Source organism: Thamnophis sirtalis, unplaced genomic scaffold, assembly GCF_051295495.1.
Source record: "Thamnophis sirtalis isolate CommonGarterSnake01/CBP01778 unplaced genomic scaffold, rThaSir2_p1.2 scaffold_12, whole genome shotgun sequence".
Classification (NCBI taxonomy): domain Eukaryota; kingdom Metazoa; phylum Chordata; class Lepidosauria; order Squamata; family Natricidae; genus Thamnophis; species Thamnophis sirtalis.
This window is the reverse complement of record NW_028261392.1, coordinates 53,480,283-53,624,461: the sequence shown is the minus strand read 5'-3', so window position 1 is coordinate 53,624,461 and position 144,179 is coordinate 53,480,283. Positions and strand designations below refer to the sequence as shown.

The 144,179-nt window shown below is 40.3% G+C and overlaps 3 protein-coding genes across 8 annotated transcripts in view; 2 read left to right on the top strand and 1 right to left on the bottom strand.

Moving 5' to 3' along the window:
* Positions 1 to 29,174: 29,174 nt before the first annotated feature.
* On the bottom strand, positions 29,175 to 31,892 carry PIGC (phosphatidylinositol glycan anchor biosynthesis class C). The gene is made up of 2 exons (XM_014071148.2): positions 31,810 to 31,892; positions 29,175 to 30,300 (listed from the first exon to the last, which is right to left on the bottom strand). Exon 2 carries the CDS (start codon positions 30,250 to 30,252, stop codon positions 29,347 to 29,349), a length of 906 nt encoding a protein of 301 aa, XP_013926623.1. The 5' UTR covers positions 30,253 to 30,300; positions 31,810 to 31,892; the 3' UTR covers positions 29,175 to 29,346.
* A 4,703-nt stretch (positions 31,893 to 36,595) lies between these two features.
* SUCO (SUN domain containing ossification factor) lies at positions 36,596 to 133,406 on the top strand. Of its 6 annotated transcripts, XM_087726575.1 has the most exons (25): positions 36,596 to 36,906; positions 42,933 to 43,041; positions 44,316 to 44,420; positions 46,970 to 47,109; positions 49,676 to 49,816; positions 49,977 to 50,121; positions 53,458 to 53,569; positions 55,400 to 55,439; positions 59,242 to 59,365; positions 61,414 to 61,481; positions 67,578 to 67,685; positions 70,355 to 70,460; positions 78,968 to 78,988; positions 79,182 to 79,237; positions 83,460 to 83,551; positions 99,525 to 99,590; positions 107,012 to 107,086; positions 113,454 to 113,538; positions 114,978 to 116,114; positions 117,277 to 117,364; positions 119,930 to 120,034; positions 124,008 to 124,162; positions 126,522 to 126,613; positions 132,062 to 132,117; positions 132,210 to 133,406. In XM_087726575.1, exons 1-25 carry the CDS (start codon positions 36,734 to 36,736, stop codon positions 132,651 to 132,653), a joined length of 3,843 nt encoding a protein of 1,280 aa, XP_087582701.1. In that variant the 5' UTR covers positions 36,596 to 36,733; the 3' UTR covers positions 132,654 to 133,406. The 6 variants fall into 6 exon arrangements, with proteins under 6 accessions (XP_087582701.1, XP_087582702.1, XP_087582705.1 ...); XM_087726576.1 differs by lacking the exon at positions 78,968 to 78,988; XM_087726579.1 differs by lacking the exon at positions 107,012 to 107,086.
* A 9,117-nt stretch (positions 133,407 to 142,523) lies between these two features.
* FASLG (Fas ligand) overlaps positions 142,524 to 144,179 on the top strand; it is an 8,958-nt gene continuing 7,302 nt past the window's right edge. The window contains exons 1-2 of the mRNA XM_087726319.1: positions 142,524 to 142,891; positions 143,040 to 143,085. Coding sequence (XP_087582445.1) covers positions 142,598 to 142,891; positions 143,040 to 143,085 — 340 coding nt within the window. The 5' untranslated portion in view covers positions 142,524 to 142,597. The remainder of the gene's footprint in view (positions 142,892 to 143,039; positions 143,086 to 144,179) is intronic.

The window sequence follows — 144,179 nt, the reverse complement described above, 5'->3', positions numbered from 1 at the left end:
TTGTCACTGCTTTGTTTAGTTGCATGGAAGGTGATTGGATGGGGGAGAGAGAGGGGCGGGAGGGAGAAGCTGATCCTGCGAGAGACTGCATAATTTTTCTTCTTAGTTTTCTATTAATATTAAAGTGCATACTTTTACATATTTTTACACTAACTACAAGCTGATATTACATTTTTATTTTCAACTAACATACCATTTTTCTTTTCAACTGAGATTTTTATTTTTTATTTTCAGTTGAAATTTTTATTTTTTCTTTCCGATTTTATTTTTTCTTTCCGATTTTATTTTTTCTTTCCGATTTTATTTTTTCTTTCCGATTTTATTTTTTCTTTCCGATTTTATTTTTTCTTTCCGATTTTATTTTTTCTTTCCGATTTTATTTTTTCTTTCCGATTTTATTTTTTCTTTCCGATTTTTATTTATCTGTTATTTTATATATTCATCTATCAGTTTTATATATCTGTGGATTATAAACTATATCTAGAGGGCAGCTTCACTTGCATTTAAGTCCTATTTTAAGAGCTGTGGTGGCGCAGTGGTTAGAATGCAGTATTGCAGGCTGATTCTGTCCACTGTCAGCAGTTCGATTGACGGCCTCAGGGTTGACTCAGCCTTCTATCCTTCCGAGGTTGATAAAAATGAGGACCCAGATTGTTGGGGGTAATGCTGACTCTAAACCATTTAGAGAGGGCTATAAAGCACTATGAAATGGTATAAGGTAGTCCTTGACTTACGATATTATTGGAGCCTGCCCTTCATGTCAGAAATCAAAGTCTACATTAAATGAACCACCTAACGATCTCCCTGTACCTGCTTCCCCCAATGCATTTGTTAAACGAATGCATGGGTCATTAGGTAGAGAATGAGGTGACTCAGATATGGGAGAAATCGAGGGAGGCCTAGTGCCAAGAAGCTTCCCCCATCCTGTAAGATATCCAATGCTCTGCCTCCTGCCCCTTGGTTTCCCCAAAACCCTATGGGCCTCCTCCATACCCTCACTTTCCCATCACCATTTGCTTACTTTTTGATGAGCTCAGGAAGTCAGCGTAGAGAAGGCCATTCTCTCTCTGGGCCACATGGCACAGTCAAGAAGAAGAAATCCAGTCACTTTTGTTTCTATGGTAATCTTTTCCTTCAGCCAGCATAAACCAATACAATATCTTCTTAGCTCTGCCAGCACTAACTTTATGCTGTGACATTAAGAAAAAAAATCACACCTACAGTGTTTTGATTCTCCGCAAGCCTTTCTTCTGCAGCCAGCATTAATCAGTGCGATTTCTTCTTAGTGCCACCAGCTCTAGCCTTATGCTAATCTTATGCTGGCAGCACTAAGAAAATATCATAGTGGTTTATGCTGGCTGGGTGGGGGGAAGGTTTGGCATGGAAACAAAAGAGATCAGATTTCTTCTTTGCTCTACCGGTGTAAGACTAGTGTAAAGCTAGTGCTGGTGGCACTAAAAATATATTGTAGTGGTTTATGCTGGCTGGGGGAAAGGATTGCCATGGAAACCAAAGTGATTGGATTTTTTTTCTTCTTGATTATGCTATGTGGCCCAGCAAGGGAGCGACCTTCTGTACGCTGAGTTCTTGAGTTCATCAAAAAATAAGTAAGTGAATGGTGAGGCCAACAAAATGGGTTCTGAGGTTTCTGAGGACCTGGTGAGGCAAGGTGGGAGGGAAATAGGTGGGTGGGTGTGCTGCAACATCTCTGAAGTCAGTCATAAGGGTGAATGACCACGGGGCACTGCAGAATTTGTAACTTTGAACCAGATTTGTATTTAGCATTTTGAGTGTGCATTGTAACTTCTAGCATTCGTTGAATGGCCTGTTGTACCTTAAGGATTACCGTACCTGTATAAGTCTAAGTACTATTGATATTGATATTACTCAGTGTTGTGTCCTCTGATTGGTCAACGCGCCGGCTTGAGGAAACAGACTAGTATTCCTATGGTTGTCCGTTTGATAGTTCTGCTATAAAGAGGTGTCAGACGAGAGAGTTCGTTAATTCTGTTACTTGTATCAGTAGTGCTAATAAACCATTACAGTAACCTCGTCTCCTCAGTTAGTGTACTCTTCTAGTAGAACATAAAACTGGCGATGAAAGTGTTTTTAACTGACCCACCTACAGTAGCAATACCTGCAATAACAACAATGGCTACCGCAAACGTTTTTGCAGAATTCAGACCAGACAAGGAATCGTGGGAAGCGTTCCTTGAACGATTTGAATGCTTCATTCAGGCCAACGACTTAACTGGGCTTTCCTTCAAAAGGAACAGAGGGGTATTTCTATGCTACTGTGGCCCAGACATGTTCGCAACGGCCTAGGCGTTGGCAGCTCCAACTCCTGTGCATGCCATTCCCTGGGATACATTGCTGTCCAAGCTGAAAGCACACTACACCCCTCCGCCATCGCATTTTGCTCGTAGGCACTTTTTTCGTAAATGTATGCAAGCTGAAGGTGAGTCTATCAGCCACTACATTGCTCTCTGAGGGCTGCAGCCATTCACTGCGAGTTTGGCGACCTGGATGAGGCATTGCTGGAGCAATTTATCTACGGTATTAATGATATGCGTTTGCAACTCTGACTCCTTGCAAGGGCTGAATTGACCCTGAAAATTGCTGTGGATGAAGCAAGGGCGACTGAAATGGCAGAGTTTCAGCGATACCAGTTGGCTGCCAGCATCGCTTCTCAAGCATCATCAGTCCACCACCAGAGTGACAGTTTAGAGAATGACTCTGAGGCTGACATTGATATCAGTTGCCTTAAAATAGTCAACAACTGGGGAGATGCTCCTAGAGGAAATTGGAAAGGGTGTTTAAGCTGTGGTGGCAAACACCTCAGATCTCAGTGTAAATTCAAATCAGCCATGTGCCGGCGTTGTGGAAAAAAAAGGTCACCTGGCTAGTGTCTACCGGGCTTGGCTACCAGATAATAGGGCTGTTGGCTCACAATCTGTCAGTCGGTCAAACTCTGCCAAATCCAGTATTCACCAAACTAACTGCTGCTGCACTAGCATAGTTAATGATAATAACGTAACAGAATGGACCATTGACTCTGCATCCACTGAAGGAAACAGAACAGGAAAAATCCATATTACCATCAAACTGGAAGGCAAGCCCTGCCCCATGGAGCTAGATACCGGGTCAGCTAAGTCGATAATGTCATGGGATATGCTGCGCTCCCTGCTGCCATCACTGCACTGAAACCAGTTGCTGCCTCCTCGCTGCCGTTTGAGAGACTACCAAGGAAACGTCATTCCTATCATCGGCTGTGGAAACTTCACACTATGGGCATTTCAGGGGTCAACTTCCCCTAATAGTGGTGTCCAAACCACTAGCATCTCTGTTAGGCCTTGATTGGTTTAGGGCACTGGGTCTTTCAATTTCTGGAGTGAATTACACTGGCCAAGGGGACAAAATTGAGGGGTTGGCACGCAAATTCGCCGATGTCTTTTCTCCATCTCTAGGTAAATATAAGGGCACACCAATCTCATTGAATCTTGATCCACAGGTGGCACACATTCGACTTAAAGCTCGCTGCGTTCCATTAGCTTTAAAGCACAAAGTGGACATGGAGCTGGACAAATTACTGGAGCAAGGGGTTATTGAACCGGTGGATCACGCAAAATGGAAAACCCCTATCGTAATTCTTTTAAAGGCAGATGGCTCGATAAGAATTTGCGAGGACTATAAGTTGACATTAAACAAGGCATTACAGGTGCACCCTTACCCTGTTCCAGTAGTGCAACATGTGTTGCACTCACTGGGTCAGGGTAAGATATTCGCAAAGCTAGATTTGGCACAAGCCTACCAGCAATTACCAGTAGATGCAGAAACTGCAGCAGCACAAACAATTGTAACACACCGCGGTGCATTCAAATGTAACTGTCTCCAGTTTGGGGTATGCATAACTTCTGGGTTATTCCAAAGCCTCATGGAGCGCTTACTCCACGGAATATCCAGAGTCATCCGATATTTCGATCGCTGCTGACAGTCAATCACAGCTTGTTGAAACACTGAGACAAGTATTTAACTGTTTCAGGGAGGCGGGGCTCAGATTGAAGCAATCAAAATGGAAGCTAGGGGTGCCCACTGTGGAATTCTTAGGGTATTTAATTGATAGCCAAGGCATTCATCCCACATCAGCGAAGGTGGAGGCTATTAATGCAGCCCCAACACCATCTAATAGGACAGAATTACAAGCGTTTTTAGGACTCTTGAATTTTTACTCAAATTTCATTCCACATAAGGCTTCGGTGGCAGAACCACTGCACCGTTTGTTAGACACGGCTGCCAATTGGAGTTGGAACACCCGTGAAGATCATGCTTTTGTGGTTAAGAAGTTGCTAACAACAGCACCGGTATTAGTGCAATACAATGAGCACTTGCCATGAATACTGGCATGAGATGCTTCTCCCTTCAGGGGTCAATGCTGTATTAAGTCATGTATTTCTGAATGGTCTGGAGGCTCCTATAGCATTTTACTCCCAGCCTTTATCAAAGGCTGAACGTAATTATAGTCAGCTGGATAAAGAGGTTTTAGCAGCCATTGCAGGAGTAAAAAGGTTCCATCACTATCTGTATGGATGTCCATTTCAGTTAGTAACTGATCATAAACCATTGTTAGGAATCTTAGCAGGGGATTGTCCTACGCCGCAAATCATATCACCCCGAATGTCACATTGGGTGGAGTTCTTAGTGGCTTACAATTACATGTTACAGCATAGGCCAGTAAGCAAATGGGTCACATGGACGCTCTGAGCCATTGGCCATTGCCCACTTTAGTGACTGACCCAGCTCCCATACACAGTATGTGCGTACTGGAAGAATTTAAATTACCCCTGTCAGCAACTGATATTGCCCACCATTTCCATTAATAATAGAAGAATCTATTATTCTTCAAGTGATGGATTGGGTATGCCGTGGTTGGCCACCAGACCCAGTGGGGGTAGAATTTCTTCCATTTTATCATTGCAGGGAGGAATTATCAGTGCTGCAAGGATATTTGTTGTGGGGCTCTCAGGTAATAATTCCAAAAACACTGAGATAGGTTGTGCTGGCCTGGCTCCATGAGACGCACCCAGGAATAGTTAGAATGAAGGGGCTGAGTCAAAGCTGCCTTTGGTGGCCTTCCATTAACACTGATATCACGGATTGGGTACAGCACTGCCAACCATGTCAGCAGGTCTGCCCGGCACCAGCTGCCGCACCGGTAAGAGAGAGGGACAAGCCCTCCGCTCCATGGAGTAGAATCCACATTGATTTCCTGGGTCCATGGTTAGGGCAAACTATTTTTATAATGGTTGATGCACTGTCAAAGTGTGGAGAGTTATTCCCAATGCGTAGCACGACTACAGAAGCAATAATAGCAGTCCTAGATAAGTTGTTCTCTACACATGGATTGCTGGATACATTAGTGTCCGACAATGGACAACAATTCACGGCAACTAGTTTTCAAGCTTACCTAGCGAGGTTGGGGATAAGACACGCTCAGATAACCCCATATCACCCTGCAGGAAATGGATTGGCAGAAAGCACCGTACGTTCAGCAAAAGTCAGGATTACAATCAATCTACTAATTTACTCATTGGATTATAAAATCTGATTATAACTCAAACATAACAATGTAAAAATCAAATACCAAAATGAAGAAAATAACATCATATGCACCTGCAACAGCTACACCACCCGGTTCAGTGACACAGAAAGTAACAGGCATACCAACACAACAAGATAAAGCTACCTTGGAGTTAAAAAGTATGTTGCAAGCTATACACGCAGATCTTAAGGATCTTAAGGAGCAAGTAAACAAAACAGAAGAGAAAGTGAGCAAGGTGGAAGATGAATTGAAAGAAGTCAAGGAAATGATGGGGGAAAATGAGCAGAGAATGCAGAAGGTGGAAGAAAGAGCAGAAATAACAGAGAAAAAAGTGGAGGAGATGGATTATAGATTGATAACAATTGATAAAAAGCAAGATGAATCCACCATATACTGGGAAATGAAATGATCTGAATTATACCTAAGATTTCAGAACATTGAAGAGGAGAAAGGAGAGAATTTAGCAGAGAAGATTACAGAAATTCTCTAAGGTGTCACAGAAATTAGTAAGGAATATATTTTAGACGGAATGGACAAGATATTTAGAGTATATACAAGATATGCAATGAGAAACAACCTGTCCAGAGAGGTACGTGTAAGATTTATTTTAAAACATTCTAAAAATGAAATATTGCAAGCAACAAGAAGTACCACAATTAAATACAAGTCTAGAGAGATAGTGGTATTGAAGCAAATTCCAAGGAAGGTCAGAGAAATAAGAAAAGAATACAACTTCCTGACTAAGAGTCTGATTAAGAAAGGGGAGAGTTTTAGATGGCTGGTTTCAGAAGGGATTTTGGTAAACTGGCAAAAACAAAGGCACAGATTAGATAAACTAGAGAAAGCAGAATTATTTTATGAACAACATATAGTAGCACAGGAGGGAATGCTAGTAAGAGAAGAGGGAGAAGACAAATGCCAGGAAGCTAAGGGGAAAGATCAAGGGAAGATGGAGAAAGAACAGGAAGAGAAAGTGCTAAGAGAAGGAGCAAGGGCCAAAGAGACAAAGGAGCAGAGGGAGTTAAGAATGACAAGATCAATTAAACCTATAAACCAATGACATGGAGGAAAAAAATAAAAGTGATCTCAATAAATATAAATGGACTAAAATCAGCAATAAAAAGAAGAATATTCAACAAATTAGAGAAATTGAAATTGAACATTTATATTTACAGGAAGTACATATTAGAAAGAAGCACAGGAAATTTTTGGAACATGTAAAACTAGGTAATTTATACACAGCTCTGGCTGACCAAAGTAAAAAGGGAATAGCACTATACATTAGAAAGACAATTCAATCAAATATAATTTTTGAAGATGGGGAGGGGAGAATACTGATGGTGGAGATAATGATGAATTTGAGAAAGATATTAGTGGCAATATATGCTCCAAATTATAAATAAGAAGATTTTTTTTAGAAACTACACAAAAAGATAATACAATATGAATATGAAGATATATGTATACTCGGAGACTTTAATGCGATTGTAAATAATAGGCCATAAATCCACAAAGATGAACAAAGATGAGGAAAAACCCTACCCAAAACATTTTTCATTCAAAATTAAATTTGCAAGATGTTTGGAGAATAAGACACCCAAAAGAATATATACCCAAAAGAATATACCCAAAAGAAAGACAATATACTTTTTGAGTAAACAGACACTTGTCTTGGTCAAGAATAGATATGATGTGGATGTCAACAGAGTTAATACTCAAAACATTCAAGATAAGCATAGACATAAGTACATGGGCTGATCCTAATCCAATAACAATGACTTGGAAGGGACAGAGGAAAAAGGGGAGATGGACTTTACACTCAATAATATTAAATGAAAAAAGTGTCCAGCAATATATGGAAAATAGAAAAATAGAAAAGAAGACACATTAATTACAGAATGTATGGGACACCTGTAAAGCATATATTAGAGGCCTCACAATGACATACTTAGGGAAAAAGAATAGGCGGAACAGACAAACTCAAAAGAAGTTGGAATTAGAATACAAAAGTTTGGAGATGGAGCTGCAGAAAAACCCACAAAACAAAAAAGTTAAAAATATGTTGGAACTGCAAAAACATAAATTGAACCTGAAAGAAAATGAAGATCTGGCAAACAAAATAATATCAGCAAAATAAAACTTTTTTGAAAATGCAAATAAACCAGGACGTTGGCTGGCTTACAAGTTGAAAAAGGAAAGAGAAAAAAATCTGATAAGCCAATTGGTGGATGAAGAAGGAAATATACAACATTCAAATGGAGAAAAGAAAAAATAATAATTGAGAACTATTATAACAAGCTGTATCAACATGAGAGGGTACCAGAATCGAAAATAAAACAATTCTTAGAGAAAACTAAAATAATTACAGTCCCAGAAAAATTTAAGAAGGCACTAGAAGAAAGAATTACAATGATGGAGGTAATAGAAGGCATCAAAGGGCAAAAGAAGGGGAAAACATAAGGACTAGATGGATTACCAGCAGAATTGTACCAAACACTACAAGAAGTATTAAGCAATGTAATGTTGGAACTATTTAATGACTTACTAAGGGAGGCAAAGATATCAAAAACATGGATGGAGGCATATATAATGCTTATACCAAAACAAGAGTCAGATCTAGAACAAGTAAAAAACTATAGACCTATTTCACTACTAAATGTAAATTATAAAATTTTTGCATCAATAATGTTAGAAAGAATGAAGAGACTTTTAAATGAACTTATACACATAGACCAAAATGGATTTCTCCCTAAAAGACAGATCAGACACAATATGCAAATTGTATTGAATATGCTATTTCTGGATGCACAAAAGGCCTTTGATAATGTGAACTGGCAATTTATGATAATGCAATTTCAAATGATGGGATTTGGTGAGGGATTCATAAATATGATCAAAACGATATACAATAGCCAATCAGCAAAGATAATGGTAAATGATGAGATGACAGGAAAGATAGAGATCACAAAGGGAACTAGATGAGGATGACAACTATCGCCATTATTATTTATACTGACACTAGAGATTTTGAATAGAGAAATATGACAAAATAAAGAGGTAAAAGGGATGAGGGTCAAGAAAGAAGAATATAAATTACAAGTATTCGCAGATGATTTGGTGTTTATTATGGAAGATCCAATAGAAACAAGGCCAAAACTAGTTGAAATAATAGAAGAATATGGAGAAGTAGTGGGCTTGAAGATTAATAAAGATAAAACAAAAATTCTGGTGAAAAATATAACAGAAAAACAGAAAAGAGAGTTGACGGGGAAACTGGGCATACAGGTGGTGAAAAAAGTAAAATATTTGGGTATTCAATTGACATCAAGGTGTGTAACACTAAAGGAGGATAACTATTATAAGATGAGAAAACAAATAGAAATAGATCTGGAAAGATGGAAAAACCTACAATTATCATTGATGGGAAGAATAGCAGTAGTAAAGTGGAATATACTACCAAGATGGCTATACTTATTCCAAACAATACCGATAAAATTAGAGAAAAATACTTTGAAAGTATAAATAGAATAGTGTGGAAATATATATATATATATATGGCGGGGGGGGAGCAAGAATTAATATAAAAATGTTGCAAGATGCAAGAGTTCGAAGTGGATTTAGATTACCAACTGGGAATTGTATTATCAAACATCAGGATTAGCTTGGATGAAAGAATGGATCTTACTGAGTAATACAAGAATATTAACATTGGAAGGTCATGATTTGCAACTAGGTTGGCATGCTTATTTGTATGGTAAAAGTAAGGCACATGGCTAAACAAGAATTAGAAAAACAAGGGATTGATATAGGATGGTTTTCACAATTGCAAATACAATCAAGATACGAAAAAGATAAAAAGGAATATGGTTTTAACTTAGGAAGTTCGGAGTTGGATAAGATACTTATGGGAACAGAAGAAAGAATAACTAAGAAACCATATAGCTACCTATTAAGAACTAGGTTAGAAGAAGTGGTTAAAGATACAATGGTAACTTGGGCAAAGAATTTGGTCACACGATTGAGTTAGAAAAGTGGCAACAACTATGGGAAAGGAACTATAAATTAACCATGTCAACAGTTTACAAAGAAAACTTATACAAAATGTTTTATAGATGGTACATGTCACCGGGAAAATTAGAAAAGATGTTTAAAGACAAATCAGCAAAATGTTGGAAATGTCAACAAACAATAGGTTCCTATTATCATATGTGGTGGACATGTGCAGAAACAAGGAAATACTGGGTTAAGATTAAAGAAAATGTTACAACAAGAAATAGAATTTAGACCAGAGATATTTTTACTAGGTATTTTCCCAGAGAAATTCAAGAAAGAGGATACTTATTTGATTATACATGTAACTACAGCAGCAAGAATTGTATTTGCCCAAAATTGAAAATTAAATAAGCTACCAACAGATGAAGAGATAATAAAAAAAGATATTATATTGTGCTGAGATGACTAGGTTGATAATCAAAATAAAGAATAAAAGAGGAATCGGAGTACTTCAAGACATGGGGAAGATTTTATGATTGATTAGAGAAAGGAAACTGGAAAAGAAAATAGGGAGAAGATACAGAACCCAGACTATGCATTGTTAAATGGAAAATGGGGAGGGAGAAGGGGAAAACAGAAAAGAAAATATTAAATATATAAGTATAAGAAATACAGTTAGGATAGATTAGCAAAGGTAAGGGAATAAGAAATGATATCAAATTATATCTGGGTTGGCGGAAATACCATCCCAAGGGAATTTTGAAATATACACCAACAACGATAGAAAAAGAAAGGGAGAGAGGAGGAGAGAATGAAAGTAAGATGGGGGAAAGAACAAAGAGGTAAGGAGAGGAGGATGGAAGGGAGAGGAAGAGAAGGAGAGAGGGGAAGAAGGGGAAGAGGAAGAGTAGGAGAAAGGGAAGGGAAGAAGGAAGGGGAAGGAGAGGAGGAAGGAAATAGAGAAGGGAGGGAGGGAGAAAAGAAAGGGAAAACAAGGTGGTGTTACAAAAGAAGGAAGGGATGGTAAATAAAGCAACCCAAACTGTATATTATAACCTATTAAATGAAATAATAAATGTATAAGAATGATAAATGTAAAGAAGAATAACAATTATGTGAATGTATACTTAAAATGGTATTTAAGAGAATAAAAAAAAATCTTTTAAAGGGGGGGTCTTAGAGTTCTAATGGGCAGTTATTTAAATATGAACCAGCAGTGTGCTGCTGCTATGAAAATAGCCATTGCAATTCTAGATTGCATTAACAGAGGGATAGGTTTAAGGTTTAAGGTTTAAGGTTTATTGTATTTATATGCCGCCCTATTCCCGGAGGGACTCAGGACGGCTAACAAACCCAAGGGGGGGGGGTAAACAAGAAGGGAGTACAACAAACAGGTACAAAGAGAATTTAAAAGACAGTCAACTGTCACACAATTCGAGGGGGGAAGAGAACTCGTCAACCCCAGGCCTGCCGGCACAGCCAGGTTTTAACTGCTTTGCGGAAAGCCTGGAGAGAGGTGAGGGTCCGAATCTCTGTGGGGAGTTTGTTCCAAAGGGCCGGAACAGCCACAGAGAAGGCCCTCCCCCGGGTCGTAGCCAGATGGCATTGGCCAGTAGATGGAACCCGGAGGAGGCCTAATCTGGGCCTTTGGGAGGTAATTGGCAGCAGGCGGTCTCTCAAGTACCCATAGAAGCAAGATCATGTGAAGTGTTAGTGTCACTTTATAATGCTTTGGTAACACCACAGTTGGAATACTGCATCTGGTTTTGGTGACCATTATATTAAAAAGATGAGACTCTGGAAAGAACGCAAAGAGCATCTAAGATGATTAGGGGGTGGAGGCTAAAACATATGAAGAACCATTGCAGGAATTGGGTATGTCTGATCTAGTAAAAAGAAAGATTAGAGGTGACATGATAATAGTTTTTCAATATTTGAGGAGTTGTCACAAAGAAGAGGCAATCAATCTATTTTCCAAAGCACAGAAGGCAAGACAAGAAGCAATGGATGGAAACTAATCAAGTTTTTGGAGGTGTTTGTGCACAATTGTAAGTCACCGTTAGCGTTTTTTTTTGAAGGAGGACTGCAGTGAAGTGCAGTCAGGGGAGGCAGGGCCTCACCACCGTCATCATGAAAAGAAAGAAAAATGTAAAAGGAAAAAGGCAAGAGCTGTGAGCAGGCTGAGCTAGTTGCTGCCAGAGTCACAGTGGATGACTCTGCTTAGTGCTTAACTGTTTAAAAAAGCCTCTAAAAAGTGCACTCTACAGGAGGTGGCGGTTGTAATTGTAAGTAATTTGTGTGTGTGTGTGTGCATGTGCGTGTGTGTGTTTGTTTCTTCACTCAGAGGGAAGGGGGTAGGAGAGGCAGGGAGGGTAGCCCACCAGCTTTCTTTCTCTGTGTCAGGGCGGCTCTTTTACCTGCCTCTGCTGGCGAGCTGGCCCTTTCCTTTCCTGCAAAAGAAAGAAAACAGCTTTTGGCCGCCCTGCTGCTATGTCCGACATAGAGGCGTCCCATGGATGCACCTGTCCCAAGCCCGGCCCTTCTCTCCGGCTCCTCTGCAGAGCGGTGGCTGGTTGGCAGTTCTGCCGGTGGAGCATCCCGCCGCACCTGGCTTTTGCTTCCCACCTGGAGGGAGGATGGCCAGCCTGATAGGCAGCCTCTTGGGCTCTCAACTCGTGGCTCGGTTCCAGCGCCACTGCGGGCTCTTCCCGCGAGGCGAGAAGGACCACCGAGCTCAGGCGGTGGGGAACGGCAGCCGGCCCCTGACTCCGCGGGACTTCTGCAACGGGCAGCACCCGGGCTTTGGTCTGCCAGCCGACTGCGCCACCTGCAACGGCAGCCCCGGGGATGGCTGGAAGGTACCGTGTTCAAAGGGGGCAGGATGCAAGAGGAGCCGGAGCTCAATTTGCAGCCCCGAACCGAGACCGCCTCCTTCTCCTGTCCTAGATGTATACTGTGTAACCTTCTCACCCGGTGGGACTTGGGGGGGAAACCAGGTCAGTGATCAGAAGGCGACCGAGCAGGAAGCGTTGGCAGCCCATAAAAAGCGAGCCACCTGAAACACCTCTACATCGGACATAGCAACGGGGCGGCCAATAGCCACTTTCATTGTCAGCTGAGCTGTCTCTTTTTTCTCCTGTGTCTCTTTACGATATGGGTGGATCTCAATATCCATGGGCACTGCCATGGATGTGGTCGGAGACTAACTGAAAGACACAAGTGTTGCACAGCTCTTGGTCCAGACCCTCCTTGGGACCAGAAGGCATTCAGGCCAGTACCACACTTTTCCAGTGAGTCTCCGAAACTCTCTGACATACTCTTGGCGGGCAACCCCTTTGCTTCATTGCCTTGAGTCGAGTCTTAAAACCTCTTCCTTAACTCCTGCAGAAAGTCATTGATGTTCTCGAGCTCTGGGGCACCCTCATCATGGAGTTGTGTCACTGACTCTGCTACTTCACCCTATAGGTTGCCTGTGATGGCTGAGATCACTTCTTGGTCAGTGAGATAATCATCTCCATAGTGGTTGATGTGGGTATCAACCACATTGTTGTTGTTCCTAATAAATAATGGGGTTCCTTTTGAAACTTGGCTCGAGGCTCATGAATTAATTAGGGAATCTTTTGGAAACCTGACAGTGGGTCCAAACCCAGTTGAGACAGAAGGCCAACTTGTCCTGACTCCCATCAAAGGCTGCTCTGAAGTGAGGCGGGGCTGTGGGGTGCGTGGGTGATGAAGGCGGCTGGGACACAGGAACAGAAGCAAGCACCCACTGGAGTTGGACCCAGTCTTGACCCAGATAATATGCCCATCCAGTAGCACCTGCCGTGATGCAGGCATCTGGGGCTGCCCCATTGGGCTGAGCTAGTGGGAGCAGCACTGGGGTTGCTCCCTTAATAGATCAATCCCTCTGGACAGGAAACATGAAAGTTGGCTGGCTGAGGAGCCCCATTTCTTGGCCAGACATTTGATACTGCCCAACAGTGCTGAGGCTTATTGGCTGAGCTTCTCTGGCAGGATCTGGCTGCAGGTTGTAGTGCCAGCCCTGGAGGCCATCTTTGAATTTGGATCTTCAGGACTGCCACAAGTGGTGGATGGGCAAGCTGTGGGAATGGAAGGCGGTGGATAGAGACAGTATGAGATATATGATGCAGGGGAAGGAACTTTGACTTTACCTTGGGTGGGGAAAACCTGGGGGCTTTCAGATTCAGGTTTTCGCAGATGTGCCAATATGACATCTCTAATAAATTCAAGCTTTGAGGAAAATGCCTGCCTTGGAGTTTTGATTCTGTTGGGGGTATTACTTGAAACCCTGACACACAGTCTGGTACTTCCACTCCCTGGACTTGCTGAGGTCCAGGGTCCCATTTACCTCCACTTGTCAATCACAGCTCCCTTTTCTGTCATCGAACTAACCATGCGCTTTCTCACCAGCTCCTGGAATGCAGACCAATAGCCAGTTTCTTCCTCTACCTGGTAAAGTTCCTGGGTGGCCGACCACTTGGTGTGAGTTTTGGCACCACCCAACTGGTGCTCGGCCTTCGGAGAGAGGGGAATAATTGTAGGCTTTCAGCAAATCCTCCACAAATCTCATTGGTGGCCACTGTCTCCTCTGTCTTCTTCTGTATCTTCCCTGAGTCTTCCCACTGCCCAGTAGACTGGGTAAGTGACTGAGGTTGAGGACCCCGGAGAGTGGCTCTGGAGGGAGTGGAAAGTTTCCTTACGGTTTAGTAGAGAGTTGGTTTAATGTCAGGGTTCCAAGCAATAGATCCATTGCAAACAAAAACTCTGAGGCAGGTGAATTCCTCAAAGAATAGCTTTATTGGAAATACCATATTGGCACATATCTGGTGAAAACCAACTCTGAGGGGCCTCTTAGGTGGTTTTCATCTAATTAAAAGTAAGAGTTTTTTCCCCCTCAATCCCAAACAATCAGTCACATTTTAAATATGAACATTCCATCTTTCCTTAAACAGTGTGTCATCTGGGTACAAATATCTCTGTGCAATAACCATCAAAATTTACAACATCATTCACATTGATATTAATTTTATAATCTTAGAATTATAGTATATTAAACAGTTGAACATAGTAAACCTGTCCAATTTTCCCTCTTAACTTATCTTCTAATAAAAGTGTAATAATAGCATTAAGCATAATAATCCTCATTGTCATAATACTAATAATTATCATATTGTTTACATCTCTTAACATATTTTCTACTCTTCTTTAATCTCCTTTTATTTCCAGCTTCCATTTTTATTCTCTAACCATTGATAAAATAATTCCCATATCATATAATATTCAGTTTCTTGTTTCTCCTTAATTGCCAGCTTTAATCTATTCATTTCTGCACATTCTAATATTGTAAGGATTGCCTCTCCTAGCTTAAGAAAGTGAAGACTCTTGAAATGGAGTATTTCAAAAGGAAGATTTTATTAACTAGAAGGGAAACCATTAAGTTCAAAGCAACGTCTGTATCCCCTTAGGCAATGCGAGTAGAACTAGAGCAGTAGAGACTCCTCCTATTAGTTAGAATGCAGATTTTAGCCAATACACAAGTGTGAAGATGGTTTCTTTACTAACTGCCCTGAGAACCGAATAAACATACATTCCCATGGTTATCTTCCATTAGATCAGGGGTAGTCAACCTTTTTATACCTACTGCTTATACCACTTTTGTATCTCTGTTAGTAGTAAGATTTTCTAACCGCCCACCCGTTCCATAGTAATGGTGATTTATAAAGTAGGGAAGTAACTTTACTTTATAAAATTTATAAAGCAGAGTTACAGCAAACCCCTACCGCCCACCATGAAAGCTGGAATGCCCACTAGTGGGTGGTAGGGATCAGGTTGATTACCACTGCGTTAGACATTAAAGTGAACCATCCCACATGGCCATCATAAACATTCCCCAAAAGGTGAGGGGATCTCAAGGCACTTCAGCACCAGGAAACCAGTTGTAAAATATCAGTTTTCACAGATACTTCTAATAAATTGACTCCAAGGCCCCCTCCTCCCAATTGAATGGCAGTATCACTTTTAGGGATCTGACATGCTGCCTTCCTTAGAAAAAGGAGAGATCCACCTGTGAAAAGTTAGAAACAAAAATTCCTTCATAGTATTTTAACAAGGTTTTTCAGGGTATTGGGAATGAAACCTTTTCAGTAAGGTAAGGGCCTTAATGTGGTGTTTAGCTACCCATTCATTTTGGGATGATGGTAGATGCTTCCAAGCAACTAAGTATTGGGGTTTCCCCCTGTAGATCCTAGAGTCAAGGATTTCCTTGATTTCAAAGTGTTGTTCACCTTCTATCATGATGGGAACAGGTGATGTAAGTGCAGGTGGTCTGAGTGATGAAATTACCTCTCGTTTGAGTAAACTAATATGAAATACTGGGTGGACTTGCCTGAGCGCCTTTGGAAGGAGTAGTTCTATTGTTACTGGGTTGATGCCTGTAATGACTTCAGGAATTTTAGGTTCAGGTTATTCTAAACAAGGCGCCCGCACCCTCCTGAAAGGGAGGGAGGCGGGCGACCCTTTACAAGGTAGAGCTGAGGAATTTGTTCAGTTTCTAACGGATAAAGTTGCTCGGATTCGGACAGAATTGGACTCCAATTGCACGGTACCAGCCGAGGTACCGGGGGAAGGTCTTGAGCGGATTTTATGGAGCGAGTTTCAACTTGTCGCTCCTGAGGAAGTGGACAAGGCCATGGGAGCGGTGAGTGCCTCCACCTTTATACTGGACCCGTGCCCCTCCTGGCTGGTCTCGACCAGCAGGGAGGTGACACGTGGCTGGATCCAGAGGATAGTTAACACCTCTCTCCGGGAGGGATCCTTCCCGCTCCTCCTAAAGGATGCAGTGGTGAGACCCCTCCTGAAGAAGCCCTCTCTGGACCCAGCCATTTTAAGTAACTATCATCCAGTCTCCAACCTCCCCTTTGTAGGGAAGGTTGTTGAGAAAGTGGTGGCCTTTCAACTCCGGCGGTCCTTGGATGAAACCGATTATCTGGATTCCTTTCAGTCCGGTTTCAGGCCTGGTTACAGCACGGAAACTGCTTTGGTTGCACTGATCGATGATCTCTGGCGAGCCAGGGATAGGGGTCACTCCTCTATCCTAGTGCTCCTTGACCTCTCAGCAGCCTTCGATACCATCGACCATGGTATCCTTCTGCGACGGTTATGGGAGGTGGGAGTGGGAGGCATCGTCCTATGGTGGTTCTCCTCCTACCTCTCAGACAGGTCGCAGTCGGTGTTGGTCAGAGGGCAGAGGTCGACCCCTAGGCCCCTCAACTATGGGGTGCCGCAGGGTTTGGTCCTGCCCCCCCTCCTATTTAACATCTACATGAAGCCCCTGGGTGAGATCATATGATGGCACAGGATTAAATACCACCAATACGCGGATGACACACAACTGTATCTGTCCGCCCCGTGCCAACTCAGTGAAGCAGTAGAAGTGATGTGCCAGTGCCTGGAGGCTGTTAGGGTCTGGATGGGAATGAACAAGCTTGCACTCAATCCTGACCCTATCCACTTGAGAGACCGCCTCCTGCCAATTACCTCCCTGCGACCTATTCGATCGCACAGATTAGGCCTCCTCCGAGTTCCATCTGCCAGTCAGTGCCGACTGGCAACTACGCGGAGGAGAGCCTTTTCAGTAGTAGCTCCGACCCTCTGGAACGAGCTCCCCGTGGAGATTCGTACCCTCACCACCCTCCAGACCTTCCGCACAGCCCTCAAGACCTGGCTATCCCGTCAGGCCTGGGGATAAAGATCGTAACCTGCCCCCACCCGAATGATGAATGTTGTGTTTTACTTTTACTTGCACTGTTTTCATGTTTATCGTTTTATTGTCTTGTACCCCCCCTTCCCTACAAATTGTAAGCCGCCCTGAGTCCCCTCAGGGAAAAGGGCGGCCTATAAATAATAAACTCATAAACTCATAAACTCATAAACTGACAAGACCGAGTGGCTATTGATGCTCCCTCCCAAAAATGGTCCAGCTATTCCATCCCTTAGCCTGGGGTGTGTGAAATCATACACCCCTCAGAGAGGGTTCACAATTTGGGACTCCTTCTGGATCCACAGCTGACATTAGAACATCATTTGTTGGCTGTGACCAGGGGCACCTTTGCCCAGGTTCGCCTGGTGCACCAATTGCGACCCTACCTGGACCGGGAGGCCCTTCGGATAGTCACTCATGCCCTCGTCACCTCAAGACTGGATTACTGTAACGCGCTCTACATGGGGCTGCCCTTGAAGAGTGTTCGAAGACTTCAGTTAGTCCAGAATGCAGCTGCGCGAGCGATTGTGAGTGCACTTAGATACACCCACGTTACACCTATCCTCCGCGAGCTGCACTGGCTGCCCATTGGTCTCCGGACACGCTTCAAGGTGCTAATCGTTACTTTTAAAGCCCTGCATGGCATCGGACCTAGTTACCTGAGAGACCGCCTCCTGCCAATTACCTCCCAAAGACCGATTCGATCGCACAGACTTGGCCTTCTCCGGATTCCATCCACCAGCCAATGTCAGCTGGTGACCCCTCCAGGGGAGGGCCTTCTCTGTTGCAGCTCCGGCCCTCTGGAACGACCTCCCCGTTGAGATCCGGACCCTTACTACCCTCCCGGCCTTCCGTAAAGCTACTAAGTCGTGGCTACTCCAGCAGGCCTGGGGCTGTTGAAGTATCCAGCCCCACTTTAATTGTGTATGTTGTTGTATTTTAAATTGTTGTTTTGTCTTATTTATCCCCCTCCCCTTTTTATTGTAAGCTGCCCGGAGTCCTCCGGGAGTGGGTGGCGTACAAACCCAATAAACTAATTTTGTAGATAAATATACTTTATCTCCAACATGGAAAGGTCCATTGGGTTCCATTCTTTCGTGTCAGCTTGAATTTTAAAAGCCTCTCTAACTTCCTCTAAAGCTAATCTAATTACTGGCTATGTGTTTGTAGTGAATTGGACCCCTCTGTTGGAGGTGATTCTCTGCGGGGCTCCATGAAGACAATAAATGTCTATCAGAAATAACGTGGCTAGACTTTTGGCTGCTGGGATCATTTGGCAAGGTATAAAATGTGCCTGTTTTGAAAACAGGTCTGTTACAATCCAAATGACAATATTTCTGGCATTTTCTGGCAGTTTTACAATACAATTCATAGCAATCTCTCTCCCGGATGCTGAAAATTCAGCTACCTTCTGTAAGAGTCCTGGGATTTTCCCTTGATATCTTTTAGTTGCCACACAAATAGGGCAGCTAACTACATAGCTCTCTATGTCCTTTTTTAGTGATAGTCACCAAAATTATCTTTTGTTATTACCAGTGTTTAACCCTAAAGGCTTCTTTAAATATACAGTATGTTGCAACAGTGCATGGATATATGCTGTCTCAACATCTAAATGATTCACTACATATCCATGCCTAGCTGCCCAAACTAATGATGCACGTAATGTTGTAGCCTTTAGACTATGAGCAAATACCTCATCATAGTCATTGGCTGACAGATCAAACCCTTGTGCTACCAATCTGGCTTTATGGGTAACAGTCCCAACTACACTTGTTTTAATCTTGTAGATCCATTTACATCCTATGGCATGTTACCTTACATTTTCATACACCTCTAACTTTTGTAAGGATTTCAGTTCCATTTCCATTGCTGTTTTCCAAACTATCTGCTCCTCCTTAGGATATAGGGTTAATTCATGAACTTTATCTACTTGACATGCTATTGTAGCTTGATATCTGTCAGGTAGTCGTGTTACACTGGTTGAACGTCTAGGCAACTCAGGGCTCACCAGTGGACTCTCCTGTTTCACCTGCTCTCGTTCTTCTAGTTCCTCCTGTACCTGCACTTCCTCTTTAATTGCTGGTTTTACCATTTCATCACTAGGATTACCTGGGTGTCAATAATTACATTGTCAGTTGGTTCTAATTTATTCCACCCCATGTGCTCTATAAACTTAGCACTAGCGCTACAGTGAAACTTAGTTGTTCCTTTCTCCCAAAATCTAAATGATCTATGGTTGGCAATGTAACCTATGAAAAATAACTGTTGAGCTCTTTTCTGCCCTTTCAGTCTTACTTGTGAGGAAATATGCACCCATGCTGGGCTCCAGATGTGTGTAGATAACTCAAATCTGGTTTTCTGCCATGCCCCCTAGTGAATGGCAATTCACCTGTTGTTGTATTCACCACATTATTTAAAACATGGTTACTACACATCATAGCTTCACCCCACAAGTGTTTCCAGCAAATCTGAATCAGCTATCATAGTTCGAGCCATGGCCTGTAATGTTTGCCCCCTTTGTTCTACAAACGAGTTATGTTGTGGCCTATAAGGAGCAGAACGTTTGTGCTCGATTCCAGCTGTTCTCAACATTGTTTGAAATTTCTGGTTTGTAAACTCAGTCCCATTATCGGTAACTACAGTGATAACCTTGGCTTTTATCTTTTTCTCCGCAAACCTCAGCCAATTAAAGAAATGCTGAAATGTTTCTGTTTTATTTTCCATTAAATAACAGAAACCGTATCTTGAATAATGATCCATGATACTCAAAACATAACAGGCACCTCCCAAATTGGGTTTCTTAGGTCCTGTTATTTGATTTGATTTTGATTTGAAAGTTTATTTATAGGCCGCCCTTTTCCCTGGGGGGACTCAGGGCGGCTTACAACTCATGGGGAAGGGGATACAAACAATGACACATAAGAACAATACATAATTAAAGAGAACACAACATTCATACCATTCGGGTGGGGGTGGGTTAAATCTTTAGCCCCAGGCCTGACGGGATAGCCAGATTTTAAGGGCTGCGCGGAAGGTCTGGAGGGTGGTGAGGGTACGAATCTCCACGGGGAGATCGTTCCAAAGGGTCGGAGCTACTACCGAGAAGGGTCTCCTCCACGTAGTTGCCAGTCGACACTGACTGGCAGATGGGATTCGGAGGAGGCCTAATCTGTGTGATCTAATTGGTCGCGAGGAGGTAATTGGCAGCAGGCGGTCTCTCAAGTATCCAGATCCACTACCATTATATCAGCAAAAACAACTTCCAGAGGTTCCTTTGTTTTAAAACCATTCAGTCTGTTTGCTGGAGTAACTTTGCTCTTCTCCTGATTGCAAACATTGCAGTTTAAATATTTACTGCATGGTTTTAGTTTTACTCCTTCTGACAATTTAACAGTTTGTTGCAGCATCTTGAAATTAATGTGCCCCATACGTCTATATAGTAAATGTATACATTCATCATGTGGTTTCACATTATCATAAACTGAGTTAGCTATCTGGGCATCAGATATAACGTATAAACCATTTGTTAATTTGGCAGTAACCCTATTTCCTTCTTTTTCAATTATACAGTTATCACCCCTAAAGGTTACTACATAGCCAATATTAACTAGAGCCCTTACTGATAATAAATTAAATTTCAGTTTAAGTACATATAGCATTGGTAACTTCTCCTTTAGGAATGAACGACATGCATTACCTTCACCTTCCATCCATTTGCCAAACATACATGTTCCTTGCTTGTGGTCATTTTTACAAAACTTTTTCTATCAATGCACTGTGATGCTCCACTATCAACAATCCACGAATCATGGTTTACTGGTGCATTGCTAGACATAGCCAAAGTAGACATAGCTAAGTTGAGATTAGCATTGTTTCTAGCTCTTCCGGCATTCTTTCGCTTTGTCTTTTTACAGAACCTAGCTATATGTCCCATAGCCCCACAAGAAAAATACTTTCGAACAGTATAGGCAGTAGAAGGTGACTCCTCATGTTGTGGTGGTTTCTCTCTCAGTTGTTCCCTTTCCATCCTTCTCCTTGACTCTTCCAACAGTCGTGCAGTAATGTCAGTCAATGTTAGTTCATTTCGGGTTAGGACTTCAAGAGACGACACAAAAACATCATAACTCTCATCCAGTGAGGAGAGTATGATATAAATGTGATGTAGCTCAGAAAAAAATAGTTATTTTTCATGTAGTTCCTGAAAAAACCCTTTCATGAAGGTTAAATGAGCTAAATGAGACATGCCCTAAACAGTTTGCATGTAAGATGTATATGTGCACCTACAGTGTCACGTATATAAATTCTTTTCAAATTCTCCCAACATCTTGCAGCAGAATTTTCTCCATGAATATGTACTAATTGTTGGTCATTCAGTGTTAGACCAATAATACACAACGCCTGTTCGTTGCTTCGCTGAAAATCTGCTATCTTCTGGGCATCATCGTTATCTGGATTCCAAGCAGTTACATCCGGTGGATTCTGTACAGCATCCCATAAACCTTCCCTATGCTGGAGTAGACTGCATTTCATAGACCAGGAAACATAGTTTGTTCCATCCAACCAGGTTATCATTGATAGGCTTGATGATGGGTCGCTCGCCATCTTCTCCAGGATAATGCAATCATTAAATAAACAGCTGTCTGTATGCGGTATTGCGTATCAACACCAACTCCCCTTTAGCTACGTCTGGTATAACCTGGGCCCATAACCAGTGTTAGGTAAGCTCCCCGTTGGGAGAGCGAGTACGTTCAGAGAAGCGTTGTTAGAGTTGTGTTGGAGAACACACAAACCAGCAAACAGAGACACTGCAGTTGAGTTGAGTTGAGTTGAGTTTATTGGTCTTGTATGTCGCCCACTCCCGAAGGACTCTGGGCGGCTTACAATAAACAAGGGAAGGGGATAAATAAACAAAACAACACATTAAAATACACAACATTCACAGTTACCGTGGGGCTGGATATTTCACAAGCCCCCCGGCCTGCTGGAGCAGCCAGGACTTGGTGGCTTTGCGGAAGGCCGGGAGGGTAGTAAGGGTCCGGATCTCCACGGGGAGGTCGTTCCAAAGGGCTGGAGCTGCAACAAAGAAGATTCTCCCCCGGGGAGTCGCTGACATTGGCTGGCAGATGGAATCCGGAGGAGACCTAACCTATGAGATCTAATCGGTCTATGGGAGGTAATCGGCAGGAGGCGGTCTCTCAGGTACCCGGGTCCGATGCCATGTAGGGCTTTATAGGTAACGACCAGCACCTTGAAGCGGGTCCGGAGACTAATGGGTAGCCAGTGCAGCTCGCGGAGGATAGGTGTGACGTGGGTGTACCTGGGTGCACCCACAATCGCTCGTGCGGCTTTAAATAGGCTTTTACTTTCGTGGAAATAGAGGTATCAGAGTCCATCAAACAGTCCAAGTCATACACAGAACTGTATAATGAGACACACAAAAAAAATTGATACATATGAATAGGTCAGAAGGGTGGACACATAGATTGTCATGTCCTCTAGAGGGTAAATTACTAACAAAAAAGCCTCTGATGCAGATAAACAGAATAGGGGTCAAGAGGGCACAATGGTAATTACATTCCAGGGAAATTCAGAGGAAACACATAGGGAACTAGTAGAACAGAATCTTGTTAAGGACTCACCCGGTTAAAAACACTCAGAATGACTTCTGGTTGTACTTCCAGCACAGGGGTGGGTTTCTCGCCCCGTTCCAACCGGTTCGGTTGGAACGGGGCCGGCGGCGTCCTCGTGCATGCGTGCAGTGCACGCATGCGTACTAGCATCTGCACGACGCTCCAGCTGCTCCTGGACGATCGCGCAGGCGCTGTATGTGTCCTGCGCATGCGTGGAAGCGCAGAACTCGTCAAAACCAGGTAAGGACCACGGGCGGGCGCGCCCTTCGCCGTTCCCGGAAGTTACTTACTTCTGGGTTCGGTGACCAACCGGTTCACAGGGACCGCCGCGAACCGGTTGAAACCCACCCCTGTTCCAGCACCTTTAGAAGCCTGATTGGTGAGCTCCGTGGTCTGCTCTGACTTCTCCTCGTCAGAAATTTGGACCACAGCCACCCTGGAGGGGCGGTGAAGTAAAGGAGGAACTGAGTGGTGTGTGAACTGGGTGAGAAAATACTTTCCACTGAAAAATGACCCCAATAAATTTAAGGGGGAAGCATATTTAGAACTATTTGCTAGCAGCGCTTAAGCACATTAAAAAAAATAAGTATATTTAAGAAGAGAATTTTTTAAAAAACAAGAAAAAGAAAATTGAACTCTCAAAGTAAAAGACGTGGCATCAAAAAGGCATTCTGAATGCTGGAATTAGATCTGGAGCTTGCTTTTTTATTATTATCAATTTTACCCATTTATTGGATTTATAACTCAAAATAATTAAAATCAGACTGTTAGCATTAACATGGAGAGGTTGCAATAAGTTGAAGTTTAAGCGCCACCTGCTGCTAAAAAGAGATCTGTGCAACCTTGGGACTTTTTATATTTGCTGGATTATAAGTATCTACTTTAAAATCATTGGAGATTTATACATTAAACAAGAACTTTAGCCACGAGACCTCTGAACATTGTTGAGCAAATAAAAGTAACTAGAAGAGGTGTGGATAATCCCTTGGTTTCCTTTCTTTTAAAATGGACTGGCTGCAAAATGGAAGTAAGTGCAGATAATGGAATGGAGTTGATGTACCAAAGTATTAAGGATTTTATAAAAGACCAACATAAGGGGATGATGGAAATATTTGATCGTATAGACCAAAATCTGGAAAATATAATACAAGAAACAACAAGTAAAGACCAGGACAATGAGGAAACAAGAGAGCGACCAAAAGAAGCGGAGGAGACAGCAGAACTGAGAAATGAACAAAAAGATTTCAATAAGAAAATATCATTAAAATTAATAGTGAATAAGTGATTAAAACAGAAGAATTTTTTTTAAAAAGATGTGAAAAGGGAATGGGAGAAACAGAAAGACAGCTGGGGAAAGAAAAGGGAATTAGAACAGATAGCTTTAGAACCAGATGGTGAGAAAAGGTGGAGAGGGAAGAAAAAGCAGTGGGGGATTCAAAATTTTTTACTACTGGTTCTGTGGGCATGGCTTGGTGGGCATTGCAGGGGAAGGATACTGTAAAATCTCCATTCCCACCCCACTTCATGGGAAGGATACTGTAAAATCTCCACTTCTTCCCAATCAGCTAGGAGAATAGATGGGGTGGGGCCAGTCAGAGGTGGTATTTACTGGTTCTCTGAACTACCATATTTTTCGGAGTATAAGACGCACTGGAGTATAAGACGCACCCAGGTTTTGAAGAGGCTTTTTTTAAAAAAAAAAGTAGGTAGATAGATAGAGGGATAGAGAGGGAAAGAAAGAGGGAAAGATACAGTAGATAGGAAGGGAGAGAGAGAGAGTGTAGATAGGTAGGTAGGTAGAGGGATAGAGAGGGAGAAATAGAGAGAGAGAGAAATACAGTAGATAGGTAGGGGGAGAGAGAGTAGGTAGGTATATAGGTAGATATAGGAGGAGAGGGAGAGAAAGAGAGAAATACAGTAGGTAGCAGTGGTGGGTTTCAAAAATTTTTGGAACCTCTTCTGTAGGTGTGGCCTGCTTTCCGGGTCCACTGGTGGAACCTCTTCTAACCGGTTCAGTAGATTTGACGAACTGGTTCTACCGAATAGGTGTGAACTGGTAGGAACCCACCTCTGGTAGGTAGGTAGGGAAAGAGAGTAGGTAGTAGGTGTTTCCAGGTGTATTTATCCATGTTCTGGAGAAGGAAATTGCTGACAACCTGTAGCACCTGCTGGCACAGCACTTGACCAATGTAATTCTCATCAACCACACTAAATAAACAGCTTTCCGAAAGGGGGAAAAAGTTTTTGCACTCTGCAAACCTCCCCAAAACGGCCTGTTTTTCACGAAAACAGGCCCTTTTTTTTCAAATAAAAGGCATGAATAGTCTTGGGGGGGGGGCTTGCAGAGTGCTCCTGGGAGGATGGGGGGGGTCAGAAAAGAGCAAAATATGGCCCGTTTTTTTTGCAAAAACGGGTCATTTTTGACAAAAAAATTGCATGCATAGCCTTATGGAGGCTGGGGGCTGAGGGGGCAAAAAACGGGCCATTTTTCATTCATTTCTGCCCTCCCCAGCCCCCAGGAGATCTCTGAAAGCCTCCATAAGGCTATGCACGGCCATTTGGTGAAGGGGCGGGGCTTCAGGAGGCAAAAAATGCTGTATTCGATGTATAAGACACACTCAGATTTTCAGCCTCTTTTTAGAGGAAAAAAGGTACTCCGAAAAATACGGTACTCAAAATTTCCGCTACCTGTTCTTCAGAACTGGTCAGAATCTGCTGAATATCACTTCTGAGAGAAAGCTAGACTGTATAGTCAATATACAAATCTAAAGGTAGATGAAATAAAAGACTTAAAAGATTTAAAAGAAATGTATGGGAGGCAACCCCCCCCAAAAAGATTAAATGTCTTTAATGTCTTAATTGAAAAGGAATTCCTGAGAGAATACAAGAAAAAAAAAATAGAGAGAGAGAGTAATTGAAGTACAGGCTAATCTCCTTCCCCCTTCTGGAGGCCCCTGTGGCTTATCTGGGTTCTTGTCATGGAACTGTTTGACTAACTTATCTGCCTTCACATCCCAGCTTTTGACCCATGTAGCTTCAGAGAGTGGGTATCCCTTCCACTGTACTAGATATTGTAATTGACCCCTCTGCAATCTAGAATCTAAGATCTTTTAAATCTCATAATAAGTTTCCTGCTCCACCACAATTGGTTTTGGGGCTGTTCAATCTACCGGCCTGATCTGGGAACCTACTGGTGGCTTTAACAAGCTACTGTGAAAGACTCCTTCAGGTACCGTCGACCGGGCAATGCCGGTTGGCGACCACTCGGGGAAGGGCTTTCTCTGTAGCTGCCCCGGCCCTGTGGAATGACCTACCCGTAGAGATCCGGACCCTTCCCACTCTCTCGGCCTTCTGGAAAGCCACTAAAACCTGGCTGTTCCGGCAGGCCTGGGGCTGTTGACCCAAAATACGGTCCAGCCCCATCTAGAATGGAGTGCCTGGTGTGTTGTTTTTTAAATCTATCTTTTCTTTCCCTGTATTTTATTTTTTTGATTTTATTTCTGTATTGTAAGCCGCCCGGAGTCCTACGGGATTGGGCGGCATATAAATTTTATTAAACTCGAAACTGGATGCACTTTCCCTAACAAGCAGAGTGTCATGCCTGCAGCCAGTTCCTTTTGGGATCTCTGGCCTGCCACATTTCTATTCTACTATGCTGCTTCATTAGTGGGGAATTGGGAGGGGGGATAGTAAGGAATAGAATGTGATGTTGCCAAAATAACATTCCTTTCTAGAATCCAAGGTCATCCTTTGTCTCTGCACCTCTGCACCTGACCGGAACTTGATGGGTGGAACTGCCAGCATGGCAGTGGAAGATTGGAGCATGTGATGGACTTGTGGGTGTGAGGGCAAGATTTTGAACTTTCAACTGGGTGGGGAAAACCGGGAAGCTTTCAGATTCGGGTTTTCCCAGATGTGCCAACATGACTCTCTTAATAAATTGGAACTTTAAGCAATACTTTGCCTTGGACTCTGATTTAATTTTAGATGTTATTTGGAACATTGACATTAACCCGAATCTCCCTTAAAATACTTCACCAGATACCTCTGCAGTGGGTGCTCCGAGGGGTGCTGACTCCCAACACTGACCTGACCCAGGACAGCGTAAAATATCAGCGAAGATAGAGATAGAGCCCATGAGAATGGTAGCAGATAAAGGATTGCTTCTCTGTGCGGAGACAATCTGCAAACATTCCAAAGCTGGAAGGGGGGGCTGCAGAGACAGATGCCTGGAGATTTATGGCATCTGGGGAAATGCTGTTGGAGCCAAAGGGGATTGAAAGGGTTGTTTTGACACATGGCTGGAGAAGACCAAAGCAACCACCCTGGTGCTGACCAGATGATTGGGGCCTCCCAGACCAACTTGTGCAGCTGAACGTGAGTGAAATCAACCCTCACTTTAGCTCAGGACCACCTAATTGGGCACTGGCTCAGCCCACCTTCTCTTTCCCCAGCAGAGGCTCTGCAACGCACTGGAGTGGAGATTTTTACTCCTTCAACACAGCAACAAGTGAAATGATGCATTACCCTGCAGCTGAGCCGCTGCAGGAAAGGGGCTTGAGTCACATCTCCCCCTAGCCAGCCACCGATGTTTGGACTGCAGCCTGTGAATCAAGCACTACCAGGGTGGGCTTCCTTCCAAGGTCATGGATGGGAGAGATACCAGTGGCCGCCTGCTTGGCCACTAACATGGGGAAATCAATCTAGCGAGCAGGAAAGGGCTTGGGCCACATTTCCTTCTAGCCAGCCACCGATGTTTGGGCTGCAGCCGGGTGGTGTACCCATCCTGCACCACTGGGGTGCGCTTTCTTCCTAGGCCATGGTTGGGAGAGATGCCAGTGGGTGCCTGCCTTCCCTCAGCAGATGGCACCATGTCAGATAACTGGGCAGGGATCAACCCAGGGATTGACCCCCCCACACTGATTCCAATCCCACCTGCAATGCCCCAACAGGTTCTTACCTCACCTTCTGACAGAAAAATAATCTTGACAATGGAAGAAGGGATGAATGAAGCTGCAGGATGGATAGCGGAGCATCATGACGAGGTGTCTCCTAAGTTTAGAGATGCAACCAGATTCCTTCCGGGGGGGGGGGGGGAATAAAATGCTACCGTTGCTGTCAACCTGGCCACATCTCCCTCCCTCCTGCATTTTAGCCTTTGGTGGTAGGATATCTGTGAGGCACCAAGCCGAACCTGGCATTTACTTAAATATATAATTGTACTCATTAAAGCCCTTCATGGCATGGGATCATGTTACCTGAGGAATTGCCTCATCCCTATTTCATAAACTCATTCCACCCCTTTCCACAAGGAAGGTATGTTACAGACTCCATCAGATAGTTTCATGGAGGTGGGAGTGTCTAGGACAGTGTTTCCCAACCTTGGCAACTTGAAGATGCATTCGCTGGCTGGGGAATTCTGGGAGTTGAAGTCCAGACATCTTCAAGTTGCCAAGGTTGGGAAACACTGGTCTAGGAAGACAGCCTTCTCCGTTTCTGTTTCCAGTCTATAGAATATCTTGCTCCCAGAGTTGGGGCTGCCCCCATTCTACACACAATCTCGAAAGGCTCTGGCTCTGACAACTGGCATGGAGGATCAAAGAATGTCACACAACCTTGGGGCTGGCTGATGGCTTGAGGGCACTTCCTGTGCTTTGTAATTTTTAATGTTTTAACCTTGTTTTAATGCTGTTTTTAACACCACTTATTTACTAAACACATTTATATGGCCACCCAACTCACACACAAGTGACTCTAGGTGACTTGTAACATTAAAAACCCACAGCATAAAAACTCATAAAACCTCACCCCCTCCTCCAAAAATGCTTACTATTTTTTTTTAATGATTTTAATTTGTAAACCAGCTTCAGGTAAAATAGCTGTTGTAGAAATTTGATAAATTAATGTCAGTTTCACAGGTAGTCCTTGTTTAGTGGCAATTGGGAACTGTAACTTGGTCATTAATTGAAGCAGCCGTTAAGTGAAACCACAACTGTGCCTATGCTTTTACTTCAGCTATTTTTTTGCTTTATAGGCCTGCAAACATTATATATGTGAGTATTGGTTGCAAATTTAGTTTGTCATCACTATCATAATTGTGAATAGTTACTAAATGAGGACTGCAGGCATTACTTTTACATCTATTAGCTGAATTTAACTAATACACAATGTAGTCCTTGATAAAAAAAACTTTTATTGGAAATATTACGTTATAAATAAGTTGTTCTCAAGCATTTTCAAAGGTATTTTATTCTTGCTTGCTTTAATTGCTTCAGTTAATAAACATTTATTCGCTGGGACTAGGGTAATTGGAAGAATTGAACCCCAAAGTGTAGATTCCTGGTTTACATAAGAAACTTGGACAGATCTTCCTTGATTTCAGCTTCATCCCAAGGCCCATGGATATTGTCTTTGAAGAGTTGCAGCCTAATGAGGCAGTAAGGGCACAGACATGAGATGGCAATCAAAAGGAGGGCAAAAAGAACAGTGCCAACGCTGGAAATGGTTAATAGTCCCATTAAGGCAGATAAAGCAAAGAGTAAGGTAGCTATCATGTAACAAAGGGGGGTTTGAGCTTTGATCTTCTTCTGTAGCATAGGCCATAAGGCAAATATCTGGATAGCAAATGTCACCATGACAAAGGCATGTAAGGACCGTGGTAACCGTGAGGCTAAGCAGACTGAAGCAAAGATGGCCATGTTGAGAGACAGTGTACTGGACACAATCGCTGCATTTGCCCCATAATCATAAAAGATCAGATGTCCTAGGAGCATAAGGGCAGACATAGCATAAATTGTATCAGTGCTGACAGACTCAGTTAAGGTCTTCAGGACAGGAGAGAAGCCATAGGTGAATGCCACAAATATCACAGAATTCTTCAGATCTCCCCATCGTGTCTGGCCACTTTGATTTCTTTCTATTCCTGAATCAATGACATCAAAGAGTACATAACCAATCAGGGAAGCAATCAAGCCAGCTCCAAATAGCCACTGAGGAGCTAACAGGTCCATATCCATGTACCACCAGATGACAACGAAGACACAGACGCTACATAGTTGTTGTATCACCACTCCAGATTCAAACACCACTGCCCAGTACTGATACTTGCGTGCATGGATATTCTTGCGCAACTTCTCTAAGAAACTTTGATCCACATAGTTATCAGGAAATGGCTGTCTTTTGTACAACACTTTCTGCCAACGTTGCCTTCCGGTATGTTCCAGTTGGACACAGAGTATATTTCTCGCCATTGCCTCATAGTTCTTCACAATATCATGTTATGATGGAGTTCATATTATCTAGAAACAAAATAATTTACCAGTGGCTTGATAGATAATTGGTCACCACATATATAAACAATTTTCAACAATTTAATCAATAAAAATGTTCTCATGAGGGTTGATGGTTTGATTATACCACTTGGTACTCATAAGGCACATCAGAAAGAAAGAAAAAATGCAAGGCTCTTTGGAATTAGAAACCATCTTTTTTTATGAAACTGATTATCTGTTACATTTAGAAGAAGAGGGAAGAGACAAGTTTTACTGTTACACAACAATCTTATTTGAAATTGTGATATTTTCTGGCTATGAAAAATTTCTTTGACCACCACTATCAATGTTTGTAACACCGGTAATTAGTGCACAGAGACTGCACTTCTTACTTATGTGTTTTCGTTTTATGAATAGTTATTCCCAACCTATTCCTTGTATCTAAGGGATTTGTTGTCCCAATTCACCTTACGAATATTAGATTAAGAAAGCAATAGCAATAGCAGTTAGACTTATATACCGCTTCATAGGGCTTTCAGCCCTCTCTAAGCGGTTTACAGAGTCAGCATATCGTCCCCACAGTCTGGGTCCTCATTTCACCCACCTCGGAAGGATGGAAGGCTGAGTCAACCTTGAGCCGGTGAGATTTGAACCGCTGAACTGCAGATAGCAGTCAGCTGAAGTGGCCTGCAGTACTGCACCCTAACCACTGTGCCACCTCTTTCTCCATAAGAAAGGTTATTTTAGAAGTACCGTGCCCTTTGTGCAACTAATAAAGGTGGGATAAAAGTAAGAAATTTAGCTAGTTGCTCTTCTTGTTAGTCTGATTCTACAGTTTCTCTGGCATCATTTCCCCCAAGCCTGCAACTGTGATAAGAGTTCTACTTCTGAAACATTTGAGTGGAGGGTTACGAGCCAAGGTGGCGCAGTGGTTAAATGCAGCACTGCAGGCTGACTGCTAGATCAGCAGGTCAGCGGTTCAAATCTCACCGGCTCAGGGTTGACTCAGCCTTCCATCCTTCCGAGGTGGGTAAAATGAGGACCCAGATTGTTGTTGGGGGCAATATGCTGACTCTCTGTAAACCGCTTAGAGAGGCCTGAAAAGCCTATGAAGCGGTATATAAGTCTACTGCTATTGCTATTGCTATACTATGCGCCATTCGGTAAACACTGCAAAATTAATTTCTGTTGGTACACAATGAATACTCTAGTACCAATGTAACGCATAATTCGCCTTTTGAGAAAGGCAGTACTAAGACTGCACTCAAGACAGATGGGAAACCATGGAATAAAGAGGGGTCGTTGTGGTGCAAGGTTTCATTCCGAGTTTCCGGGCTGGAGTCGCGCCCTGCTGCCCCCTGCAGTGATTTTACTTCTTGAACAAATGCACTTTCGTCCTCTCCATGTTAAAATAACTATGCTGTCGTTTTTTCTGTAGTTAGTACTGCAGATCCCAGCTATCGCAACGAACCAGAACAGAAAAAAGGGAGCTTCTTAAATAAATAAATAATAGTACAAAAACCGACCCTCCCTTACCTTGGCTAAATTGCGTATATCGGAAACGGAAGTTCTGTTTTGACGACACATCCGGCTGGGGAATAGACGTTGGATTCGTGTTGCCCTCTGCTGGCCAATTTATGATTTAAAACGTTTGCAAGCCGTTTTATTACTGGATTTGCTGCTCGCAAGTCCTTTCGAATACGGGAATTGCATCTGCTGGAGAGGGTTGCAAACATATTTGAATATAAAAGGGATTGCGTGTTGTGACAGACCTGGATACACACTTGCTTGGGTGTACATTTTATTGAATATTATGGTCCTCCTCCCCCCAAAAAAGCAAACCCAAAACTTGCCCAACTGAACTGTAGGCAAGATGGGCTTTCAGCGATTATTCCAAATTGGAACCGACTCTCTCCTAAAGCCTGGTCTTTAAAACATTCTTCGGCATAAAAATATATCATACCTCAAAAGGTACTATAGTATTCTCTGACTGAGGATTGCAGATATATACAAAACATGGCCTATAGCTACTATTTGGGTGAGGAGGGTAGCTGCAGTGAGGGAGACTGAGGATCTAGTAAAGGAAATTTGAGGAAGCTTGTGTCAAAATATTTAAACCAGGTTTCAGACTGTATCAGCATTCAGCACTCTAACAGTCCTCAAGAAAGAAGGTTCCAGTTGGACATTTTGGAATGGAATACACTTGTAACTGGGCAAACTGGTTTGTGTTAAATCATATCCTGCAAACTGGTTTGTGTTAAATCATATCCTGCAGCAATCAGAATATTTATTGAGTGAGTTCCTTTTGGCATACTGTAATCAAGACAGACTTTGCATAAATATGTGTACTACAGAGGCTACAATTTTAAACATACTTTATAGAAAGTATAACATTTATTTCTGAGTTTACATAACTATGAATTTACATCAGAAATTTCAACAGAATATATGCTATGGGAAATGTCAGATCTGTTATTAACAGGACTCCTTTTATTGTGAGTAGATTAGGCTCTTTAAAGTGAGTTGTGAAAGATCTGGGGAAAAATAAGGCTGATGTTTTTCAATTTATTGCTGAACAGAGGCAACAAGGTCCCTGTTCTCCCATCTCAAACAAATGGCTTAAACTATCTCATTCAACAGCAACTACTACTGAAGCTTTTCCAGTGCTCTGGAGAACTGGGGATAAAACTTGGTTTGAATTTAACTTAAATTGGAAATATAAGCTGCCAGATATCTTATCAGAAACTGTATTTGTAAAGTTCCAACTGTGGTACTTTTAAAGAAGAAAACTGACCTGCTGGATGACAACTCATAGGGACATAGACTAACTGATGACAGGGATTTCAAAGTCCATTTGTTCCAGCAGATAAAATCACAATTCATTCAAGTTACTACATCATACTAGGTCTGTACTATGACCCCATAAAATTAAAAAAATGTGGGATGAATAATAGTTTTGTATATGTATAATTTAATGAACAGCCCTGGCAGCAGTATACATATAAAGAATCCAGAATTCTAGTAGTGATGCAAACATAGTAAACCAAATAGCCCAAATTCTTCATCTAGCACAAGGACAGCAACCTAAAGTCTCTATATAATGTATGAATGATATCTCTGGCTACTGAACAACCATTTCCCACTACTTTAAAGCTGAAAGAGGTAGATTGCAGCTATATTATAAAAGAGGATTAATAAAATGAATATTTTTTACAGTAATACCCCAATATCACTCTTCAAAATTAAGGAAAAATACAAAATACAAAGCTTCACTTACCTATGAAGGTTAAAATACATAGCTTCACTATGATCTGACCTTCTCTTACCTATGAAGGTTGGGTGACCTAATCATTAAAAGGTTACCCATCTTTGACTCAACTATTTTAATTAAGACAGTTTAGTTTTTAAACTTTTACTACTCCAATTTTTAGAGAAACACTGTACTAGTTTATTCATTATGATAGCAATCATTCTCAGAGTTGGCTAAATAGTATCTTTTGCTGTCTTAATTGATTTTATCTTTTAATTGCCTTAATTTATTTTAGGGATATGAGTGACATGATAGATGTATTCCAGTATTTAGAACTAGGGGTGATATGATAGATGTATTCCAGAATTTGAGTGTTGCCAGAAAGAAGAGGGGGTCAACTTATTTTTCAAAGCACCAGAGGGCAAGACAAGAAACAATGGATGGAAACCAATTAAGGAGAGAAGCAACCTGGGATTAAGGAGAAACTTCTTAACAGTAAGACAATTAAACAGTGCAACAGCTTGCCTTCAGAAGTTATGGGTACTTCATCACTGGAGGTTTTTAAGAAGAGACTTGTCTGAAATGGTATAGGACCATGATGGCAAACCTATGACACATGTGCCAGAGGTGGCACACAGAGCCCTCTCTGTGGGCACATGCACTGTTGCCAGCTGCTCTCCTGGTTCTGGTGCATGCGCCCTGGCCACCTGGTCTTCTGGTTTCCAGTGCTCCGACACACATGCGTTCCGGTTTGGACACTTGGTGCCGAAAGGTTTCGCCATCACTGGATAGGATCTCCTGCCTGAGCAGGGGTTTGAACCAGAAGCCCTCCAAGGTCCCTTCCAGTTCTATTATGAATTTGAATTTAGTCATGGTTGTGATGGCTAACCTTTTCATCGCTGTGTGCTGAAAGTGTGTGCGCTATTGCACACACACATATGGCAATGTGCACATGATGTCCCCTGAGCAACCCGTTCCATGTGTGCCTCGCCCCTGCATGCATGCATGCCCCCCCCACATGCATGGTAGAGACCCAAAAATCAGCTTGTTGGCGGGAGGCGCGCGCACATGCACCCTTAAGCTGAGCTGGGGCGACGGCTGGCGTGCCTGCAGAGGCCTCTGCGTGCCACCTGTGGCATGCGTGCCATAGGTTTGCCATCATGGCTCTGTCATATCAGTCATATCTTATGTGTGGATATTCTGTGAAGCTTGGATCCTCCTTGGTTCCGCTTGGATTGTACTGTCCTTGTGAACATCTCCTTTCATACACACCAGACTTTGTTTTCCACTTGATCTTTTACTTTAAAAAAATCCCAGAAGTTAGTTTACTGAAAAACAGTGTCAGCCTTAGGCATAGAATAATCATTTCCACAGATTTTTTGCTCAATACACATCCCAGAAGTATTATTTAGAAAGTAAAAACTGATGGGGGTCTGCAGTCCATTATTCTCTTTTGCATGCATGCTCCCTGCCTGGGGGGGGGGGAAGGAGGGGGAGGAAAAAAATAAACAACTAGGAAATAATTTGAGAAGCTAGAATAGAATGTTCTACTCTGTTAAATGGGTGTTTTGTGACTAGCTATGCCCTCTAGAAAAGAGACTGTGCCAATAAGCCTTTTGGTTATTATTTGTGAGAATTCACTTAATACGCTAATTTCTCAATGTTCCTACTTGCCAAAAATATTTGAACATTCTTGCAGTGGAATACTGTTGTTTAAACTGCCTAACGATACTTATTTTTCATCAAAATATGTGAATGTAATATGGCATGTGTGGAATTTTTAGTTATATTAACAAAGGTAGGCACTATGCAACCAGTTTCATCTTAGAACTCATCAGACATAAGTATACAGATGTTATTTATAGGGTTCACTTCAAATCCTTTACTAAGAATTGAACTCATAGACTTTTGCACTTTAACAGTACAGTTAAGTGTCCATATTTGCAGGATCTATATTCATGGATTCATTTTTTCATTCACAAAATTTATACTAAAAATCAATGCAACTGAAATTGACTAGGACACCTTATGATTTTTGTGTGTTGTCGTGTCAATAAAGTTCCACAGATATACAAGGAAACAAGAAACAGATCAGAGGCAATGCAAAGTGGTATGATTTTTGTGTGTTGTCGTGTCAATAAAGTTCCACAGATATACAAGGAAACAAGAAACAGATCAGAGGCAATGCAAAGTGGTGGAATTCCTACTGCTAAATTTGTGACTTGGATACATCATAGCGTTCCAACAAATGGAGAATGAACTGTTTATTTGCATTTAAGACCAGCACAAAGAAAAGGTACAGTGAACATAGGTAAGATTTTGCTTAAGGCGATTGTTCTTTACAACAGATTTAAGCACTTCTCATACCAACAGCGCTGTAGAAAACGCTACCATTGCCAGTAAAGGCTGGTTCCAAAAACTGAAGCGGTGTTATTCACTCCGTAAGTTTACAGGGAAATCTGCTAAAGGCCTATCCTGTGCAACTCAGGGTGAAATTTGTCAGCTTCTCATGTTTTAAATCCTCTGTAAACTAACCCAAGGTCCCTGGGAGTGGAGCAGCATAATAAACTTAATAAATAAGTAAATTGTGAATATGGTAAACAGACTTGGCCTGTTGCTGGATCTGAAGAATGCAACAGGATTCAAAAAGCCCACAAAAAAAGAAATCTATCTCGTCCTCCCTGGTAGCAATTCTAATTTCCACTTAGACAAAATGTTTAAAACAAGCCAAGAAATTGAATTGGTCCCCGATGTATCAAAAGATCCATTTGCCTCGTACTTTGCCACAATATCTTTTAAAAAAAAAACCACGAACCTATCAGCTACCTTTCAACCCCTAACGTCAAATGAATTGCGTCCCCGGCGTTGCTTGTAACCACGCCCCTGACGTTATCAGAAAGAGAGCGGATTCCTAGAGCAGAAGCCAATTAGTTATCGTCTTTTAGAGAAACGTCACTGCTACAGCCGGGCGGTTGGGCCACGCTCTTCGGAGGAAGTTAGGTGGGGCTTGGGTAATTTTTCAGTACGCAGGCGCGGAACGCTCGTCGCGTTCTCTTCCCCTTCCTTAAGGTTTCTGTGGTCGACGCGTCACATTCTACCTCAAGGCGACGGCAGACGAAGAAGACGGGCTACTGGTTTAGTTTGGGAAAAGCAGCGGGAGAGTGAGGGGGCTGTGGACGGCTGCCGGCGCGCCTGCTACCATCCCGTCCCATGAGAAGTCCCTCCTCGGCTTGCCCCTGTCTCGTAATCAACAGCAGCAGCCACCGAAAGGATGCGTCGCTACCCCCTGGCCCGAAAAAGTGCACGGAGGAGACGATGAAGGAGGTGCTGCCCCGTCGCCTTCTGATACTGGCGGCCTCCTTCCTCCTCAGTTGCTTGCTTGGGTGAGTGATTTGACCGCCCGGGAGCCTAGAAATGGTCGGAAAGAGCGTGATAAGTCTTTGGTCTCGGAAACTTCTTTCACATCTGCGCCCCTTGTTTTTTCCGTACATAATCGAACAGCGATTATTTTAAAACTTCTCCTTGTCCAGTTCTACATCTTCTAGTTCCTGGAGCGAAATTTTAATTTAACCAAACTTTATAGTGTCTATTTTCGGTATGTGCCTCAGAAGTAAAGAAAATGCCTGCCATCCTTTAACTTCTGCTTGACCAGGTGTTACGTTGAAACCAGACTTTTCCTTTCCAAATCTCTCCATGCTTATCAGAGACCAATCCATATGGTTTAAAAGGCGTGCCTGATTTTATAAGAAATTAAATGCTTGGAAATAATTTCTCGTTTGGAATACACTTTTTAAAGCAAACGAGTGCTGTATGTAGCAGCCTTTTCCAGTCAGGTGCAGTCCTGCAGTCTGCCTAAAATTGATTGCAGTCATAGATATCACATGTCTGGAAGATACTCTCTATTCTTGACATACTCTTATTCTAAGTGGAGTGCTTATCCTAAGTGTAGTTTTTTAGAAGTGTGGTGACCATTCTGTGCAAAAAATATCTTGAGAACAAACATATAAGTTTTACATTTACTTTTTAAAAAGTCTTATAACTTAGATTTTCTAATTTTTCCAAACTGTTGTAAAAAAAACCAAAGTCCAAGTCATTAAAATAAATATTTTAAAAACCACGTAAAATTGGATTTACCATTAAAATATTATGACAATATATAAACAAGACACCATATTGATTGGATTTTTAGTATTGGTGAACGCCATTTGAACTTACTGTTAAATTTGAGAGAATGGGAAGGGGTATTAAAAGCAAGCTTAGTACTTTAAATTGGGTCTGGAAATAAACTGGCAAGCTATATGATGACACGAAGTGATAAAGTAGACATCATCGTTGTCTTTATATATAACAATTTTTATGGGAGCACATAGTTCAAATTTCCAGATTAATTTTAAAAAGTAGTCCTATATAGAGGACATGAAAATAATTGTCATAAGGCCATGAAGCAAGATTGTTCATCCAGATAGGGTCAGAGTGGATACCAGTCTTAACTGGTAAAAGCTCTTTAGACCAACTCAATGATTAGCCTTTTCATTGTAGAATTCAGAAAAAACCTCAAGTTGTACTTGATTGTTCAAACAGAGTGCAATTTCCCTTTGATTTAGAAGGGGAACTGCACTCTTTGAACATCAGATATAATTAAAAATATAACAACAACAACAACAACAATAAATGGTACTAGTAGTAATAGGAGCCCTTGGAGCAATACCCAAAGGACTGCCTAGATTCATGGAGATTTTGAACTTATTAAACCTGAATATTCTGACTTTGCAAAAAATCACCTTACTCAGAACTCAGATGTTACCTAAGAGGTAACAAGTCTTAGGTCCTTGGCTAGGATTTGAACTGTTAAGTTTTTACCAGTCTTGAACTCTGAATTGAATTGAAGATTACGTCTTAATAAAATTGATATTGCAATACCAGGTGATGCACGAATTGAAGAGAAGCAGCTAGAAAAAAATAACAAAATATCATGATTTGCAAATTGAAGTTGAGCAATTATGGAGGATGAAATCAATGATTGTACCAATAGTAGTAGGAGCTCTTGGAGCAATACTCAAAGGGCTGCCTAGATACATGGAAATCCTAAAGTTATTAAATCTGAATATCTTGATTTTACAAAAAATTACCCTACTCGGAACTGTTTATATACTCTAGTGCTACCTTAACAGCTCTTAGTTCCTAGGTTAGGTTAAGTTTTTACCAGTCCCAGACTGTGAATCAAATTGAAGATTAAGCATAGTAATTATTTTTATTGTTATTATGTCCAGAATAATCAAGTGCTACAGCCACACTATGAACTTGTTTTGACTCTAGCAATCTAGTTAATTTAGTAATTTAGACAGAATAAAACGTGACAAATAAATTTTAAAAAGACCTTTCCTATGCACTGGTTCATCTGCCTTCCTGAGATGAATATGGGTGATAATGAGGAGAGATAACCATTAAGCTGCCTTGAGTTTATTAATTTGATTTTTGTCCTACCTTTATTACTTTATTAATCAAGGCTGTGAACATATATAATCCTCCTCCCTTCTCCTCTTTTCCCCCCAAACAGCAAACCTATGATGTGGATTGGGATGAGAGTTATTGGCCCAAAGTCACCCAACTGGCTTTCATTCCTAAGGCAGAACTAGAACTCATAGTTTCAGGTTTTTAGGCCAGTAACTTCACTACACCAAGCTGGCTCTTGGAGTTCTTGGAGAAAATGCAGGATAGAAATGTGTCAGATAAATTGACACATTTATCACACATAAATTGGATACCATCTCTCTATTGAGATGGGAATCACCATTAATTTCTTGAATAAAATATGTTAGATTTTATAATTGTTCCAAATCATTGGGTTATGGATCAGTCTCTTTCTTAAATAAGAGATCTCACCATAGTCTCCTTGAAGTCAATGGAACCAAAGCATCCAGTGGACTTTTGCAGTATAATGAAAATCCACCAGGATTGCTAAAAGACAAACAAACATACAAGTTTTCAAATGATATATTAAACTCAATCATGATAATTGAAACACTGTAATTCTGTGATAGGAATGTTAAAATAAAGTTTTGAAGAGAAAGCAGATCTTGTGTTGGTCAAAAAGACTATTATTAACAAATGAAGTGTTTTCTTTATATGGGTATTCAAAACAGGGAATGTACTTTGCTTCCAGCACCACTTGAAATGTTTTGCCAGAATAGTCAAGCTGGTTGTATTCCACCAGAATAGTTGTTTGTTGAAAGTATATGTCTTTTGTTTCAAGTTCAAAAATCCTTTTAAAAGATTTTAGTATGGTTTGGAACTGGGCCGTGGAAGTGGTGGGTGAGTGTGTGCGCGCACGCTCTAATTGCACAAGAGGCAGGCTTGTTTGCCCACTGCTGGAGCGGAACCATCCAACCCTCCTCCTGCTGGTCCACAAAGCTTGAAAGGTTGGGGAACTCTGCAGTATGGTTTTCCATGATGAAGTTCTGTTTTAAAATCAGAACAAAATTATATGTTTTATTTTGATCTTGAAACAGCTCTAGGATACACTACAGATACTTTGCACATTGTATCTTGTGCCTTATTTTTTTTTTAAAAGTTTTTATTTTTAAACAAACATAAACAAATAAGACATGTAACATAAAAACATCTGCCATTACGTACAGTGTGTCGATTGGTTACAAGGTTTTTGTGTATCCTTTCCATAGTCATCCCTTAAACTTTATATAAAGTCACATATTGTCAATCAAGTATATTTGTATACATTATTATTATAGTACTTCATTTGTTTCACTATCACTATTATTTCTTCATTTCAGCATATTTCATTGTTCATATCATCAATCTAATATATATGTATACAATTATGATTATTAAGCATTCATTGAGTATAGCTATTATTACATCCTTTTTATGTAAAGCATACTAAATTTAAAGTAAATTTATATTATGGCATTTCATTACATCATCCTGAACTCATCCAATGGTGTTACATCTTTGCATTCTATTCTATATAGAATTGTTTATCTTTTGTAAAAAGGCTTTTCCACATCATCTCCATAGTCCTCACTTACAATTTATATAAAATTTCCTATTATCAATCTATTATATATATAAATGCATTATTATCATTGTTAATCCTTTATTTGACTATAATTATTATTACTTTGTCTTATATATAATACTCAAAGTTTAACTAAATTTAACTTAATTTTATTGTGACATTTTATTTCATCATCCTGTATCCTTCCAGTAGTAGTGCCGTCCAATATCTCTTGCCATTTGTAGGATCTGTATTCTAAGTGTTTTCTTGATAAATCTTATGTGGACTTCTCTTGGCAACTTGTTATTCATTGCATATCTTGTAAAGAGTCGAAACCCTCCATCTGTTCCTTCCATTAGTTTGCCTTTGGTTATCACTGGTGTTTCTGCCAAAATTACTCTCATAGTTTCTGCCAAAGTTTCTCCCCTTTCTTCATCTATGTTTTGAAGTCTGAGATAGAGTTCCAGCTCGCCGGCCTCTCCTTTCAGTGTTCCACACATATCATTTCCCTCCACTCTCAATTTGCTGTCAGTGTCAACAATTTTCTTATCACTTTGTTCATATTTTTCTGCAATTTTTTGAGCTCTATCCTCAAACTTCATCATTGTTTTGTCAATATTCTCAACCCTTCCCTCCATTCTGCAGCCGGAGCAGAAGGAGGGATGGTGGGCAGCCTTCTTGGCTCCACTTCGGCTTTGATTTGGGCATTCTGCGCTTCTTGTACTGCTTTAGCTCGAGGTCCAGTGCTATGGTCATCTGGTATGAATCATGCATCCGCTCAGGGACTCCCACAAGATTCAGGCTTGTAGTAGTTCTTGGTCCAGGCCTTCCTTGAAATGGCAGACCAGCAGTTGGTCTGGCAACTGCCTCAGCTTACTAGCCACTCTGCAGAGCCCCCGAACATACTTCTTCGCTGGTCAGCCCCTCTGCTTTAGGTCTTGGATTTCCACTTTGATGTTCCACAGCTCTGGCGCATCTTTGTCATGGAGCCTCGTCACCTACTCATGGCTTCCCCCTCTAGGTTGGTGGCCACAGCAATCACCATCACAATGTCTGATGGGTAGACTGGGGCATAGCGGTCTAGTTTAGACCATACCTGGTTAAGGAATAATGCCAACTTCTCTGGGTCTCCATCAAACATGGCCTTTATTGGTGGCATGTCTACCAAGGGAGGACTTTCCCTTCGGCTCAGGCTCACTGCCTTGACTGGCTGGGGAGACAGGCTGGCTGCTCAGGCTGCCATGGTTAGGCTTGGACTCTAGTGGGTTAGAAGCGGCTGAGCCACCCAAGCCGCTGTAACCACAGGCACCCCAGGTTGGTGCATTGATTCCACTCCTCAGGTTTCTATGTGGTGAAATTTTTCCCTGAGTTGCTCTTCTGATGGGCTGTGTAGGGCGGTTAGGTACTTCCATTCCCTGTGTTGGTCACACTCTGTGGTCCTCTTTGCCTTCTATTTTGGGATGAGGGTGGCCAGCGATTGAGGAGACCTCTGGGGGAACTTTGCTTTGCATACCCTGCGCCAAGTCTCCCTCTCCACTTGATAGAGGTCCTTGGAGGTTAGGGTGTCCTTTTGCGTTGCTAGCCTTTTGGTCCTTTCCACATGGACCTTTGGCCTGGTCACCAGTGGAAGGATTGTCCCTCTTGTCTGGTCTGCCAGCTGTGCAGCCCCGCCTGGGTCAGCACTAGTGTTAGCAGTTGCTTTTCCCGTCTTCATCTTCGATATTCCCTGAGTCTTTTCCATCCTCCTGGTGTTGGGTAGGCGTCTGGGGCTCAGAACCCCGGGACATTTAGAAGAGTTGGTTTAATGTTATTGTTCCAAGTAATGGATGCAACCACTCTTGAGACTAGAATCCTCAAAGATTCTCTTTATTGAGTATATCATATTGGCACAGCTCTGAAGGAAATCCAACTTAAATCTTTCCTGTGGTTTCAGTATAATTACATAGTCCCCTCCCAAAGTATCACAGGTCACGTTGACCAATTGGGTTAATAGGCGGGCTCTCCAGGCACTCCGTCCCTGACCTTAGCTGTTGCCAGTAGAGATGACCTTGGAGAAAACACTCTGTTGTGTTTAGTAAGGCATTCCAACCTCAACCCCCCTTCCCCCAACTGTCTGTGTGGCAACTGAGGAACAGAAAAATGGCTGCTACCAGGTTCGGTTCAAAGTTGACATTGTTTTTGTTAAATTGCAATTCTGATTCCCCCGAAATTTATACTGGTAAATGGGGTTTGTTTGTTTTTTTGAAGCAAAAGAACTATATAAATTGAAGATAAAAGAGAATAAATTATTTAGCAATGATAATACACTGTTCTTGTTTCATCATAGCACCATCTTTTTTGTGAATGCATTTCAGTCCATTTGTATTTTAGATTATTTATTTGTTTATTTAACAGATTTCCCAGCTGGCATGTCTTTTGTCAAGAGAGTCCTGTATCTGTATCTTTGCATTTACCAAATGAGAACACTCACTTGTCAAATGTGGATGAGAACATCCAAGAGAAGGTAAACATTTATAGGCTATATGGAATTATTTTAGTGCAACTTATTAATGAATTAATGTAGCCACTTGGTAAAAAACTATAAAAACAGATACAAATTTTGGTGGTATATCAGTGTTTTAATTAAATAACAATAATAGCCTTAATGGAATTTATAAATATATGCAGGAAAATAAAAGCAAAAAATACTTTTCTAAAACTGAGTTAAAGGTTTATAATTCATTTGTTTATTTATGTTAAAGAATTGCATTTTCAGCTGGATTTTATGAAAGAACTTTCTAAAGAACTTTGCTCTTGGTGTCCCTCTCAAGTTTTTCTTGTGGACTGGGGGAATAGGAAATAGTATTTTTATATTGTACATTTCCTGGAGCATCGTTGAATTTTGTTTTGAAAAAGCACAAACTCACATGGCTAAAATAAGAGAAGCAAGACTAATATTCTGAGATTAATGCTGCTTCGGATATAACTCATTTTATTTTATGAAGTCATTCCAAAAATTATTGCTTGGTTTAAATCAGCTGATAATTTTAAAAGAATAAAATGCTAGTTCTTGCACATTTTTTTGGAAAATTATATTGTATTGGAGAGAAGTCTATAACTGCAGAAGTGGTAATAGTAAAACCATGTACGGATTTATATTGTCAGTTATTTTTATCTTGTACTCATGAAGTTATTGCAAGTTCAGCTCTGAAATAAGCAGTATGAAATTAAAATAGCTAACAAACTTTAATAATGTTGCTGTTAGTGGTATAAGATCAAAGAGTTGGTTATTCAGGGTATATGCTTGGTTATAGATCAAAATCTGTAGAATCAGAAAAAGGATGTTGGCATTTGATTAAATGCAGAACAGTTGATTAGCACATCCTGATCCTAGGGTTTAGCAAACTTTGTACGCAGCACAATTTGATATAGATAAGCAGTGTGGCTACAATTTGGAGGGTGTTTTGACCATTTGAAATGTTTACTTAATGTGCAGATCAGAGGGATCAGTCGCAGATGCTTTATACCCATGGGCAGGTAAATCAGTAGTAACAGTGAGGAAGAGCTAAGATACCATACTATAATATTAGCTTTGATACTGAAATGTTGGCCTTGAGAGGCTTTAGGGGAAAAAAATGTCTATCCAAATCCAATTAAATTGTGAATCCCAAATTTAAACTATGTAAAGGAAAAAAAGAAACCTTTTAAAAAGTTTAAATATATTCCATTTCCAAGTTTGTATTTTTATGTAAATGGCAATTGCATTCAGTTGAATATGTTTTTATGTCCTCTAACTAGGAGGATACTGATGGATCACTTGGAACATTGCCTTTGCAATATATTGATTCCACTACAAGTATTTATTCTGAAGATGATTCATCTGAGTCTATAAAGGATAAAATGGTACGTTTTTTAACCAGTATGCTTAGAAATTATTTTACCAAGTACTTGATGAGTTTTGATAATGCAAAATAGAATTGAATTAGTGTGATATTGATTTAATTACTTCTGGACCAAAATTGGTGCTGATGAATTGAATCTAAGCCAGCCTTTTATATTACTTATATAACTCAATTTATTACGAAATGGTGACTGAACATGGACTGTACGGAGTTTATTTATTTATGACCTACCCTTTGTAAAAACAACAACAAAATGACTCCAATGTGTATTAAATCCAGGGTTTAAAATTGACCCAGATTTTTTAGTGTTAGCTTATGACAGGTGATCCTCATTTAACAACCACTTTCTTCAGTGACTGAATTTGCAATGGTATAAATATAAGTATAATCTTTATTGTCATTGTACTTTATTGTCGTTGTACTTAAATACAATAAAATTGGTACTGAAGAAATGATACTTACAATTGATCCTCAATTACAGCCATTTACAGCATCCTCACAGATGTGATCGTGATCCCGGCACTTGGCAAGTGGCCCAGATTTCTGACTGCTGCAGTATGTTCAGTCATATCATGATTTGAGATCTTTCCTGCAGGTTTCTCACAAGTAAAATCAGTCAGGAAATTGCTCATGTGAGGTCCTTGCTTGGCTTAGGTGATCCTCACATTATAATGATAACCAAAGATTGATGGAACTGCTGATGCTAGGTGCCTTGGTCACACTCCAAACTGACTCAGTAGCTGTGCATGTCCACACTTGTAGATGGATTATAAGCTTTCTGATAGATAGAAAGCAGCAGGTGAAAGTAGGTAAAATCAGATCAAATACCAATTCAGTTAGCCAGGACTATGTGCTCTGCTCTCTCCATTTCTCTTCTCTCTCTGCACCGGTGGTTGTATCTCAAAGGATCCCTCAGTTAAAATACTGAGGTTTGCAGATGATACAATAGTCATGGTCTCATTTAAAATGATGTCTGTATACAGATGGGAGGTTGAACAACTGGTCGCATGATAAAGCCAGAGCAGTCTGGAGCTGAATACACTTAAAACTGTAGAAATGAAAGTGGATTTTAGGAGGAGCCCTCCTATTCTACCACCCTTTATAATATTATACAACATTATCAATAGATCTTCAAGTTTCTGGGCTCTGTAATTTCCCAGGATTTGAAAAGGACACCTAACATTAGAACAGGCATTAAAAAGGCACAATAAAGAATGTTCGTCCTGCACCAACTCAGAAAGCTCAGACTGCCATTCAGTTCTACAGAGGAATTATTGAGTTTGTCATTTGTATTTCTATAACTCTCTGATTTGGTGCAGCAGCCAAACAGAACAAGTACAGACTTCAATGGATAGTTAGGATTGCAGAAAAAATAATAGCAATAAGCCTGCATTCCACTGAGGAGCTAGCTGGCTACTGCACAGGTCATAAAGAGGGCTGAGAAAATATCTACAGACCTGGACATAAACTGGACCTGGACATAAACTGTTTCAACTTCTCCCCACAGGACACCACTATAGAGCATTGCATGCCGAAACAACTAAGCCCTCATTTCATCACTCTGCCAAACATAATTACCAAAATACTGTATTATGTCCAAGGATACTTACCCATGTAGCATGGCCGTATTATTATTATCCTTCTCATCTTTTCTACTATTATCTCCTATTGGTATTTTATGATCATGCTCCCTTATTGTTTGTATGTACACTGAAAGCTTATGCACCAGAGACAAATTTCTTGTGTGTCCATTTATACTTGGCCAATAAAGTATTCAATTCCATTACTACCTCAAAGGTACAGCACTTAATGCTGAGCAGTTACAAGTAATTGTTACAAGTAAAATCAATGTTAACCATTCATGAAGGTTATATATGATACTAATTGCCTTGCTTAGGAATGAAAATTCGGGTCCCAATAGTGGGTCATAAGTCAAGGACTATCTATCATAATATGCTCTGTTGGATTATATGGATAAAGGGGTAAAATATTGTACAATTTCTAATACCTTAGTCCTAAGCAAATCTACTATAAAAACCTTAATGTGCATACAAATCTAGTGGATATGCTAACTGTATTTATTCCCAGATGTAACTCACCTTTCATAAGAAATATTCCAGGATCAGTAACAATACACAATTGCCAGCAATAAAACAATTGTAGAAAAAACAGAAAAGGATTTAATGAATGCTTGTGTTTAAAAATGTACAGTCCCATGACTATATAAAAAAAACTGACTACCTGAACAGAATATTTAAATTTGTTATGCTAATTACAGTTCAGTTTGAAGAGAGAAAATCATCCTGAATTATCATCTAGACTATTTAGTTTGGTTAGTTTCCTTTGGTAGAAACTTGGGATATAAATTGAATGCCATGTGTTACATAAAGAAATAATTTTAATAATAGCTTCAAGATCTCAGTATTTAAAATCCTTTAATTTACTCTATTACTAAAACTGTTGACTTTACCTTCCTTTGTTCTGAGTAATAAAATGTAAGTTCTGGAGTTGCTAGAATTCATGTTAAAATTTGTTGTGCTTTTTGAACAGAACATGGAAAAGGGAGACTTAAAGAAATCTGAAATTCAAGAACAGACTTCAATTAATTCAAATGAGGTTTCTTTTATCATAAATGATATTCCTGAAAATATTTTCAGCATACCTACCTCTGAGATCTCACCAGACTCCAGGTAAATATTTGTTTTCTCATTTTGATATTTACTATTTTAAATTTGCTTTGTGTATTTTATCAACATGGCCTGGTTGTATGAGTAAGCAGCTTCTGTATGTTTTATCCTATTCTCTCTCTTACTGAAATATGATATGAAATGATACATGATATGGTACAATATCTGTTATACTATACTATACTATACGCGGGGAGAGAAGTTACTAAATTAAGGGAAGTATAAGGAGAGGGGAAAAGAAGGGAGAAAAAAAGAAAGTTAGATAAAGAAGATGGAAAGGATAAATTTCTATAAGAAATTGGAAATAAGGAAGAAAACACCAGCAAAACAGCAGCACAGTGAATGAATGGCTGCACGCTGAATCAGAGGCAGCCGGCAACAGAGAATAGATCCAGCTCAGGAGCCCAACTAAGCAGCCCAACACTGGAAAAGAAGCAATTGAAAACAGCAAACTGGCGGGTGAATGATGGACAAGAAGGGAGGCTGTTGGAGGCAGCGAACTGGTGGGTTACAGTATATTTAGCAATTGCCTAGACCCATACTCCAACCCAGGCAGCCCAGCTTGAGCGGGCAGCCAGGCATCCTGACCCAGGGCCTCTAGCAAAATAGAGGCAGCCTGACTACTGCAGTCCTCTCCCTGTGTCCTTCCAGCCAGGCAGCCCTCCCCAGCAACCTGCCCCAGATGGATGACTTGATCAGTGTTCCCTCTCCAGGGAGATCAGCAGCCCCCTGTCTCCTGCGAGCCTGGCAGCCCTTCCCAGCGACCTGTTGAGGCAGACGACAAAGGACCTGGAGCAACCCATCCAAAAAGGGAACTGGTGGCTGTGAGAAATAGATGGTGGCAGAATAGGTGAAGGGAAGAATTGCAGCAGCAGAGATGAGCAGCACAGCAGTAGAGGCACATTGAGTTAGATTGCTCTGTTCTCTAAAGCTGAGTGGCAGGCTGAGCAGACCAGACCAGACAGCAGAGCTGAACTAACCAAAGAGCTGAACAGCAGGACGAGAGGAACTGACCAGAACAGAGATGAGGCCAAAAAGACCCGAGTACCGAAAGACTGAATGGAGCTGGTGGAGAAAATGACAAGTGACTGGAATAGCAAAAGACGGCAATGAAGGCAACAAATTAAACCTGAGATCCCAATAGGCAGAGAGGAAAGACCCCAGTAGAGAATAAAAATAAATACAGGACAAAAAAACAGAAAATAAGAGACAAATAAATATGCTAATAATATAAGAGTGGAACATTAGAAATCAAGGAGGAACAGGATTAATAAAGATCAATTAAATAAATAAGTCAAATTTTAAATAAATGAGAAGGTAGAGAGGAATTGGAACCCTAAAACTTAAAAAAAATATAGTGAAGAAAAGGATAAATAAAACTAGCTAACGTAATAGTAAGTTAAATAAATAGCAAGATAGGAAAATGAGCACAAAAGGCAGAAAAAAGGATTAAAAAATAGGGTTAATTACTAGAACAGAGAAGATAGAAACAATACCTTCATCAACAAAAAAGAGAGATTTTCAAATTTCATTTTTTAAACTTTTAAACTTTTAAATTTTAAAACTTTAAATGAACTACAGGAAATCCTTGAGTTACGACCACAGTTGAGCCCAAGGTTTATGTTGCTAAGTGAAACGTTTGTTAAATGAGTTTGCCCCATTTTATGACTTTTTGCCACAGTTATTAAGTGAGTCATTGCATTTGTTAAGTAATACAATTGTTAAGTGAATCTGGATTCCCCATTTACTTTGCTTGTCAGAAGGTCACAAAAGCTGACCACATGACCCTAGGACACTGCAGCCATCATAAATATGAACCAGTTGCCAAGCATCTGAATTTTGATCATTGATTAGCTGGATGAATACTGTGGAGACCCCTTGCAATCCAAATGGCATGACTTTAAATTAGAAGCTATCAAGTGGGCAGTTGAATGGAGTTTTCCATTCATCTCTGTCTCTAGTTTTTATGCTTCTCTTAAAACCAATTTGGTGAACATCTTGCCCTTGGACAAGTGGTTTAGCCTGTCCTTCATGAGGGGGAGGGGGGTAGGTGTTCTCCATGCACACGGCATTGATTACACAAAAATCAAGACAAAGCTTCATTCCCCCCATCTTTTTTTCCCCTTTGAATTATTTTTTTCTTGTTATTAGTGACACAGGGAGGGTTTGGGAGGTGAAAAGCACCCATATTCAGTCTATAAGGCACACCTAAATTTTCACCCACTTTTATGGGGGGAAAGGTGCGTCTTATACTCCAAAAATACAGTATTTCAATGAAAAACTCTTTAACATTTGTTTAGATTCCTCTTTTTCATGCTGCTTCCCTTCTACCACATCCAGTTCTTCAAATACTTGAATTTAGAAAACATAGACGTTTGCACATATTTCTTGCTAACATTTAGACCTCATTCAAATCTTGGATTTGAATTGAAATGTAGATCTAAAAACAAGACAAGTATTAATTATTTTCACACAAGATTGGGATGACACATTTTTATACTGCTATCTTGTTTTTTATTTATGTCTAAATTGCATTCTAAATCTTTGGTTTGTTTCCACCTCTCTTCAGTGCAATAGAAAATTCTAGTGCTGATATCCTTATAGTTAGCACTACTGAAGTTGAACAGTCAGAATCTGACTGTGATATAAATGAGGCACTTGAAACTGATTCTCAGAGTGAACCTTCCTCGCTTGTTACTTCCCCAGACGGGTGAGTATTGAAATTATTTTTGTCATGATATCTTAGTGGCAGTTCTGTACTTTTCTATTTTATATACCAATGTTTATGTAATAATTTATTATAATGTATTAAATTTTTAATGACAAACATAGCTGGAAATCTTTGTTTTAAATTTTTACATATTTTATAGCCTTGTAGGTCAGCATACAGAAAATATTTCTTCACAAAGGAAAGGGAAAATGACGAAATCAGAATTTGATCCCAAGATTTCTGCAAATGAGCAAAAGACAGCTCCAAAGGCTGCTTTGAATGCTTCGGGTAACATAAGAGCAGAGGTAACTAAACTTTTCCTACCTCACTGAAACTATTCCAATGAAACCTGTTCTCTTGGGTATTATATTTAGGTTATTTCCAAATATTATTAAATAATATTATTACTAATAATAATAATAATAATAATAATAATAATAATAATAATAATAATAATAATAATAATTGAAGTTGAGCGACTGTGGAAAAAGAAATCATGTGTTGTCCCATTTGTAATTGGTACCCTTGGAGCAATACCTAAAGGGCTACCTTGCTATTTGAAAATTCTAAATTTACCTGACTTGAATAATAACCAACAGCAAATGTCGCCTCTGTAATGAGAAAGACGAGACAGTCGACCATTTGATCAGTGGGTGCAGCAAAATTTCACAAACTGACTACCTACAATGCCATGACCGCTTTGCTAAGATTATTCACTGGAAATTGTGCCAAAAGTTTGGATTTGAGTACAGCAAAAACCACTGGGACCATCAGGTTGAGAAGGTTTTAGAGAATGAGAAAGTCAAGCTCTTGTGGGACTTCAGAATTCAAACTGACAGGCACTTGGCCCACAACATACCTGACATAACAATAGTTGAAAAGAAAAAAAAGTATGGTTCATTGACATTGCAATACCTGGAGATGCATGAATTGAAGATAAACAGCAAGAAAAAAATCGCATAGTACCGGGACTTTCAAATTGAAGTTGAGCGTCTGTGGAAAAAGAAATCGTGTGTTGTCCCGATTGTAATTGGAGCCCTTGGAGCAATACCAAAAAGGCTACCTTGCTATTTGGAAATTTTAAATTTATCAGACTTGAACATTCTGATTCTACAAAAAACCACCCTACTTGGAACAGCTTATATCCTTCGACGTTACCTTAACAGTTCCTAGGTCCTTGGTTAGGACTCGAGCTGTTGAGCTACCAACCAGCCCCAAAGGCTGTGAATCTCACCAAAGATTAACATAACAACAACAACAACAACAACAACAGAAAAAGATACCAAAAATTAGAAGGTGAAGATCTTGTGGGACTTTTGAATACAGATGGATCATCAATTGGAATACAACACGCCAGATAGCACTGTTGTAGCGGGCCAAAACGTACAATTTATTGATATCGCGGTACCATGAGATGCCAGGGTCGAAGAAAAAGAACTGGAAAAAATCACAAAATATTGCGACCTGGCCATTGAAACTACCCGATTATGGATGAAACATGTAACAGTGATACCCATTGTCATTGGGGCACTTGGTACCATGTCCAAGAATTTTATAAGATACATCAACAAATTGCAGCTTCCTGCAATAACACCAGCAGAACTGCAAAAAACTGCAGTACTTGGAACATTGTATATTTTAAGAAGGTACTTGGTTGATACCTAAGACACTGGCAGCAACCCGTATTAACCATTAGCACCAGTCAGTGGTATTTGTGATGCATTTTTGAATGTTCAGTTGACTGAGTTTCATGTTTAATGATAAAGTATAATTATAATAATAAATACTAAATATTATTTAGTCTGCAAAGACCTCTGCTGTTTTTAAAAAAATGTTTCTAAGTATTGTTCTCTGATTTTGGAAAAATGTTATCAAGAATTTGAATTACATAAATTAACACGCTCTTCCAATCCATTTAAATAGCTGCAGTTTAAAAGTGGGATACTATAGCTAACAAAATATTTCATAACTAATATATTAAAATCAGTTTTCTGTAATTCACATTAAACTAATTATTTCACTTATTTGTTTGTTTCAGAGCTTTGCTTTATTTTTTATTGAAAATTAAGCAAGTTAACACTTTGCCTCATTTGAAAAACTAGTTTTATTTTAAGATCAGGAAAACAAGAATGTGGCGTTAACTCTTCCTGCTTTGTATTATACTTTGTTCAAAGAAATCATGTGGGAAAAATGTTTTCTGGTTTTTAAAAACAATGAAAACAATAAAACAAAGGTAAATACTGAAGAAAGTTGATACTTTCAAAACCAGTTAAGGAGGAATAATTTTAAAGATTGTACACAGCTACATCTCATTACATGACAAGGAAAACGGTTTAATAGCTCTCATCCTTTATTTGAAATTCAAATCATGAAAAATGCTTTTGTCCTGCGTAATTCTATAGCCTTTATTTATGTTGATTTAATTTTTGTTGATTAACTTATGTTGATTTATCTTGCTGCAACAACTCTTTTTTTCCTGGTATTTTGTTGTTTTGTATTTTTTATTATAATAATATCCTACTTTTCTATCAGAGGCTTATACTTTATATTTTAAGGTGACTTACACTATAATGTTATAAATAATACCTTACAAATAAAATAATAACAGTATAGTAAACATACAATAAAATAAATAGTAAAAAAGCTACAAATGCAATCCATCTGAATGGATAACTTCTGAAACACCATGTGGCCTCAATTAGGTCAAGAACAAGGCAGAATAATATGCTTAATGGTCTGTCTTGCTGCTTAGACTCTTAACTGAGAAGACTTTCTCTTTTATTTACATAAACCATGTTCAGTTGTGATAGCACAGTAAAAAAGTATTGAAGAGGAAGAGGGATTTTTTTGTGTCCCAAATTTTAAAGGGACTTCAGGAAATACATTTTCTGTAGATCTTGCAGTCAAATTGCTAGTCTTTCTCCAGACAAAGGTCTAAGTATGACTAAGGTTTATAGCAATAGCAATAGCAGTAGACTTATATACCGCTTCATAGGCCTTTCAGGCCTCTCTAAGCGGTTTACAGAGAGTCAGCATATTGCCCCCAACAATCTGGGTCCTCATTTTACCCACCTCGGAAGGATGGAAGGCTGAGTCAACCCTGAGCCGGTGAGATTTGAACCGCTGACCTGCTGATCTAGCAGTAGCCTGCAGTGCTGCATTTTAACCACTGCGCCACCTTGGCTCTTGAACAGTCTTTCAATAGAGCATTATAATGAGCAATTCAACTTGAAAAGAAATAGATGCATTTTTATACTTAAAATCAAAAGGAGTGGTATTGCATGAATAACATAAAAATGATTCTTTAAATTGGGTATACTGTGTTTTCTCTTTTATTGTGGTTTCTTGCCTGGATTCATTTAGGATAATGATAAAATATTTGTTGGTATAGGATAGAAATTTATTTAACAGTCTTTTGTTAAAATGATCTATTTTCAAATAATTGTTCCAAATAGAACTGGAAGCTCTGCAGAGCAGCACCCTTGCCAAGTAATAGTTAGGCCTTTTAATGATAGTCTATACTTTAAATGATCAGTTCAGTATAAACTGATCATTTGGGTAGTCATCACATTGCTTGTATACATTTGATCTTTTGTTAATATCAATAAAACTTTTATTTATTGTTTTGCTGCCTGGTATAGAGAAAATCAGGAGAAATTGACCCTACTTCTGTAATAACCCCAAAGGACCCAGGAGATATTCCCACATTTGATGAATGGAAAAAGCAGGTTATGGAAGTGGAGAAAGAAAAGAGTGAGTTTAATTGTTTTTAAACAATCTGAACAGAATTCTCCTTTTAAAATAAAACAGTTAAGGTTCATTTTGTATTGCAATTTTTTAGCTTCCTTTAAAAAGAACATGCTCTAATTTTATTTGATATCATCAAGCCAAGTCTTTTTTCTTTTCTGAGATGCACTATACAGATTTTCCAAAGAAACCTTACTAAAGAAAGCATTGTTATCAGCTTTTAAGTTCCAGAGACCACAACATTAAAAAGTGGCGTTAATGTTGCAAGTCTGCTTATAAAGTCATGTGAAAGAGAAAGTTTGCTCTCTTTGAGTTCTGTGGTTTTATGTATGAAAACATAGTAAAAATCATATGGTCTTTAGCAGTTCTTAAAAGTAGATAAATACAACCTCAGATGAACAACAACCCATGACATTACACCAAGGGTGTCAAACTCAAAGACTGCAGGCCAGATCTGGTCCATGGGGCCACCCTGGAAACAGCGAAGGACCAGCCCACAATGCCTCTGGCAGTGAAAACTGACCTAGGGAGGGTCAGGCGCAGTCCTCCCAGGCTCCGTTTTTGGATGGCTTGGGGGGCCATGGTCCATTTTCACTGTCAGAGGGTTGCAGGAGGCCGTCCTGGCCAAAAACGGGCCCTGTGGGGTGCTCTGTTTTCACTGTCAGAGACCTGCAGGAGGCTGCAGAGGGCTCCACCCCAGCTATTCCCCCCCCGCCCCCCCCAAGATCAAACACAACCCTAATGCGGCTCTCAATGAAATTGAGTTTGACACCCCTGCATTACACCATATCATTTATTTTTTTCTAAAAGAAAGCCAAAATGAAGAAGCCATGTGTGCTTATTGCTTCCGTAGGTATGAAGAGGCTAAGTAGTATCCATGTACTGCTAATCAAGTGCCTTTGATCATTGGCAAATGTGCCTACCTCTATAAAAGTCACATTTTTAGGAGTTTGCTGGTCTCCAGCATTGAGATCTGTGTTAACACAATGCCAAAGAGTAAAGACATCAATAATGATCTTAGAGAAGCAATTCTCTTTTTTTTTCTTTTAAGTTTTTTATTTTTTTATTTTTTATAAATATCGTATATATCGTAATAAATATCGTATAATATATTTTATTATTTTTTATAAATATCGTATAAGACTATAAGACATACTAGAGTATAAAAAACACCAAGATTTTGAAGAGGAAAACAAGAAAAAAATAGTTTCTGCCCTCCCTGCCCCCCAGGAGTACTCTGCAGGCTCCAAAACCCTCTGCATACCCCATTTTTGAGAAAAAGAGGTCCATTTTTGGCCTCCCAAACCCTCCGTTTTTGCGCACCCCAGCCCCAAGGAGCACTCTGTAGGCCTCCCAAACTCTCTGTGCACCCCATCTTTAGTAAAAACTGGATGCGCAGGGCGGGATTTCAGGTGGCCAAAATGGCTATATTTGGTGTATAAGATGCACTGACATTTCCACCCTCTTAAGGGGGGAAAGTGCGTCTTACACTCTGGAAAGTATGGTATATCAAATCAATGCATGAACAGTATAGCACCTGGATGTCATATATTATAATACAAATAAAACTAGTAAAGTTAATCATAATTATTACATGCCTTCAACTTATGTATTTCTAATAATAATGCACATTTATAATAGGTTGCAATCTATCATTGTTCAATTCCATATTTTCTCTTGTCATTATTTCCATTTTATTATATAAAGGTATATACACTAGTATTCCTGCTTCTCTTATTTCTATCACCTATTCTAGCTTTTAATCATATCACCCTTTATTAAAAGAATTTCTTTCTATCCTATGTAACTTCTAATCATGTCACGTACCTAAAAAAGAGAAAAGAGAGAGAAAAGGAAAAGCAAAACAACAAAAAAGAGAGTTCATCCATCCATAGTCTCTTGCCCACTTCCATAATTTAATTGCTATGCTTTAAGAGAGAGAGAGAGAGAGACAGACAGACAGACAGACAGACACAGAGAGAAAAGGAAAAGCAAATCCAAACAACAATAATAAAAGAATAAAAATAATAAAAGAAACATCACCTATTCATTGCCTTTTGCCCGCTTCAATACTTTAATTACTATGCTTTTTTTTAACTTGCTTCCTAAATTTCTCTCTTAAATCTTTATCTCTGTCTGTATTTAATTCTTGGGTGTTCAATCTCGGCACTTTTCCCACCTCTACCCTCTTCCACTGCCCAGTTTCTAAAGTTTCTACCCAGACTCCTGTCTCCCTTTCAAACATATCTTCCAACTCTCTTAGTATATTTTCCTCCTGGTTTAATTCATCAGTCCCTGTTATTTTCATTGTTGTCTCCTCTTTATCTTCTTCTTCCTTCATTTCTTCTGTTGACTCTTCCCTTTCCTGAGTGTCTTGGTTTTTATGCATCATCCATTGTATGGTATTTTCCATTTTTTCCTTAATCTCCTTAAATCCTTTCTCCATGATGTCTTTTGTATTTTGAAAAAGTAACTCCATCGCCTTCAAAAATTCCACTCATTTCTCACTAAGCATCTTATTTTGCTTTAAAGAGTTCATTTTTTGTCCAGCAATCCAAGAACTATTTATTCAGTCTTAAATTTCCCTTCAAGGAGTGCATAAGTCCCAATTCTTTATATCCCATCTGTAAACACTCAGTTCCATTTAAATAGTCCCAAAGGTTATCAAAAGCATCTTTGCATCTCCTTTGCAAGTTCAGTGTTCTATCATAACCTTCAAGTGTCTCTTTAAGTAAATAGTTTCCTCATTTTCATATTTGGGTCTCCAGTAGTCATGGGGTAGCTGAAAATAATCCCATGTCCTTCATATAGGTATTGCCAAACTTGTAGTTTTTCCTTTTGTCAACAGGTGGCACTCTCCACTTAAATTTCAGTATTGCTAGTCAATTGTTATTTTTAGTTGTAAAACAATTATAAAAGCAGAATACATTTTGTAGGTAAGAGGTTCTAGCATTTTAAAATGCCTTCCCAGTACCACTTCTTCCCATTTTAAGAGTCCAATTTCCTGTATATTTCAAAATGTATTATTTTTCTCTCCTACGCCTTCCATTTCCGGTCAGGTGTTTTCTCAGAATGCCTGGACACAGTTTTAATACATAGTTCTGAGCAGACAATTCTAAATTGTCCCTTGGGGTTAAGTTTAAAGCAAATAGAAAATCCTCTCCCCCAGTTCCAACACAGTTCACCACTTCGCTCCAGCACCAGTCTTAGTTGTTCTTCAGTTTTCCCAGTTTTGTCGCAGCTGCCTCTTCTTCTTGCGGTGTCTGAGAGGGGGGAAAACAAACTAACACTGGGATCAGACAGGAGAGCTGTGACTTTCCTTGACCTCACAGGTTGCCCCTTTATGCTTCATCAACGCTACGGGGTGGCTTTGGCTCCTCTCGGAACCCACAAACAGGAAGAACTCAGCACAGGGAACATGGAGACCCATTCCCTGTGTCTGAGATCGCTGTGATGTCAACTGGAAGTGCCTTAGAGAAGCAATTATTGCTGCCCCTCAATCTGGGAAGGGTTATAAGATCATATTCAAAGAATTGAAAATGCATCATTCTACACTGAGGAAGACTATTCACAAGTGTGGAAAAGATTCAAGACAATTGCCAGTTTTTTCCCAGTGAATACCCCAGAAAATTCAACCCAAGGTCAGACCATGCAATGCTTAGAGAAATTGCAAAAATCAAAGTGTTACACCTTAGACTCTGCATGCCTCAGTTAGTATGTTAAATGTTAAAGTTAAACAGTAGTTAGAAAAAGACTGGTTTGTTTCAAAGGGTTGCTAGGAGAAAGCTTCTTCTCTCTATAAAGAACATGGCAGTACAGCTTAGTTTGCAAATTTACATCTGAACAATTCACAAAACTTCTAGAATGCTGTCCTTTGGACAGATGAGACCAAAGTGGAGATGTTTGGCCATAATGCACAGTGCCAATTTTGGCAAAAACCAAATACAGCACTTCAGCACAAACATTTCATGCCAACTGCCAAGCATAGTGCTGAATGGATGATGATTTTGACTTGTTTTGCAGCCACAGGACCTGGATACCGTGCAGTCATTGAGTCAATCATGAACTCCTCTGTATTTTCAAATTCAAATTCAGAATAGAGATGAAAGAGATCTTGGAGATTTTCTGGTCCAGGGATCTGCAACCTTAAACACTCAAAGAGCCATTTGGGCCCATTTCCCACAGAAAACACCGGGAACCACAAAACCTGGGTGGGCATGACCAATTCAATGGCACTCCCACATGACGCCCCCCCCCCCCCTCAGCCATGCCTACCCAGGTTTTATGGCTCCTGGTGTTTCCTGTGGGAAATGGGTCTCTCTCTCTCTCTCCCCCTCCCTCCCTCCCATTTCTGCCTCTGTTTATACAATCAAGAATTGTATTAGCTTTTTTGACTGCTGCCACACACTGCTAACTCATGTTTAAGTGATCATCCAAAATGACTCCAAGCTCCCACTCACAATTACTGTTTTTGAGCCAGGCCTAGCCTAATCTACAGCGTACCTTTGGTTTTTCCTGCCCAAGTGTAAAACCTTGCTTTTCTCCACATTAAATTTCATTTTGTTTGAAAGGGCCCATTGCTCAAGTTTGTCAAAATGTTTTGGATCCTGAGCTTGTCTTCTAGGATGTTGGCTATTCCTGCCAGTTTAGTGTCAACTTACTGTTAGCAAAGTTACTTCTGGCTCATATTTAAGTGATTGTCATCTAGGATTGTAAGGTCCCTCTCGCAGTTACTATTTTTCAGCCAGGTTTTGCCTAATCTGTACCTGTACCTTTGGTTTTTCCTGCCTAAATATAAAATGTTGCTTTTTCCACATTAACATTCTGTCAAGTTTCCTAACGATGCCATAATTGATTCATAATAATCGAGCCAATGTTTTAATGTTAAAACCAGTGATTTTTTAACAGCTTCATTAGGAAAGATTTATTCGCAGTCAAATCTTTGCTTTGTTTTATTTGCTTCTGAACTTTTACCCCTGTTCCTCCCCTCCCCTCAGTCTGTGTCATAAATCACGTTACCCAATAGATACACCCCTCCCAACCGGCAGCAGAAATCTGAGATCCTGACAGTATGCGTGGAATGTACTCCCACTCATTCTGTTCCAATGAGAACATGGAGAGTTGACATCCGGCTCGCCTCACTTTCCAAAAGCAATCTGTGTGAAGCAAAAACAATTTGAGTACAAATATAGGATCCAAGGCTACATCCTCCCCCTGGGCTTGTTTGGATTTTTTTCATGGAATCTTTCTATAAGGCGATCAGTACTTGGCCCGTTCCCCCCCCCCAAAAGGCATGAATAGCTTTGGGGGGGGGCTTGCAAAGTGCTCCTGGGGGTGGGGTGGGGGCAAAAACGAGCAAAAAACGGTCCGTTTATTGCAATACCTTAGTCTGTGTAATAGCTTTAAATAACAATTGAGATTTTATAAATCCTTTTATATAGTATCATCACTTCATATTATACCTGTTAATACTAATATGTTATTAACATGTAGTTAAAATAAAAGAGACTTCAGAATAATTACAGGTAGCTGATAATATGGTATGGAAATTACTGTTGATAAATTATTAATATCAAAGAACGTTAATTTTTATGAGTTGCTTTAGCTTCAGAATTTGGTAATAAAAATATAAAAGGTTTCATATTAATTCTCTGGTACATTTTCGTCTGGTCTGCAGGTCAGTCAATGCATCTTTCTTCCAATGGAGGTCAACATATTACGAAAAAGGTCCAAAAAAATAGAAATAATTATGCTTCAGTTGAGTGTGGTGCCAAAATACTGGCAGCTAACCCAGAAGCAAAGGTAATAACACCTAACAATGCTGTAGTTTATATTTTTTAGAAAACTGAATGTGGGTTCATTTGTTTCTAATAAATACATTTATCTGCAATCAAATTTGAAATATTTTATGGTACAAATAAGTTTAATTTCCAATCAACATTGTAAGAGCTTTCCACTGCTGCTTGTAGAATAAATCGGCCTGTCATTTGTCAGAAGTAAAGAACAGCATTAGTTTCATTGAGCAGTGATAGTACAAGCCAAAAAAATATCCATTTTAAAGACCTTGCAGAGATGATTTTATGTTGAAATAAAAAATAAAATTGTGCACCCTTTGTAATTCTGCCATTAATTACAGGTGAAACTCAAAAAATTAGAATATCGTGCAAAAGTTCATTTATTCCAATAATGCAACTTAAAAGGTGAAACTAATATATGAGATAGACTCATTACATGCAAAGCAAGATAATTCAAGCTGTGATTTGTCATTAATTGTGATGATTATGGCTTACAACTCATGAAAAGCCCAAATCCACAATCTCAGAAAATTAGAATATTGTGAAAAGGTGCAATATTCTAGGCTCAAAGTGTCCCACTCTAATCAGCTAATTAAGCCATAACACCTGCAAAGGGTTCCTGAGCCTTTAGATAGTCTCCCAGTCTGGTTCAGTAGGAATCACAATCATGGGAAAGACTGCTGACCTGACAGTTGTGCAGAAAATCACCATTGACACCTTCCATAAGGAGGGAAAGCCTCAAAAGGTAATTGCAAAAGAAGTTGGATGTTCCCAAATTACTGTATCAAAGCACATTAATGGAAAGTTATGTGGAAGGGAAAAGTGTGGGAGAAAAAGGAGCACAAGCAGCAGGGATGACTGCAGCCTGGAGAGGATTGTCAGGAAAAGGCCATTCAAAAGTGTTGGGGACTTTCACAAGGAGTGGACTGAGGCCGGAGTCAGTGCATCAAGAGCTACCACACAGATGGATCCTGGACATGAGCTTCAAATGTCGTATTCCTCTTGTCAAGCTGCTTCTGAACAACAAACAACATCAGAAGCATCTTATCTGGGCTAAAGGAAAACAGACCTGGTCTGTTGCTCAGTGGTCCAAAGTCCTCTTTTCTGATGAGAGCAACTTTTGCATCTCAATTGGAAACCAAGGACCCAGAGTATGGAGGAAGAATGGAGAGGCACACACTGCAAGATGCTTGAAGTCCAGTGTGAAGTTTCCACAGTCTCTGTTGATTTGGGGAGCCATGTCATCTGCTGGTGTTGGTCCACTGTGCTTCATTAAATCCAGGGTCAACGCAGCCGTCTACCAGGAGATTTTGGAGCACTTCATGCTTCCTTCCGCAGACGAGCTTTATGGGGATGCTGATTTCATTTTCCAGCAGGACCTGGCACCTGCCCACACTGCCAAAAGTACCAAAACCTGGTTCAATGACCCTGGGATTACTGTGCTTGATTGGCCAGCAAACTTGCCTGAACTGAACCCCATAGAGAATCTATGGGGCATTGCCGAGAGAAAGATGAGAGACATGAGACCGAACAATGCAGAAGAGCTGAAGCCGCTATTGAAGCATCCTGGTCTTCCATAACACCTCAGCAGTGCCACAGGCTGATAGCTTCCATGCCAAGCCGCATTGAGGCAGTAATTGCTGCAAAAGGGGCCCAAACCAAGAACTGAGTACATATGCATGCTCATACTTTTCAGAGGTCCAATGTTGTTCTATGTACAATCCTTGTTTTATTGATTACATGTAATACTCTAATTTTCTGAGATTGTGGATTTGGGGTTTTCATGAGCTGTAACCCACAATCATCACAATTATGACAAATCACGGCTTGAACTATCTAGCTTTGCATGTAATGAGTCTACCTCATATATTAGTTTCACCTTTTAAGTTGCATTACTAAAATAAAGAACTTTTGCATGATATTCTAATTTTTCGAGTTTCACCTGTATATCTGAGTTTCTATATGTGTAATGATATATTCTACCGAAAAGCCAAAAAATAATTAACTAAGCTACAAACAGTTTCTGCTAATGAATTATGTTCTCATTTGTAATAGAGTACATCAGCAATATTAATAGAAAATATGGACCTCTATATGCTAAATCCATGCAGTACCAAAATCTGGTAAGTACATTTTCAGTAGACTCTTTTAAGTGAAGAGTTTATTTTGCAAAAGTAAAAAAAAGATTTCAAGAAACAGTGCTAGGCATCATAAACACATGATATGCATGATTCATTATTGATTATATGCTGTCAAATTTGTATCAACACTTAAAAAGCCAGATAATGAGACCATCTTGAGGATGATCTATATCCCCAGTCTCACCCTTCAGGTCCCCTAATGGTGTGCCCACTGCTGATTGAGTCCACCCAACTTATTGCTGATAATCCTTTTATTTCTTTCTATATTGCCGAGCATTATGGACTTCTCAAGGGAGCTATGTCTTTGGTGAAATGTCTAAAATATGATACATATTTTTTCCACTGTGCTTCTCGCTTTCATTATTGTAGCTTGGAGAGCATTTTCAGCTATCAAAATGTCTCAGCTTAGTGCGCATTTTTGATGTTTCTTCCTTTAATTTTAAAAATATATTAAGCCTCTCTTAATTCAGCATATGGATTTAATGAATAATTTTAGTTTTAATATTCTTAAGCAATTTGAAATTCAATTGAACTGTCATTGGATTTATGACACCAGTAGAGTCATACTCTAGTAACTACTGTGTACTGAATTATTGTAGGCAACCTCAGAAAGGGTAAGAATTCAACCCAAGTCTCTTGTTGGTAGTTCATTGTAACAATGGAGGTATTACTGCAACAAGCCATTATTACGTTCACATGTTCCATTTGTCTGGAGGGGGGTGATAGGCGGAGCTTAGGCCCTGGGAGGTTTCTAATAATTTCAGGAACTGTTGCCAAAAGCTCAAAATAAATTGGATGATGCAATTCAAGATTACCATATTTTTAGGTGTATGAACCGTACCGGAGTATAAGATGCACCACGGTTTTGAAGAGGCAATTTTTTGAAAAGTAGGTGGGTAGATAGAGGGATAGAGAGGGAGAGAAAGAGAGAGAAATACAGTAGGTAGGTAGGGAGAGAGAAAGTAGGTAGGTAGGTGGGTAGATAGAGGGATAGACAGAGAGAAACAGAAAGAAGTAGATAGAGAGAGAAATACAGTAGATAGGTAGGGAGAGAGAGACAGTAGGTAGGTTGGTAGGGAGAGGGATAGAGAGAGAAGTAGAGAGAAAGAGAAATACAATAGGTAGGTGTTGTGGCCAGCAGGAGCCATTGGAGCTGCAAACAGACTCCGACAGCGAGGGGCCTTATGAGTTGTCTCTGGAAGATGTGGAGGACTCTGGACAGGGTTCCGACTCTGAGCAGGGCTCAGAGAGGCTGGTTGGCCACCAGGAGGCGCCTGAGGCATGAGGCAGTGGTGAAAGCCAAAGGGAATGTGCTCCTGACGTCAGGCCTTGGAGCAGTGGGGAGGAGACAAGGGAGTTGGTCCTGGATGCCCGGCAACGGCTGGCAGATCGGCATAGAGAACAAATATGCAGGTACAGAAGATAATTGGACCCAGGTGGTTGTAATTAGGCTCCTCTCAAGATAGTATTTAAGAGTGGAGATGGTGGGGTGGAGCTGCTCTACTACTTAACTTTAGATAGTTGCAGCCAGGCCTCGCACACCTCGGGCCATTTTTTTTTTTGCTGCACTTGGCAAGGCTTTCCTTGAAGGCCTCTTTAGCCGATAACAGAATTAGGGATTGATCCGGAGCTCTGTTATCAGCTGCAGAGGCCTTCAGGAAAGCCTTGCTGGCCTTGCCAGATGAAGAAGTTCCTGAAGGCCTCTGATAGCAAAAAAGAGGCCAGGGCGATGTGTGCAAGTGAGGCAAGTCAGTGGATGACACCCTCCCAAATAAGACCTGGTGCCTTTTTGGTGATAAAAAATATAAGACATGGTCTTACTTTCGGGAAAACACGGTAATAGGAAGGGTGGTTTGGGTAAATGATGGGATGAATTGCCTATAGAAAATTGAGAACCCTAGGAAGCTTTGTAGTTGTTTTTGGAGAATACCCTGCAGGGACTTAATTTGGGTGGTGGCCGCCACTTTGTTTCTGCAGCTGGGGTTTTCCTAGTGACTTCTTTCTGCTGGGGTTTCCCCCTGGCCTGGGAACATCAGGTTCCCCTTAGTCCAATCCACCTGTGGGTTCCACTTTTTTAGTCAAGATAGTCCTAGGACCAGGGGCCATTCCATGCTTGGAACCACAATAAAAGCAATAGTCTCAGAGTAGCGCTCTATGGTAAGTTCCAGGGGCTCTGTGACAAATGTGGTTGGGACTCCTCTTGCAATGGACCCATCAAACTGGCAAAACACTAGGGTTTTTTAATTGTCATAGGCAGGTCCCCAGTTTTCCATCAGGCTGGACTTGTTAGGCACCGGGTGCACCCTGAGTCTAATAGGACCATCAGTGCCACCTTCTGGCCCACGTTTTGGGTTAGCAATTCTATGGGCACAGTGATGGGCTCAATCGTCCCACTTATCAAGGGGTCATTGTCATAGTTGCTATCCGATGGGCTCAGCTCTTCTCATGGGGTCGGAGTTGCAGGTCCATGCTTGGGAGAGGACTGGAAGTTTACGATCTTGCCGGTCTTTTCAGGGCAGTTTTGTTGGAGCGCTGGGAGAGTATTGCTGGCTTTCTTCGAGATTGCTGATCTCCCTTTCTGGTCAGGGTCTTTGTGTTTGTGCTTCCCTTCTCACAGTTGAAACAGGCTGTTAAACATGGTAGGACTGGGGCTTGGCGGCCTCTCTCTTCCTCTCAGGTGCTGACCTCTTCCAGGTTCTGCTTGAGCGGTACTAGTTTTGGTCTTGGTCAATTACAGCTACTTCCGCCAAGATGTACCAGTTGTGCAGGCAAGCCTCTGGTGATGGAGGTGTGGTTCAGATCATCATTGAGCCCATCCTTGAAACAGCTCACCAGTATTTCTTTTGTCCAGTTCATCTGGCAGGCTAGGTCTTAAAACTTTTCTGCGTATTTGGCTGGTGGCCCACAACCTTGCTTTACAGTTTTGATGCAATCCCTGGCTTTTCAGTCAGCAAAGGGGTCCTCGAATCTGCTCCTTAAGGTTGTCATGAAGCAGTCAAAATTTCAAAGCTCAAGGGTGTTCATATTGTGCAGTCAACATCCAGTGTGCAGCAGCCCCCTCCAGGGCCACGGTGACGACCTCTTCACTTGAGAGATCCCTCCCACACCCCTGCATGTATGTAAGGACATGTGCCAGGAAGAATTCCAGTTGTTGGGGTTCTCCATCAAATTTTATGCCCTGGGAGGTGCCTTCCATTCCAGCTGTGGGTGTTCCCTCCCACCAGCACAAGGAACTTGCACTCTGCCCGGAAGTGGGTTCACTGGGGTAGCAATGGGTCCATCAGCATTCTTCATGGCACCTGCAGAAGTCCCAGGGTGTCAGCCTCTGTTTTGGTTACTTGCTTATGGCTGCTTTGCTACAGCTGCCATAGAAACGGGGGGGGGGGGGCATGGTATTGGGAAAGGTAATAATATTGCACTGGAGGAGTCTTGTTCTCACCATCTTCTGTGCATGCTGGTGGCTGATGTTTGGACTTGGTCAAGGCCAACCGTCTCGCATACCAACTTGATGAGTCTGTTTGAAGATGCACCCCACATGACACCTTAGGGAGTTGCAGATTGGACACTGGGTTGGGGAATTGGGGGGAAGGTGCTGGGTAAACGTTTGATATGTATATGTTCCCGCTTTTCTGGCTCAGATCTTGCTTTCCTTTTAGCTGCTTTCATTTCATATCTAGTAAAAGTACTTTATCTCTATTAACATGGAGTTGAGGTTTATCTTTCTTGGATATTGAAGGAGGCATGCCTGACATGCTGGGAAATTATCTTGCTCACCACTGCTCTCCTCTCGGCCACTATCTTCTCCAACGATTCAGGCCCCATCTTCTCAGACTCTCATGCCTTGGAAGATCTCTCTCATGAGTTGCATCAATTTCTTCATGAGTTGTTTGTTTCGGCCCAATGCTTCCTCCATCTCGTAGTCCTCATAAAGGTTTTTCAACTTGCTTTTTCAACCCTGCTGTTGGCTGCCCCAGGTGAAAGTGACTCCTGGGATTCTTCCGTCCCAGTCTTTCTTCTTCCCTACATTGACGGACCACCTCGGCAGATCGCCAAGGATGATTCTGTCCTTTGTCCACAATCTGAGGCTTTTGTTGGGTTGAGCCTTAATGGGGACTTCCTCCTCGCATTCAGCTTCCTCATGATTGCTGTCCTGGTTGGACATTCTTTGCATTGTCCCCATGGTAGGGATGGACCCTCTCTGGGTTGACTGCTTTTCAAATTTTGCCTAAAGTAAGGTCCTGCCTTGCCAGCCTTCTGAAGAAAGGCGAAATCTTGAAATGAACTGTATTTCAAAAGGAACTTTTATTGGAAGACATTGATAGCAGAGAGTTTATGCAGAATCTGAATTTCATGTGCTGGAGTGTTAGGTTAAACTGATCCTTTCGAGGACCCTCATAATTTCCAGTTCATCTTTGAGCCAATCCTGAAGTGCGAAGATGTGTGAACTTTGGGCTGAGAAGGTGCAACAGGTGGTTCCCAGATCCACAATCTTGTTCCTCTGATGGTGAAACAAAACAGATGGCCCAAGGCCATTCTTTCTCTCCTCCCAATATCCCAAAGATACATCAAAGCAGAGAAAAATAACGTGAGCAGAAGGCAATGTTAGAAAATTACTGAGCTGAACCTCAGTAATTGTCTAGAAGCTATTGGAATCCAGAAGTCATCATCAATACCACTGCCACTACCAGAAGTATCTTTGATATACCACTGTGACTATTGTAAACATTATAAGTATCACTAGGATATTATTTATTTCTATTTACTTAGTTGAGCGGTATTATTAAGTATATTGACAACAGTATATATGGTACTATAAAAATAAGTTAACTACTGTTAGGTCCATATAAATAGGACAATTCTGATTTCTAACAACTAATATTAATAATCTAAGTAGTCAGGAGTGGAGGGCTCTATCAGTGGGAAAGAGTAGTGGGAGTGTTGGTTTGAGTTCAATTTGGCAGAATTTTTTTTAATATGACAAGTACTACAAAATTAAATAAAGTAGGGATAGGGAGGGAGCAAACGGCCCAGACCTCATTGGCTACTTCCAGTCCATTAACACAGAGATCTATAGAAGATATAGTCCAAAGGGAAAAATGCAATTTGTTTAAAGATTTGTAGGCCATGTTGCAGTCAATGCAAGAAGCCATGACTAAAAACCATGACAAAAGGAAAAAAGAGATAGAGGTAAGAAACGATACAGGAGAACTTAAAGAAAAAAATGCAAAAGATGGATGATAAATTTGAATTTGTCCAACAACAAATCACTAAAAATGAGCAAAAATTGCAGTTGATGAAAGAGAGGATTGAGAGAGAAGAAAAAAGAGCGGACAAAATAAGTAAGAAATTAATCCAGGGGAACAAAGAATTAGAGACAACAGTTACTTTCTCGAATCAGAAAAAGCAGTGCACTACATAAGCTTCCAGAACAGTGGTTCTCAACCTGTGGGTTGGGACCCCTTTGGGGGTCAAACTACCCTTTCACAGGGGTTGCCTAAGACCATTGGAAAACACATATTTTCAAAAAAGTACAGAAAACATAAAATAATCTTATGGTTGGGGGTCATCACAACATGAGCTGTATTAAAGGGTTGTGACATTAGGAAAGTTAAAATTTGAAAAACTGTAACTGGCTTTATTTTTATTCAGAATTCTTCATTAAAGTACCTATTCACTACTATGTTTTGACTTCTTGCGGCATTCTTAGCTCTGCAGTCCCATAACCTCTTTTATGAGAGAAAAATATTTTATTTGAAAGAATGCATACTCTTTGTAGAATACATGCATCTCCTTGATATATTTGGCAGTGAAGAGAATGAAGAAAGTTGTATAACAGTTAAAATGTCCCCAAGATATTGATAAATTATTATTAAGCCTTATTTTGCACAGTGATTTTTATTGTATTGCTGATGCTTTCTTTGTTTGAAAAACAATGAGAAATTTTTCATATCATTTTGAAGCACATTTCTGGGATCAATTACCATAAAATGGTTATTGGCTCAGTCAATAGTTTTATCTGTACTTTGAGAAATAGCTTTGAACATGCAGTTCATAATGTAATTTTTATCTGTCCTGAAGGTTTGTTGTTGAATTGTGCGAACCCATACAAGTAAAACAGCTGGATATTGCTAATCATGAGTTATTCTCATCCACTCCCAAGGATTTTCTGGTGTCTATCAGTGACAGGTATGTCTCATGATAAGAATACAATTGTAGAATTTATTGTCACAAAGTTTAGTGAAACTGAAAGTCATTTTCAGTATTTGTAATTTCATAATTTTTATAATGTTCAGGTTTTTAGCATAGAAATCTAGCATGCTTATTTAAAGTTTAATATTCAGGAAAATATTTTTTTAACAAATTCTCATTTACAGTTCTTTGCAGAAAAAAATTGAATCCTTAACATTACAAGTGAATAAGGCTTCAGCTCGTTTTTATTATGGTTACACCAAACTGCTTTTTAAAAATAATAAATTTAGGCTAATGGGCTGCTTTAAATTCTTTCCATTTTAATTTCACATAATTATATCAGATGTGGCCTGCTTTCAACACAGTCAAATGCCAATACAAAATACTAATGAGTAACTTTAATGCAAGTATAGGAAGAGCAATACCTGGAGAAAAAGCGACTGGCCTATATGGAAGTGGTGGAAGAGATAATAGAGTTGACAGAATAGTAGATTTTGCCGAAGGACAGGAACTTTAGGTAATGAACTCATTTTACAAGAAAGAAAGCTAGCAGAAAATGGATATGGGTCCATCTGGGATGGACAAGCAAAATTGACTAGATCATGTCAAGTGATAAAATCATATTCTGCAATTGTCATCAATCGTTTTAACATTGGAAGTGACCATAGAATGGTACAAGCTAAAGTGAAGATAGACAGTTAAAAGGAATGTGTGAAATCACAAAAAAATTAAAGAGTGATAAGCTGTTAGAGGAGAACAGGAATTTTGAGATTAATTTGTCAAATTGCTTTGTTCCATTGCAAGATTTGGAAAAGATGAATATTATGGACCAAAATGAACGAATAGTCAAAAACATCCTTGAATCTGCTACATCTATAGCACCGCAGGAAAAGATTTTTGCATAGTCAAACTTTGATGAAACTATTGATTTAATGAAAAAATGATGGACAATGATTAATCCTGCACGTTTCACTAATAAACTGGAGTACATTGAACTTTTCAAGACCATAAGAAAATGTATCCAATAAGAAATGCGTTACTGTAATGTGAAGCTTGTGAAAAAGGCAATTGAAGAAAATAAAGGGATTAATAGAGTAAAATGCAAGCTTATAAATACAAGACAGAAGGTTTTGCACTAAAATTGAAGATGGCTCTGTGTGTAGAACAAGGCAGGAAATGTTAGAAATAATTGGAAAATTTTATTTAGAGCTATACAAAGATAAAAAGTAACCATACCCACAAAAGAGGAAATGCCAGATATTCTAGTGGAGGAAGTATCAAGTGCCATAAAATCAATGAAAAATGTCAAAGCTTCAGGAAATGACTGCATTACTGTTGAAATACTGAAAGCTGGTGGTTACACTTTACACAGGATACTAGCAAAACTATACTTAAGATGTCTTGGAGAAGAAAAAATACCTGATTCATGAAAAAATGCTGAAGTGATTCTTATATACAAGAAAGGGGCCCCAGATGATTTAAAGAACTATCGCCCAATAAGCTTTCTTTCAGTCATCTACATGGTTTTCGCCAAGATAATACTGTGTTTTCCCCAAAATAAGACTGGTCTTCTATATTTTTTTCCACCCAAAAAGGCACCAGGTCTTATTTTTGGAGGGTGTCTTTTACTGACTCATAGACAGCCCTGCCCAACAGGAGCCCGCTGCTGGCCAGTTCTTCTGCAGCAGCCTGTCGCCCATGTGCGCATTACCCGTGGCCTTCTTTCAGGAAAGGCCTCTGCAGCCAAGAAACGGGCTCCAGATTGATGTGCACGGCGCCCCCGGCTTCCATTTCGCCATCAGAGGCCCTTCAGGAAAGGCCTCTGCAGCCAGAACCAGAGCTATGGGTCAATCTGGAGCTCTGTTGAAGGACCATTACATATACCTTGGCAGACAGATCTCAATGGAAAGTGATACAACAAAGGAAATTGAATGGCATGTTGAATGTGGTTGGCAGGTTTTCGACAAACTAAGTTCAAGAACTTATGCCTTTGCCTCAAGAGAAAAGTTTTTGATCAATGTATGATCTAACATATGCCAGTGAAACATGGACATTAATCTCACAATCGATACAAAAACTATGCATGGCCCAAAGAGTCATGGAAAGATATATGCTCGGCATTACAAGACAGGCACATGGATTAGAGAACAAATAAAAGTATATGATATCAATCAGAGAGTAAAATAATTGAAATGGAAATGGGCTGGGCATAACAAGAAGAACTGATGTCAGGTAGACCAAGGCAGTCATACAATGGATCCCACTTGATAAAAAGTATCCATTTAGAGACCTAAAACAAGATGATGGATCAATGACATCAGCAATTATTGTGGCCCCAATTGGCCAAAGAAAGTTCAGGACTGTATTGGTTGAAAACATGTGGAAGAGACCTTCATCCCGCAGTGGATATACAATGGCTAAAATGATGATGGTGGTATTATCTGTAAAATAGAAAGCATTGTTGGCAAATGAAAGTTCAGGACTGTATTGTTGAAAACATGTGGAAGAGGCCTTTATCCTGTAGTGGATAGACAATGGCTAAAATGTTCTCACATGCAAAGTAGAAAGCATTGTATAATTTATATGACATTTTAAGAAGTTTCTTATTTGCTATTTAATCATAAAGTCATTGTGCTTTCTGATTTTTTAATGCATTGTTTTCCTAGATATCCAACAAATAAGTGGGTCAAGCTTGGTACTTTTCATGCCAGAGATGAAAGAAATGTCCAGAGTTTTCCTCTGGACGAACAGATGTATGCCAAATATGCAAAGGTAATTTATTTTGGGGGATTGCAACTTTCTTAATAAAATAGACAAAAAGAAATTATATTACTAGGACTCATAACTACCAAGTTGTGTAAGGCAATTATGTTGGCCTGCTGTTATGCATGTGGATAACAAATACATGCATGCATTTAAGCAAAATTTCACTTGTCAGAAGAGGATAGATGAAGTAAACCATAAAAGGGACAATTTAGATTAGGAGTGTCAACTGGATTTCTTTGAGGGCCGGATCATTAGTGTAGTTCTCCGCAGGCCAGCCAGGGGAGGGAGAAGGGATAGACACCTCCTGCAGCACCCTGCTGGCCAAAATTGGTGCTGGGCCCCATGTGCGGCCCACCTGCGCCCTGTTTTTGGCCTGGATGGCCTACTACCGCATTCAGCCAGCCAAAGCGGGGTGTGAGGTGGCCTCCCCGTACCCCATTTTGGCTGCCAGAGGTACTGCGGTCTAGTTGCTATTTCCAGGCCGGCCCCGCGGGCCAGATTTAAGCACCCTGTGGGCCAGATTCTGCCTGCAGGCCTTGAGTTTGACACCCCTGATTTAGATCATCATATAAACCTTCCATAGGAATTGTGTTTATAGTATGTTTATAGTATTATGTATCTAGTTTATAGTGTTAGAGTTTATACTATATGATTCTAGTAGTCTTGATGGGCAGTTATTCAAATTCTGCTTATATATTTCAAAAATGAGCATTTGTCATCCATCAGTGGATTTCTTCTTAATCTCTTCCTATCACCAGTTCTTTTTCTTATACTTTGATAATTGCTTTTCTGTGACTTGAATACACATCATTCACTCTCAGTTTTTAGAAACCTCCTTTATATTTGAATGCTAAATGTATACTGCATGTGCTGTGTGAACATATGTGTGCATATAGATTGAAACTGATTATGGGCCCTTTTTAGTCAGTATTCAAAATACAGGGCTAAAACCTGATAATGCTTATTGATGATAACAAGAGAGATTTGAGTGGTGGAGAGGGGAAGAGTTGGTGACTAGTGTTCAGTGCCATCTACTATAGTATCCTGAGCCACCTGCATTCAGCAGCTGGATTTGTATTCTTATAACATGTCTGAGGCTAGGAAGATCTGTGTGGGTTAAGGCTCAGTCATGGCACAGTAGAATGACTCTTCCTCCAGAAGCCCTCTGGTGGAATACCATCTTTGACTGATTGGTGGCTTTCCTATTACAGAGCAGCTGTACAGTCTTGACAATTGTCTTGGAGTCATGTCAACTATGATAGTAGGCAGAATGAAAAAAGAATCTTTGGGTAGTTGTGATTACTCCTGGAACAGAAGGCTTTATTGATTGTCACTCATTCCCTGTGATCTCTTGCTAGATTACTACAAAGTTCATTATCTCTTGACTAGATTGTAACATTACATGGGACTGCCACTGAAAAATATTTGGAAACTAATTTAGTCCAAAATGTTGTAGTTTACCTATTAACAATTTCTACCTGTTTTATCATTTGCTATCTATATTGTAGAAGCTTCATGGATTTTATTTGGCTTCTGGATGAAGTCTAAGTTGTTGACTATTATCTTACAGCTAGGTATTTGTATCTGCAAAACTGTTAAAGAGAATTCTGCCACTACAATAAGAAAATAAAATGGATGGCATTTACAGGTACTTCCACCTAGTGAATGTCAGCAACTTGGAACTCAGAAATAAAACACTTATGGTGGCAGTTGTTCTGCATAACAGCTTATCCCCCCTCCTAAAAAAAGATGGCCTTGTCTCAGTTAGTAGGTTAGAAAACAGTTAAGACCTCACTTTTTCAAAGTCCTTTGAAAATGCAACTACCGTGTTGTTCCTAAGATGAATGAAGTGATTTATTTATTTATATTTGTTGTTTAATCTTGATTTTAAAAATACTGGCAACCTCATAAAAGGAAACCCATTTATTTGACTCATTCATTGCATAGATTCTATTGATATCTAGAATATTAGGCTAGAAATTTCAATATTGCTATTATTGGTGGCTTCTTTCATTCCATTCCCTTGACACCTGCTATTTATTAGCAAGGGAAAATCAAGTTCTTGATACTTATACTCACTATCACAAGTTAATTCTGAAGAATGGGCTATCCTAATGGTGATGGTTTCCTACTGATCTTTGGCATTGACAGTTTTTTTCTTTCCTCCTTTCTCTTAAGAGAAGGCAAAAACCACTCCAGCCCATTGTTGGACCCAGTGGGATTCCAGAAGGAGCTTGGAGTCTTCTGTAAGGATCTGGTGGGCAGTTCATTTGAGCTTCTAGTAGCTTGTTGAAATAGGCAGATGACTTGGATCTTGGACCATATCACCCCTATGCAGCCACTTTGTGTACCAACTGAGGGTGCACCTTGGCTTAGCAAGGAGATCTGGAAAATAAAACAGCAGAAGAGAAGTCTGAAGCAGCATTGGAGGAAGAGTTGACGTGAGTCTGATTGGATATGGCTCATAACCTATATTAGAGATTGAAGTATTTCAAAATGAAGCTTTTATTAAGCAGAAGTGAAAACAATGAGTTCAAAGCAACATCTGAATCCCCTTAGGCAAGGCAAGTAAAATTAAAGCAGTAGAGACCCCTCCCATTAATCAGAATGCAGATTTTAGCCAATACACATGTGAAGTTAGTTCCTTTACCAGCTGCCCTGAGAACCGGATAAGCATACATTCCCATGGCTATCTTCTGTTAAACATTAAAGTGAACCATCCCACATGGCCATCATAAACATTCCCCAAAAGATGAGGAGATCTCAGGGTGCTTCAGCGCCAGGAAACATGTTGTAAAATATCAGTTGTCACAGGCACTGCCAATAAATAGAATCCAGAAGCCCCCCTTCTCCAAATTGAATGGCAGTATCACTTTTAGGGATCTCACATGCTGCCTTCCTTAGAAAAAGGAGAGATCCGTTTATGAAAAGATAGAAACAAAAATTCCATCATAGTATTTTAACAAGGTTTGTTACGGTATTGGGAGTGAATCTTTTTCAGTAAGGTAGGGCCCCTAACGTGGTGTTTTGTGGCACATTCATTTTGGGATGAGGGTAGATGCTTTCAAGCAACTAATTATTGGGGTTCCCCCCGGTGGATCCTAGTGTCAAGGATTTCCTTGATTTCAAAGTGTTGTTCACCTTCTATCATTATGGGAACAGTTGGTATAGGTGCAGCTGGTCTGAGTGATGAGATTACCTCTCGTTTGAGTAAACTAATGTGAAATATTGGGTGGACTAGTCTGAGTGTCTTTGGAAGGAGTACTTCTACAGTTACTGGATTGATGAGCCTAATGATAGGGAAAAGTCCAATGAAATTTGGCCCTAATTTCTTCAATGGCTGTAATGATTTCAGGAATTTTGTAGATAAGTATACTCTATCTCCAACATGAAAAGGTTTGGGTTCCATTCTTTTCTTGTCAGCTTGAATTTTAAAAGCCCTCTAGTTTCCTTTAAAGCTAATCTAACTACTTGCAATGTGTTTTCTAAGGTATCCATCCACTCCTTAAATGACAGAATCGTGGGTTCTTCTGTGGGTAGTTCAGGCATAGGGCTGAGATCTTGGCCTCTTGCTACTCTAAAAGGGATAAAACCAGTACTTGAGTGTACAAGTTATTGAATGCTACTTCCTCAAAAGGTAAATGTTCAGTCCAGTTATCCTGTTGAAAATTCATAAAACATCTTAGATATTGTTCTAGTACCAAGTTAGTTCTCTCACACTGACTGTTAGTCGGCACGTGTTGCGAAGAGCTCAACCCCTGGGCGGTGCCAAGTAAGTTTAAAAATGCCCTCCAAAATTCTGCCGGAAATGATTCTCTGTGGGATTCCATGAAGACAATAAATGTGTATCACGAATAACTTGGCTAGACTTTTGGTAGTTGGGATTGTTTGGCAAGGTATAAAATGTGCCTTTTTTGAAAACAGGTCTATTACGACCCAAATAACAGTATTCCCCGCACTTTCTGGTAGTTCAACAATAAAGTCCATAGCAATCTCTCTCTGAGGTGCTGAAGGTTCAGCTACTTTCTGTAAGAGTCCTGGGGGGTTTCCCCTGACGTCTTTTTCTGCTGAACAAATGGGGCAGCTAGCTACATAGCTCTCTAGGTCCTTTTTTTAGAGATGGCCACCGAAATTGTCTTTTAATTAGGTGTAAAGTTTTCACAAAACCAAAGTGTCCAGCTAATTTGGAGTTGTGGCACCTTGCCATTAAGCACAGTCTTTGGCTAGCTGGATACAACTTCCCTCCCAAGCTAAGTTATCTTTAATCAGGCAGCTAGATTTATGGCTCAAAAATCAGTTATCGGTGGCTATAGCTTGTTTAAAAGTTTGGGTGGTGTCATTGTTCATCAATGTTTCTTGTTTTGCCTTGCATCTAGTGATTCCTTTAACGGCTAATTGGTTGTTTTGTACTAGGGATTTGATTATGTCTGGCTTCATACTATTGTATTGTGGTTTTCTGGATAGTGCATCTGCCAGAAAGTTTTTTCCCCCAGGAAGATATTTGAGTGTAAACTCAAACTGTTTAAAGTACTGAGCCCATCATTCTTGTTTTGGGGAGAATTTCCTTGGGATCTTTAGGGCTTCTAAATTTTTATGATCCATCCAGACTTCAAAAGGGATCTTACTCCTCTCTAGGAAATGCCTCCAGGTTAAAAGCGCCCACCATACTGCATAAGTTTCTTTCTCCCAAATGGCCCACCGTTGCTCAGTTTCATTCAACTTTTTGGATGTGTAAGCACATGGTTATAATTGGTCGTGCTCATTTTTCTGAAGCAGGACCACCTCTATTGCCACATCGCTGGTATCTGCTTCTATGATGAATGGTTTCTCTGTTTCGGGGGCTTTAGAATTGGCTCTGCTGAAAACAGCCATTTAAGTTTTTCAAATGTAGCTTGGCATTCCATTGTCCGGTTCAAAGGCTGCTTCGGTTTTGGGTTACCCTCCACCTTTGTTTTTAAAAGCTTAGTGATGGGGAGGGCAATCTGAACAAAAGGGGGGATAAACTGGCAGATAAATTTGGCAAATCCCAGGAAGCTTTGTAACTGTTTACACATGCAGGGTGGTTCCCAATCAAGTACTACCTGTACTTTTAGAGGGTCCATTTCTATGCCCTGTTGTGAAATGCAGTACCCTAAATTATCGATTTTTTTCTTGGTGGAATTCACATTTAGAGTTTAGCATAAAGTTTGGCGGAGTAGAGTTTGTTTAGAACAGCCCAGACTAGTTTTACATGTTCTGCTTTGGTCTCGGTATATACCAAAATGTCATCTAAATAAACCAAGACCCCTGTAAAGTTTCCTAACGATGCTATAACTAATTCATAATAATAGAGCCAATGTTTTAATACAAAAACCAGTGATTTATTAACAGCTTCATTAAGCATTATTCATTAGGCAAGATTCATTGGCAGTTATTTCTTTGCTTTGTTTATCTGCTTCTGAACTTTGCCCCTGTTCCTTTCCTCCACTCAGTCTGTGTCATAAAACACACTACCCAATAGATACACCGATCTCAAACCAGCTACTGTAATCTGAGATCCAGCTCCGCCAACAGTTTGTGTGAAATGTCAACATGGAGAGTTGACAACCCCCTTATACAAATGCTCGTGTAGCAGGTGCTTTCCTGTCTTGTTATTCGGAGAGGTTCCAAGGAACTGATGTACTCACTAGTTCTTGGTCTTTACCATAATCATTGGTTCTGCATGGAACCATTTTTAGTTCACCATACCTCCCTTAGAAGTTGAGCTGCTGTGAGGATATTATTTAAACTATCTGATGGATAAAGTCTCTCAGATTTGCTCTGACTTGGACTGTCATTGGGCAGGGCTGCAGAGATGCCTGGGGCATAGTTTAGTAGTATGATTTGGGATGTATTTGAGTCAGGGACTCTTGAGAATGAACAGAGTTCTCTGTGCTATCAGTTCAGCTACCCATTCATTGGATCTAAGCCCGTCCTGTGTCAGAAAAATGTAGACAAGATGGCCTGCAGTCGAGTATATGATATAGCATTGGTCTCTTTGAAGGAGGAAATATTACCTGCCTTGGAAGAGGCTTGGAGCCCCTCCTCAACTGACTATCCTTGGAGGTACTGTGTTTTTATAACTCTCATCCAGTTTCTGACCTTCCCTTACTGGGAAAGGGTGTTGAAGGGTCAGCCTGCAGTTGATAAGAATTCTGGAACGGCGTTATCTAGACAGGTTTCAGTCAAGCTTCAGGCAGAATTTAGTACTGAGAAGTTGGCTGCACTTTCACTTGTGGTAGAAGCAAAATGAAGATGTGCTCCTACATCTCTCAGTTGCTTTTGTTATTGCTGACCACAGCAACTCTCTGATTCTGCTCCGTGCATTGGGGATACATTTTTCAGTAGTTTTCTTTCTTTCTCTTAGGCCAATATCAGATGTGTGTGTCTGTCTGTCTGTGTGTGTGTGTGTGTGTATTGTGTCTTAGCCCCCTTATTTGTGAGGTGCCATAGAGGTTTACTTTCTTTCCCTGTTAGTCAACATCTCTGTGGAACTTTTGGGTGAGATCAGTACATATACCGTGCTGCATCAGTACACTATACATCAGGGCACAGTACACTGGAGATACTCAAAGTTATCTTTTGACCCTTTGGACAGCCCCTTGGACAGTATTCTGTCCCAGTATCTGGATGCTTGTTTTGGGATGAATAGAAACTGTTTCTAATTCAATATTATCAAGACAAAGAGGCTGTAAGTGGCTCAAAAACCCACAGCTCCTTAGTCATTTTAGATTGAATTGGATGGTGTACCCTGTTCAAAGATGGTGCACCATCTGGGGATCTTCCTGAATTTACAGCTCCTGCTTTATGAGCAGGTGAAAGCAACAGCCAGAAAGGCCTTTGTACAGCTTCACCTGAAGTGCCAGTTGTGCCTCTTCCCAGAATGGGTGGTTCTTCAGACATGCAGTCACACTTCGTTCACCTTATGACTTGACTACTACAAGTGCTCTACAGTTGATCTAAAATGCAGGCATGCACATGTAACTTCTTTGCTTTGCTCTCTGCAGTGGTTGCCAGTTTGCTTCTAAGTGTGATTTAAGGTAATGGTTGTTATTCTATAAAGCCTTATATGGCACAGGGCCCAATTACTTGAGGAACCATTTGTCTGCCATATCTTTCTCATTGATACAGTCTTGCTGGATTGGCATACTCTAGGTGCCTTTGATTAACTAAAGCTGTTGAGTCCTGAAAGTACACCTTCGCTTTCATAGCACCTGATCTTTGGAATAAGGTTCACCCTCCAAGATTCAGATAGGCTCACCCTGATGGTGTTTCTAAGATTCTTGAAAGAGCTGGCTATTTGGCAAGGGTGTTTGAATGCTTCTTTAAATGGTGTAAGTTTGTTTTTCCTCTTTTCCATTTTGCTGTCTTACATTGCTTGTTCTTTTTTATTATTATATGTTTTACAGGTAGTCCTCGACTTAACAACCATTAACTATTCAAAGTTACAACAGCACTGAAAAAAAGTGACTTATGAGTGGTTTTCACACTTACAACTGTTGTGGCATCCCTATAATCACATGCTCAACCTTCGGGTGCTTGTCAATTGGCACGTATTTATGACAGTTGTATTGTCCCAGGGTGACATGGTCACCATTTGTAACCTTCTCAGTTGGCATCTGGCAAGTAAAGTCAGTGGGGGAAGCCAGATTTGTATAACAACCACATGATTCACTTAACTAGTCAAGTGATTCGCTTAACAACTGTGACAAAAAGGTCATAAAATTGGACAAAGCTAATTTAACAACTGTTTTGCTTAGCAACAGAAATTTTGAGCTCAATTGTGGTTGTAGGTAAAGGACTACCTATATTAGTTTTAATGTTTACTTGTGAAAAGCCCAGAGGTATATAAATTTAATTATTTCTAATTACAATTTAATTACTATTAAATAGTAATTGCTGGTACTTCTTACACTTGTTCAAGAAGGCAAACAGGAAAAACATAACGTTAAGTAATCATGTTAACATTCATTAACTTTATAATCACATTTCTTCCATTTAAAGATGGGCAGTTAAGAAATATGAATAAATAAATAAAAATGAAATGAAAGTAAAACAGACCCCTTTTGTAGATTCTTTGTTTACATATTATCTGTGTAAATATATGTGTATTATCAGCAAAATACTGTTGATTATATCAAAATAAAAAAATTCATTATTGTAGAACTTGAAAGCCTTGAACATCTCTAGGCTATAATAGTGATATTTATTTCTGTTTTATTGGGGTTTGACTTTCCTCTAGCATTCATCTGTAATTTTGAAGCATGCCAGTTGTTCGGCTACATAACAAATAACTCTGATAATTTGATTGCATGTTGTGACTTGTAGCGAGCATCTTACCATTTTCTGCAAAAGCATCGCTGTATATTGGATTGGTGGGAGGGGAAGGAAAACAATTTACATTCATTATTATTAATTGCACAATAGCTAATTTATTGCCTGCAGCATGCATGCATTTGACTGATGCTTTCTTTTTTTCTTTTCTCTTACTTCAGATGTTCATCAAGTATATAAAGGTTAGCAATATTTTAATAATATTGAAAGCCTAAAGCATGGGTACACTTTTGTGGCTCTGCACACTAATGCATGAAAAGAACAGAGCCTGACAATATTCCTTTTGTTAACTTTGGGTGAAGTTTTATTTTATCTTTATACAAGAGCTATTAATCATTTTCACTTTTCATTTATTCAATACTTTTTATTTTTCAGGTGGAGTTAATATCACATTTTGGATCGGAACATTTCTGTCCTTTAAGCCTTATAAGGTATTAATGAAAAATATTATTTCTATGCTTTTTATATTCTTAAAACAAGATATTTCTGTTTGATGATATTTGCAAATATTCATTTAGATGAACTAGTTTTTCAAGGCAAATCTATACAGTACTTGAATATATAAAGATCAGTGTGAAAAAGTTGAAAAGTCAAGACTGTTGCAAGATGTAATCTGGGTCAATCATCAGGACCAGAGAACGTCTCCCTACCAGAATGTATCTTTCAGGACATTCTGTTTGTGGTGCTTTTGTGGTGCTTTCTTATTGATTGATTGGTGTGTTGATGGCCGGTGATTGGCTGTTGTTTACTTGTGCTGCCAAGTCCTAGGCTACTAAGTACATGGTCAGCTGGTAGTAAATCAGCACTCCTATTGACTGGCAAGGGACCTGTTCCCAGATTTTAATCATTTCCCTGGCTATCTTTGTATCTGGATGGCCAACAATCTTAGTAGCGAAATTGAAAACTGTGCTGGACTTGGCTCCATCCTGAACCAAAAAGCAGCTACAAAGCTTTCTAAGCTTTGCTAATTTTTACCGCCAATTAATCCCATCTTTTGCGCAGATTGCACTCTCCATCACAAACTTCCTTAAGACAAAAGGAGAGGATAAACCTAAACCTAGCCAGCCTCTTAAAAAGACTTTGGAATGCCAAGCAGCATTTGAAAAGCTCAGGTGGCTGTTTGCAGCTGAACTGGTCCTGAAGCATCTTGATCGAAGTGCTTCCTTTGTCATCCAGGCTGATGATAGCAATGTGGCTATGGGAGCTGTGGTGCTACAAGAGAATGAGGCTGACCAGATGCAGCCTTGTGTTTACGTGTCTGGGAAACTGTCGGCAACTGAGCAGAGGTGGGTGGTATGGGAAAAGGAAGCTTATGCAATGCATTGGGCCCTCTTAACCTGAAGGCACTTTTTTGAAGGAAGCAAGGGGCCTTTTGAGGTATGGACTGACCACAAGAACCTTGAGGCACTAAAATCCTCTTGGAGGGTCTCTCCTAAACAAATGTGATGGGCGTAATACTTTAACCGCTTCAACTTCATGCTGCACTACGCCCCAGAAGGGAAGAACTTCCTGGCTGATGCTTTGTCGTAAATACCTCTATGTAATTCCCCTAAAGCAGAAGTAGTCAAAACACTACTCCCATTCAAGCAATTGGCCCAAGTGACCACCCAGGCACAGGAGAAAGAAAACCGGCAAGTCGACAATGAGGTGACAACCACATTTAAAACCACCTTCAAAGATAACAGATAGTTTCAAATCCATGGAAATGTTTGTTCAGTCCAGATGGGTTAGCTTGAGTGGGGTCTAAACTATATGTACCGGAATGCCAGAGGCTGTTGATCCTGGGGAAAAGTCATGAGTCCAAGTCCTCTGGGCACTTTGGCTTTGTAAAAACTCTACATCTAATCAAAAGACATCTCTGAAGAAAGACATTGAAAACTATGTGGCAGGTTATCCCGTCAGTGTGTCTATCAAGCATCGACAAGGGTAAACCCATGGACTCCTCCAAACAGTAGAGGAATCATCAGCACCCTGGAAAGAGATCTTGATGGACTTTATTGTGGAGCTTCCAGAAAGCTCTGGGAATAGAATTATATGGATACTGACTGATCTGTTTTCTAAACAAGTGCATTTTGTCCCCAGTCAGAAGATTTCCTCAGCACGGGAGTTGGCCAAATTATTTTACACCATGTCTATAGATTACATGGAGCCCCCCCAATGCATTATCTCTGGTGGGGGGTGCAATTCACCTCATAGGTTTTGGAGGGAATTCCTTAAATTATTGGGGACTGATCAGGGACTGAGTTCAAGTCACCAACCTCAAACTAATGAGGGTTGTGAATACACGGACTCAGTATTTGAACAATATCTCAGGTCAGTGGTCTTCAAACTTTTTAAATGGAGCCAATTCATGGTCCCTTAGACTGTTGGGTGCCCGGACCAGCTGGGTGGACGTGACTAGATTATGTGACTGGGTGGACGTGGCTAGGAGATCATTAAAATAAACTTTAATTTGTTTTCCTCCTGGGGGTGTTTTATTTGCTTTTGTTTGCATGTTGCTATTTTGGTTGACTTCTTTTTACTAGATCATTTTTTCAGTTGTTTAGGAGTCTAGTAGTCTACTTCAGGAAACTCAGTTTTGCAGCAATTCTTCTCAGCCCCAAGGAGGTTACAATCAACAAGTCTTTCTCTCTCTTTCTCTCTCTCTCTTCTCTCTGTCTCTTGTCTCTTTTTCCCTCTCTTTCTCTCTTTGTCTTTGTCTGTGTCTTTATCTCTCTCTGTCTCTCTGTCTCTCTTCTGAAGGTGGGGGAGGTAAAAAAAAAACAGTGTGCACAGATGCCCCGGGAGGCCTCCGTGCATCCTGTTTTTGGCCTACAGAGTGCTATTGGAGATGGGGGACCCCCCCCTTTTTTTTTTTTACCTCTCCCACCTCCAGTAGCACTCTGCACTCTCCAAAAATGGGCCCTTTTCAGATTTTGCCTTGTTCTCCTGCAATCACTTTTCCCTCAGTAAAAGTTATTTTGATTCAACTTAATATATTAAGAGTCTTGCTGAGGCAGTTCCTTACAGTAGTTTTGTCAAAAATTGCATGAATGATGTGATCATGCTGTTCGAGGGTGGAGTCAGGAAGCTTAAGCATTGTGGCAGCTATTTAGCCAAGTTGTAAGTAGGGGTATCTCCTAGCGCTACAGTAGGTCTGAGGTGGACTCTTTATTTTGTGTATCTTGGGGAGTGTCATGGTCCTGTCGGAGCTTGACTCCGAGGAGGAGGAGGAGGAGGAGGAGCTAGAGCCAATGGAGGAACGACCGAAGATGCAGGATGAGGCAGTGCCAGATCCCTTGGACCTGGGAAGAATTGCCAGAGAAGCGGTGCAGGAGGACCAGGCAAGGGGGGAGGACAGGCCAGGCAGTGGAGCAATTACCTCCCCCCAACCCCTGAGCACAGAGAATAGAGAGGAGGCGGGATCAGCGCAGGGCAACCTGAAGAGTCTGAAGGAGGGCTCCGTACCCTCTTAACAAGGCTCATCTGGGGAATGAGATTTAAGGAAATGCTGTTGGGAGGGGCGTTTGTCGGGAACAAGTTGCTTTTTCCGGCCTCACATGCCCTTACCGACATCTGGATACTTCACTGTGTTTGTTTTGCTTGTCTTGTTTGCCATGCTGGCCCGGCCTGGCTATGTGCAAGGTCGCAGTAACACAGTTATACTCTGGGTGGTGCTGCAGTACGAGTCAACTCTTTCAGTGATGAGGACTCTTTGGAACCAACTTTCCTGAACTGTGGCTGCTCTCAGAACTGAGCTGCTCCTCTGGACTAAGATAGCAGCCAGGAACTATTGGAAGTGCGTGTTTAGAGCTTTGCTCCTGGACTTGCAGTAAACAGTGAGACTTTTGGGGGCAAGTTGGAACAATAAAGGGGAGTTAAGTCTTTGTTCTGGCTGTGTTGTTTCCGTGCCCAACCCTGGGTCATCACAGGGAGTTCATAAAGTCTTGCTGGGGTGGTATCTGTTGCTTTCATTTTCCAATGTAATTTTTCCATTATACAGTTGTTTTGTTTGAGTTGGCTGAGATAAGCATACAATTGCGTGACCATCATTCACATCTCTCATGTCTTTGTTGGCCAATATGTTGAGGAATCATTGAGCAGGGCAAATGTCTTCATGTCATAATCTGTGTGGTTCATCACCATCGATGAGTGGCCTTTATCTACCAATAAAATAAAGTCCTGATATTGTTTCAGGTCTTTCAAGCTGTGTTGCTCCGTTGGACTAAGCATATTATTTGGTTTCTGTGTGACCAGCATTGCTGATAGTTTTTGTTTGATACATGTTTTTCTGGCCCTTCTATCTCTATTCTGTTAAATATGAATTCTAATTTATGTACCACATAAATATGACTCATTGAATAGCCCAAAGCACACATTCTGGTAGAGAGAAAGTCCCTGAGGATGGACTCCAGCATGAGTCTGAAAGCTTGGAAAGCTAAATCTCTCGTTTTGGTGATTGACCCAGATTGGATCTTGCAACATTATTCTGGGGCACATATATTCACCTTCATTCGTAAGCAACTCTGTGATAACCTTAACTAGTAACAGCTGGGGAAATGTATTGCACTTCAGTTTTATCAGTATGCTAGTGTGAAATTAGTCTTTTGTGTAAAAAGAAACAATCATGTTTTGTTACTTCTTTAACTAGTTTAATTAAAATATGATTTATAGAGTGTTTGGAACTAGCATGGTTGAAGAATATGAAGAAATTGCTGATTCACAGTATCATTCTGAAAGGCAAGAACTCTTTGATGAAGATTATGGTAAGTAGTTGCTCACAATTTAGGATAAATTATAGTTACATGATAATCAAGGGAGGACTTACCTGGAAGACTTCATTTCCTTTAATTATGAATTAGAGAACAAGCCTGAGTTAATGAGTAAATAAGGTAGTTAAAAGAACTACACAAGTGTAGATATTTATTTTTGTAAAAAGAAAACTTAAAGGAATTCACATTAAACAGTTAGAAAATGGATAACTCTCTATAAATCCCATACACGAACTTACAATGACATTGCAAATTTATCTGCACATTGTATTTAACAGATTAACAGAGTTGGAAGTGACCTTGTAGGTCTTCCAGTCCACCCAACCGCCCAAGCAGGAGACTCTACACCAGGAGTTTTCAAACTTTTTAAACAGGGCCAATTCATGGTCCCTCAGACTATGTGGGGGGGGAGGGGGGGCTATCATTTGAAAAATTGGACAGCTTGCCTCCAGAAGTTTAGGTTTTTAAGAAAGACTGGATAGCCACCTAAGAGTTTAAAATGGTAGGGTCTCCTACTTGAGCAGGGGGATGGAATAGAAGACCTGCAAGGTCCCTTCCAGTTCTATTCTGATTGTATTGCATGAAATAAAAGAGACAGTTCTGCTGCATTTGTTAGGCCCAAAAGACAGAACCTCACTGGACAGTGAGGCCCTTGAACTTCAAATCCACCAAGATTTAATGTGCTCAGGGACCAATGCCGCACATTACAGGATCAATCCTCAAATCTATGACTTGTCAGAATAATTCAGCTATCTCTCCTCCCCACCCCCCACCCCAAAGTGTGAAACAACACTGGAGGTAGCTCGCCTTGGCGACCGATTGGATGCAGTACCAGATCCCTTTCCAAACAACCAATCTCTTCTAAGGCAAGGCAAACCCTCCACCAACATCCCAGCGGCAAGGATTCCACGGGGCTATTCCCAGGTCACTATAAAAGCAGCCATCACGACAGGCAGCTCAGGAAGAAGCCCCAAGACTTTTCTACTTAAGCTGGGTCTCCACGCAAGGGAGGGAGCCAGAAATGTGGGGCATGACAGTGAAAAGAAGGAGGGGGAGGGGGGAAATCCCTGTTGCAAGATTTCCTGCTTGCAAAAGAGGTGATCGCTTCTGGCTTTCTTGCAAAGGCAGGGATTTCCCCAGCTCTGGCGGAGGATGCCAACAATCCAGAGTGGCAGGCAAGGAAGAGAACTCCCTTTTTGCAGAGAATCCAGGAAGGGAAATCCTTCCTGCCCCACCGCCTTCTCCCCCTTTCCCTCCCCCCTGCAAAAATGGGGGGGGGAGTCAGGAGGAGGTGCAGAGGCAACAGAAGAGATTGCAGCCCAACCCAGCGGAGGGGAAGAAAGAGCCAGCTGGGGAACGCATCTTCCCTGGGGGAGAAGCCCCCTACCTACCTATGAAGCCACCCACCTACCCATCATTCCAATGTCGTTGTGCAAGGCTGACAGCCATACCACGCCCCTGGCTGCCATGGGTCAAGCTGGTAACCCCAGGCAGGAGAAAGGAGGTATGTGCAGGGCCACCCGAAGCTTGGATTGGAACCAGTTCTTGCAACCTGGCAACCTAGGGTGTGCCACTTGTGCTCAAGCCTGTGGGTCAGATTGGGGCAAAAATTAGGTCAAATCAGTTCTTGTGTTCTATGGAAGACCGAATTCAGGTACGAATGTCAGGTCGAGGCGGAGAATGACTCTGTCTGAGTGGAAGATGCACAGATCGTCCCTGATTGATAGGGCCACCAATTCTGAAATCTGCCTCACCGAGGTGACGGCGACTAGGAAGGCCACCCTCAGAGTCAGATGTTGTAACGAGATGGACCTCATGGGTTCGAAAAGAGGTTCAATAAGAAAGTCCAGGACTTTGTCAAGTTCCCAAGTTGGGAACCTGTGGGCAACAGAGGACTGAGATTGGCTGCGCCCATGAGGAATCGGCGCATGTGCAGATGCAGTGAGAGTGGCTCGGACAGGCAGATTGTGAGGACTGGCCCCCAGCATGTCTCTTGAGTGTGTTTGGTGAGAGCCTAGTCTCACCAAGCCTTGTCTAGTCCTGCAGGAATTTGAGAAAGTTAGAGGTGGATGCCCTGAGAGGGACAATGTCTCGCTTACTGCACCAGGTGGCAAAAACTGCCCAGGTGGCATCGCTGATCCTATTGGTGGAAGAGCATCGAGTTTGTCAAATGCCTTGCTGAATAAATATACTATGTCCACAGTATTTTGCTGGTGTACTAATTTAGTCACTGTGTCAAGGAATGAAACAGATTGGTTTGGATTGATCTGATTTTAACAAACTAATTATAACTTTATTTCTAGACGTTCAGAGATCTGTTTTTTTATTATTTTTCCCAGTATCTTCTGAGGTATTGATATTAAGCTGATTGGTCTATAGCAGCAATGGTGAACCTTTTTTGGCTTGCGTGCCATAAGTGGGGGGAGCGCAGGGGGTCGGGCACAGGTGTGCCGCACCCATAATGCAACACGCGACCCCCCTAGTGCGCATGCGCGCATGAGAGGCGCTCCCCCCATTTTTTGCATGCTTTTTTCACCCTCTCCAGGCTCCAGAGATTTTATAGGAGCCTGGGGAGGGTGAAAACAGCCTCCCCCGCCCTCCGGAGGCTTCAGGGACCTTCAGGAGGCTTCCCTGAAGCCTCCGGAGGGCTTAAACCAACCCTACATTTTTAGTCCTACTTTCTTGCTATCTTCTCTCATTAGTGGACTGACTGTTACCTTGACTTTTTTCTTGTTATTTATATGTTGAAAGAAACTTCTTTTCTTATCGTTGACTTTTGTTGCAAGATTTTGTTGATTCTGAGCCTTTGCTTTCCTGACTTCATCTTTGCGGATTCAGGCTTTATGCTGGTATTGTGCCTTGGTTATGTGTCCCTCTTTCCATTTTTTGTACTTGTCCTTTTTGTCTTTCAGTTTATCAGAGATATCTTTGTGCAACCATGCTGGTTTCTTCTTGGATTTCTTCTTTTTCTTTTCAGTGGTATTGTGTTGGACTGGGCTTTAAGATCAGATTTTTCAGTGTTTCCCATGCTTCTTGAGTTGTTTTCCCCTTTAGGATTTTTATCCATGAAATTTGCTTAGACACTCTCTGAGTTTGTTAAAATCGGCTCCTTTAAAGTTTAAGGTTGGATTATATGCTATAACTTGTTTTTACATTATATTGAATTCCAGGATGACTCTCACCCAAGGTTCCAGCAACTTAAATTCCCTCTATCACTTCTTCTCTAAGTAAGAATTAGGTCCAGTGTGGCTTTTCTTCTATTCCTCTACCTTTTGGATGACAAAGTTGTCAGCTAAATTGGCTAGGAATCTCTTTAATTTCCTACTTGCTGCAGAGTTTGTTTCTCCCAGTTGATATCAGAATAATTAAAGTTTCCCATTACTACTGCTTTCTACTTACATTTGTTAATTGATTAGCAACAAGTTCGTCAATTTCTTCTGCTTGGTTGAGTGGCCTGTAGTATACTCCTATAGCAATGTCATTTTTCCTTTTTACATTCACCCATATGTTTTCTCTGAGGTTTTAATCCTTGCTTTTGTGTATTTCTGTAGAGATGCAATGATCTTTTATATGTAATGCAAGTCCATCTCCTCTTTTTTTTAGGTCTGTTTCTTTTGAATAGTTTGTATCTTTCCATACCAGTCATGAGTTTCATCCCACCAAGTTTCAGTAATGGCAACCATATCATATATGCCTTCATGTACTAATACTTCAAGTTCACCCTGTTTGTTCCCTAAACTTTGAGTGGACAAGCATTTGAGACCTTTATGGTCTTGGGTATGTTTGTTATATCTCCTACTTTGTAACTGGAATTTTCATCCTTTCCATCACTCTACTTCATCTTGTTTTTCTTTTTTTATTCTTTCTCTTTACTCCGTACCTCCTTGTGTGATTGGTTATCTAGTGGTTTTTGCTTGGAATTAGGTTCTAAATGTTGTGAAGATCCCCCTCCCCTTCCCTCAATTTTAGTTTAAAGACTTTCTAATAAGATGAGCGAGTCATTTTCCAAATATATTATTTCCAGTTCTTGTGAGCTGCAGTCCATTCTTTGCCAGTAGCCCTTCATGCAGGTAATACAGATCATGGTCTAGGAAGCCGAAGTTCTGTTGACAACACCAGTTTTTAAGCAAATTGTTCGTTTCCCCAAATCCTTTGCTCCCTCATTGGATGTTGGCCTTTTTTAAAAAAATATAGATTAAAAAACCCACTTGTGCCCCTAATTCTTTCACGTTCTTCCCTAGCAGTTCGTAATCCCTTGTTATTGTTTTCAGATGCATTATTCTGTCATTGGTCCCCACATATAGGAGTAGAAAGGGATAGTAATCTGTGGGGTTGATTATTTTGGTAAGGTATTCAGTTACATCTTTGATTTTTGCTCCAGCGAGACAATATACTTCCCTAAATTGACTGCCCTGTCTGCAGACTATAGTAATTGTTCCCCTAAGAATTGAATCTCCTATCACCAATATTTGCCTTTTTTTCCCTAGGGAAGTCTGGAATACTTTTCTTCCTCTTGCAGAAATGCTGGGTTGTGCCTCTTTTTAAGAAATGATTGATGAATGTTCTTGTGTTAGTGTCTGCATATTTCTCCTTACTTTTAGATTGGTTAAGATTGTTACTCTTAACAAACTTCCACCCATTACTTCTTGTAAAGGACTACTTGTAAATAGTATTAGGTGGCTTGGCCTTGGAGGCTTGTGTGAGTTTTGGCTTGCTGATTATCTCAGTTTTGCTTCAACTGAGAAAAAAACATACTGTGCTTTGGAAGTTCTGAACTGTAATTGCAGTAGGGGGGGGGGGACAACCGCGGGGACAACCGCGATGATAGCATTCCCATCAGGACTACCTTCAGCGGAAAGCATGCTAGGAGGTGAGAAATCAGGCTCCACTATAAATCTACAGAACGTGTAATCAACCCTAACCTCAATTCAGGAGACAATGATGAAGATTCAGGAGGTAATGACAAAAAGTCTTAAAGAGCTTAAGAATGATATGGGGAAGGTGAAAGGAGAGATACGCAAACTAGATGATAAAATTGGTACAATGCAGGAAAAGATAATACAAAATGAGCAAAAAATAAAAATAGTGGAAACTAGAATGGAACAAATGGAAAAAAACTAGATAAAACATAAAGTAAAATGATGGCGGTAAACAAAGAAACGGAAGAGGCCATTATAAATTTAGAGATTGAGAGATCAGTGTTTTATCTTAGATTCCAAAATATAGTGGAAACTAAGGAGGAAGACCTTCCAAAGTTATTAGCTGAACTCCTGGATGAACTTCTGCAAAAAAGCAAGCAGGAAGTGGAAAATGACTTGGACAATGTGTATAGGGCCCACACAAACTATGTACACAGCCATAAATTTCCAAGAGAGATACATGTAAGATTTACAAGAAAAAAGACAAGAGATGAAGTCTACAGCAAAACAAAGGAAGAGTCTTTGGTTTATAAGGGAAAGGAAATCGTAACATTAAAACAGATGCCAAAACAGATAAGGGAATGGAGAAGAAACTACCATTTCCTGTTGACCCAACTGCTCAAATACAGAGTGATGTTTAAATGGCTTATCCCTGAGGGGAATACAAACCAAGACAAGAACAAGGAAAGGACCAAAACCAACATACAAATTAGATGGAAGACGAAATAAAGATGATATCCTTGAATATCAATGGTATCAACTTACCGGCCAAGCGAAAATAAACATTAACAAGACTCAAAAGACAGAATATGGATATTGTCTGCCTACCGGAAGTCCATATCAAAGAAAAATGTGGTAATATTCTAGAATGCCCCAAATTAGGAAAGCTGCATCTGGCATTAGCACAAAATAAGAAAAGAGGAATTGTGGTATACATAAAAGATTGGTTAAATTCGAGGAAAATATTTAGTGATAGAGAAGGCAGATTCTTAATGACAGAAATAACAACAAATCAAAAAAGAATTATGTTGGTGACAATTTATGCTCCAAATATAAACCAAAAAGAATTCTATAATAAATTATACAAGAAAATAATTGAATCAGATTGGGAAAATATCTGTATAATAGGTGATTTCAATGCGGTGGCAGACAACAAAATAGATTATAGGAATACAAAGAAGAAGAAAAAGAAAAGACGACAATTACCAAGTACCTTCTTTGAAATGCTGCAAGATTTAATTTAAGGGATGCATGGAGACAGATAAATAAAAAAAAGACAGTACACTTTCTTTTCTCATCCGCATAATTTGTGGTCATGAATCGATATGGCATGGATGAACCCAGAATTGATCAATAACATAGAAGATATGGAGATTTCACCAAATACATGGGGAGATGATAATCCACTAATGGTAAAATGGAAAGGTCAGAGGAAAAAAAAATCAGATGGATGCTAAATCAGAGAATTGTAAAAGAAAAATCATATGTACAAATGATGGATAAGGAATTAGATATTTTCTTCAAGGAAAACAAGAAAGATCAAACAACACTGCAAAACCTATGGGATACTACAAAAGCCTATGTGCAGGGTATAACAATAGCATATAGGGCAAGGAGAAATAAGGAAAAAAGGAAACAGCAAACATGATTACAGGAGAAGCTTAAAGAGTTGGAGACCGTATTGCAGAAACAACCACAAAATATTAAAATCAAAGAAGAGAGAGATTTGGTGAAACACAAAATCAATTTAACACTTCAAGAAATGATACGTAATATAAAAATGGCGAAACAAAACTATTCCGAAACAGCAAATAAACCAGATAGATGGCTGGCCCACAAATTGAAGAAAGAAAAAACCAAAAAGCTAATACAGTAATTAAAGGATGAACATGGGAATTTGTTCCATAAAACAGAAGAAAAAAAATGTATAATCCCCAAAAAAATTCAAACTCTGTATGTCAGGAAAATATTTCAGAAAAAGAAATCCAAAGTTATTTACACAAGAGAAACCTACCAAGTATTTCAGAGGAAGCAAGAGAAATGTTAAATGAAAAAATAACTCTAATAGAGATAAAGGAGGCAATTAAGGAAAAAAAAAATCACCAGGACCAGATGGGAACCCCACAGAGATATATAAAAAATTTCAAGAAACCTTTGAGAAAATCATGTTAGAACTGTACAATGAACAAGCAAAAATGCCGAGTTCATGGATTAAGGCTTTTATAACATTAATTCCAAAAGAAGAAACAGATAATCAATTGATCCAAACCTATAGGCCAATCTCGCTCCTAAATGCTGACTATAAAATATTTATGATGATCATCACGAAAAGACTTTAAAATATTAAATAAAATTATTCCTTTAGATCAAAATGGATTCCTACCCAAGAGATAATTAAGAAATTATACAAGAATTATAAAGAATGCATTAGAACATTATAAAGCCCATCAAGAAAAACAATTAGCATTAGTATTGGTAGATGCGTAAAAAGTTTTTGATAATTTAAATTGGCAGTTTCTTATTACACAATTAGCTATTATGAAATTTGGAGAAAAATTCATTAGAATGATTAAGGCAATATATTCAAAGCAGACAGCTAAAATAATGGTCAATATAAATAAAGGGGGCAGATAACGATGCCCACTATCATCTCTTCTATTTATCCTTTCATTGGAGGTTTTACTAACACGGATTAGGGAAAAGGAACACTGTAATTTGGTCTGTTATGGATCTATTCTCCAAGCAGGCCCACTTTGTGACATGTCCCAAACTCTCATCAGCCCAGAGACTGGCCAAGATGTTTGTACAAACACATTTACTGACTGCATCGAGTGCCCAGGCGCATCATCTCTGATTGAGGAGTGCAGTTCACAGCAAAGTTTTGGTGCCAATGCGTTAAACTGATAGGGTCCTCCCAGGGACTTAGCTCTGGAATCCATCCAAGTACAAACAGGACTGCAGAACAAGTTAATGCAGTGATAGAACAATACCTATGTTGCAGAGGTTGGTTCCTACCAGTTCACACCTATTCAGTAGAACTGGTTCGTCAAATCTACCGAACCGGTTAGAAGAGGTTCCACCAATCGACCTGGAAAGCAGGCCACACCTACAGAAGAGGTTCCAAAAAAAATTGAAAACCACCACTGCTATGTTGTTATGTTAATTATCAAATCCAACTGGGCTGAGCTCTTACCATTCACAAAAGTAGCATATAAAAAGTCCGTGCATAGTAGCACTGGGTTTGCCCTATTTAAAGTAACCTTAGGAATAGAATTTGTGTATATGCCAATGTAAGGTTTTTGAATTCAGCTCAGAATCTGATAATTCCAATGAAACTCTGAACAGGAGGCTACTGATAAACAGTTTTTATTTTCTGCAGAAAGCAAAAAAACTTGCTGGCATTTTTGTCTCCCACCTTAACAGAGCAGGCATAGAGAGAGAAAGAAAAATTAACAGGCCCGAGTCTCAACGTCCAGTTGTAGAAAAAAACTTTTTCCAAACTTCTTATAGTCTTTGCACAGCTTGTACAGATAGTCAGTGTTAGAAACATTATTTCATGTTAAACAAACCTCATGATTTTTCTCAGTGCACTGAAAACAATAGATTTTAGAAGAGGAAAGTAATACATTTTCTGGCATATAAAACAGAGTTTTGTTTGGGAATGCTGAACACACATTTCAAGTTACAAGCAGTTACTTTACTGAATCAATTTTTTTTTTCACAAGTAGTTACTTTAGTAGGCTAAGCTTGGCAATTCGCCTGGAAGTTTTATCTATGAAGTTGGCACGTTAGGTTACAATGGAGCTTCTCTCAACAGTAATTTAACAAAAGCTGAATTAGGTTACACTCTGTGTATGCTCTAATCTTTCAGTGGTCCTTTCACCAGAATATCCAAAGGAGCCTCCTTCCTCAGTAATTCTTACAGAGTGGATGGACTCCCTAAAGGAGGCTTGGTGAAATGTGAAGAAAGCCCTAGCAAAAGCAAGAGAAGCACAAAAGTAAATAGAGGGCTTCTCAAAAAGAGTTAACGGTGGGGAAGAAATTGTGTTTAACCACTAAGTATCACTAAGTACTTGAGGCTAAGGCAACCATGTAGAAAGTTAGATCCCAAGTATATACTGTGTTTTCCCCAAGGAGATATTCAATCTAGAAATAAGGAGGAACTTTCTGACAGTGACCAATCAACCAATAGAATAGCTTGCCTTCAGAAGTTGTGTGGGCTTCATCACTTTAGACTTTCAAGAAGAGATTGGACTGCCATTTGTAAGAAATGTTGTAGGGTCTCCTGCTTGAGCAGGGGAGTTGGGCTAAATGATCTATAAGGTCCATTCCTACTCTTAATCTGTCAATGACCAGAAAATAAGCCCTAGCATGATTTTTCAGGATCCTCATGATATAAGCCCTACCCAAAAATAAGCCCCAGTTGTCAGTCCTGGGGGCATGGCCAGCTCAATGTTGCTTGCAGGGGGCGCCTGTGGCACTTCCTCTTGGAGATGGAAGCTCTGCATCCCGTTTGCTGGGACTGTCGTGGGTGTGACGGTGGACTGGAGGACAAAGTTATATGGCGAAGGCTGAGCATGTAGGAACTGCAGTGTAGTGCCATCATCGCCCTGCCATGTCTCACAGCTCGGCTATGGCACCAGCAGCAGTGGAGGCAGAAACAGAAGGGAAGGCACACGAACTGGCCCACCAGACTCGCCGTGCAGCCGCCAGCCCTGTTGCAGCTGCAGGCAAACAAAGATGGTGTGACAACGTGTACAGATGGCCACATAGCACATCCGGCAGGCCAGATTGTATGCCTCTCCCCCGCACCTCTGCCTGTTGCTTGGAGGGCTGGGCCGGTGGTCGCAGTACTTGGACTCACCTGCACTACTCCAGAGCTCGAAAGCAAGAAGCGTCCTCCCGGCCAGGGATGAGATCTCTGGCGGAGGCAAAATGCCATCTCTTGTGGCCCAGGGAAGGCGCCACAACTCACTTGACTTCAGCCTATGTCTCCCATGATGGCAGAATGACGAAGAGGCATGAAGGTGAGTGGTGGTTCCAGGGGAGAAAGTGCTTTGCTGGGGGGGCTCCATGCGCTCAGAGGGAGCCTCAAATGCAGGTGACCGTATGGCCGATGCACTGTGGGGCTGCGCAGCCTATGCAGTACAGGTGAGTCTGAGCACTGTGACTGCCAGACCAGCCATCCAAGCAGTAGGCAGAGGCAAAGACATTGGAGGGAGGCACGCGATCCAGCCCACCAGATGTGCTGCACAGCCGGCCATCCTCTCCGTTCCACCATTTGTCTTTGTTTGCCTGAGCCAGGTCATGTGACTTCTCCTGCGCCTCTGCCTCTGTCTTCTGCTTGGAAGGCCAGTCTAGCATCACAGTGTTCAGACTCACCTACGCTACACAGTTGGGTTGCCTGTTAAGGGGCCAGTGGGCTGCAACTGCTGCTGGAAATTGTCGGCTCTCACACACTCCCCGCCTCTTGTATGCATTGGGGGGGGGGCACTGAGCTGAGCCAGAACCAGGGCAGCAGGGGCCAATCCCTCGGCATCACCCTGATACTGTATTCCCCTGAAAATAACCTCTAATGTGTCTTTGGAAGCAAAACAATATAAGACCAGGTCTTATATTTCGGGAAAACACAGTAGGTCCTTTTCCTATTGTGAAAATCATCAATCCAGTTACAGTGGAGCTATAGCTACCTGTCAGTGTACAAGGGAAGTTCATGTAAGAGTTACTAAGAAAGCAAGCAAGACACAAATACTACAAAAAGCAAGAGAGAGAAAATTGGAATATAAAGGCAAGGAGATTGTAGTCCTGAAACAAATCCCAAGAAGAGTAAGAGAGATGAGAAGAAAATACCAATTCCTGACTAAAATTTTACTCAAAAAAGGCGTCAATTACAGATGGCTTATACCAGAAGGTCTAATGTTTGTATGGCAAGGACAAAGATACATAATAGACACAACTGAAAAAGCAGACATATTTTTCATAGAACATCTGAGAGGGAAGGCAGAGGAGGCTTTAAAAGAAGAATTATTGACAGAACTTCAAGAGACGTCCACAGCCGAGTCTGAGAAAGAAGAAGGTGCTGTAGGTGGGATAGAGATAGAAGGTGCTGTAGATGGCGTTGACACCAAAGAACCACGAGAACCGAGATGAATTAGAGCTATAAATCCTACTTATAAATTAAACATGAAAGAGAAAAAAAGGTTACAATCAATATAAATGGATTTAACTCAGCAATTAAAAGAAAAAGAATATTCCGTAAATTAGAAAAATTAAAACTGGACATAATCTGTCTACAAGAAGTGCATATTCAAAAGCAACATGAACATTTATTGGTGCAGCCAAAATTGGGGGAAATGTTTACTACATTGGCAAGCTGTAAGAAAAGAGGAGTGATCTTTTACATTAAAGATACAATTCTAGCAGAACAAATCTATACAGATGACGATGGAAGAATTTTGATGGTGGAAATTATGGACAATAACAAGAAAATACTTTTAATAGCAATCTACGCTCCTAACGATAAACAAGATGAATTTTATAGAAAACTACACAGGAAAATAATCTATTTGGACAACGCAAATATTTTTATGATGGGAGATTTCAATGTAATTGTAGACCAGAAAATGGACTATAACACACAAAAAACAACAAAGAATATACTCTAAATAGAATACTCTAAATAGAAAACCACTCCCAAAATCCTGTTTTAAAATGACGGATGAAATAGACCTAAAAGATGTCTGGAGAGAAAAAAACCCTACCAAAAAAAAATACCTTTTATGGTATATGGGTTACAACGGAACTGATTTGTAACATACAGGAAATTGAGATAGAAACAAGTACCTGGGCAGACCAAAATCCAATGACAGTTAAGTGGAAAGGACAGAGAAAAAGATCTAGATGGACGTTAAATAATGCTATACTAAGAGAGAAGGATTTTGTACAGAAAATCGAAAAAGAACTGGCTTTCTTTTTTAAACTAAATAGAAAAGAAGATATATCAATGCAGAACCTCTGGGATACAATGAACTCATACACCAGAGGTTTGATAATAGACTATATAAGGAAGAGAAATATAAAGAAAAGACAAATTTTCAAAGGGCTAGACAATGACTATAAGGCTTTTGAAAAAGAGCTACAGAAATCACCACAAAAAAAGGACATTAAAATAAAAATGGACACGATTAAGCACAAAATGGGGCTATTGGAAAAGGAGGAATTAGCACAAAAAATTAGAGATGCTAAACAGAATTATTTTGAAAATGCAAACAAACCAGGTAGATGGTTGGCGTATAAATTGAAAAAAGAGAGAGAATAAAAAAAAAATACTGCAATTAATAGATAATCAAGGGCAAATTTGTTATGGAAATGAAGAGAAGAAAAAAAATATACAAGAATACTATGGTAAATTGTATGACCAAGAGAATATAGAAGAGGCAGGAGTGAAACAATATCTACAGGAAGCCAATCTTCCCCAGATATCTAAAGAAACTGAAACAATGTTAGAAGGCAAAATAACTATGATGGAGCTAATTGAAGCGCTTAAAAAAACAAAACAACTGAACGGCCCCAGGCCCGGACGGGCTGCCAGTGGAATTTTACAAGACACTCCAGGAATCGTTGTCTCTTCCATTATTAGAAGTCATGAATGGGGTGATGTCAGAGAGGAGGATACCCAAATCATGGTCAAAAGCATATATCACACTTCTGCCAAAAGAGGAGGCTGATCCATTACAAATTAAGAACTACAGACCTATCTATCTCCCAGTTCAACTCAGATTATAAGATATTTGCTTTAATATTGGCAGAACAACTCAAAAAATATTTAAATAGTTTTATTCACTCTGATCAAAATGATTTTTTACCATAGAGACAAATTAAAGACAATATGAGAATAATTTTGGACACTTTGGAGTATTATGAGGCGCATCCAGAAAAACAAATGGCTTTGATGTTCTTAGATGCACAGAAAGCATCTGATAATGTGAATTGACGATTTATGTTCTTACAACTGGAACAGATGGGCTTTGGTAAGAAATTTACTCAAACCATATATCTCAAACAAACAGCAAAGATAATGATAAATGGAGAACTGACAGATTCTATTGAAATAAAGAAAGGGATGAGACAAGCTGCCCACTATCACCTCTACTTTTTGTTTTAACACTAGAAGTTTTAAATAGAAATATCAGAGAAGAAAAAGAAATAAAAAGAATGAAAATTAAAAAGGAAGAATACAAACTACAAGCATTCACAGATGATCTGGTTTTCATCTTAGAGGATCCATTAGAAACTGCACCTAAATTGATAGAAAAAATAGAGGAATATGGAAAAGTAGCAGGTTTGAAAATAAACAAAGATAAAATTTTGACAAAGAATATATTATCAAGACTAAAGGAAGAATTGGCGGAAGCCTTGGAAATTCAAGTTACGAATAAGGTTAAATATTTGGGGATATATTTAACCACAAAATGCAGTACACTCAAAGAGAACAAGTACCATAAACTTAAATAGCAGATTGCGATTCATCTGATGAAATGGGAAAATCTACAATTATCAATGATAGGGAGAATATCTACAATCAAAATGTATATCTTACCTAGAATCTTATATTTGTTCCAGACAATTCCAATTAAGATTAGGGAAAGACTACTTTGATGATTTAAATAAAATAGTGCTGAAGTATATTTGGCAGGGGAAAAAAGCAAGAATAAAATTAAAATTGTTACAAGATGCTAGAATAAGAGGAGGATTGGGTCTGGCTAACTGGGAATTATATTATCAGGCAACAAGCTTGATGTGGGTTAAGGAGTGGATAACATTAAGGAATTCCAGATTACTGACTTTAGAAGATCATGATTTACTGTTGGGATGGCATGCTTTTTATGGTACAAGGATACTAAAATGCAGGGATATTTTAGAAGACACTACTTATGGGAGGCTTTGCTATTAAATTGGAAGAAGATCAAAAGGCAACATTACTTAAAAATTCCAGTCTGGCTATCAACTATTGAAGCTTTTTCTTATCCAATAATATACAAAAAGGAACAGTTAGATATGGCGAAATACTGAATGCAGAGGGTGAACTTAAATCTATGCAAGAATTGGAACAGGAAGAAATAAGGATGAATTGGTTTTCATATGTGCAAATACAATCTAGATATGACAAAGATTGTAAAATGGAAGGTTTCTATGATAAAATGACTGAGCTAGATAAAATTCTGACAGGTGCTGATGAAAAAGTAATTTAAAAAATTATATGGGCACTTACTAGAGGTTAAGCTAGAGGAAGAACAAGTTAAAGAATCTATGCTAGCTTGGGGGGAAAACTTTGGACATGGGATTGAACTAGAGAAATGGCAGAAACTGTGGTCTCAAAATTATAAAATGACAATGTCAACAGCATATAAGAAAAATTTGTATAAGATGTTTTATAGGGGGCATTTACCCCCAACGAGAATAGCAAGAATGTTCAAGAACAAATCGGAAAAGTGTTGGTAATATCATCAGACACTGGGTTCATATTACCATATGTGGTGGACTTGCACAGAAGCTAAAAGATATTGGACTAAAATCCACACGTGGTTGGAGAAAATGATACAAAAACATATAGACTTTAAACCAGAGATATTTATTGGGAATTATATCAAAAATATACAACAGAGATCTGAAATATTTGATTGCAAATGTTTTAATGGCAGCTAGAATTGTATTTGCAAAAAATTTAAAAAATGAGAAAACGCAGGAGGAAGTCATTCAAAAAAATAATGGAATGTGCTGAAATGAGTAAATTGACATTTGAAATTAGAGAAGAAGATGAACAATTTTATAAGGTATGGGATTTGTTCTATCAGTGGTTAGATTAAAAAACATGGAAATGAAAAATGTTGGAGAATTTTTTATACCGTAAGAATAGTAGAATGATATAGGTGATATCATAAAGGCATATTACTGTTAAATAGACTAAGAATGTTGCAATAGAATGTTGGTATATATATGAATCCAATATCTAGAATATTTTGTTTAAAATGAAGGAATAACAATTGTACCTGAACAAATGATGTATAATGATAATAATGTACCTATGTATATCTGATAGATAATCTGTGGCTTTATATACAATTGAAAATGGTGATGCACAAAAACTTGTAACCAAACGACATGCTATACGTAATTGATGAAGATTTTATGTTTTGTCTTTGTCCAAAAATAAAAAACTTTTTAAAAAAAAGAATTTATAAACTGGAATAGCCATAACAACAAGTCAGCCAATGGGAACTGTTTGGTGACTGAGACACAGGATTTGTTGTGAGCCATGTCAGATGCTCGGAGCCTGAGCATGGATTAGCTTAACTGTTCTGTGTATATAAGAGTTTGTTTGTATTTATTCCTTGCTTCTAGTTCTTGTACTTGTACTTGCTGCTTCTTCTTCCTGAAGGCTAAGGAACACTGGGATATTGTTATTAAGCCATCCCAGGCACCATTAGCAGCTGCAGATCAAAGGCAGTGCACTGGCCTACATCATCTTAAGTTTAGAAAATGAACAATTCTTGAATATAGCTGATTTACAAACTACAAAGGAGGTTTGGCTGAAATTGAGAAGTGAGTGAGCAGTTCTCGAGATAATTGTACAGATCCTGGCTGCTACCACAAGAGAGTGTAGAGAAGCATTTTCTACACATGCAGACTCTGCTTTTTGAATTAAAACAGCATGGAATGCAGATTCCTGAATCTCAGAAAGTGATGTTAGTGTTAAATAGTCTTGATGAAATGTGGGACATTGTTTCAGCCATTTTTGATTGCAAACCAAAACAGGAATTACGAATGGAAGCCCTTAAAAACCTGTTTGATTTCTGAATAACAAAAACACCATTTTAGAAGAAGCCATGAGGAGAAATTCCTCATGTGGGGGCCCTAGGAGCAGAGAGAGAAGAGCAACTTACTCTACTCCATAACATATTTATTCTAATCCACCTAAGCAAACAGATTTGATGTTAAAAAGGAGTTACTGTATTGACCAAATATATTTTTTATTCATTTTTGAACAGATTTTCCTTTGGATTATGATATAAGAGAAGAAAAATCTTCAAAAAATCTACTTGGTTCTGCCACAAGTGAGTATACTAAAATCTACTTTTCAATGTCTTAAAATGTTAAAACATGGTGTCTCTTACCAGGTCATGGTACAGATATGTTTTGATATGTTTAGATATCTTGTGGGGGCGGGAGGCTGTGGAATGTTTCTTGGTAAATAAAAAACTTATTTTTATGCTTTTGTTATTTGGTTGTTTTAATCTGATTTATGAATGAGGGATATGTAAATTGCTCCTGGGGAGGAAAGCTATGGCAAATCTAGACAGCATACTAAAATTCAGAGACATCACCCTGCCAACAAAAGTGTGTATTGTCAAGGCTACGGTTTTCCCAGTTGCAATGTATGGCTGTGAAAGTTGGACCATAAGAAAGGCTGAGTGCTAAAGAATTGAGGCCTTTGAACTATGGTGAGGAGAAGACTCCTGCGAGTCCCTTGGACTGCAAGGTAATCAAACCGGTCAGTCTTAGAGGCGATCAACCCTGACTGCCTTTTAGAAGGCGAGATCCTGAAGATGATCCTCAAATCCTCCAATACCTAATGAGAAGAAGGAGAAGAGCCTAATGCTGGGAAAGATTGAGGGCAAAAGAAGAACGGGATGACAGAGAATGAGGTGGCTGGATGGAGTCACTGAAGCAGTTGGCGGGAGCTTAAATGGACTCCAGAGGATGGTAGTGGACAGGAAGGCCTGGAGGAACGTTGTCGGACACAACTTCTCAATTAACAACAATAACAACAAAATTACTTAGAAAGAGGCAGTGATTAGAATGGCATAAACCCAGATAAAATCACTTTGGGTAAGAATCCAGAAAATTGTTTCAGGATGCTGTACTTTGTGTATATTAGACATTTTAATAGCTTTCCAAGCATTCTCTGCTTTAAAATTTATCTTTCATTGGGAATATGACCGCTTTCAGAACACAATGAATCCTAAACTTTTTATTTTTCAGCAGTACTTTGGATTCATTTCAATTGTTTGATTCTTATCCAACCTAGTAATGTAACTTAGTTAATATTCTATATTATTGACAACTCTTAATGAACAATAGAAATTTCTGTTGTCATCGTATTGATGGCATTTCACTTTAATATTCTTGGTACACAGTTGACTTACTTCCGGAGACAAACACTGTGAGGGTAAGACACCTCTGGTGTGTATCTGTGCGTCTGTATGTGTATAACTCTGGAAAGCCTTTAAGGAGAGCAATTGTGGTGTCCTAGAGTGGCAATTGTTCATCATGGGAGGGGGAAGGGAGCCTGATTAAGCCAGTACAGAGGGCTTTGATTGAACGTGCCATGGCCTAAGCAGATCGCCCACCCCCACCTTACTGCGGTGACCCAATCTCACAGGAAACAGCTTCAGCCTGTGTTCCCAGGAGCATCCTTCACCCCAGCTCAAGCCTAGGCTTCCCTCACACAGTAGGCCTACAAAGCAAAGGGAGCCTGATTAGGCCAGTACAGAGGCCTTTGATTGAACGTGCCCCTCACACAGTAGGCATATGAAGGGAGCCTGGTTAGGCTGGTACAGAGGCCTTTGATTGACCGTTGTCCCTCACACAGTGGGCCTTTAAGGCCTAGGCCTCCTTCACATAGTAGGCCTACAAAGTGCCAGGATTGTAGACAGGGTGGGACAGGAGCACATGGGAGGATGAAGGGAGAGGGCAGGGATGATGGCATGGGAGCAAAGGACGAAAAGCCCCTTTCAATGGCTCCCTGTCAGACAAACGCTTTGGGGCAAAGTACCAGGATTGTAGACAGGGCGGGAAAGAGGAGTGCATGGGAGGGGGAAGGGAGAGGGCAGGGATGATGGGCATGGGAGTAGGGGGAAGGAAGGCCCCTTTCAATGGCTCCCTGTCAGGCAAACACTTCGACGTCTATAAATACCCAGGCAGCGCCAGGTCATCAGCTAGTATGTGTATAAAATACAGATAATTGGCAGAATTCTTTAAAAGATTGCAGACCAATAACTGAAGTACCAAACAATTTCTCCTTAGTTCTAAGTTTCCACCAATTACTTCCTGTCCTGCACTCAGGTGATTTAGAGAATTTTGACTCCTCATCTCTGGGACTGCTGGAAAACAACTGTCATATCACTCTTTATTCTTCTCTTCAATAAGCTAGACATACCTAGTTCCCTTAATGCAGCAGCCCCCAACCTTTTGGGCATCAGGGACTTGTTCCATGGAGAAAGGTTTTTCTGCAGACCAGAGGAGGTGTGGTTTCATGCGCTGCCTGCATCCTGCAGGTGGGGCTTCTCTTGTTTGTGTGGCCCAGTTTCTGGCATGCCACAGACCGGTACGTGTCCACAGACCAGGGTTAGGGACCCCTGCCTTAATGGATTAGTCTCCAGAACTCTTATCTTTGTTGTTCTTCTCTGTACTCTTTCTAGAATGTCAGCATCTTTTTTGTACTGTGGCAACCAGAACAGGATGCAATATGTCAAATATGACCTCACTTCTGCAGTATATAGTGGCCCTAGTTCTTCATGTAATCTTGATGTTATCCCTTTGTTGATGCAGCCTCGGTCTTCATTGATTTATTTTTGGCAACTGCAGCATGCTGCTGGTTCATACCTAAATAGTGATTCATCAGGACACCTAGATCCCTCTCATAATTACTACTGTTGCGCTAGGTACCGCCTATTCTATACCTGTACATTTGATTTTTCCTGCCTAGGTATAGGACCTTACTTTTCTCACCACTGAACTACATCTTGTTGTATAGGGCCCAATGCTTAGTCTGTCAAAATAACAGAGTTGGAAGGGACTTTGGAGGTCTCTAATCCAACCCCCTGTTCAAGCAGGAGACCATATACCATTTCAGACAAATGACTGTCCAATCTCTTTTGGACTCCAGTAATGGAGCACCACAATTTCTGAAAGCAAGCCGTTCCACTGCTTTATTGTTGTCATTGACAGAATATTTCTCTTTACTTCTAGGTTGCTCCTCCCCTTATTTAATTTCCAAGCATTGCTTCTTGTCTTTTCTTCTGGTGCTTCTTCTCTTCTTTGTGGCAGCCCCTCAAAAATTAGCACTTAGACTTATATACCATTTCACACTGCTTTACAGCCCTCTCTAAGTGGTTTATAGAATCAGCATATTGCTCTCATCAATCTGGGGAGGAGGAGCCAACGTCGTGACGAGACGACGTGGAATCTCAATGCTCTGAGATTGCCGCTGATACTTTTGCCGCTGGGTGGTCCAAACGGACTTAAACAGTTCCGCAGAGACAATGAACAGGAAGAATACATCCTGCTGATCTCAGGGACAACACAAAGTCCCTGATCGATCCAGGAGAAGTTCTTCTAGCTGGCGACAAAAGCACAGCCCCTAGGTTGATGAAGTTGGGATGGCTCCGAAATGGAAGGCTATGGAAAGCGAAAGTGTTTTCAGCTGGTGAGAAATTTTTACTGTTTTAAAAGAGACTGCCTATAAAAAACTTAAAGTTAATTTAAATTTGAGAACAGAAGAAATAAGCAGTGGAATTAAGCTTTGAATGGATTTGGACAGTGGGTTATCTTACTTTTTAAATGCTATTTTCATGGATGGAATTTATGCAAGCCTTTTAAAACGAATGGATTAAGTTTTCTTCTATCTTTTTTATTATTATTTTTTGCAACCTATGGACTAAAATTCTCCTTCTTCATTACTGCGTGTGTTTTTCCCTTTTTCTTCTCTATTTCATTCAAGAATTTGACTTTTTTAAAATTTGGAATAAAAAATATACAAAAGGCAACAAAGAAAATTATAACAACAGAAGGAAAGACAACCCTGCTACTCAGAGGCTGGAGGTTTGTGTATTGGAAACAAAACACTTTTACTTTCCTCACCGATTATTCTGGCTTGGAACTTCAAGGTCTCACTGTTTTGTCTATAGAGAGTGATAAGAAGAAAAGCATACAGCATGTTCCTTTGAAGTATATCTTTAACCAGAGAAAAGTGAAAATAAGACTTTATTGTGAATTTATGCTTAATCTTGTAAAAACCTTCCAAGCCAGAGCAGCAGTGTTTGTCAGCTGGAGATAATGGCACAATCTCAACAGCAGAAAGAAACTTTAAGTTTGCAAAAGATATTGTTAAAAATTCAGAAATCATCAAACACATTTGAGAGGACCGAGAAGAAGTTGGAAAATCTAGAGCATCTAACAGTAAAATATGATGAAGTTGGAGATGTTTATCAAGTGGAAAAAGTGCAGGTTAGAGTCCTTAAAAACGAAGAGAAAAATGACCACAAAGAAATTAAATCCGCTGATATGGTGATTGGTTTGTGTCTGGAAATGGAAAAAGTGGAATACAGAAAGAGGAATCAAATGGAGGGGAACTCTACCTCAGATGGCAAGATACAGAAGAAGAAACAAAAGAATTTATGGATTTAAAGAGATAAATTTTATTAGCAACATCATTGAAAACGTCACTGACAATTAAAGATAAGCTGATCAAGGAAACGGAAGAAGGGCATTGAAACTACATGAGAGACTTAATAAGCAATGAGTTGCAAAGAGGAGTCCATACAAATTTGATTAAGGAGATGATTAGAGGACTGATGCCACAAATGACAGAAGACATGAGATTGTTTTGCTACTGGAAAGATACAGGTTCATAGATGAAAGTGTATAATCTAAAACTAGTTAAACTTAGTGAAATTTAGTGACAGTAGATATAGTTAAATAAGGATTCTTTGTGTTGTGTCTGTTTTGAAAATAAATATATATATATAATAATAATAAACAATCTGGATCCTCATTTTACCAACCTCGAAAGGATGAAAGGCTGAGTCAACTTTGAGCCTGGTGAGATTCAAACAGCCAAATGGCTGGCAGTAGGCAGTCAGTAGAAGTGGCCTGCAGTATTGCATTCTAACTGCTGTGCCACCATGGCTCCAATACATACATACATACACACACACACCTCTTCAACTGTTCTTCAGCCCCCTAGTCATCTTTGTTTCTCTTCTCTTTATACTTTTCAAAGTCTCAATCTCTTTTTTAATATTGTGGTGATCTTATAAAGAAGTACCAACACTTCAGCCTAGGATAGCATTGACTTTTTCAGCAGCTGCAGTAAACTGTTGACTCATATTTAAGTGATTGCCCACAAGGACTCCAATATCCCTCTTGCAGTTACTGCTATTGAACCACATTTCAACTAATCTCTAGCTGTACATTTGGTTGGTTTTTTTTTTTTTTTGCATAAGTATAAAACTTTATTTCTCTGACCATTGAATTTCATTTTGTTAGATAGGACCCAGTGTTCAAGTCTGTCGAGATGCTTCTGGATGTTTAGCCTATCTTCTGGGATGTTGGCTATTCCTACCAGCTTGGTGTCATCTGCAAATTTGATGAGTTCCCCTTCTATTCCCTCATCTAAATAGTTTATGAAGATATTGAACAGTATTGGGTCTCAGAGAGAATACCCCACTTCTCATGTAGATGTAGTTCATTAAGGACTATACATTGATTGCAGTTTATCAACCAGTCAAATCCATCTGGTGCTAATGCTGTATAGCCCACATTTTTCTAGTTTACCAAGAAATAGGTTATGGTCTACTTTGTCAAATGCTTTAGTGAAATCCAAGTATATTGTTTCCACAACATTTTTCTGATCTACCAGTTTTATCACAAAATGAAGTAAGTTTTGATTGGCATAATCTGTTTTTGACAAACCCATGTTGGCTTCTGGTTATAACTTTGCTTGCTTCTAGGTGTTTGCAGATCTGTTGCTTGATTACTTTTTCCAGGATCTTTCCAGGTATTGATGTTAGGCTAATTGGTTGGTTTTCTTTGCTCCTGGCCACTATTACCAATTATTTCTGAATTCTATCTGCTTCTGAGTCTAATCCTTTTGGATCTTGACTCTATCTTCTAAAGTGTTGGCAATACCTCCCGGCTTGGTGTTATCTTCAAATTTTATGAGTTTCCCTTCTATCCCTTGTTTAAATCATTTAGAAAGATGTTGAAGAGTATTGGGCTAAGACAGAGTCTTGAGTACCCCATTGTATGCTCCCCTCCATGTAGATCTGGTTCCATTGAGGACTATACGTTGAATGTGGTTGGTGAGCCAGTTAGAAATTCATTTGGTGGTGATGTTGTCTAGTCCATATTATTCTATCTTGCCAAGAAGTAGGTTGTGGTCTGCTTTGTCAAATGCTATACTGAAGTCAATGTCATAGCATTTCCCTAATCTACCAATTTAGTCACTTTGTCAAAGAAGGCAATTAAGGGTTGCATGGCATGATTTGTTTTTAAAAACCCATTTCGGTTCTAGTTATTGCTTTGTTTGTTTCTACGTGCTCACAAATCTGCTGTTTCATTATCTGTTCCAGGTTTTTCTCAGGTATTATTGTCAGGCTGATTGGTCTATAGTTTCCTGGATTCATATTTTTCTCATTTTTTTGATTGAAATCACATCCAACTGGCAGTTCCCTGGTGCTTCAGGAGCTTTCAAAGATTTTGTTCCAAGAGTACATCTGCCAGCTTCCTCAGAATTGTGGAATATAATCCATCTAATCCTGGCGATTTGAACTTGTCTAGAGTGGATAGGTGTTCTCTTACTATTTTCTTGTCTATTTTGACTTGCATTCTTATTCTGTGTTTTAATGTAGTACTTTGGTTGAACTATTTTCTCTTTTTTTAAAGACAGATCCAAAGAATGAATTAAGCAGTTATACATACATACATACATACATACATACATACATACATACATACATACATATATATGCAGTTTTTTAAAATAAAAAATTCCTCTCCGAGTACTATAGAATGTGTATTTAGATTGTACCAGCAACAAAAATGCAGTACTTCAAACCAGCTTTCAAATTTTAATGGTTCCCACTCTGGATTTCAGCATAGCCAACAGTAGAAGATGTTTCATTTTCATAATTCTAATCCATAGTGGTGAATTATTCAGAAAATAATTGATTGTAAGCCGCCCTGAGTCCCCTCAGGGAAAAGGGCGGCCTATAAGTCCAAATAAATCCAAATAAACTAAACTAAAATGATACATTGTTTCACATGATGTTAAATTCTTGACTACACTCATTATTATTAATGAAAAATTCCATTTGAGTTTCATTTAAAACGTAAAGGTAAAGATTCCCCTTGCATATATCTGCTAGTCGTTCCCGACTCTAGGGGGCGATGCTCATCTCCATTTCAAAGCTGAAGAGTCAGCGCTGTCTAAAGACGTCTCCGTGATCATGTAGTTGGTATGATTACATGGCGAAGGCACAAAGAACACTATTACCTTCCCACCAAAGGTGGTCCCTGTTTTTCTACTTGTATTTTTACATGCTTTCGAACTGCTAGGTTGGCAGAAGTGAGCTTCATAAAGATAGATATAATTTACTGCTCAAAAACTATATACCTAACAGAACAAATTTCAGTAAAAGTGATTTCCAACTTTAAAAATAAATGATGGAATATGTGTCTGATACTTTTCTAGATGCCATTTTAAATATGGTGAATATTGCTGCTAATATACTTGGAGCAAAAACTGAAGAGGACACTGCAGAACAAGGTGGGCATATTTAATATTAGCTAATTGATTTCTGGAATAAACTTTAAATGCCTTTTATTCTGTTTACATGAATTTTCTCTCTGCTTTACATAATAATAAAATCTCTGCAATTATTTGTTTTAAACATCTGGTTTTTCTTCAACAGGATATACAGAAAATAAACAAACAGCTTTTTAATTTAAAAAATAGTTTGAAGTAATATTAAAGCAATAAGTAAAGTAAAAATATTAGAGAAATATTTAGCAATTGGTTAACAAACCAAATAATTTAAGCATAGCAATTAAAATCACCTCAAAAAGAGGGCAACTATAGGAGGTGGGGCCAGCTGTCAGCGCAAATAGGTGTGCGAGTGGGCGCTCCATAGAGCACAGTCGATTTCTGTTTTTTGGGGGGCCAAAGTTGCCTTGGAGAGGCAATGGGAGAGGAAGGGCGTCCTTTTGATTGCAAACAGGCCACGGTCTGTTTTGCTGATCGGGAGTAATCCTTCCTGAAAGAAGACAAAGAAGAAGACGGACGTTAATGGCCAAACCGAAGCACTGACAGGCTGTCAGAGGAAGCAGTGAGAAAGCGGAAGAGAGTAGTGGATTGAGCTTGAAGTTTCTTTCCAATTCCCACCAAAGTGAGTGAATCTCCATATGTTGATCTAAGAAGAAAAGGAAACTCTAGTGAGAAGGAGGGGAGAGATTCTTGTTCCCTCCCCCCATTGTTGAAGCGGCAAGAGAAACACGGAGCAGCTACAGATCCATAACAATAAGGAAGGAGCAAAGGGAGAGCTGTGGTTGTTAAAAAGAAAAATCGGAGAGGTTGAACTGGACTGGAGTTTACTGGAATTTACAAAAGAAGATCCCTCTGTCTGAAATAATTCTTCAAGGTACTCCATGCAGTCGGTAGATATACTTCACGAAGAGTTTAGCCAGCTTGTGAGCTGAAGGTAGTCTGCTGCAGGGTATGAAGTGTGCTTGTTTGGAGAACAGGTCTATTACAGTCCAAATCACCGTGTTTCCCCCACTTTTTGGCAACTCTACTATAAAGTCCATTGCAATATCCTCCCACGGCCTCGTTGGCTCTGCTATTGTTTGCAGCAGTCCGGGGGATTTTCCCGGTCGTCTCTTCATTGTGGTGCAGATGGTGCAACTTTTCACATAACTATCCACATCTTTCTTTAAGCCAGGCCACCAGAATTGCCTCCAGGCTAAGCTCAAAGTTTTTAGGAACCCAAAGTGGCCTGCCAGTTTGGCGTCGTGGCTCCTCTGGAGAATTGGGGTGCGTAGGTATTCTGGGATGTAGAGTTTCGTCCCCTTCCATGCGAGGTCATCTCTTTTTGTCAAGATGTATTGGTTATTTTGGAACCAGGAGTCTGCTAGCAGTTCGGTTTTTAGCCTCGTGGTTAGGTCGCTTGCGGGTTGGTTTTGCCGGTCACGGTGTTGCCGCCTGGTGGTCACTTGGGCAACGGTTTGGGTACAGGGAATGATGGTGTCCACTATGTGCTCCGGTTCGCATTTGTACTGAGGCATGCAGGAGAGGGTGTCAGCTAGAAAGTTTCTCCCCCCTGGAATGTACTTTAAAATAAAATCAAAATGGCTGAAGTATTGAGCCCATCGGACTTGTTTGGGTGATAGTTTCCATTGGGCCCTAAGCGCCTCCAGATTTTTGTGGTTAGTCCAGACTTCGAACAGTTTCTGGCCCCCTTCCAACAGGTATCTCCAGGTTATCAGTGCCCATCTCACTGTGAAAGCCTCCTTTTCCCACGCGGTCCACTGTCTCTCTGGGTGTGTGAGCTTGCGGGAGGTGTAGGTGCAGGGTTGTAAGTTTCCTTGGTTGTTTCTTTGGAGTAGCACTGCGCCCACTGCCACGTCGCTGGCATCTGCCTGGATAATGAACGGTTGCTTGGGGTGAGGATGCTTCAACACCAGCTCCTTTGCAAACATTTATTTTAGTGTTTCGAATGCCTCTTAGCAAGTTAGGTCCCACTATAAGGGTTGTCCCAGACGAGGTTTTGTTCCTGGACTCCCTGTCTTCAGGAGGTCTGTCAGGGGTTTGGCAATCTTCGCAAAGGAGGGGATGAATTGCTTGTAGAAGTTCACGAACCCTAGGAACCTTTGTAGCTGTCTGTGGGTGCGGGGGAGGGTTGCCACCCTAGGATGGCTTGTACCTTTGCTGGGTCCATCTCTATTCCCTCATTTGACACTCAGTAACCCAGGTAGTCTAACCGTGCATGGTGGAATACGCATTTTGATATCTTGACATACAGGTTGGCTGCCAGAAGTTTTTCCAGTACTTGGTGGCCCAGGGGTACGTGGTCGTCCAAGGTCTCAGTGTAGATTAAGATGTCATCTAGGTAGACGAGGACTCCCTTGTAGAGGTGCTTGCGCAGCACCTTGTTTATTAACTGCATGAATACCGCTGGGACCCCCTGCAATCCAAAAGGTGTCACTTTGATTTGAAAGCTCCCTAATGGCAGTTGAACGCTATTTTCCACTCATCTCCCTCTCTGATACGTATTTGATAGTATGCTTCTCTGAGGTTTAGTTTGGTGAAGACTTTCCCATTGGCCAGATAAGATAGCATGTCCTTCATGAGGTGGCGGGGGTATAGGTTGTGTACACACACCCCATTTATCCCTCGAAAGTCCACACACAATCTCATTGTTCCATCTTTTTTTTTTTTTTTTGAAGAGGACTGGTGCCGCAACCCGTGGCTTGGCTGGCTCACTGAAGCCCCTTGCTAGGTTTTTGTCTATGTATGTGATTGTTGCCTGGGATCTCCCCCCCCCTTCATCTGGGTGGGGAGGGAGTCTATTAGGGCTTCAAAAAAACCCTGGTTTGCTGTTTTGGGGGCTGTGAGGTGTATTGGAAAAAAGGAAAGGGTGAATTGGTTCACTCACCATTGGGTCATTTTCTCTCTCGTCCTCACTGTCATAGGATTTGGGCAAATGGTTGTTGTTGCCTGGGGTTCCAGCACTTTCGCTTGAGGGGGAAGGGGCCACTGCAGCCTGAAGGGCTTTCTGGGAAATGTTGATGGCACGTTTGGGGCCTCGTTATGGTCGGGCCCTGGGTGGTGGGTCTGGCCTTGGTTTCGGGGCTGGAGTTGGACACGCAGATGCCATGTGGCCCATCCTCCTGCGTCTGTAGCATTTCAGCGGACTTTGAGGGAGGGATAGTCTCAGGGCCTACTGTGGTTCCTTGTCGGCGGGGTAGTTTCAGGTCGGGTTGACCTCTCTCTCTTGTATGTGGTTGCTTTCTCATGTCATTGGCACGTAGCCCACTGTCAACTTTTGTTGCCACTCGGAACCACTCAGAAAGTTGATTTGGGATGTCACGGTATGCGGTTACATGGGCAATTTGCTTGTCCAGGCTTGTTCTGAAAAAATGCACCAGCAGCTGCTCTGGTAAAAAGGGTAGCCTTCCAATGACCCTCCTAAATTCATGGATGTGCTCTTTGATGGGGCGGCCCCTCTGCTTTAATTTGCTGAGTTCTGAGTTCTTCCACATATGGGTCCTCCTCACCCTCATCAAACCTGGCTTCTAGCAGTTGCAGGAAGTCATCTATGTCTTGCAGTTGGGGGGCTCTCCTATTGTGGAGGGCTGCTAGCCATTCCCTTGCTTCTTCCTCTATATCCTCTGTGATGGTATTCACCATGGCTCTGGGGGATGGGTAGAGGTGCCCATAGCATTCTAGGTGGATATCAGGTGAATCAAGGAATAGAGCTAGCTGATCTGTGTGTCCGTCAAACTTTCCTCTGAATTGGGGTGGGTCATTCAGCCCTACTCATTCAACCTCCTGTCAGCCTCTGTATGCTTGCGTCTGATATGGCTGGTTATCTTCTTCACCCCTAGTTTGGAGAGAGGGAGTGGGTTTCCTTCCTTTGGCAGCCTGCCTGCTGTGTGGGAGAGTGACTGGAGACCTCGGGATTCAGGAAGCCCGGAAATCTTGATAGATTTTAAAAGTCAGTTTCGGCTTTCTCTGAAGTTCCCAAGGGATGACTTAATTAATTTACGAGCCTTGAGACAAAGTTTTTAAAAAACCCATTCATTTATTAGGATCAACAACTTGGCATGTCCTTCTGTGGAGCTGAAACTGATTTCCACTTAATGGCATCTGAACTTTACCCATGTGTCCCCTCCCCTCTGCCTTGGTCATAAATCACATTCACCAACAAGGTGCTACAGCAGGTTATGGATATGTGCATTCACATGCCAGCTGCAAGAATATGAGACCTGACTCTGGCCAAAAGTATGCATGGAATTCTCCTCCCTTCTCTATTCCACTTGATAGTAGTCATGGCAACACTTTACAAATTGACATTTGAATAAAATAATGTTGAAATTCATTTGGCAAGGCAAGAAACTGTGAATTAAGATGAAATTATTGCAATAGTCAAAAGGGAAAGGAGGATTTAGTTTGCCTGAATGGGAACTGTATCATCAAGTTGCTGCACTTATGTAGATAAAAGAGTGAATGGCCTTAAGGAGCAGGAGATTATTATTATTGGAGGGTCACGATATTCAACTAGGGTGCCATATGTTTCTTTGGTATGGAACAAAGAGCACATTGATACTTCCAAAGGCATTACATAAGAAACTCATTGTTAATAGGTTGGAATAAAATTAAACAACAAAATTATAGGAAAATACAAGTCTGGCTCTCTACTTTAGAAGCCGTGATACACCCAAATCTTATAAATATGGAAAAAAAATGTTTCTTATAAGGATATACTAAATGAGCAGGATGAATTGAAAATCAGATTAGAATTAAAAGACCAAGGGGTGGGAGTGGAATGGTGGTCATACCTGCAGATACAATCATGTTACATGAAAGATGTAAAAACATGGGGTTTTTATAGAGAATTAACAACATTAGACAAATTATTAGTGGGGACCGATAACAAATTGATACTATACAAATATTTATTAGATTATAAAATGGAAGAAGAACAAGTTGAAGAGATGATGGTTGTATGGGCTAAAAATTTTAGATATAACATTGATTTGGACAATTGGCAAAAGCTTTGGGAGAGAAATCGGAAATTGACACTGGCCACATATAAAGAGAATCTTTATAAATGTTTTATAGGTGGCATCTCCCCCTTGTAAGATTAGCTAAAATGTTTAGCAATATATCCCCAAGCTGTTGGAAATGTAAACAAACACCAGGCACATACTACCACATGTGGTGGACCTGTAAAAAAGCAAGAAAATTTTAGTTACAAATTCATACGTGGTTAGGAAAAATGGTTAGACAATATATAGAGTTCAAGCCAGAATTATTTCTATTAGGCATTATCACAGATGGCTACAATAAAGGAACAATATACCTAATACTACACATCATGACCGCAGCAAGAATGGTGTATGCGCAGCAATAGAAGAGTGAAAACACCCCTTCAGAGGAGGAGATAATAAGGAAGATAAAAGTCTGTGTAGAAATGGATAGACTAACGTTAAAAAGAAAAGGAAAGGAAAGACAGAATATTATGACACATGGAATAGATTTTATCAATGGCTGGAAATGTGAGGGAGTTGGAACACGAAAAAAATTAGGCTAAGTAGACCTGAAATGAGATATTATATATGTATTAGAATGAATATGTTGGTCAAAAATAATAATATAAGACTAGCACTATGTAGTATATGTTATTTGTCTTTCACTTTGGTTTCTATGGCGGATGAAATGCCAGGACTGTCACACTTCAATATATTTAAATGTAAATAAAATATATTTTTTAAAAATGTTTGGAAGAGAAAAGGCTTTTAAGAGAATATAGATTGAAAAGAGATAGACAAGTTGTGTGTGTGTATGTGAAAAATACTAGAATGGAACAAAAAAAAAACAAAAACCAGAGTGCAGCTATCCATAGACCAAAAACATTTACAAAAAGAGCTTTTTTAAAAATATATGTCAGTCCCACTAGGTAGACCAGACCAGAAAATCAACTCCACAGGATGACTAGAACTACACTACAAGAGAATCTTGCAAATCTGCTTGTGCTTTTAACATCCCAGTATTATTTGTCTGAGCCACTTCTGGATGTTATCTTGCTTCTCAAGATGTAATGTTTCAGCCCCCTTTGCCTAGGTAACAATTCTTGCATATTTCGATTAAAACCACATCCCTCACTTTCTACAATCTCTCACATAAGATCCTGCCCTGTGAGGAGGCAAAATGAACTTTCTTTGAAAAATGTCTGTGGAATTGAGACAATTACTGATTATTCTAGATCCTCTGTAGTGAAAGAATGTGTAAATCTTACAACAATATATATTGCATATTGAATACAATACTAGTAAATTAAAAACAATTTATTCTGTAATCATAAAGCCAGTTCAATGAAATTTCATATAATTAAATTGGTATGTCTTTTCGATAGGAAACAAGAATGTTTCTGAAAACACAACTGCCACTTCCAGAGAAACACCCAAACTACCAGAGCCAACTACTGTTCCTTCTTTAGAGTAAGTAATGTGTGCTTTGAAGCAGCCGTCACCAAATGGCAGTCCATGGACCACTGGTAGTCCATGAGAAAATTTTGGTGGTCCGCAGAAAAATTATTTGCATTTTTTATATTGCACTAAATCAGGGGTCTTCAAACTACGCCCCCTGGGATGGATATGTGCAATGAACGTTTGTGTTGCTGCAGAGAGTCTCCCTCTTTGGTGTCTTTGGCAGGTCGGAGGGGGGCAGAAATTCTGAATTGGGGTCTGCTTCAGTCTCCTGGTGCGGGGCTTTGGGTGATTGCTGGAGGGAAGCACTGCTGGTGGCAAAGAGCCGGAGGGCCTTGTTCCAGTGGGACTGCATCATGGCCTGGAACTGGCTGACCATCTCAGCCTGCTGAGCCTCCAGATACCTGACTTTGAACTCCTGCAGGTGTTCCCTCTGCTTGGAAAGCCTATGCTTGTAGTCCTCAGTGAGGTGTTTCTACTGAGCCTCCTTCTCGATCAGATCCAGTTTGAACTGAGCCAGCTGTTTTGCCAACTCTTTCTTATGGTGGCTGCTTAGCTCCAAAAACTGCTTCCTATTGGGGCCCTAAGGAGCCCGACCGGGCGAGGGGATGTTGGAGGGGGGGGCGAGTAGAGGTTGGCAAGGCGCCCCTCAACATGATTAACATTAAGTTGGCCATGCCCACGCAGACACATGACCACCTAGCCAAGCCTGCCCAGCCAGTCATTGGGCAGATCGTATTAGTGGTCCACGGGATTTAAAATTATGAATTTAGTGGTCCCTGAGGTTCAAAAGATTGGGGACTCCTACTTTAAAGAGCTGCGGTGGTGCAGTGGTTAGAATGCAGTATTGCAGGCTACTTCTGCTGCCTGCTGGCTGCTTGCAATTTGACAGTTTCAATCTCACCAGGTTCAAGGTTGACTCAGCCTTCCATCCTTCTGAGGTCAGTAAAATGACGCAGATTGTTGGGAGCAATACGCTGACTGTGTAAACCGCTTAAAGAGGGCTGTAAAGCACTGTGAAGTGATATATAAGTCTAAGTGTTAGTGCTAGATAATTAAGCTATTCTGAATGTGGTTTGAAAAAATTAAAACTAAAGGAATATTAAAAGTCTCTATTTGTTTATGCAAAAAGTTTTCTTTTCATTCTGAAAATATGAAAGTTGTTAGAAAAAAGAAAAATGGAAATGGAGAATAGTTGTTTTGTTCGTTTCTTTCCTTCTGAGACATTCCTTCCACAAGTAAAAATGAAAAATTTAATTATGAAATACATTCTAGTATTTTCATTCTAGCTTGTGTGTAAAATGTTCAGATATGAAAGGAGCTATGCTTAGAAATATATCAAATAAGAAATTCATGAATAAGTGAAAGAATATTAATTCCTGTAACTACCTTTTTAATGGATGTACTGATGTGCAGATTTATTCTATTCATTTTTCAACTTGTGTTTGTAGACTTGTTTCTCCAGAAACACCGGCAACTGAAAGTGAGATATTAGTTTTGGAAATAACAGGAGAGAGACCAATTGTTCAGCTTGTTCATGAATATGAAGAAGAAGTCAGTCAGTCCACAGTGACCCTGCTGCCAAGTGATGAACAAGAAGAGGAAATACCATGGCTTGAGCATGAAACACAAATCTATTGTTATGATCTGACTGCAGCTTGTTGCATTTCTCGTTTTTCAGAGTACATATTCAAGTGGTGTTCAGCAACAGCAGTTCTCCATCATCCCTACAGTAGAACTGATACCATTTTGGAAAAACATAATTCTAATACTGTTTCACAGATACAACTAATTCCAACCAAATCATTGCATATTTTGTTGCATGAGCATTCTTCAGAGAAATCAGATACCTTAATTGTAAACCTATCTGAAATGGAAGTAGGTGTTCTAAGCAGTGTTTTAAATGAGACTACAGTTAATGAGACTGAAGTTACTTTTGAACTGGAGCCTAGTCATCCACAGACTGTATCACAATCCATCCTCTTAGATGTTACAACAGGAACCAAATCACCATCTATAGTAGAAGTGTCCTCTGAGCCTATAATATATGAAAATGTATCTGAAAGTCCAGAGATCCTTTCCCAAGAGGAAATTCTTGCTGAAGAAAATAAACTTGTAGTATCTATTACAGAGAAACCGTCTACACCCAGTATTATAACTGTATTCAAGGTGTTGAACACAGAAGAAAAAAACTCAATGGAAACTTCAGCAGAGCCAACAGAAATTGTTCTACAATCTGAATGTACAGTAGATGTAGAAAGCTATGGTGTTGAACCAAAAGTTAGTTCTTCAGAAACCGAAAAGCAGGAGGTATCACTTGTGGAGTCATCATCTTTGGAAATAAAAGATGATGAGGAGACTATTGAGGAAACATTTCTTGCAATTTCAGTTTCTGGTGGGTTGCCAAAAACTGCCACAGACTTTTATGCTGAAATTCAGAATTCTACAGATTTAGGCTACACAAATGGGAATCTTGTTCATGGATCAAATCAAAAAGAGTCTGTGTTTATGAGACTCAATAATCGCATTAAAGCCCTGGAAGTAAATATGTCTCTCAGTAGCCGCTACTTAGAAGAACTAAGTCAGAGGTATGTACAATAATGGAATTCTTATTGTCTTTTTTTTTTTTTAAACAAATATATTTCTCATAAAAATAGTAACTCAGCAATTGGGATCGGTATTTTGTCATTAAGTGATGAAATATTAAACGACAATGCCAGGTTATCACATTGCCAGGCAACGGAAATTCAGCAGTCCTGGTTGCCATCATAACTTGAGATGTGCAGTTTTTAAGGGGGAATCAGATGGAGTCCCATGTTTAAGGAAAGCAGAAGTGCCATAGAGGGTGGAGGAAGCCTTGGAAGGCTCAGTGCAGCTGCATACAAGTTGAGGGAGGTGCTGCAAAGTGGCCTAAGCGCAGCAAGAGCAGGGAAAGGAGGGTTCATTGTATGGAACTAAAAGAGAAAATAACATGTACATGTGGGAGCAAATGGGGGAAGAAAGGTACAGAGCATGCATTGTGCATGCAAAAGGGGAAGATATGACATACAGTATGTGTGAGGTAAGGAGGGCGCAGTGCATGTATGTATGTGTGTATGAGGATAAAGTGTGTGCAAACGCAGAAAGGCTGAGTTTCCCTAAGGGCTTCCCTGCTGGCTTTTTCATTGACTGTAAACCAGCTGGTAAAGTTTCAAATGGAAATCACTTGTCTATGGGATGCTGTAACCAATAAGTGCAAGCTGATTGCCAAGAGTCCAAATTTTGTTCACATGATTCTGGAACTGCTGCAAAGCTGGAATTTTGAGGGCCTGTAGAGCCGTTGAATAGTCACTGAACAAATGGCCATTAAGTGAGGACTGTAATTATTCATGCATAGAGAAATAAATTTCTATAAATTTTGAATAAAAGAACAAGGAATGTCCACAATACTTGGGGAACAGTATTTTTTTTTTAAAAAATCATGTTAAATGTACATGATGGTCTGAGAAATCAGGAAAGCATATTTTATTCTGATGGCCAAATTTTATTTTATGTATAATTGTAAAATCATCATGCAAAACAACTGTGGGTATCGTCCCAAATTTAAAAACAACAATCCTTTCCTTGGAAGGGAAGATGTGCTCATCAGTTGAGCAGTCTTACAATGTATTGGGGTTTTGTTTTGTTTTTCTAATTGTGCAGATATAATAATGACTAAATGAAATTGGGAAGAGATGAGAAATGATGCTAAGATTTTCTTTTACTTTGTAGGTATCGAAAGCAAATGGAAGAAATGCAGAAAGCTTTTAATAAAACAATAATAAAACTCCAGAATACTTCACACATAGCAGAACAGCAGGTGTGCATAAACCTATTTTTATTATCTGTAACTTAACTGTAACTAATCTGTCATTATTATCTGTTTTGAAATTCAAGAAACAAGTTTATTTTTCAAGTAGTCCCTGAGTTATGATGGGAATTGGAGCTAGGTTTACCATCACTAAGCAGTGCAGACATAAAGCATGATGTAATGTGATTGAATTGCTTAGCAGTGGCAATCCTGGCACTCTCAATGTCCCTGGGATCTATAGCAGGGTTCTCAAAGAAAAAGTGACAGGAGTGATTTACTGGAGTGATTTGTGACCTTCTTTGCTGGCTTCCCCATTGACATGCTTGTGGGAAGCAGTGACGTGCAGTCAGGGGAGGCAGAGCCTCACCACTGTCATCATGAAAAGAAGGTAGTAGCTGAGGTAGTTGCTGCCAGAGTCACAGTGGATGACTTTGCTTAGTGCTTAACTGTTTAAAAAAGCCTCTAAAAAAGTGCCCTCTACAGGAGGAGGCGGGAGAACCACGTGCTTCATTTACTCTGACTTTATGATCACTCAAGCAGAGTTAAGCAAGGGTTAAAAGCCGAAAAATTCCTTATGTAGATGAGGCACGTGGTTCTCTTTGCTTCCTCCTGTAGAGGGCGGGTTTTTTTAGAGGCTTTTTTAAACAGTTAAGCAGAGTCATCCATTGGGGACTCTGGCAGCAGCTAGCCCAGCCTGACCTCAGCAGCTCTTGCCTTTTTCCTTTTATATTTTTACATCTTCATGATGGCAGGCAAGAGCAGAGTTGAAATATTCTGTGATTGTGAAACAGCTGAAAAAGGTATGTGGGTCAGAAGGAGGGGGAGGAATTCAAAATTAATGTAATTTGTAAGTAATTGTAAGTAATTTGTGTGTGTGTGTGTATTTGTTTCTCCACTCAGAGGGAAGGGGATAGGAGAGGCAGGGAGGGCAGGCCACCAACTCTCTTTCTCTGTGTTGGGGCAACCTGCCAGCAGAGGCGGGTCTCTTACCCGTCTCTACTGGCAGGCTGGCACTTTCTTTCTTTCAAGAAAGCAGCTTTTGGGCGCCCCGGCGCTGTGTCCGACATAGAGGCATCCCGCCTCTATGTCAGACATAGCGCCGGGGCGGCCAAAAGCCGCTTTCAGCTGCTTTCAAAAAAGCGGCTTTTGGCCACCCCGGCGCTATGTCCGACATAGAGGCGGGACACCTATATGTCAGACATAGCGGCAGGGCAGCCAAAAGCCGCTTTCAAGAAAGCAGGCGAAAGCTGCTTTCTTGAAAGTGGCTTTTGCCCGCTTTCTTGAAAGCGGCTTTTGGCCGCCCCAGCGCTATGTCTGACATAGAGGCAGGACGTCTCTATGTCAGACGTAACGGCGGGGCGGCCAAAAGCCGCTTTCTTTCTTTTTGCCTCACCAGCCATAAACCTTACCGCACGTCACTGGTGGGAAGCTAGCAGAGAAACTGACAAATGGTGATCACATGATCACAGGGATGCTGCAATAGCCAGAATTTTGAAGACTGTTGCTGAACACCACTTGAACAGTCATCAACAAATGGATGTAACCGGACTACCTATAAAAAAGACAATTTCTGCCGTATCAAGGGTAGTTAACATTTCTTTATTATGCATTTAATGCATTTTTTATTAATAAAAAATTAAGACTGCATTTATCTACTATATTAGCATGACTAAGTCAGTTTGTGTTTAGTTTTAGGGGAAACTAGATAATCCATGACCTGTTCAGTCATCCTTTCAGAGATACTTCTTTACCAGATTCCTCAAAGCATTCAATAGTGATAGAACTTCTAATATAGTGCCTTCACTGGACAAGTTGGAATATATTTAGAGATGTATCTGCCTTGAAAATAGCCCATGTTGCACAGTCAAACATTAACACAGGAATTGTTTTATGACATTTTAATATTGTATCATAAACAGCTTTATGATGAAGTTTGTCATAAAATATTTCATAAAGTTTTTCAAATATCAATTTCATGGGAGTTATAGGTTCCAGATTTTGGACATGTTCTGTAATTTAGACCATTTGTTATATTTTGGTTCAAGATATAATGGATGGATTGATGGATAATTGCTTATATTTTTTTCCTCTTCTCTCTTCGCAAAGCAGAGAGATTGTAGAAGAAGGGATTGCAAGAGAGAAAGCAGACATACAATGCAGAATATACCAAGCTGTTTGTATAATGCATTGTGGCTGCTAGTACCAGCATATTGCTTTTTATGTGTATTTCCCATTGTGTGCTTCATTACTCTCATGCAGTTGTTTCTTCTCCAATGGATGAAAACATTAATTCCCTTTTTGCTAATTATCCCAGGACCAGAATGAGCATTCAACAGGGCAAAAGTATTAGGACACAAGCAAAAGCTAAGGTTTGAAACTGATTAATCTTGTCAATATCAAGCCAGAAAGGACAGCAGTTGTGGCCACTGATTTCCCACTTACCACATGGTGTTGCCAATTCCCATTGTAGTTGCTAAATAAGGACTATATTATCCAATTTCAGCATTCTGCATTTCTATATAGTAAATACTTTTAAAGATTAAGAAAAGGAATTTTTTTTTACTATTTACCTAGGATTTGAAACAGACAGAGGCCATACAGCTTCTACAGGCTCAACTAATAAATATGACACTTGTTGTTTCCAATCTGTCATCAACAGTAGCTGAACTAAAAAGAAAGGTAACATCTGAATAATATGAAAGAAACATGTTTTAAAATTTAGGTATCAATAATTATATTTTTAAAACATGAAATACTAGTAATGGGTGTTTAGTTTAATAGAAAATAGATTTTAATTAGAGTTCGTTCATATGGCTTCTCTGTCAAAATGTAATTGCTCTTGAAAATGATAAGTTGAAATGCATTGTACAGTCCATAACTAATATTTTCATGTGAAAAAGTTTTCTAAAATTGTTAGTCATTTGAAGATATGCTTATGTGTTGCCAACTAATTTGGACAAAATACTTTAAAGTAGTTTGAATATGTTTTGTATAGGATAATAAGCTCCTTATAATAGGAAGAATTAAAAGAACCAGTTACAAATTCATGACAGGCTTCCTACTATACATATCTATAGGCTAACATAATTTTGTCCAATTATGGAATAAATAGAACTGTTCCTATTAATAACATAAGGCTATACTAGGATGACTGGATACAAGCAAATAATCAAGTCTTTCATTTTTCAGTAGTTTTTAAGAGAATTGTAGAAATTTAAAAATACAAATTTCTTCTTGGCACTTACAAATTTAGTCTCACTATCTCTGCATGTTAAGAGTCTGCCAGATCCATTTCAGCCATTTCTCAGGATTACACACATACAAGTTCAAAAATGCACATAAACAAACTCTTTACCGCCTCAAAAAAATAGGTTGTTCCATAGGCTTTTCTAATCTTGCGTATATTCTGTGCAGTCCTTCCAACCCTAGCTCCAAATTCCTCCTCTATACCATATCACCTCTCCTCTATTCCATCCCCCAAACCCACATTTCCTGTTTTCCAGCCACATGGGAACCATTCCAGAGAAGAACTAGCTTCTTTTGGTTCACCTTTCACAGAATGTATCTGGGAAATAAAAATCGCAAATAACTACTCTGAAACATTCCTGGCAGCCTGGGAAAGAAATTAAACTTCAAAACAAAATTAAATTACTATAAGCCAACATTGGTTTGTCAAAAACAGATTATGCCAGACAGACCTTACTGCATTCTTTGACAAATGAGTAAATTAGTGGACCAGGGAAATGCTGTAGACATGCAGGTAGTCCTTGACTTATTACCACAATTGAGTCCAAAATTTCTGTTGTTAAGCAAGGCAGTTAACTGAGTTTTGCCCCATATTACAATCTCTTTTCCACAGTTCTTAAGTGGATCACTCTGGTGGTTAAATGAATTTTGTAGTCATTAAGCAAATCTTGCTTCCCCACATTGACTTTGCTTGTGGAAATGGTTTGGGAAGATTACAAATGATAATTACCTGTGGCAATGCAACTGTCATAAATACATGCCAATTTCTAAGCACCAGAATTCTGGCCCATGACCATGGGGATACTGCAACAGTGTGCACCATTCAATGCCATTATAACTTCAAGCAGTCACTAAATAAATGGTTGTAAGTCGAGGACTACCTATAAAACAATAAAATAATGCTCAAACTAACTGTAACCAGACAACACACTGTTTATATAGACATTAAAAGTACTGTTCTTTCTTTATATAGCAAAACAAATATTAAAAAACAAAGTAATAATAGCAATAGCACTTAGACTTATATACCACTTCACAGTGCTTTACAGCTCTCTCTAAGCGATTTAGTCAGCATATTGCCACCAGTAATCTGAGTCCTTATTTTATCGACCTCAGAAAGATAGAAGACTGAGTTAATCTTTAGCCAGTGAGAATCGAACTGCAGGCAGCCGGCAATTAGCCGAAGTAGCCTGCAATACTGAATTCTAACCACTGAGCCACCACAGCCGAAAAAGAACAAACAATAAAAGACAGCAAAATGGAAAAGAGAAAAAAGAAACCTACACCATTGAAAGAAGCGTTCAAACACCCTTGCCAAATACCTATCTGTTTCAAGAATCTTAGAAACACCATCAGGGTGGACTTATCTGAATCTTGGTGGGGTAAACCTTATTCTAAAGTCAAGTGCTGTGACAGTGAAGTGTACTTTCAAAACCCGACAGCTTTAGTTAATCAAAGGAACCCAGAATGTGTCAATTCTGCCAGACTGAATCAATGAGGAAGATATAGGATAGACAGCATCACCACCAAATGGATTACTGACTGACTGACTAACCGCACTCATCATGTAGTCCTCAGTGGAACTACATCTGCAGAAAGGGAAGCATGCAGTGGGATACCACAAGGTTCTGCTTTATGTCCAGTACTCTTCAATATCTTAACAAATGTTTTAGATGAAGGGATAGAAGGGGAACTCATCAAATTTGCAGACAAGAGCCGAGGTGGCACAGTGGTTAGGGTGCAGTACTGCAGGCCACTTCAGCTGACTGTTATCTGCAGTTCAGCGGTTCTAATCTCACTGGCTCAAGGTTGACTCAGCCTTCCATCCTTCTGAGGTGGGTGAAATGAGGACCCAGACTGTGGGGGCGATATGCTGACTCTGTAAACCGCTTAGAGAGGGCTGAAAGCTCTATGAAGCAGTATATAAGTCTAACTGCTATTGCTATTGCTAACACCAAATTGAGGGGAGCATCCAAGACTTTAGAATATAGGCTCAAGGTCCAGAAGTACTTGAACACTAGGCCCTATCCAACAAAATGCAGTTCAATGGTGAGAAAAGTAAGGTTTTATACTTTGGCAAAAAAAAAGGCACATATGGACCAGAGGTCCACAACCTGTGGGCCACTGCCCACTAGTGGATCATGAAGGGTTTGCAACTGGGCCGCCGAAACAGCCAGTGAGTATGCATGTGCATATGCGCATCCTCACTTGTGCAAGCAGTGAGCATGCTCCATTTGCATGAGCAGCAGGTGTGCATGTGCACGCTTGAGCAAATGGACATGCACATGCTTACCAGCTGCTTGCACAGAACCATCCCCATCCCTGCTGGTCTGCAAAGCTGGAAACGCTGGGGAACTCTGGAATCGATGATACTTGGCGCAGCAACAGTAGCACCACAGGTATGAGCCAGCAATGTGCTGCAGTTGCCAAAAAAGCCAATGCAGTCCTAGGCTGCATCAACAGAGTGATAATACCAAGATCACATGAAGTGTTAGTATTGCTTTATACTTTTTTGGTGACACCACACTTGGACTACTGCATCCAGTTTGATCATCACAGTACAAAAATGATGTTGAGACAAAGTGCAGAGAAGAGTAATCATGATTAGGTGCTGGAGGCTAAAACATAAAGTGAAGCATTGCAGGAGCTGGGTTATGTCTAGTCTAACAAAGAGAAGGACTAGGGGTGGTGACATGATAGCAATTTTCCAATATTTGAGGGAGTGTCACAGAGAAGAAGGAGTTAAACTTTTCTCCAAAGCTCCTGAGGGCAAGACAACAAGTAACAGAGGGAAACTTATCAAGTTGTAGATCCAACCTACAACTAAGGAGAAATTTCTTGTCAGTGAGAACAATTAATCAGTGGAACAGCTTGCCTCCAGAAGTTGTGGCTGCTGCTTTAATGGAGGTTTTTAAGAAAAGACTGGGTAGCCATTTGTCCAGAATGGTATAGAGTCTCCTGCTCTGGCAGGAGTTTGGACTAGAAGACTTTCAAGTTCCCTTGCAAGTTTGTTATTCTGTTATTAAAGTAAATCACAGATAGAAGGACAATTGAGGAAATATATTTGGAAAATAATTGAGGATTGCAGAGATTTCATTATTTAGTTAGCTATTGGTAAAACCTAATATAATGCAGAATAGATACTCATTTACATATATATGTTGTGGCAAATATCTGGGTGTAGGATGAGGGTGAAGTTTCGTTCTGTGAGCTTGTTGGTTGGTTTCCAAACATTTCGTTACCAGTCTAGGTAACATCTTCAGCAGAGTTAGGGAATGTTACCTAGTCTTGTAACAAAATGTTTAGAAACCAACCCACAATCCTACAGAACGAACCTTCACTCTCACATATATGTAGTTGCTTCCATATTTAACCATGATTATACAGTCTACAATTTCTTTTTCAGGTTTCAGATCACCAGAGTTACCTCGTTATTTCTTTGATATTCTCTGCCATCGTAGTCTTTATGCTTTTTCTGCAACGTTACAAATATAAACCAGAATTGAATAATGATTACTTCTCAAAGATTTTCAAAAGTAATCACTATCCTAGTCCTAAAAGGTAATTTATATCTCATGTTTGTATGTGTAGTTACTTATTATCTTAGCCTAGATCAATCAGGAAAACTAAGAACAACTACATACTAAGACATACTTATGGCTAAATCTATAAAATGCTTTTCATTATATACTGTAAATGTGTAGAATGGAAGATGTGTTGATGTGTGAAATTTATGAGTGAATGGTGTGTGAAATTATCAAATTTGTGAATGAACATTATGTGAAAAAGTGAAATTATGAAATGGCTTTTGAAAGAATCTTGCCATTCAGGATAAATTGTAGATAGGTCATGAAAAATAGCTTAAGAGCAGTTGCCCATCCTTCTAGCGAGAAATAAAATAAATAAGTTATTTCAGTATTTATCTCCATTTAGCATACTTGAAACAGCAAACACAAAAAGAAAGCCACATCCAATTGCAGAATGTTATTACCCCCTCTCCTATGTGCCTTAACTACCAAAATAGCTACTAGAAAATTGCCTCCCCCTTGTAAAGGCATTTAGAAGCCACTCAGCAAGAACTAATATATATGCAGTTCAAGCATTTGCTCATTTTAGTTCTAATTTCTCATTCTTCTCTAGGTTCACACTGCACATCATGCTTTACTTCATGCGTTCTGTAAAATAAATAGACTGTAGAGTACACAATGGTATAAAGTTTCTTATCTTTTGTACATGTAGTCCTCGAGTTACAAATGTAATGGAACCTGCCAATTACATTCATAACGTGAGGATTCTCAGGAGTGAATCACATAATTTGACCGTGATCACTCCCTGCTTTCGCCCATGCATTCGCTAATCAAATGCGTGGGTCATTATATGCACATGAGGTATCTCAGGGTGGGGAAGGCCATGGGAGGGTCTAGTGATGGAACAGAACAGCTGCTTAAGACCACCCAAAGCCTTCTCCAACCTACTGAGATACCTCATGCTTCCCACAATTGCTTCCTTCCCCCCTCCTGCCATGCCAGGTCTGGAGACTCAATTACCTTGCGAAGATCTAGCAAGCTGTCTCCTCTCTAGCCTTTCTGCCACGGTTTCTTTGCCTGCTCCCAGCGCTCCAAAAGTGGAGCGGTGAGAGTAGAGGGAGAGCAGATCGACCACGGCCTGCTTGGCTTCTCTGACTCACCAAGGCTGCCTGGCACTTCAGAGCGGTGGGCAACCTTGGTGAGTCTTCTCCAAAGGCTTCCAGTCTCAGCATGGAAAAGCATTTGCACGCTGATGGGAGGCTTTTGGGCAGTGAAATCACATTGCTTCAAGCCTCCTGTTTGTGTGCAAACACTTTTCATGCACAGACTGGAAGCTTCTGGGTGCCCTGATGTCGTGGGACTTCAGGTGCCCATTCTCTGCAGAAGAAGATGGGTGCCTTAAGTTGTGTGAGATCATGGCCCCTCATTTACATATATATGTTGTGGCTTCCAGTCTCTGGGTGAAAAGTGCTTGCACGCCAAAGGGGTGCTCTGAGGTGGTGCAATTTTGCCACTTCAAAGCACCCCATCGGTGTGCAAATGAAGCTTCCAGTCTCCGGGCGAAAAGTGTTTGAGCAGCAATGGAGTACTTTGAAGTGGCAAAATTGGTGAGTCAGAGAAGCTGGTGGTGGGAATAGGTAAGGCGAAAGCTGCAATGCCTCTGAGGTTCGTAAGGGTGAACGATTGTTGTGGTGCTGCAATATTCATAACCTTTCAAGTCCTGGGTTGGGGTTATGTTGCAACTTTGAACAGTTGCTAAGTGAACTGTGGTAATTTGGAGATTACCTGAACAAACACATTTGGACCACTTTACAAAGTTTCTGAGTGCACTTTCAGAGTTCATATATTTTATACAAATATGTTCATATATTTGTTTGTTAATCAGAAGAGATTTGAAATAGTATATTATCACATTTATCCATCAGAATAAATTTGGGTAAAAAGTTCTCTTGTATTTAAAAAGGATGTTCACATTTAATGGCTATGAAATAAAGTCACCTTTATAAATTTGTCTTGCTTAACCAGGAAAATAAATTGATAAATCTTTCTTATAAGTGCATAATGCTTCTCCAAATATTGGGGAAGCACAACTCCCAACAAATACGTTCAGTATAAAAAGGGGAAGATACAGCTCAGTAGCTGTGAGACTATACATTGTTATACCCTTTGGAGATATGTAAACTTCAACATACATGCAAATTTCTGTAGCAATATAAAGCATATACTCAGAAATGTTATGCTTTTGCAGTAAGCTCTTGTGCTATATGAAAATGGGAAAATAGAAGCAATAGGTTTCTCAGAATGCTTCTAGAGTAGAAGACTGGATTTTAGAAGTTCAGCAGGAAAAACTATTTTATCACCTTTGGTATTAAGGCACTGTTTTTCTTCTGCAGATGTATTTCCTCCTATGATGATATGAATGTGAAAAGAAGAACTTCCTTTCCACTCACTAGGTCTCAGTCTTTTCAGCTAAATAGCAAACAAGGTAAGGATAGCTATGGTTTAACTACTTGTTTCTACAGATTGCTGGTGAAACCACTACTGCATTTCAGTGCAGAACAGTTGTCATAATACACATTATAATTTGTTGCAGAAATATAAAAGTGCAATTAAAATATTCCGATAGGTAGTCAGATTTGTTTGTTTGTGTATATGCATGTGTTAGAAATATTTTGGGTAGCTATGCAATAAAGCAAACCTAGGTCCATCAAGTGCTGTTAACTTTAGCAGTCCTTGCTTCCCATGGCACCACAAAGAGTTGTATGATCCTATAGTATGGTGCTTGTGGAAGACAAGATTTCAACCAAGTTGAAATATTAGAGATAGAAGATAACATAGCTCTCAAGGTTCTCAATCGTTAGCTTTATCGTCTTGTTTTATTTCTTAAATTATGCCTGTTTCTTGAAGTTCCAGTATATGACATTTTCCCCTGAAAAGTAACCACAGATTATTTCGCAAACTGGCATATGGGAAGATGTTGTGAATTCTTTAGAAGTCAATTGAATTGAAATGTTTGTCTTTGATTACTCTCTTAGCGGTAGAGGTACATCAAAATTGATTTGGAAGTAGTGTTGCCCAAATAAATTCCCACAAAAAGGTGTTTATAGTTTATATTTAATTCCAAAATCTTGTTATAAAGGTCATTTTTTTCACTATTTTATTTCTTTTCTTCCACTCTGTGCCATTTTTCCCCTAAGATCCAGTCCTGATATTACCGGCAGCAGTCTTTCCAATATTCAGAATCTCTTATCATCTTGTATACTTTATTTATTTTAGTCTTTTCTCATGAACAATCAAAATAATTGTTCATTCATTTGTCATATCTATGTATGATCAGATTAGCTTCAACTATATGTTCAAACGAAACACATTTTTATACAGTCCTTATAGTTTTCTACAGCTTGATCACCATTTCCATACTATCAAACTCTCACTTGTTCCCGCATGGATCCCATTTGTGTGATCTAGTCAAAATATAAAAAAATGTTCTGGATCTCATTCAGTTACAGTGTTTTATGTATTTTTTTGTAGAACTCATTTTTGGTTCATTTGTTTTTCATTGGTGCATAACATGCAACTATGGATACCTGCTTTCATAGACAATCATAACCACTAGCTTACACTATGTTTTCTGAAACAGATTTTAGCCCTTTGATTGCTAATTAAATCTGTCCGTTGATTTGCATTCAACAATGAATCTTAGACTGTGCTGTACCTTAGAGATTATCTAGTTCAATCTTTGTTCAATGGAAAGATCCATTATCCCAGCATTTCCGGCAGATGTACTGTACATCCAGCCTCTGTTTAAATATCTCTACTGGAGGAGAGTCCTGAAACTGCCTGTTCCATTATTAAACAGGTTTTTATCATTAGAAGATTTTACCTGATGTCCAGTTAAATTTATTTCATTAAAATATAAATCCACCAATACTTGTTTACTGGAATAGCGTTGAACAATTTGGCTTCATCTTCTACATGATACCTTTGAAAAACTTGAAGACCACTACTATATCTTCTCATAATTTTCTCTTCTCCAGGCTAGTCTTGTTCAATTTTCCCAAATATTGTTCTTATCAGAATCTTGCTGTCATTTGGCCAGGCTTCAGTGTGTCTATCCTATAATGCTCTGTAAATGCGATAGAGCAGGGGTGTCAAACTCAAGGGGTGGGGGCCATATCTGGCCCATGGGGTGCATAGATCTGGCCCGTGGGGCCGCCCTGGAAACAGCAAAGGACTGGCCCGCAGTGCCTCAGCCAGCAAAAACTGAGCTCGGGAGGGCTGCCCTCGGCCCTCCCAAGATCTGTTTTCACTGGCAGAGCACTTGGGCCGCCACAGGCGCCCCCAGCATGACGTTGAGCTGGCCATGCTCACCCTGGTGAAACACAACCCTGATGCGGTCCTCAATGAAATCGAGTTTGACACCCTTGCAATAGAATATACTAGGTGTATCCTGACCAACACAGTAGAGAAGTGTGATGGCTTCTTTTGATATTTATCCTTTAATTCTATTGATGCAATATAGGATTATACCGTAGGAACTAGTTTTGACAATTACCTTGCTTTTGTGAACAAAGCATTACATTCCTACCAATGTCATAGCTTTTCCTTCTCTCCTATTTAACACTCTTATGGTGTATCTTGGTTAGAGACAGGTATAAAGATACGTTTCTACTTTGGGGGTACTTTTCCTTCCTGTATATCATTTGATATACACTACGGACCTAATATGGAGTGCGCAATTTAAAGACTACAATATACAGTTTAAAGTATACCAAATAGTCACATAATTGGGCAGTTTGGAACAGGATCCCCTCAGCCAACTAAAAGAACTCTGCCTAAGGATCATCTTACCACTGCACTACCATCTCTTATGCCCAGATCAGAAAGTGCCCCTTCCTTCTGCACAAGCTCTATCCTATATAGAGCAATGGACTCCAATCTTTCTGGCTTTGCAAAGCAATGCGGGGGGGGGGGGGAGCGAGCAGAGGGTGAAAACACATGAGCACACAGCTCCAGAAACACCACTTCCACAGTCCAGTTCCAAACGAGTCACAGCCTGGGGGTTGGGGACCCATGCTACATAGACCATGTTTCTCTGCCTCTTCTGCCATATTCCATAAAAGAATGGACAGTGATGTGTAAGGTCTAATTCTAAGAGACATCTAATTCACAGAAATTATACATGATTTTTCTTAATTTTCATCTTGATGATATTTGATAAATGATATTAGTCCATCGTGTTTTAAGAGGACCTTGGCATCTAGTAGGGTGTGGGCTATCCACAATGTGTCTGCAGGTGGCTACTAAGGCCTATACAGGCATGAAATGTCTGCCACATGTCGGGCAGACATGTGTGGGCACCATTGTTGCAGCATTTGCAGCTCTGGCTTTGCGGAGTGCTCGCTTCTCTTGTGCTATGGTGGTTCTTCTGTCCCCAGATGTCTGGCAGACTTGGTGGATCAGTGTGTGCCATGTGGATAAATCTTGTGCTAGAGTTTCCCAGGAGGTGGTGTCTTGAAGGAGACTTGAAGGAGACTTTCAGTGTGTCTTTGTATTGCTTCCTTTCTTCCCCGTGCAATCGCTTTTTGAGACAGCTTACCATAGAGGAGCTGTTTAGGGATACGATGGTCTGGCATCCTTGCAGCATGTCCTGCCCAGCATGTCTGGGCTTTCATCAGCAGGGTGTAAATGATGGCAAGCCTGCTCTGGAGAGGACTTCTGTGTCTGGCACCTTGTCCTGCCATTGGATCCTCAGAATTCTACGGAGGCAGGTCGTGTGGAAGTGGTTCAGTTGCCTAGCGTGCTTCCTGTATACAGTTCGTGTCTCACTGGCATACATCAGGGTAGTTAGCACTACTGCTTGGTAGATTTTGAGCTTTGTCGCAAGGCTTATTCCATGGCATTCCCACACATTGGTCAGTAGTTTGCCAAATGCAGAGCTTGCTTTGGCGATTCTGCAGTTGATCGCAATGTCACTTGTCACTGCATAGGAGAGGATGCTGCTAAGGTATGTAAATTGGTCCACTGCTTGCAGCTTTTGTCCCTTCACTATGATGATGGGCTCTTCATGTTGGGCTTTTGGACCTGGCTGATGCATCACTTTGGTCTTTATGTTGATGAGTAGGTCGAAGTTGTCACATGCTGCTGCGAATTTATCTACACTGTCTTGCATTTCCTGCTCTGATCTAGCATTCAGGCCACAGTCGTCAGCAAAGAGGAGATCACGTAGCACAATCACCTTTATCTTGGTGATAGCCTGGAGTCTTCACAGGTTGAACAGTTTCTCATTGGTCCTGTATCTCAGGCTAATTCCCAAGGAACTGTTCTGCAAGGCATCTGACAGCATGGCTGAAAATATGCTGAACAATGTCAGTGGCAACACGCACCCTTGCTTGATGCTGTTTGGAACAGAAAAGGCCTCTGAAGCTTCTCCGTCATCCAGAGCATGAGCCCTCCTACCATCGTGGAACTGACATATCATCGGGATGAATCTATCAGGGCATCCAGACTTCAACATGATGCGCCACAGACCTTTGCGACTGGCAGTATTAAAAGCCTTAGTGAGATCCACGAAAGTGGTGTACAATTCACGATTCTTCTCTTGGAGCTGTCGGGCTGCGAAGATCATGTCCACAGTGCCATGTTCTTTGCAGAAACCAGACTGTATCTCGTTATAGGTAGTATCTGTATTACCTACAACAGGTAATAAACCCTGTTCCAGGTAGTCAGTCAGGCGGTTCAGTAACACTCCTGCAAGGATCTTGCCTGCAATGGAAAGCAGTGATATTCCTCTATGATTATTGTGGACTTGTTGATTACCTTTCCTCTTGTAGAGGTGTGCAATGGATGCATCTTTCAGTTGCTGAGGAATGGATCCTTGATTACAGAAAGACTGGAACAGCTGTGTGAGTTTGTCGACAAGCACTGTACCACTATCCTTATAGACCTCCGCTGGGATCGTGTCAAATCCTGGGGCCTTGGCACTGGACAGGTGGCTGATGGGCTGTAGGGTTTCAGTCTTTGATGGTGGGGTGTCCAGGCTGTGGTTGATATTCGTCTAGGGCATTCTGTTGATTGTCTCATTGTTGATGGAAGATGGGCGGTTCAGTACAGATTGGAAGTGCTCAGCCCATCACTATAGAATTAAAGTTGCACCATCTGAGTCCAATAGAGGGGAGCTCCCTGATGGCTGATGGCTGGGCTCTGTAGAACCGTTTAGCATCATTTCTATCAGTAAACTTTTGAATTTCATCTGCTTTGGTACTCAACCAGGAGTCCTGCATCTTGTGAAGCTTGCTCTGTACGGTCCTACGAGTGTTGTTGGAGGCATTTTTCTTAGCGATTGGTGGTTCTGATAAGCATAGTGAAAGCGGTGCTTTTCAGCAAATAGGGCCTTGTTTCCTGTGTGAGGATCCAAGAACCTTTAGTGCAGAAGAGTTCACTATTCTGTATTTGATAAATAACATTTTTTTCAACATATAGGCCGTTTCATGCAGGAATTAATGGGCTATAAATTTTCTCAAATGAAATCCAGTGTTGAAAGGAAGTTATTTTTCCCTCAATTTCTGGCCATTCAAGAACAGAGTAGTGATGACACGTGAAGCAGGATACATGATGCAGAGACTCCTAATTGTGGATAGACTTATTAAACTGCAATTTTCTTAATTATCTGCTGGGCATTTATTTGGCTATAGACTTGAGTATAAATAGCAACCAGCATAGCTTAGGTGTGCATAATATGCCCTTAATAGTGTAAAATCTATTCAAAGAGCAAATTCAGAATCTACTTTAAATTTGTCACTTATATTGATGCTATATCATTTGTCTGGTTTTACTGACTTTTAAAGTTACTGTCTATCTTAATAAGAATATACCTAATACATATAAAAGTACAAAGGTACTATCCATATATCTTTTTTTGTTTTTGTTTTAGTGAATCCAGATGACTTCTACATAGTAGAACCATTGAAGTTTTCCCCAGAAAAAAAGGTATGTTATTATAGCTGACCTAAGAGCAGCATTATAAAAACTTGTTCTAAAAGTTAAAAGGCCCTCACTTAACTCTTTTTTTTCTTTTTTAGAAGAAGCATTGCAAATACAAAAATGAGAAAATTGAAACAGTCAAGCCAGCAGCTGAACCAATCCATCAAGTAGCCAATGGAGAAATAAAAAACAAGAGGACTTTTACCAATCAGAGAGACTTCTCTAATATTGGTGAGGTATATCATTCTTTGTACAAAAGCCTGCCATCAGAAGGAAGCTCTGAAACCTCATCACAATCTGAAGAGTCCTACTTCTGTGGCATTTCAGCGTGCAGAGGTTTGTGCAATGGGCAAATCCCAAAGACAAAAACTGAGAAGAGAACTCTTAAACGAAGACGTTCTAAAGCCCCAGAACAGCAGAAACTCATAAAAACAATACAGACTAAGACGGGGTCCTTGCCAAGCCTGCACGATATCATCAAAGGAAACAAAGATATAACTGTGGGGACATTTGGTGTCACAGCTGTTTCTGGTCACCTTTAAATTTTATTGAATACTTCATAGTGGAAATTTTTGTATGACAAATTCTATTGTAGCGGGGTGATAAACTAAAAAAAGTACAGAGGAGCATCTAGCATTTTGTCAACAATTTTTCAAAGCTGCTTTTTTATATATCTATTTTCCCCAGCCATGTTCTGCACAATTCCCATTATCCCCTGCCAGCATGCTTAGTACTTGCTGATTAGGGTTAATAAGAATTCCAAAGTATCCAGGGGGCAGCTGATCTTGGAAGATCATTCAGTAATTGAAGACAGCGACATGGGGACTAATTTTACACTTTTTTGTGTAAATGTGTATGTGTTTTTTTCATGTGACTTAATTTTTATCAGATTGCTGAAATGAGAGTACACTAGAGTGAATGATAAGGACAGTCTTTGGGGGAAGTTTCAAGATTATAGTGTATAAGCTAACTTATTGAGCACTTTCAGTAGTGCCTCCTTGGTTTCTTTTTTTAAAAGATCTAATGTCTTTTCTAAATTTCATATGTAATGTAACTTATTTAAAAGTCTTTGTTTCACATCTTTCATGTTAGTTTTTATAGTCTACAGGACTAATGAGATGGACCTATAAAAGAATATGAATTATGAAGTGAACTCAAATCAGAATGAGAGTCAGAAAGGTTAGACTGTGTGAATCATACAGAATTGTGGCACTAGGATCTGTAATAAACAACAGATTTATGGTGCCAGTAGAAACTGTGAATTACAAAATAAATCTGAATACTTGTATTTAAAATATGTTTATTTATTTTGTTTTACTCTGGGGCTAGGATTTCCACTGCATATTCCTGGGTTCGGTTAATATTTTTAATCATTGTTTGCGTAGCTGGTATTATGCTTCCATTGTCCCTTGAGATGCATTTTTATCTCTATTCCTTCTGTCTACTGCTATTACAGTGTTGCATTCTCATACTTTGCCAAATACGGAGATAAAGTGCTCTGCTTCATATAATGTCATCCTTATATATGGTAAAGCGAAATTGTGGCAGCTGTATTCATAATGATTTAGAAAGGCATTAAGTAATATCTAAGAAGTAAGAAGTGTACAAAAGAAAACAGTAGCTGAAGAAAACAGTAATTACAAACATGTTTCTGCTAAAAATTTGAACAAGCAACCTTCTACCATACAAAGCAATTTTTTAGCTATTTTAATCTAATTAATATACAGGTAGTCCTTGATTTACAACTGTAATTGAGCCCACAATTAGTCACAAGGCATGATAGTTAAGTAGGTCATCATGTGATAGTGATCATGTGATTTTACAATAGTTTTTGTGGTAGTTGTAAAGTGAATAACACAATTGTAAAGTCAACACATAGACGTTAAGTAGATCCATTTTCCGCTAACACCAGTGTCCAGAAAAAAACTTAATTATGGTCATCTAATTGCAGGATGCTGTAATTGGCCTTAAATGTAGACCAATGTCAAGCACTGCAAATGTAGTCACATAACCATGGGGGCTCAGAGATCAGAATTTGAATCTGGATAACAAGACCCTTTTTCAGCATCCTTTGTAACTTTGGTGACTAAGCAACTAGTTGTGAGTTAAGGATTTTCTGTAGATAAGGTCTAACATAGATAATGTATTTGAAGTTTCTAGATCCTGGCAACAATCGCCTCATCTGAGTGGATAGTTCTTCCTTTGTGGCCTTCTGGAGTTGGTCTGTCAGGAAGTCAAACGCTTCAGGATGCTGAAATAGAAAATTTGCCTGATGGTCAAGTTTGCAATGGGAAGCAGGGGAATGAAGGTTGACATTCATCTCTGCCCTCAAAAAAATAGTTACTGCCCTTTTCTGATGGTGTGCAACTAGGTAGTGCCAAGAAAGACTCTCCAGATAGAGTCCCAGAAGTACCAGGGAACAGACAATGGTTTACTTCAAAATGATTCCTAAAAGTAGAATTTGGCTTTAATCATTCAAATATTTGGAGTACAAGCATTTCTGAACTTATGATCAGCCTGTTAACGGCCATTACAGCTGCACCCCAAAAGTGTAATTACAATGATTCAAATTTATGACCCTCAAAAATTAGCAGTTATGTTAATTGGATTTGTCACTCCTGAAGCAGCAGCCATTTTAGCCATGTGGCTGCCTATCCGACTGGCCACAACTAGTTCCCTAGGAAAGAATGACACCCTAGATCAGGAGTCCTCAAACTTTTTAAACAGGGGGCCAATTCACAGTCCCTCAGACTGTTGGGGGCCCTGGACCAGCAGGGTGGGCATGGCTAGGTGGTCATGTGACTGGATGGCCATGGCCAATTGAGGACCCCTGCTATAAACAATACACACAAATTAAATTTTAATTTGTTTTGCTCCTGGGGGTGTTTTATTTGTTTTTGTTTGCATTTTACTGTTTTGGTTGACTTATTTTTACTAGATCGTTTTTTAAGTTGTTTAGGAGTCTAATGGTCTACTTCAGGAAACTCAGTTTTGCAGCAATTCTTCTCAGCCCAAGGAGCTTACAACCAACAAATCTCTCCCTCCCTCCCTCTTTCTCTCCCTCCCTCCATCTCTCTCTCCCTTTCTCCTGGGGGGAGGAAGGAACCCTTGAACTGGTGCTGGGTGATGGGAATCTGATGTCCAGTGTGCCAAATACCAGCTGGCCAGCAAGTGGGAGGGGGGGGCAATCCTGTGGTGTCTCCAAAAGTAACACATCTCTTGTTGCTTGAAACTTGACTAGTCCGGCCGGCGAGTGAGTAAGGCAGCCCTCCAGCGCTCTTCCAGCTTTTTGCCCTGTTTTTTGCCTCCCCCACCTCCAGAAGCACTCTGCCAGCCAAAAATGGGGTGTGCGGAGGTCTGCCAGGGCCTCTGTGTTCCCATTTTTGGCCTCCCATGTCTTCAGTATCACTCTGCCGCCCAAAAACGTTGGCCTTGCCTTCCAGTTCTAGCCCGCAGGACTTGTGAAATTAAGTCCTGCGCTCAATCAAAGGGTGGGGGTAAGCAGGTGGACAGGACAGAGTGGATTAATGGACCTTATTCGACCCACAGGCTGTAGTTTGAGGACCCCTGCCCTAGATGTTAGAGAAAAGATACTTTTACTAGAGATGCTGAGTACAACATAATTAAGGCAAGTTCTGAAGTAAAACTGCATGAAAATCATACTGAAAGCAAGCCCCAATGTCCAGAGCCTTCCCCCCAGAAGTATAGTCCAATCAGGTCCTGTTCCAGTGTTTTGGGAACCTGGTGCTGTGATAAATTCTTTTTCCTGGGCCACCATCCTTGAAGGCAGGAAGATAGCTCGGTTTGGGACTTCTGATTCCTGTCAGTGTCCATACTCCCCAATTTCCCACAGCATTCTTTCACACCTCCAGCACTCTTCCCCTCCCAAATGCCACCCCCCCCCCCCCTCTGGTTATGGCAGTTGCTAGCAAGCTTCAAAGAAAGCGAACATAGGCAGCTGGTATTTAGCCTTCCTTTTCAAAGGTGTTAGCTCTGGGAAAGAAAGAAAAAATTTCAAGTAGGCATTTAAATGGCTTTGGACCCCTCTGAAGGGGGGCTTTGGGGGACTTCCTGCGGTGATATCATGCTGGGTTGAGAAACAGCAGCTCTCATAATTCAAACGTCTTCGTTTGAGCTCATTTTTGAGCACTGTGGAACCTGAAGGGATCGGCAGATTCAGGGGGAAACTCTTAAGGCAAACCCCACTCCCATAGAGAGCTGCTGCCTCAACTAGCCCTGCCCCAAGGCAGGACCCTGAGAGGCACCATTGGGCTGCAAGCCCACCTGCAGGCATGATAACTGGCTGCCACCCCAACTGGGGTGGCACAGTGCCCAGCCATGGCCCTACCCACCTGGGCCTGACTAGTTTTCTGAATACTGAGGGCCTCCACCTACGGATCCTCTGCCAATAAAGGCCACATTTGACGGGAGCCTGGACAAACTGTTGTTCTTTCTGGACCAGTTATGGGCCCAACCTGGACTAGTATGCCTATCACAAGGAGGTGACAATGGAGAATGCCGTGACTGCTAACCTCGAAGGGAAATGACAGATGATGGTCCTCCATGATGAAGAGGCACCGGACCTGGGAAAATCAATGACTTCCTAGAGTAGTTTAGAGCCAATTTTGAAGCTGACCGGAAAGCCAAATCAGAGAATATAGGCTCTTAGACAAGGGAACCGACTGGTGGTGGAATACATCCAGGAGTTCTAAAGAGTCACAGGCAAGTTAAGGATGGAGCAGCTACTGGTCTACCATTTCAGAGATGGCTTGAATCAAGAGCTATTCCATACCTGCCTGTACCAGGGAATACCCAACTGGTTCCATGACTGTTACCAGATGGCGATGGTGGTGGATCTCAACATAAGGGAACACAAGAAGCATAGTGCCCTTGGAACGAAATTGAAGAGGAACCAAGAAAGATGCCTATTGGGATGGAGGTCAGCATCTGCCAGGCAGCTACCTCCCCAGCCATCCCAGACTCAAGGCCATCCTGTCTTCCAGTGTGGCCAACAGGGCCATAGGATGGCTGAGTGCCTGACACCCACTGCCCAGCCAATGGTAAGGGTCCCCACCAAGCCAAAGAAGCCACAGCAGAAGGGGTGAGACAAGTCAAATGTGGCACACCAGGTTGTAGAGATCTCCTCCCTAGCAGCAAGGGGAGGGAACCCTGACTGAGGACAACCAGCAGCTGACTGTCTACCAGAGTGAGGATGAAGGGGAGAACAACCTGATGGTAAGTAGAGCCATCAGCCCCTTTTCAATCCTAGTGAAGATCATAGTGCCAAAGTTGGGAGCCCGAGGAGAGATAAGGGCACTCATAGACTCGGGCTGCACTCTGTGTTTAATGAATATTCAAATGGTGCTGAAAAGGGATATGAGTGAAAAAGCTGTCCCAATCCATGAAATTCAAGCAGATGGATGGCTTGCTGATAGGGAGCTTCCCAGCAGCACACCTGACAGAATCCATGCAGCTAGAGATATGCTTGTCAGGCCTGCAGCCGGTTCCTTTTAGGGTCTGGCCTGCCACACACACACTTATTTTACTATGCTGTTTCATTAGTGGGGAAATGGGAGGGGGAATAGTAAGGAGTAGAATGTGTTGTTGTCAAAATAAAAAATTCCTTTCTAGAAACCAAGGTCATCTTTTGTTCTCTACACCTCTGAGCCTCACTGGAACTTGATGGATGGAACTGCCAGTGTGGCAGTAGAAGATTGGACCATATGATGGACTTGTGGATGTGGGGGCAAGATCATGAACTTTCAACTGGGAGGGAAATCCCTGGAAGCTTTCAGATTTGGGTTTCCCCAGATGTGCCAACATGTCTCTCTTAATAAATTGGAACTTAGAGCAATACTTTGCCTTGGACTCTGATTTAATTTTGGATGATATTTGGAATGCTGACAATGCCAGCATTAAGAAGCCATCTGAAGATGATAGAAGCAGTAATACTAGGGTTCTCCTGGTTAGATAAGTAGGTCCTTACCATATGGTGGTGAAAAGGAGAGAGATGCATGAAGCTGAGGAACACCCCCCTCTCAACAAGAAAACCTGGTGGAGAGACGGAGTGGCAAATAGTCAAGGGAGGAGATTGAACACTTGAAAACTGTTTCTGAGCAGCCGCCAGGCACTTTGCCCATCCCTAAAGAACACAGAGACATGGGTGAGGTGTTCAGCAATAAGGAATGTGATGTCCTATCCCCCACCCCCACCCCACTGACTATGCTATTGAAATCCTGCCGGGAGCGAAACTCCCCAAGTCAAAGATGTATACTATGACCCCAAAGGAGATGGAGGAACTGAGGAGTTACATTGACAAAAATGTAGCTTGGGGTTTCATTCAACTGGCCAAATCCCATGTGATGGCCCCAGTACTGTTTAAGAAGGATGGATCATTGTGACTCTGCGAGGACTTTAGGGCGATAAATGGGGTGGGGGTGTTTAAAACATGGACCCACTTCCCCTAATGAACGACATGTTGGTCACTTCGTGAAGGGGAAGATCTTTACAAAACTAGATTTGAGGGAGGCATACTACAGAGTAAGGATCAAAGAGAATAACGAATGGAAAACACACTTTTCCATTAGGAAGTGATGTACACTTTTCCATTAGGAAGTGATGTATTCATCATAGTATTCATGCAGCTAATTAACAAGGTGCTGCATGACCACCTGTACAAAGAGGTCACAGTGTACCTGGATGACATCCTCATTTACACAGAGACAATGGAGAAGCACATAAAATTAGTGCACCAGGTCCTCAAAAAACTCTTGGAGGCAAACTTGTATGCCGAACTATCCAAATGTGAGTTCCACAAGACTTGCCTAGACTACCTTGGCTACCGAGTGCCATACAATCTGATAGAGCTGGACCTGGGAAAAGTAAAAGCCATATTAGAATGGCAAGCTCCTTGAACCTGCAAGCAGCTGCAGAGCTTCCTGGGGTTTGCAAACTTTTACAGGCAATTTATCCTTTCCTTCGTGAAAATCACCCTGCCATTCACCAAATTATTAAAAATGGGAGGAAAGGGAGGAAAACCTCAACTGAGTCATCTACTAAACCAGATGATGGAGTGCCAAGGGGCTTTCGAGGAATTGAAAAGACTGTTTGCAGAGGAGCTGGTCTTAAAACACCCCAACCCTGAGGAACCCTTCATCATCCAAGCTGATGCCAATGACATAGCTGTGGGGGCAGAGGTCCTCCAGAAAAACCAAGAGAGTAAACTGCAACCATACACTTACACCTCCTGAAAACTTAACGAGACTGAGAGGTGCTTGGCAGTGTGAGAAAAGAAAGCTTTTGCAGTGAGATGGGCATTACTAACTTGGCACCAGTTCCTCAAGAGGAGCAAAGTGCCTTTTAAAGTGTGGATTGATCATCAGAACTTGGAGGCACTGAGACCCCCTTGAAAGCTCTCCCTGAAACAATACTTCAATTGATTCGACTTTGAGCTGAAATATATCCTGGTGAGGGAGAACTTTTAACTGACATCTTGTCCCCATGCCACAGTACAAGAGCAACTGAGAAGAAGTTATTTCCCCCCCCCCATACAATGAGCAGCACAGGTGACCACAAGGCAGCAGGTGAGAAAGCAAGCATAGGACCCCAGTGGTGAGCTGACCCAGTAACTAAAAAGGAAGTCACAATTGATTCATGGTTCAGGGCCCATGGGGGGAAGCTGACGTCGAGAGAAGGACTGGCATGGAAGGGGGACAAACTGTATGTCCCTAGTGCCCTGTGAGTCCATATCTTGCAACAGAGTCATGACACCAAGCACTTCAGGTTTACCAGATATGAAATTACATTTTGATGCATGCTGCTTGACCTGGGCAAAAGAATGTCTGAGTCTCCAGAACAAGCGGTTACTTGAATTAGAGGACCATAAATTATGGTTTGGATGCATGGCTACTTATGGTATGACAAAAATAAAGTTAATGTTGATTTCAATAACCATTTTGTTAGACATGCCATACTAAGAGTTTGGAGTAAATATAAAACAAAGTTCTCTATCAAGTTTCCCCTGTGGGTGTAACCATAGGAAGCTTTTTTAGAAAGGAAATAATGGCAAAGTCAGATTGGCTGACGTATGGCAAAATTTTATTTTTCAATTCTGGTGACCCAATACTAAAGATGAGGGAAGAACTTGAATCCCAAGCTTACGTTTGCCATTGGTTTACTTATCAGCAGTTGTAAGAAAGGTTGAAATTGGATAAAAAGTGGTATGGATTTGTTAAAAATGAATTGGAAACTTTGCTATGTGGGAATGATGAACATATTATCGCTAAGGTTTATAAAATGCTACTGAAATTGAATTTGGAAAATGAACATTATATGATTCAGTGGGCAAGGAACTATTTGGATATAATGTGTTGCTTGAATGATGGGAAAACGTAGACAAGGGGTCTAAAATTTACATTAAATTATAATATAAAATAGTTTTTACAAGATGATGTATCGTTGGTATTTAACATCAGATAATTTATCTAAGCTATATAAAGGTACGGCAAATGTATGTTGGAAGTGTAAAAACAAGGGACCTTTTACCATCTATGGTGGACATGCGATAAAGCCAAAACATTTTGGACTGATTCATATTTTAATACAGAAAATCCTGAAAATGGAGATAAATACGAAACCATAAATTTTCATCTTGGTTCTAATGGAAAAAGAATTGTAGAAAAAAATTGGAATTTTGTTACTATATATGTTGACAGCAGCAAGATTATTGTATGGGCAAAAATGGAAGGACACTTGGATTCCTACTATAGAAGAATGGTTGCAGAAGCTGATGGAGTTGGCTGAAATGGCAAAATTGACTACTCTGCTCAAAGAAAAGAACATAAATACTTTTGCTTCTACATGGATACCACTTTGGGTTTCACAGATTGATTGATAGACATTTGTAGAAATGACTGGTTCATACTATTATGGCAAAACACTTGTGATTTGTTGTTATTACCTTATTCTACTGTAAAAGATGGAGTCAGAAGTCAATGTTTCTTTTTCTTTCCCTACCCTTTCTCACTTTTCTTTCCCCTTTTCCCTCCCCCTTTACTATCCTCCTATGTCCTTTTGTATTTTGTATGTTATAATACTTTATTACCTAATAAAAATGTATTTGAGAATATACAAGAGGTTTTAACCTAATGACCACATCGGTTGTCTTTATATGACACACCAAACCACTTGAGATTGGTGTAGTCAATCTCACTTTAGCTCTACCAGTCCCTGCAGTTACTTATAATGCATCACACAAATCTAACCAAACTGAGTAAACAATTAATAGGTCAACAAGAAGATCAGTGGTGGGACTCAATTTTCTTTACTATCAGTTCTGTGGGAGTGGCTTGGTGGGCATGGCATTGCTTAGTGGGTGTGACAGGGGAAGGATACTGTAAAATTTCCATTTCCACCCCACTCCAGAGGAAGGTTACTGCAAAATCCCTATTTCCTGCCAATCAGCCAGGACTTGGGAGGCAGAGAATAGATGGGGATGGGGCCAGTCAGGGGTGATATTTACCGGTTCTCCAAACTACTTAAGATTTCCACTACCAGTTCTCCAGAACTAGACAAAACCTGCTGAATACCATCTCTGAAGAAGATGTGTAGCCTGTTGATTATAACCACTGTATTCTGTCTAAAATATGAAACATGGCTTTTTCCATCCAATGGTCTAGTCCACTTTTAATGCAATGGAAATCTCAAGTGAAACTTAAAACACACCCACCACTTCTTGTAGTTAGTATGAATCCACTGAAACTGCACAAAAGTAGATTGATGAGTCTTCTTCACCAGCTTGTTATTTATGCAACTAACTATCAAGGTGATACTGCCCCAGGAGACCCAGGAACTATTCTGTCATCACATATCATCAGAACCCTGGGAGCCCATGTGTCTTGCCCACTTACTCATTCAAGTTTCCATAAGAATATTGTGGCAGGCTGTTAAAATCTAATTTCCTTTTGATTATCATCCAAAATCTGTGAACAAAAGTAATTCAGTTAAATAGTTCATACAACTGCCCTTATGACGTGGGTACTGTACTGAATTTTTGGTATATGTAGAATTGTTAAAATTAAGCTGCATGTAAAGTTATTTCTGGTCCATTGTGTTACAAATCTCCCTACAATTGGCAACCTTACTCTAGTCTTACTCCACATAATTCTTGGAAGGCTCACAATAAGTAGAGTTATGAAAATTTGGTGGGACCAGATGAACAAAAAAATTATATTAAGTTTATTTTAGGGGTAATACCACTTGAGGGTGGTTTTGAGGCAACTTCAAAGCACCTCCTTGTGCACGCGATTATCTAGCATCACAACGGTGGGCGGAAGCTGTGTGAGGTTTTCAGCAGTCAACCCCAAGTTTTTTTCAGCTTTGGGTGCAGTTGCTGAGTGGAGATACAGTGCAGGAAGAGAGCATTCTGATGACATGGTATCTAAAATTATCTGAGCAGCAGTGAAAAAGGAATCCAGAGACTCGATTTATGCATCTTTCAGTCATGCAACACAATCAGTATTGTGGTTATCCCCAGATCTTCTGGACAAATAACAGCTCAGACTGTGCTCCTCAAACAGGACTGTACCATTCCAGTGGAATTGTGGCAGATCAGGACATTTGCTTACCATTGCCTGTACCAGCGAGGAAAAGGCATAGGCAGAATCACAGAGATGGTACACGCCTATGTTTCCTGGTGGTATTTTTGCTGATTCTACTTGCCATCACGGGGATCGGGCTGGCAATGTTTCAGATCTTCCACCTGCAAAAGCAACTTCAAAAGGTAACATCTCAATTTCAAGTAGAGGGAAAATGCATAAGATTTTTTTTCAAGTTGGGAGCATGGGTCTGGAAGTTATAGTAGCTTACCTAGGTATATAAAGTTTGTAGGGTGGTTTTTCTTTATACCTGTATGTTTCTTACTTTCACAGTTTTCCAGCTCTGGCTGTGTCCCTCCATCTCCTGATATGCTGAAAGGTGAGAACTCCTAGTCCTGTGTTTCCTATTCAAAGATTGTGTTTCCTGGTGATATTATACCTGAATTTCACTCCATAGCTTTGCACATGTTATTATCAATCCATTATTTCCTTGAAATAATGGAATGAGTCGTGGTTAGGAAATAAATAACTGATGCAGACTTGGAGTGTAGGCAAAATGGAGAATAAAACAATAAGGCAAGTCCAAAGACTTTAAGAAACAGTTTTATAAAGTACTACAGTACAGAACAGGGCTTTTCCACTTTATGCAAACTCCTTGTTGCCTAATTTTCAGAGCCAATTTGTAACATAAAATCCCACTCTTAGTCCCACAAACTCAGCAATAAGAATCAGGGACATCTGTGGAGGGAATCATTAAAATGGCAGAGGTGATCAAAGCCCCACCCCTTTCAATAACTTTTGCATATTTAAAAGGGGAAGGTTTTAGTTGCTCTGTTATATCCATCATGCTTTTTGAAAAAAATAATATTTTTATTCATTAATTCACTCACTCACTCATTTAGTATCTATAGCAATTTTATTACGTTGTTGATGTTCTTGACTCCTGCTGCACTTGTCCTTGATAGCAACTGCTCTTAAACCGCACAGTCTCTTTCTGCCATACTGTTATCCTCATGAGAATGGCTCCTGTTCCCTGCTCCTTAATACATCTAAAATCATTCTAAATGATTACTGTGTCTGGCTCGCCTTTTCCTGATGAGATAAGTCACCTGGATAAGTAAAGATGAAAAATGCTACTCTGAATTTATATAAAACAACTTAAAGTCTTGGTACATCATCCTTCATTTCTTTTGGCCCAGGCAACAATTAACATTTGCGGCATTTTCTTTGGAAAAAAAATGTTTCTTTTGTTCTAAATGAAATCCTTTGTTACTCATCCATCTGGAGCAGGTTTCTGTAAAAAGCATCCATACTAATGTCACAGATTTTCAGATATGAATCTGAAAGTCTGGGATGACTTTTAAAAAATTCGCATTTATTTGTCATTCTCTAAGGCAGTGTTTCTCAACCTTGGCAACTTGAAGATGTCCGGACTTCAACTCCCAGAATTCCCCAGCCAGCATTCGCTGGCTG

What these genes read in the sequence shown, in the direction of transcription:
- PIGC (XM_014071148.2), bottom strand. Translation starts at nt 30,252, where the DNA reads ATGGCGAGAAATATACTCTGTGTCCAACTGGAACATACCGGAAGGCAA.
- SUCO (XM_087726575.1), top strand. Translation starts at nt 36,734, where the DNA reads ATGAGAAGTCCCTCCTCGGCTTGCCCCTGTCTCGTAATCAACAGCAGC. An exon ending in ACTCTTTGATGAAGATTATG is followed by an intron (nt 83,552 to 99,524) that starts GTAAGTAGTTGC and finishes ATTTTTGAACAG; the next exon opens with ATTTTCCTTTGGATTATGAT. An exon ending in CACTATCCTAGTCCTAAAAG is followed by an intron (nt 124,163 to 126,521) that starts GTAATTTATATC and finishes TTTCTTCTGCAG; the next exon opens with ATGTATTTCCTCCTATGATG.